Here is a 133,635-nt window from a genome sequence, read left to right as displayed (position 1 = left end):
ATAATATTATCGGTGTTCATATTCCAATGTACTCTCGGGAGAATTCCCGTGCTTGTTTTTCCCCTCTCCCTCTCTTCATTTATGAGAGTGGTAGCATTATTGTTCTTACGATTGAGGAAATTCTTGAACAAGCACCTTTTACTTTCCTATGAGTAAAAATAAAGAATGCTCTAGCTAGGAAAGAAGTTTGGTTTGGCTTAAAGCCCTTTTGCTTCCGAATCATAAACCTCAAAACATTACTCAAAATTACAAAACATTTCCCTCAAAAGTTAGGTAACCCTAAATGTCGATATTTGTATATACAACATATAAAATCCAAATCTGATGAATCTATCGATTTTTTTTTTCACATGAGATCGACTGGCTTTAATGGTTCAAATTAGCACCGGCAGCATCAACCCGGTTCATGTAAGAACAATTTTCGTGTTTTCTGGCGAACCTAATTGGTTTTTTGTGTGTGTGTGTGTCGTTTTGAATTTCCAAGGTCAAATCGAATGCACTAGGTCAATATGATAATAAGAGGGAGAGGCACCACCTACACAGAGTGGCATAACTACTCACACACACGACTGACCCTCGTGGAAGAGAATTGACCATTAGCTTCACCTTCCCTTCCCATGCCCGCTCCTGCATATTAAAGTCGCGCAAGGGCAAAGGGATTTTTTGACTCCTCCCCTCCCAGCTGACCTTCCATTTCAGCTCATTTGCTCTTCCTCTCGTCTTCCTCCGTCCCTCCCTCTTCGTTCGCCTGCTCACTCGCTGTAAACATCCCAGAAAAGGCCCCTGCTTCCTTCTCGAGTTTATGTAAGTCTCTCTCTCTCTCTCTCTCTCTCTCTCTCTCTCTCTCTCTCTCTCTTATGCTGGCTAGGAGTTCATAATATTCTTCCATTACAGCTCTAATGAAACCTACGCTTCCTTTTTTGAAGTTTCTTGATATCTCTTTTTAAGAGAAAGAAGCATGTTTTCAGTCATGTTTCTCTATAGTTTTTAGGTTCTTTTAGCTTGAGGGTTGCACGCTCAACCTCAAGTCGGTATCCCAATCTAGTTCCAATATGAGATGTCTCCTTCAAATAGAACCGCGCGTTTCTCTCATGCTAAGTCTTATTAGCTATTAAAAATAAAAAAAACCATAAAAGAATGGAAGATAGGAAGTGGGGAATCTAATTCGATAGCTTGAGTGGGACAACTGATTTTCTCTTTTTTTTTTTTTTTTTTGCAATGAAGAAAGCTTAAGCGTGTCGAGAAATCATGCATTACATTTATATTCTGCTGTCTGTAGCTAACTCGTGCATCGTCAATTGGCTCAAAACCCTTAAAACGAGTGGGAAACAGCTCAACATTGCACCTCGTTTGGATGAAATGCATATGTTGTCATCGTCTGATTTCACTTTAATTTACTTCAAACTAAAGACTTCGCGAGAAATTATAATTCTAAAAGAATATACTCAAATCGATTCATAATTGATTTACTCAAATCGATTCATATTTGAATCTTGATTTTGTCTTCTTTAGCAGCCCAATTGAAGAATATAAACATAAGTGGACCCAAAACACATTATAACGTAGCAAGCTGGTCAAACAACAATGGATGAGAGATGGCTAACTTTTACTTTGTACCTAACCTCGCGCTCAAGGAGAACAATACGGTGTAATAAACAAAATAAAATCCTAGAACACGTTTCCGAAGAATAAAAGTAATCAATTGACATGTCATTCAAGATAATTTTTTTTTTTTGACATTTCAATCGCTATATCATGGTTTATAAAATCAAAGTTGTTCACCAATAATGCAGCCGAAGTTGATTATTTTGGACATAGTAATACCGTAAAAATTACGCTTACGACCGAGATCTGCTTTGTCCCACGTCATGCAGATTCTAGAGGCATTTTCCCGAATGACCAGCACCGAACTCTCCATGCAAAGCCCTATCGACACCAAAAAGGAAGGCGTTTCCACTTTCTTAGCTCAATGGCCGATTTACTCCCTAGGCTGGTCCGTTCGCCACGACAAGGGCTCGCGCCTCGCCGTCGGGAGCTTCCTCGAAGACCATAGCAACAAAGTCGAGCTTGTCCAATTCGACCCTGACGCGTCCGACTTCACGTCCGACTCCCGCCTAGCCTTCGACCACCCTTATGCGGCGACGAACATAATGTTCTTCCCATCCGAGGACCCCTCATACCCGGACTTGATAGCCACCTCCGGAGACTACCTGAGGGTGTGGGAGATCGGCGACGACCGGACTGAGCTCAAAGCCCTCCTGAACGGCAACAAGAGCAGTGAGTTCAGCTCGTCCATCACCTCATTCGACTGGGCCAGCTTCGACGCCCGCCGCATCGCCACTTGCAGTGTCGACACCACGTGCACGATCTGGGATGTAGAGAGGGAGCTGGTCGACGCGCAGCTGGTTGCTCACGACAAGGAGGTGTATGACATCTCGTGGGGTGGGTTCAACGTGTTCGCCTCAGTCTCCGGAGATGGCTCGGTCAGGGTTTTCGACTTGAGAGATAAGGAGCGGTCAACAATCATATACGAGAACCCCGCCGCGGATAGCCCACTGTTGAGATTGGAGTGGAACAAGGCCGACCCGAAGTCGATGGCCACGGTCGGGATCGATAGTAGTAAGGTGGTGGTGCTGGACATTAGGTTTCCGACCACACCTCTCATGGAGCTTAATAGGCACAAGGCTAGCGTGAATGCCATATCATGGGCCCCACGTGTCGGGCGGCAGTTGTGCTCCGTTGGCGACGACTCGAGAGTGTTCATATGGGATGTCGTTCCCGCCGGATTCCGGCCAGAAAATGCCGGGGAGGTGGAGCCAGAGGTGTGGTACGGGTCAGTGGCCGAGATCAATAATGTGCGTTGGTCTCCAGTTGAGTTGGACTGGATCGCCATTACTTTCTTGAATAAGTTGCAGCTTCTCAAAGTTTGAAGCTACATAATTCGTACGTCAAGAGATGTTTGTCATTTCAAGTAGTTGTAATTACACGTCTAAGTCTAACGTAAGTACCAACTTAAGCAGCATGCTAGAGAAGGCTTGCCGCTGATAATACGGCCATTGGAATTTTAACGGATAATTAACTGTACATAAAGTCAAGGGGAATCGATGAAATTAGGAAATACATCTCACGGACAAAGATACAGAAAAATATACATAACACAGTACGCGAATTTGAAAATGTACTCTATACTCCTTTCTTAGTAGTGAAAAATAAGGCCACGAATAGTGACCAAGATAAAAGTCGTGATAGGATAAATTATATCGTATGACGTGTTTTGTTGTTGTCCAAGATAAGACAAAGTCGTATGAAAAAAGGACGTGGCCCTAATAAAAATACTATGTTATAGAGGGCGGGATAAAGATTGATAGAATTTCTCATGTTCATGATATAAAAGTTATTCCCCGAAAATCCTACCCTCTCCTTCTCCCTCTCCTCTGTAACTCTTTGGTTTACGTCGAAACTTAACGAAAGTAGTGAGAGAGTTTACACATTATACTCTTCCGGTTTGTGAAAGTCGATGATCATGCTTTCTGTCGTCGTTTATTGGTTTGATTCCTATGATTTTATAATGCACTAATCAGCTTATCTGTATGCATATTGTTTTCATGCTTTCTCTCTCTTATTTAGATCTGGTATTCTCTAGCCGACCTATCTCGTCGATGTCTGTAGAGGCGGTTTCCGTTTATAGTCGTAGTTGGTTTTATGGCTCTGGAACGCTGCAACGAGCTCGTTTTTTGTTGTTTGAGGTTTTGACCTTTAAATTGTTGACTTCGACCAATGTCACATTTGGGACCATCTTCAGTGAGAACGAGTGAGATACTTCCCATTTCAATTCCAGGCCTGCATTATTATCTTCTCAATTAGCTCCGCCGGTTTCAAGAAAGCTGTACAGCACGGTGGTTTGAACAATTTTACTGTTATCTCACCTGCAAGTTTTCCTTGCCTAATGTTTCCTTTTCTTCTTTATCCCCTATAAATCTGGATCGCGATGATAGCGAATATTTTCGAGCATTTCAATGTCGGAAGAAATGAACCTACGGATATTAGTGGATTGCGCATTTGTTAGATGTGACATACATCAGGGTACATGTTTCGATTTGAAGGTTGAAAGCCAAGGTATTGATATGAAAAGGATCGGGTAGCATCCAGCTTGTTAGGAGTTTGCTCATCTGACACAAGATTCATTTGTGTTCTACCTGGATGGGAATGCTTAGCATCGAATTCTAAAGTGTTTCGACATGCTTTAAGTAAATCAAATAGTAGAAAGAATCTTATTGATAAGATAACCATTTAAAATTATGCTGCACTTTTTTCATGTATTTTTTTTTTTTTTTGAAATAAGGCTGCGCGGATAATTTTGAATAGATACTTATCTTATGCACATAAAAGCACTGTTTAAGTTCTTACCAAAAAAGAGAGAAAGAGAGAGATTTTCTTACAATGGCGCAAGCAATTTTTTTAAGGAAAAAGCTTAGATGACTGCACTGTTACACTGGGTAGAGTAATGGTGCAGTCTTGACCAAGTATTATCCTGGTTTCCTTGGGAAATCAATGGGATTTTGGAAGTCCCACCTCCTTGGATTTCATTAAAGTTTTATTTGAGAATCAAAATTTGCTTTCTAAATTTATTACATGGACTTGAAGTTGTGTCATGTGAAATATATTTTATATTAATATTAACTTGTCAAGTTAAAAAAAAATGATCATTTTCTTGTTTCGTAAAAGGAAAATGCTTTCCTGACCGTACGGTCGAGGGCATTACAATTTCAATCGTAGACGCACATATCATCATTCTATATTTTGTATAAATTACTCATTAATTGAGAGCGTTAATTTTCTTTTTTGATTTAAAGTAAGTGTTGTAAAATTAAAAAGCTAAAATAAGACAGAATGACCAAAATTAACCTTTCGATCGCCCCTATCTCGTAATTGAGAATATGTGGCTGGAAGGTCACTGTTATTCTTGACAATAACGGTGACCATCAGCGTAGCAAGGTTCTTTTTTTAATTCACTTCCTTCTAAACACAGTTCTCGAAAAGTGAAGCAAACACAATTGTTTGTTGTTTAGAATTAAGTTTAATTAAAAAAAGGCCCTTGCTATTTTCACCTCCTTATTAGCTCCTTACACTCCCTTTTACATTGAATTGATTATATTATCCATAGCTGGTCTCGCTATTGATTTAAGATTTTTTTTTTTAATTGGAAGACTTAAGATTATTTATCAGCCTTTTTTTCTTCTTTTTCATTTGCTTCAATTTTACTAGAGACTAAATTACCTATGCTCCTACCACCCACCCGAGTGGCGCCACCGGTTCGAGCACTCTTCCTCTCGCAAAAGGTCGAGTGTTCGAATCCCAGGGACGTCGCGAGGTGACTTACCCGGTGGCACGTGTGTGGTGGCTAGCACGTGTTGCCCCGAGGATTTACCCCCCGGGTGCCGGCCGTGCGGGGGTTCCCAGGGTCACCAAAAAAAAAAAAAAAAAATTACCTATGCTCCTCTTAAATAAAATTTATTAAAATTAAGTGTGGAGCGCACTCTTGATTTAAGACCGATGCTTTCCTTCTATGTTTTTGTTTTTACTTTTTACCGGAACAAAATCGGTATACCTCTTTTCAAAAAATAGTTTATTTGGTAGATAGCTAACTAATTGTTGTGTTTCTAACAAAAAAAAAAGTTAATTATTCTTTTAATGGGTTGTATATTTCTTTATTTTTTTGTAGTAAGAAACTGTTATCGAAAAAATAACTTAATCATAAGTTAGAGAATAATCTACGAGTACTGTATAATGCATACATTGACTATAGTATTTTATTTTTGTGTAAATTCTCGTAATTTTAATCCAAAAAATTTGAAACATTTGTGATCATGAGAATAAACTAAGGAAATAAAGTAAAGAAATTGCAAATAAAATTAACATTTCTTGACTCTAGTATATGATTAGTGCTTGCTTAGATTATAATAATTATGAATAAATTCAAAAGAAGACAAGCATGAAGGAAACGTTGAAATATAATTTATGTGGAAGAAGCCACCAAGGTGGAAAAAAAGTTATTTGGACAGGACGCGTATAAGTCTTTTTTTTAGTAAAACTAAAAATAAAAAAATGAAAAAAAATGATGAAATAATCTTACATCAAGAATAAAACCCTTAGATCGCATTTGGTCGTTCGGATTTCTAATTATGATAGGATTGGATATGATAGAATTTGAAATTCAAGGATTTTTTCATATCCTATTCACTATTTGGTAAATCGCAGTAATAAAGCTAGATATATTCATACTTCATTATGTTCAATGTTTGGTACTTAACATATCAATGTAAATGAATCCGAAAATACACAAACGCAGATAATAATTAATTCACTGTCAAATCTAGTAAGAAAGAGAAAATTTAGTCATTCACCTATGACTATGAAAAATTTTGCTTCTCTCACTACTTTCGTTAAACTTTAAAATGTTTCACAAAACTACGGAGGAGAAGAAGTTTTAATTCTTTTTATGCTTTCTTAGATTTTTTACGTAAACCAGAAAGTTAAGAAGGAGAAGAACTTTCGACTCTCTTTTCGTTTTCGCAGAGTTTTTTCGTGCACTAAAAAACTACAAAGGAATTATGAAATTTTAACATGAACCATAGATATAGAGGATAAAGATATGGAGATGCTAGTTTTTTTTTTTTTTTGAGAGATTTCATTACCTCACATTATTTGAGAATTAGAAAGATTATTTTTAAATTTGAATATGTTCACTTAAAATATAGGTTCTTTTGCTTCATTTTTGTTAGTTATTTTTTTAATTTTAAATCTCTTTCTATCATTATTTTTATTACCTTTCATCTTTTCTCAATAATTTTTTTATTAAATGATAAACTATACTATTATACTTAAAATATGTAATGATATAGATATTAGGTATATAGATGAAAAATATTTATTATAAAGTAGAAAGAAAATATATAAATAAAAATTAGAATAAATAAAAGCAAATTTTATTTTTTTGTTATTTTGAGTTTCTTTTTAACATTATAATTCAAATATAATTTAAATTTATAACTATTTTAATTCTATTATTTAAGAAGCTTGTTATTCAGAAAAATAATTTTTATAACATTAAAAGAAAAAAATGCTATCCTTCTTTATCCTACCTCCTCCCATGGGATAATTTTATTTAGGCTATATCCCATTTATATCCTAATTTATCCCGTCCTAGGTAGGAACCTAACACAGGATAGGATATTTATCATAACTATCAAATACAGCTTTAATAGATAATATGGTCAATCTAATATGATAAGAGATATCACTAGCCAATAAGTGGGTGGATATAACGCGAGCCTTAAAAAGATTATATTTTTTGGCAAAAGTCTTAAATGTTATTAAGATTTCCAAAAAAATCTAAAATTTACACATAAATATGAGTGTTTGAACTTAAAGTAATAAAAAAAACAAAATGCGTCTTTCATAAAATCCAAAGTTAAGTACTAGGAATATAAGTTTATCACGGAACAATTATCTTATTGACCATGAAAAAACAGAAATGGGGGAGATTTCCACCCGCCGACAACCTTCCTCCCTCTTCTGCAACAGTTTGCCAATGCGATACTGAAAAATCCACACGAAATTGAGCAATTTGCACTCTGCAAACCAGTCGGATTACCATCTCTTTCACTGCTTTACGCTCCCCTCCTCAACTGCCGATCGATTCGCCAGCTCAATCGTCCTGCTCAGGGGCAGATCAAACATGGCGATGACTATTCAAGGTTCGATTTTTCTTGCTTTATCCGCCCCCTCCCGCTACTTCTTCTTTTGGGTTTATTCCTTCCTTGCCCTAAATGCGAAATTCCCCCCGCTCGTCGCTGTCTCATCGAGTTCTCAGTGAAGTAGAGACCGAAAACTTCGAAATTGGGTTGAGGGCAGTGTTGGAAACATCCCCTGAGCTCGAACCTGGTTTTGTAGTTCTGGTGGATCGAGCTCGGCAGCTTAGTCCAATTCCTGAAGGGGCTAGTCGTTTTGAGCTGATTTTAGATGCCCTTTTCCTTTTTTGGGTGGAGATCGGAAGGGCTCTGCTGCTCTCTTTACCCCTTTAGATGCAGTTCAGTTTGATGGAGGATGAAAACTTGATGCTTTCTAATGTGTTAGGTTGACTGGTAGTGCTGTTACTTGATTTGACCATATAGAAATGCAAAACGTGCTCCGATTGCAAACCGAAAAAGAAATGAGGTTTGAAGGGCGTGATGAGCTGCTCAGAAAGGGTTTAGTGTGGTTTGAGGCGATCATATAATTGCTAAAATGTTTGCCGGAGTAGAAAAAATTATCGCGGCTAGGAATGTATTTAATTGCATTGAAGATTTATGTCTACTCCGTTGATCATTTCGTTTTAGGTTTGGCTAAAGAATCTGTGTTACTTCTTTGTTTATATACTGATTGTCAACTATACGACATCCTTTGACTCTGGTTGTGTTCTTTTGCTTTGCCCTGCTGTCACGGGATTCCTGGTGGCCGTTTACTCCAGTGTAAGTTGCAAAGTCACATTTCATTTCCTGTTAAAGAGAATACCACTGTAATTTCATCTGTGATGCAACTCAGTGAAGTTTAATGACTAAAGCAAGATTTCCTTGTTTGCAGTCTGGCTGGGCTTGCTTTTATGTTTTCATCCAGCATCTTGCTACAGATCTTGGTATGTACTAGATATTGGGGCGGAATAAACTTTTTGATAGAATTAGATTGCTTGCTTATGTGGATAGTTAACTCCAATGATAATCTAAATGATATGGTCTTATTTTACATTCTACTTCGAGTTTTCTGTAATATGTAATCCTCTCTGTGTTCAAAGAGCTCAGTCTCATTGATCAACTGGATCCCGCCAATGTGATCAAGGACAAACAACAATTAGATTGCCTAGGTATACATTTGGAAGGATTGCCCAGTCCATCCTGCGCTTGACTATGTCTGTCTTTTCATCTTTATCAAGTCTTTTAAGTTCTCTGTGGTATGCTTTCCTTGATATGACGTTGCTAATCATGTGCTGTTGGGCATTGATAATGAAGAACCAGTTTGAGGTTTCATACTGGTGATCCGTGTATAGAATGCTTTACAGGAATTTGTTGTGATGTGTATTTGGCATAGAGAATCAGATTAATTATCGATGTTTAGTTTGCCAAATATTTGTTCATAGATTAATTGCTCATGCACTTTAAAAATGGACTGGCGATCCTTTTCCAATTTCCTTTAGCTATAAAGTGGCTTCCACATTGACACGCTTAGCAAGGGAAAAACATTTTTGTATTTTCTTTTGTCCATTTTCCTTGGAACTTCTGCGTTTTGCTTTTTTATGCATGTAATACTTCAAAGTGCACCTCTAAATTGGGTCCTTACTAGGAAATCAGCTGAGTATTGAAACTTACTGCCACTCTACTGAGGATCATACATGGTTGTTCTTATGTTTGCTCTTTTTTTTTCTCGTTTTCGACAAACAGGCCTGCGCATTGTACAATAATTGGTGGCCAATGCTATCAGGCGAGTGCTGATATTGCAAATTTATTGCCTTTGAAACCTGATACCTGATATTGCCTTTGGAAGGTTACTAACATGCTCATTGTTTCTTGCAGCTCTAATGTATGTCTTGGTGCCCATGCCTTGTCTATTTTTTGGAGGTGGGTCGACTCAGTTTTTGATCAGTCGAGATGGTGGAGGGTGAGTACTTTCGATCATAACACTTTCTTCCTTTGTTTATTGTGGGTTAAGACTTTCTAAACTTGTTGGAAGAGTAGAAACTGACTGCCACCATAGTCCAACTTTCTGTACTACCTAAGCAAACAGATAAAGTTTTCTGATCAAAAGAAAGTAGACAGATAAAGTTTGGCAACTATAAGTGGTGCTAGGATCAAGTTTCTCTTGGGTAATTTTCGGCCGTAAAGATCAAACCGAGATTAGTTTGTTCCTATAGTTTGCTTTCTCCTTAAGTTCATTTCTAGATTGAAAATTTTCTTGTGGCTGGAATTCTTCTTTACTCATACCTTCTCTAAATGAAGAAATTTGATGGTATGACTTCATGCATCGCCATAATCTTCTCAAGATCTGACACAAATATCAGCGTTTCTTCTCCAAAATTGTTATTGCGGATTGATGACGGTAGCAGATGGTGAGTTGTAATGGTTGCCGTGTGATTGCTTGTGGTGGAAGCCAGAAATAGAGGGAGAAGCAGGTGTAAAGGTTCACTTTAGTTCATAATAGCTTCCTCTTGGGGATCAAGTAAAGATCCTTAGATTACTCACATGTTATCCTATCTTTTGTTGTAGCTCCATTAATGATTGAACTGAACCTGACAACTCGTATGGTTTGTCACTTACAATAAAAAGAGATGCCCCTTCCATTGGTGATATCCGTATTATCTAACCCTATACAGTTGCATGGGCACTTTTCAAAAACTGTGAATTAATCGCCTGCCTTGCTAACATCTATTTTGGCTAATTTTTATTTTTATTTTGTATAGATGGATTGACGCTGCTAAATTTTTGACCGGAGCATCGGCTGTTGGAAGCATAGCCATTCCTATTATCCTCAGACACGCTGATCTCATTAACACGGGAGCTATGTTCATTGAGTTCACATCTTTCATCATATTTGTCTTCACAGTGATGTGCTTTCATCGTGCCAGCCTTGATGATGAGTGGTAATAAATCCTGATGCCAGATCGAATAGATCAAACGTGAGACCCTGATGTGCAGTTGGATAGAAATACAAATTCTATACCCTGTAAATCTTTGTTGGAATATGCTCGGTTGGCGATATGAACGGTTAACTTTTGCTCCTGATGTGAGCCTCGTTTCTTTTTGGTGTGTTCTAGTGATGCCGAGTCACTCTGCATAAAGCTTCTTCTGTACTGCATGTTTTTTGAGAGTTCTCTTTCGTGTGTGATAACAGCAAAGATGGAGCAACTGTTTGTTTGGGAAGATCATTAGATACTTCGAGCCTATGCTAGCTCGCTCTGACTGGGCCCTTAGAGCAGGTGGTACCCACGTCGGATCCACATGATGAAGCTATTATAGGCCCGGAGAACCCAAAAGCAACCCATCTCTCTCTCTCTCTCTCTCTCTCTCTCTCTCTCTCTCTCTCTCTCTCCATATTCTTTTCTAATTATACATGACCATAATCTTTCACCATCTGGTTGTCTGATATCGCTGATAACGATTGTCAATTCCTTGGACTTGGACTGAGAGGTCTTCTGTGTTAGTGTGTGAGAAGAAAGACACATGCCAAGCATTAATTGTACCTTTATTCGTCGAGCTAGCAAGACCCGCAGTACAGGATTTGGTTGGTTGGCGCAGATGGGGAGTGGTCCTTGTCGGAAGAGTCCTCATTCCCGGTCAAGGCCGAAGAAAGGGTGTTAGAGATAATTATTCCTACATCAGATAATTAGTGGAGGACTGAACAGTTGGTGAATCACTTGACGGCCTGAGTTTTTGAAAGACGAGTTTGATTGCATGTTCTACGATTGGTATCAAAACATCTAATCAGGAAGAATTTCTTAGATCATTGGAGTTTTTGCCTGAGGATTGTCATCGCAATGAGTCCCTTAGAAAATACTGGTGAAGGCAGGTGTCGTGGTGTAGAGATGTGTTTTAAGACTTGCATGACAGCGATTTTGATTCTCTAATTCTATTTCCTGAAATGAAAAAGGATGAGAAATATATAATTCTGATTTGGATTTTGTTCTCGAGAATAGTTTTGTAGCAACAATAAGAATAAAAAAAAGTTGATTTTGAAAAAAAAAATCATTTTTCAGAAATACAAAACAGTATGAAATTCAACATCTTTCACTTTTTTTGGTACAGTTTTCTTGTCACTTTCCCTTGATCCAAAATATCATTGAGCATAATGGAAGGATTTTTATTTTTATATATATATTTTTTTGCGTTTTAATGCAGGGATTGAAGAAGCTAACAACACATATAATCAATGTCCCTATTTAAGTTCTATACTGTAATTGGCCTATTGATTGTAGCCATATTCAATAACGGATCATTGTACCACACTAAAATACTTATGAGAGCCTAAAATCTATTTGGACAAGTGAGAATTAAAAGGTAACTCAACATGATCTTTCATTTTTTAAGCTTAAAATGACTTATTATGACAGAAAAATTGGACGAAATAGCACGAAAAAATGTTATAAGCAATATACAATATGTTATATCAATACGAATTAATCTTCAATTAATTCGAAATTTATGATGAAATTTCATAAAGTGACTATATAATTATTTGACTTAATAAATTGAGAAGAGAAATCGTTCCCGAAAATAGAAATTTTGTGCGGTTATCAAACACGTTCTGATTTTCTAAAACTCATTCAAAGAACGGAATAAAAAAAATCAATTTTAATCGAGAATCACTTTTTCGGATCGAATCGTTACTATATAGGCTCTTAGAGTTCTATATGTGCCATTATGGGCTATTGGTAATATTCACAAAATGAAGGTATTGGATATCTATTGAGAGTCCCAACAATGTTTTTTCAATACTTGATGATGTCTACAAGGTATGGAATGTCATAATAGGTTGATTTCGCGGAAGAGATTATGGTTGAAGGTGGACCTTGTGGTAAGTAATGCGCTCCTGAATTTGGTGCATGCTCTCGCAGTTTAGTTCAGATGTCACAATATGTATTAGATACGGCGATTCAATATCGAGTGTTGCCATGAAAAGCAGCAGGAAGGAAACTTTTGGGTTGATTATTATTGGTGTAAAAAGATACTTGAATTAAAAGGGGAGCTAAACAAGCATTTAGGTGAAACTAGGATTCAACTGAATATGGCTTTGGATGTAGACTCCTCTCGACAATCTAGGATAAAAGCATCAAGCTCATGTCAAATCCTCTTTATTGGACGGGAGCCGTCCTTAAAATATAGGTTGTAATTTGAGTTTGGCAAGCATAGAAGCGATGAAGTGAGAAATGTGTCTCGTAAAAAAGGTATGGAAGGATGATCAGTGCAGTTACCCCTTCTGGGATGTCATTATAAGGGTCTCCCGTCTATTATATAAAGTGCCTTTTGAATCATAGCTATTCAGTCCTCTCGAAATCCAAAGACCAGAAGTTGGCAAGTCTATCATCGCAGCCTTGTCGATATGTCGGTCACCAGGAAGTAGGAGCAAAAGCTACGTTGCGACAATGACTTAAATTTGCAACCTCATACAAGATATCGTGAATTATTGTTGGGTTACCACGTGGGCTAAGAGTGCGCATGGCAATACTTCTCCTTCAGAAATCAACTTCTTGCTAGAAGCTAATTTTTTTACTTCTACTCAGAAGCAGAAAATGATTTTTCTACTTCTGCTCCGTGAGTTGATTTATGATCAGCGAAATTCGTTTGGTAATGGTTGAAAATTTATACTTCTAAAATATTATTAACACAAAATCTTCAATAAAAAAATTATTGTTGGTAGCCGAAAAATTTCTACTTCATTTCTAATTTTTTTAAATTTCTTTAAAAAAGAATTATTATTATTAAAAAAATTTATTTACTTTTTAGAAATAAAAAATTATTATTTATTTTTTTACTCTAACGGCGGTGGCAAGTAGCGGTGGTTGCGGTGGTGGTCCGCGGTGGTCAATTCTTGGCGGCGGCGGTCGATTGTGGGGCGAGGTGGTGGTAGACGGTTAGCGGCGGGCGCCAGCGGCAATTGGTGGTGGGCGGTGGTAGGCGGTGACCAACGGCCAACAAAGGTCGGCGATGGGCTGTGGTCGGTAGCGACGGCGGTTGGCGATGGTCGCGGGCAGCTGTCGGTGGAGGTCGGCGGATGGCAACAAGTGGCGGGGTTGCGGGTGGAGGTTGGCGGTGGTTAGCAACGGGGGGCAATTAGCAGGTGGCGGTGGACGGCATCCAACGGTGGTTGGTGGTTAGCAAAGGGGGCCATTAGGTGGCGATGGTACCGAGTGGCGGTGGGCAGCAGGCGAAGACAGGTGTGGTCGAAAAGAGGGTGAGGAGAGAAGTATTTCTTGAGTTGATAAACAAATTTTTTAACTTGTCAAATTGGGGAAAAAACTTCTTCATAAGTTAAATTGCCAAACGGATTTCTGCTCAATAAGTGCTTTTGGAGCAAAACCCCCCTTCCAAAAATTTCCAAAAATGTTACTATACGCACCCTAAAATGCTTCACTAGAAAGAGAGGTGGGATTTTTAAGGGCTCATTTGGTAACTAGTCTATTTCTCTATTTGTTTGTTCTTTTGTTCCCCGAAATAAAAAAAGAATAGAAATCTATTTGTGTACATCACTTACTTTTTCTAATCCCTAGAATAGATTTGTGACAAAGGGAATAGATTTGGAACAAAAACAAGAAGTAAAAAAATCTATTTTTTTTCATGTTCCCAGGAACAAAAAGAGAAACAAGCTCGGCGTAACACGATCCGCATATAACTAAGTCATCGGGTCGGGTCGAGTCGGGTTTAGGTTTTTCCTAGACCATTTATACTTTTGTCTTCTTTAGTAACTTGTCAAATAATGTCAATATAAAATCAAAAAAATCAATTTGATTCTTTTTAATTTCTACGTTAATATTTTTCTTTCAACACCCTCGGTACGTAAGACGCACTGAAACATTCATACGTGACATGAAAGAATTGACAATAACGGAAGAACATTTAAATTTGTGTTCAAATACTTTGAATCTATATATATGAATTATGTTAATACTTGAGTTTTTGCAACTCTACTAACTATTATGTTGGAATTTCTGAGGCCATCTTAGAATATGCTGATCAGATAAGTCCTTACAAAAGTCTAGTTTTATCCAAACATGAATTGTTAAGGGCATGCATGACAACGGTTCTATTTCCCTATTTTTCTGTTCTAAAAAATAGGTTTGGAACAGAAATATGTTTGGTAACGCAATTTCATTTTTCTATTTTTCGGGGTAAATTTTTTGCCTCAAAGTAGGTTTGGAACAGAAATAAGAAGTAAAATCTTTTTACTATTCTATTTCTAGAACAAAAACAGAAATAAGAACTCTTCTTAGTGCTCGCTCCCTCTCTCTTGTGTGCTATCTCCCTCTCTCTCGCATCTCTGCCACTGGTCGCCCATTGCCGGTGTCCTATTCCCAGCCCCCGATTGTTGACTGTCGGTTGCCGTCTGCTAGCCGCGATTCGACATCCGCTAGTTGGCTCTCTCGTGTTCCTACTACTATTTGCCATCTGTGGCCGCCAATCACCAACCGCCGATCTCTGATCCCTAGCTCTCATTCGTCCTCTTCGCCATTCTCCATTCACCGGTCGCCAACCGAGGCTCAGTGGCCGGTAACCGTAAAAATTATGCTGTTATCAAATGAATTTTTGTGCCGGGATAGAAATTTTGTGTTGTTATCAAATGTGTGTCTGTGCTCAAAAACTCTTATATGGAATAAAAATTGAAAAATCCATTTACGGCCAGAAATAAAACTTGGAAAGAGAATGATAGTCGAATTTGCCCCAAGTCTCCATTGATATTTTTATAATTAAATGAAGAAATTGTAAATATTAGGGTCATACCAAATACATTTATGTTCCTTTTCTATTCTAAGAATAGAAATTTTTTACGATTCTTGAATGCACTCTTACGCTCAGAAACTCATCCAGGGAATAAAAAAAAAATATTTCTGAGCAGAAATTTTTCCTAAGAACATAAATGTTACCAAACGCACACTTAGTTTCTCAACTTTTTCATTTGCCCTAACTCATTTTTTTTTTGTCGAACCCTAACTCTTATTTAACAAAGAAGAAATCTATCTTTTACTGGAGTAAACCTAGTCAATTTAATGTCACAATATGCCATAAAGACATTAATAAATTGCATATTAAGCCAAAGTTCGGGGACCACATTGCACGAACCAACAGTTCAAGGATCACGTTGCATATTGGATCGCGGATCACGTTGCTCATGACTATTTGTGTAATTGTTCAATCTCTCTCTCTTTTTTTTGGGGGGGTGGGGTGGGGTTTGGGGGTGACACTACTGGTATACTTCGTCTTATTTTACAAGGGAAAGCCACACATGTGATGCGCGATGATGGGACACCCTCAGTGTATATATTTGTATAGTTTGATTAGTCAAGAGTTAGAAACATTCAACATTGGAAGAAAGACCAGTCCGAAGTCCGTACAAGATTAATTTGGTAACATTCGCCTAAGTTCTCTGAGAAGTGCTTAATTAGTATAAGAGATAAATCAACACTCTCCTAAAAGCACACGTATATATACACATAAATAATTTTATTATATGAAAATGACGGTTGCAAATATGATAGTGGGATGACTCGCGAGAGCAAGTCAAGTCAAGTCAATGTCTTGGGGCTTCTCTTGTCAAGTCTTTGCACTGCAATTGCCAGGAAACATTCCCCTCCTCATTTTCGACGACACGTTCCATCAGATGGACACAGCACAAGGATTGAACATGCACGTTCCTCTCAATTTCGTTGAATTAATTTGGCATGGAATTGACATGGAACATGGACGGTGGGATTTCCTTTAATGTTACCATTGACATTGAAGGTGTATGTTAGAAGATCCGGTTCCGAATTGACATATATATATCATTAATTTCTCCAATCTCTACTTAAAAGATGAAAAATTTCCTAGATATCAAGAGCAGCATTTTACGTGATTTAATTATTCTTATTTAGGTGTTTCTTTTAATAAAGTCCTCGAGGAGTGCGGAATTGGAAAATATGAAAATATGGATCGTCAAATTAGAGTTTCGCTAACTAAAATAATTTTCACGTGCTAAGAATACTTTTAAGAGTATGATATATTTAGTAATTTGACGGTGTGCAACTGGCTTTTAGATAACTAGAATACTTCTTACAATCACTCAGAATTTACCAAATATCTAATGTTATAGTTTCATAAAAGGATCTTATCATAATTCTTGTTTTTCATCTGATTGACTGATTAGACTATGCCATAGAGTTATATTCTTCATAATTCAAGGAGCGCCAATTGCACATGCCATACGCATTCTTTCTTTTTCATTTAGAAATATGTATTGTCGTCTACGAAATTTTGACATATGTAGAGTGTCATTCACTTTCAAGGCTTCTGCCGGAGTATAAAGTATGTTTTACTCGAGTCATTTGTAGTTCGGTAATATGCAAGTTGGAAATCATTTTGAAGAGCAATAATGTATTCCTAAAGCCTTTCGAGCAAAAGCAGGTAACGACAACTGCTTTGAGCTGTTGACTTGAAAAAAGTAGACTTGAATTCAAAGAAATTTCAAAATAGTTTTATAAAAAAAATCAGAACTTTCCCTGAAAGAACGCGATAATAGTAATTGAGGGTCGAACACCACTTTTCAAAATTTTCCCAGAATAAAGCATTATTTGGGCCAAAAGAAAGGAAAAAAGAAATGAGCAAGTGCTATCTATTTCTCTAGATGAAGGCTATATGTAGCTATGAAGAACTTTCATGAAATTGTGACCTTATTGTGTTCAAAGAACTCCAAGTCTTACTGCGGCTGCTAGCACAGGGTTAGCTGGGGTTTGTTCCTCAAGCCTTGTCATGATCACTCAGTGGTAACGGTATTGCCGGCTTCAAAATCGACTCAAGTCTATCCCATGTTAAGAGCAAGAGTGATGCTAAGGATACAAAAATTGATAATAGTGTGGCAAATTGCAAGCAACAATTTTAAGTAATCGATGACATTTACGTACCTAACAAGAATTTAACATTTCACCTTGTAACTCAATTTTGTACAAAGCTCTTTACTCTTCCAAAATAAGACACCGTAGACACCCAATAAACAAAAAAAGAATTGGTAGACATGATTTTAAGTCTGTTTATTTTCCAAAATTAATAAAGCCTGATGCATTAGATAGGTTATCTTGATTATTTCCCAATAATCATGTTGTTTTCCATAATATCTGCGAATTTGATTATACGTCAACAAGCAAGATCGCAAAGTATTTGTATCTATCTATTGGATCGGGTACGAATTAACTTAATCAAAGGAAGAAAAGATTAGAAGAAAATTTGATCCCCACGCAATCATTTGGGAGCTCTAGGGTTTTATTGGACACATGCAATAATAACTCGCATGGACCATTTCTTCACATAACAAGCACACACAAACATTCATTTGCTGTTTTTTATTTAGACATAGTAAATTCGAAAGAACTACACATCCGGGAGACGCCTTCTTAAATCATGACAACATTAATCTGCTGTTTTTTTTTTATCTATTATTTATACGCAGTAAATTAGCCGTCTTTAACTAAGACCAGAACTGTTCCCAGTCTGGCAAGAACAATTCGCTGTCGCCGGGCAGCATCTCCATGTCAGTACTGCTTCCTACTCCTCCTGCTTGCGAAGGGATTGTCCCGTGGTCTCCGGTGGCGCATGAACTGTCTGGCGATGAGCTCGCTCTCTCCGTGAATGGAGGACTGCTCCGGCTAGACGATGCCATTTCCTGATGATGCTCATGATGATCATCCTCTGGCATGGTGTTCTGTGGAAATGTGTGGCTGCTTCTGATGATTTCTCCCATCGGTCTCCGGTCGAACGACCTCAAGGTCTTCGTTTTCTTGTACACCCGGCACACGCTGAATTCATGCCTGGGCTGCAATTATAGAGACAAACAAGAGACATTAGTTGCGTGTCATTGTTCGACTCATGCGTGTGCCGACAAAAAAAGGACATCGAAACAGACAGTTTGGTGCAAGAACTTGCACTTATGTTACTGGGATCTTTTTGTCTTGATTACTGTTAATACCATTGCAGTTACACCACCACACCAGCATAACGATGTCCAGAATAAGATTACATATGAAAAACTTTCAATTAAGTTAATTATTCCTTAAGTATTCGACATAGATTATCTGACAGTTCTTTCGATATAAATCGGATTAGGGCATCACATACCACCACTGGGATTTCTTGAGGAGAGGAGGCCTCCCCTTCAATGGCCTTGTACTCATTTATCTTCCATTCAGTTTTCACGCCGTTCGGAGCCCGTCCTGTATAGAACACCATAGTTCTCTTCACACCCACAATGCGATTGCTCGAGTAGACAAAACCGGGAGAGCCTGTAGCCTTCCAGTACCCAGTGGTCGTGAGCCGCCTCGGCCTCCCACCGCGGTACTCGCTTTCTTGCCTAGGGATGAAGAAGAACCATTGCTCTGGATCTCCGCGGCATAGATCTCCCGCAAATTCTGGATCCAAAAGAATTTTGTTACATGATAGAATAGAGAGTATTGATCTTATCATCTATAAATCTTTCTTTGGTGGAATTCTAATTGTTTCGTAATTAGTTCTAAGACATGCGCGTGTGTTCAAAAGTTCATGAAATCGTAGACTGTCACACATATCGTGGATGCATATGAACACTATTTGGGGAAATAAATCACGAGTTAAAAGATGACTCCACCAACTGATACATGGGAAAAAATAATTCTGCGAAAAAGTTGAAGCCCCATCAAAGTTATTTAGAAGAAAACCCTACAGCCTAACAGGTAAAACTTCCATTTGAAATACTCCAAATTCTCGTTGGTTCTTCTCTTTTCAGACAAGGGCAGAAAGAGTGAAGCCCATCACATATCTGTGGCACTATGTGCTACCACACTCGTGGTAATTCATAAGAAACTGCGATCCGAAGGAGAATCCATCTACGATTTGAAGAAATGCGACAAATCTGTACCTGGAAGAGGCTTTGCAACATGAAAACAAGAGATGATCATCAAGAAGAAGAAGAGGAAGAAACGCACGTGGAAGGTCCCATGGATTGAACTCGTAGATATCGAGGACGGGTATGACCCGGTGAATCAGCCCGTGGAGAGCCTGCCTTGTTCCCTCGAGCTTGTTCCGTAAGTAGAAGGAAACCAACTCTTCTTCGGTGGGGAAGAACCGAAACCCTGGTGGCAAATCCTCCATCTCTCTGCCTCTCTCTCCAAACGACTCGCTCTTGCTCTTTGTATCTTTCTGCTTTTGCTTGCACTTATACGCAAGAACGTGTTGAGATCGTCACCTATAAATAAGCGCAGAGATGGAGTTCCCGTGGAAGGGTTGAGAGACGAAGAGAGAGAGCGCTTCCCTAGTAGGAAATAAGAGAGGGAGACCTGGGTTTTGCTTGGAAATTTCCACGCGCCTGTGTTGGAGAAAAAATTGTGGTCCCATCAACTCCGTACGGACATACTGTAGGGTTCTTCCCGGGTTGTATTTTTCTCTTTTCTTTAGTGGGCGTTCTCATTACAATGAAACTATGACCCGGACCAACATTCCACGAGCACACTGTCACAAATCGGACCGGCTTATGGTACTGACGGACCATAAATGATGGTTTGCCACTCCAGATGGTCAACTCATAAAGTTTATAAATGAGTTAATGTACTCTTCATATGATAATAAAAATAAGGAAAATATTTTTCTAACGATCTTGTCAGAGACGATACACTCTTAATCATAGATCCACACACAATTACCGCGCGTTTTGCATAAAGCACTCATTGATTGGGAAATCATATTGTCAGAAATAATTGACAATACTATCAGACCGTCATGTTAGCAGCTTACCAAATATAATTTTATATCTCAACTCTCGGCTTCGTTTTATCCGGATAGAGGCTAAATTTCTCGCATGAGAAGGGTGGTTGTTTTCCAAGCGCTATTCCCACCTTCTGTCATCACTCTATCGACCATTAGATTCGAGCCACATGTGGCCCGACACTACAGGAAAAAAAATCCTATTGCGAAAAAAGGATCGACCGATTTGATCTCTTTTTGAGTGATCTCTTCAAGTGAAAGTATCGAGTTTCACTGTACGTCCCAACATTAACCGACCCCTTCCCCCCTTCTCTCTCAACGTCGTCGCATCTTCATCAACAACGGTTGCCCTGAGAGAGAGGGAATGAGAAGGGTGGTCTAACGATAGTGACCATAAAAAGAAATGTCATTGGAGACAATACCATTCCCCATGCTATGGCAACTCATGAATATTGCGAAGTTCATATCACTTGCGATTTGAGCCAAGATTACCGGATGCGTCTTTATCATCTATAAGGCTCCGTTCGTTTCGCTAAAAACAACTTTCAGGAAAATATTTTTCAGATTTTTGGGTATTCAGTTCACAAAAAATAAACAAGTCAAAGAAAACATTTTCCACCCATAAAAAAAAAAAACACCTTCAAAAGTAGAGAAAATGATTTCCTCTTCTTAAAAAGAAGAAAGCATTTTCCCTCATATTTCCTCCCTCCACTCATTCAAATTCATTTTCTTTTTAATTATTTTTTTTAAAAAAATTCTAATTTATTAATATTTTTAATTATTTTAAAATTTTATTTTCTTTCTTTTTATTTTTTTCATTCTTCTTGGCCATGGACAATGACCGTCGGCGAGCCTTGAGCTCGTTGGCATGTGGTGAGGCTCGAGCTTGCCTGCGATCGGTCACTAGCCTTCGCCATGGCCGGCGACCGGTTGAAGAAGAAGGGAAAAAAAATAAAATAAAATAAAAAAATCAATTTTTTTAAAAATAAAGAAGATAAATACTAAAGATAAAAGTAAACAAGTTGGGCAAATTGCAACTAAAGCCCCAATTTTGCCCCAGTTATCTTTTTCTCTCTCTATTTTTTGTTCCTTATTTCTCTCGGATTATAGCCAAATACCGAAGAATATTATCTGCTACTGAAGCTCTCTCTCTCTCTCTCTCACTGAAAATATTGTTGTTAGGAAAATGACATTTTGAAAATATTTTTCAGAAGTGTCACATTCTACACGAGACAAAACCGAGCCTTACCTTAAAAACAATATGGAGTAACCGCAGCAAACTTGTATGGGTTCTACATGTCCTGTGCATGCATGCAGGCAGAAGTTTCGCGCAATACAACGAAAATGTTGACTATTTCCCAGTAAATTGCACTTCATCGGATAAACGTCTATCTATTGACTAACTCCAATCTTAAATTCAACGTAAGAATTGTCTCCATGCCACATTATTCAATACACCAACACTCATCATGTCTTTCTTGTAATCCAAGTTTTTGTCCAACAACAATTTCACTTCCATTTCCCTCCTTATTTTGACTTGACCTCTTCGTAATGTGCAAAAAGCTTTTACCTCAGGGCTGACGGAATCACAAATATAGTTAAACCGTATTAAGTTTTCTACACAAAAGCAATGTCGAAAAATTATTTTCAAGAAATAAAAAGTTACATTTGCTTTTTTTCTCTTTTTTGTGATGACAAAACCGACTTTAAATTGACATAGTTATATATACTTGCCAGCAAACAAAAGGAAGATGTTTTATGTAATGCTCAAATCTACACGATTTGTAGTTGAGAGAATTACTAAAAAAGTCCTTAACCTATTGCAATTGTGCCAATTTATGTCTAAATATTTTTTTTCCAATTCAGACCTAAACACTTTGCAACTCAGTCCATCCGGTCGGAAATTGTTGACGCGGCGCGGCTGGTGCTACGTGGATAACTTTAAACAATATTTTAATATTTTTCTCAATTTTTTTATTTTATTTTTCTTCTCTTTATTATTTTTTCCTTCCTTTCCTTCTTCCTCCAGTCGGTCGAAGGGCCTCGGTGACCGACCGGACGCAAGGATTGGCGAGGTTGATCTCATTAGCCTCTAGCGAAGCTTGCCCCCCCCCTCCCAAAACACCGACGAGGGCGAGGCCCGATCTAGCCGATGGCCGGTGAGAGCGAGCTTCATCGGAGGTCAACCTCGCTAGCTCCGCCTTTGGCCTGTTGTTGGGAGGAAAAAGATGGGGAAAAAAAGGAAAAATAAAAGAAAAAATCACAAATAATTAAGTAATTCAAAAATATGAAAATATATCAAAATATTATTAAAATTTGTCCATGTCGGAGCTGGCCTCGCCATATCGGTGATTTCAAGTCAGAAGGGCTAAATTGATACAAATGTAAAAAGTTTAGAATTGAATTGGCACACTTGCAATAGATTTAAGATTTTTTTTTTGTAATATTCTTCCAATTTTAGTTAGTCCAACTAGCTTATTAACCACATTAGAATATTCCGTCACTGAGTGTGGAATTCTTATGGTAACACTCAATAGCTGCCCAAACTGGCCTCCCCTTCGTACCTCTACCACTTATTAAAAACGTGACTTAGTCAGTCGATCAAAAGACCTGCAAAAGGGCTCTAGAAACATGCTTTTTATTTTTATTTTTTGGGCAATTGAAAAGAACATGAGGGAGGGTCAACATGAGCAAGTTTACTGTTTTATGGACACATTACGTGATTGATACGGCTAACACGTACAGAACTAATTACATAACAGAAATCGCGGGTGGACGTAATTATTTCTTTATATTTCATAGATTAAATCTAATTAATTGGGAGTATTATACAGGAGTCTTCGAGTGAAAAAGTAAAATGGCGCAGAGCCTCTGCCTCCTCTTTCCCCCAAGAATGGTTCAAGTGGACCGCGTTCGTCATGATATCTCGTACAGTGTAGTTAGGCAGGGATTGAATCCGTCAGCTCCAAGTATCTTCTTCACCAGTCTTGACGTTGAGTCCAGACTCCGGAGTGCGTGGTCCAATGGAGTTGACTAGGGTTTGATGGATCAATATTCTGGTTTATGACTTGAAATGGACTTGGTGACAAATGCTTTTCTGGTGTTTTTTTTATGCTTCTTCATGAGGATTTGCACAAATCTTACGTCCCATTTGGCAATGAAACGACCAAACCGAGTGTGTTAATTCCTTCATGTTCCCACTTCGATTTGTCTCCACTTCCAATTCTTGCAAGGCAATGGGCAACATTCATGCTTATTCAAGGTTTGATAAAGAGTTTAGGTTCATTGAAACTCATCGGAGGAATTGGGAATGCCAACCGATGAGCTGGACTGCAATCGGTTCTTTAACTAAGTGGGTCATATTCAATGGCTAATCATGAAAAGACAAATTATATGATAAACCGTTGACATAAGCCGGTACTAGTAAGTTTAGCAGTTGTCTTTATCGAGTAACTATATATTTAGCGTGACATAGAAGCCAACCATATAGTGTAGAGCTCTTATTGTGAATTACTATGCGAAGTTAAAGATAAGCCCTTTTACAACAAAACATATGGCAAAATGGATATAGTGATACCAGCGAAAATTCTCCTTACTTTATGCGCTTACTTGAATCGGTCTCATCAAATTTCTTATTTTGCATTTTAGGACAAATTTGCATGGGCGATAGGACTAACAATTTTTCTGTTGCGACTTACTGTGAAATGTCAAAAGTAGCTTCTTTGCTTCCCACCAAAATCTAACGTATTATTTAAGTCTATTAAAACATGATCATATTAAGATTTACGTGTCGGCAGCTATCCATTGCGAAAATTTCCGCTCTTAGGATTAGAAGACTAAGAAAAGTCAAAGTGCGTGTCGTTGCAAGATTTGAAAGTTCAGAAATAGAAATGTAAAAGTCATCCTATTCGTGAAAAAAGGCACCCAAAAGACCTTAAGCCCGAAAGTCACCCTAAAGTCCTACCCAACACCCTGATCTCCTCCCCGCGCCAGTGCGGTCGGGTGGCCATTTTTGCCATGGCCGCCACAGTTGTCGACCCACCAAAAACATAGCATCACGGCGCCCTTACAAGACGGAGTCCTTTTATGATGACAGAAGTTAAGTCAGCACATAAGAGTTACGATTATTCGATTTGGGAGTTCTTGGATTGATGGGAGATTTAAAATTGTGGTAGTGGCGTTATAGGAAAACAAATGATGGTTTCGCAAATAGAACCATAACTTTAATCCGATCGTGTTTAATTTCATGATGCAGAAAATCGCAAATTACCGTTCGTATTTTTGTCATGTAACCTAGGTATTTAAACTCTTTGACTCGACTAATGCTCACTAATGTGCGTAAATTGTCTCCTTCATATGCATATGATTAGACTTACAGGGTCTCCCCTGATTTAATGGTACATGTGAATTAGCCTTTGGATGCCCTGTGAGGGCTTGACTTAAGTCATTCTCTAATACTGTCTCTATCTCTCTCTCTCAAGAAATCTTTCAGAATCTCTCTTTAACTTCTGGCGCAATCCGTGAAACAACGGGGTATGCTCTTTTCTCGTCCATTAGCGCGTGAAATCTGCTCGACTTTTCTGCACCGCGTTACAATCATGGAGAGAATGGGGTCAAGCTTTTGAGTTGACTTATCTTTGACTTCCACTTTTCTCAAGGACCTCTCATTTTTAAATTGGTGTAAAAGCCAGGATTGTTTCTAGTGACGAGCGGGACAAGACAAAGTTGGAGAAAAGGGCAAACGCGGTTACGAAGGTTTCATGCGACCTTCCATGGACGGGAAAAAGCGCAAAGGACAGAGACCGACTGAAAAAGGAAAATGCTTTTCCGAAAGTCTTTGTAAGGGGCGGTACAATCTCGATCGCAAATCCATATATCATCACCGCGTGTTTTGCGCAAAGTACTCATTAATTGAAATATCGTGTAATTATAAATAACCGATGGTACTACTAGACTGTCAGGCTAGCGACTCTTCGAAAAAAATAGGAAGCAAAAGTATCAAGAGATGTCGGTGGTTTACAAAGGTGTGAATGCTCTAAATTCTGAATAGGGTGGTCGAACTGTGTGAAGAATTTCTAGGACGACTTGAGCTTTAGACTTCGTCCAGCGATGGCATGACTATGGTCCGGCTGTTTTTAATTAAAGTATACTTTGGTTGTTATAGCAGAACGAGTGCACCGCAGATTTCAGTTTCGTATTTTCACCGGGCCCACCCACGCACTGGATAAACAGTCTTGACATTTGTGATCAAACCTTTGTTCCAGACGGGTCGTGCAACTGGAAATGCAATTATTTTAAGGCTTCGTTTATTTCATAAAAAATAATTTTTAAGAAAATAATTTTTGGATCTTTTAGTGTTTGATTCACGAACAATGAATTAGTTAAGAAAAGTATTTTTCACTAATAGAAAAATTACCTTCAAAAATGGATAAAATGATTTTTTTTTCATTTTTTAAAAAGGAAAAAAAATTCTCATCTTTTCTCCCTTCATATTTAATTTTTTTAATTTTTAATTTTTAATTTTGGGTTTTTTGGTTTTTTTACAATTCTTTTTTTTTTTATTTCTTTCTTCCTATGCCGGTCGCGGCGACCGGCCATAGGTAAGGCACTAGCTTGCTTGTAGCCAGTGAGAGAGGCCGAGCCCCACTTGTAGCCGGCAATCGATAGAGGTAGAAGAAAAGAAAAAAGAGAAGAGAAAAGAAGAGAAAAAAGAGAAAATATATATAAGCGTCATCTGCGCCACGTAGTACGACTAGGTCCAATTAAGCAATTTCGGATCAAATCATTATGTACAAAAACAATGAGAATTTCTGTATTAAATGATGGAAAGTATTCTTTCCAAAAAATAATTTCCATAAACATCTTATTTTTCACGAAATTAATAGAGCCCGAATGCATCGTTAGCGTAAAAACTAGCATTCATAAATAAGGGGGAAAAGTACAGAAAAATTCATATACATATTGCATTTGTACCAATTCGGTCATAAACATTTTAATAAGACCAATTTAGTCCTAAACTTTTTTGCATTGGTACCAAATTGAGTATTTTCAGTCAAATTTGGCTAGAAATCACTGATGTTGACAACATCGGTTCTACATGACACAATTGGCGAACGTGGACATTTTTAATAATATTGTCAATTTTTATATTTTTTTATTCTTTTTTCTTTTGTGTGCTTTGCTTCTTCTTTTTTGTGTGGACCTTTGTCAAACCTGATGAGGGCCGCAAACACTTTGCCCAAATCTCGTGAGGGCATTGCAGCCCTTGTCGATCTGGGTGAGGGTCAGCCAGCAGCCCTTACTAACCCACAATAGGAAAGAAGAAGTAAAGCACAAACAAGGAAAAAGAACAAAAATGGATTTGAAAGGCATTATGGTATTAAGATTTTCGAGGTTTACCCAATGCTTAGCTCGAGACCATATAAAATATTTAAAATATTATTAAAAATTTAATTGATCAATGATTTAAGTTTAATTGAATAACTAAATAATCTGAAAAGGTTGTGCTACGATGTATTTAAAGCCTATATATGATTGATAGACTCTTGCAACCATTACATATTTGCTTTTTGAAAATAAACATCGTATTTCCACTTCAGCGCAAGCCGTACCACATCAGACGACTAGCACCAATTGGCCGGATGAACTAATTTAGTACTAATGTGAAAGGGGTTAGAAGTGAATTGATCCAATTGAATGATTTAGGGCTCAAGTGATATCAATCCAATAGGTTTAAGACTTTTTCCTAAGTAAGGTGAGCTTGTTTAAAATGTGTTCTTCTTTGAATGCTACGAGAAATAAGGCTATGGCGACGACATCTTTAGACGAGGCAAATAATCCAATCGCCGTTGATACCCTACCACGACTTCAACACAATTCATCACCACAGCTTGGCTCACGGCAGTGAGGGACGAACTTCGCCGCCATTGATATTCGTCAATGTTCCACACCGCCATGCCATATTAGAACTAAACTAAGGTGTCAAATTATCTTCTGTCCATCGCCAGGCCTCCACAGTTGGCATCGGACTATAAACTCCAGGCCCACAACCCTTAGAGCCGCCATCACACGCACAAACTCCCTCCCTCGGGTCGAGCCCAGGTCACCGGGGATTGGCCGCGCGACTCTCGTGAAAGTCGTGACGACCTTGTGACGTTCGAGTCCTCATACCCAGACACAGATGTATGGACGAGCAACGTCAAGATGGCGGCCAACAAATGGAGGTGGTTCTCGGTGTTGGGCAAAGAGGAGGGAGAGATTTCCATATTAGGGTTTGCAGTGTGTGGGTGCGAACTTTTCCCCAAGTTAGTATAATTTCTGATAAGGTTAGTTTAGGTGAGCCGCGTGGCTTAAACTTTGATGTTTTCCTTGAATACTTTTTCAACCAGTCAGAGAGAATACATTTAAAATGCTAGTTTATCTCACAATCCATAATTGAGAGCCTCGTGTGTTTGACTTTTGATCTTCGCGTAGTTCTAATGCGAAGATTGAATTTTCAATTTTCGGCAAGTAATGATTTACTTTTCGAATAATTCAGAGTTACGATTGTGAAAGGCAGAGCGAGAACTCCCTGGAAGCAATGGCAGCGAAGTCATCTAATTCTATTTCTCTTTCTCGATGGATGACTAATCAATTCGACTTGTGTTAACTAGTTAATTTTCACGGAACGTTTGGCCATGCCAAAAGAAGGAAGGGGGTGTGGGCCATTGGAAATTGTGAACGGAGTTCGAGATCAGTAGGTAATTTAGGAAACGTGAAAGAACTTTGACAATGTCGAGCATCTTTCCATGATTCCACACCATAAAAGAAGGCCAAGATCAATGTATTAGAATTGACTTAAACCTCGTCCTTTTCGGAGGTTTCAGAAGTGGGTCCAATGGCGATGTTAACGACGCATTGCTGTCGTGGGGTAATAGCCTAACCTGTCGTGTCATTGCTCGACCTTTCCGCAATGGAACTTCGGGGACATTACCCGGCTGAAGTTATCTTTGTTACTACAGGTTCGTTTTATTCGATTTCTTCGATAAGTAGTGTCGATTCTGTATTATGAATTTACACCTCTTTGGTGGGACAGGAGGTTGAATTTCTAGACCGGCGAAACGAAATTTTCGTGGAAAGTATTTGTCATCGGATCGATGTTCTCACTTTTTCTCAAATTCTATTTACATATGAGACTCATCGCAAGCGCTTCAACAACTTTATTACCTTTATATTTATGTGACGTGAAATTTTCAACTAATTCAATCGGGCACCATTTACGCATCTAATCCTTATTATGTTTGGTTATATATTATGGTTTAGTTCCTATACTTTAATTGCGACAATTTATTGTTTATTGTTTCGGAAATATAAGGGCATAAACCAACTTTTGGTGAAATATCAGCTGAAATTGCATGTGTTTGGTCACATCAATAGAGGAAAAATTACCAAAAAATTCTCAAATCTATTGCAATAATGTCAATTCAGTCATAAATATTTTATAATTGTGTCAATTCAGTTCATTCGGCCCATTTTAGACGCCCGACATTGGCGTGAACGCCGGCCATCCGGCGGCATAATATTCTAATTATTTTTGTGAATTTTGTTAATTTCCTTTTCATTAATTTTTTCTCTTTCTTTCATTTTCTTATTGGCTCTTCTTTTTCATCAAGCCCGAGGCGATGATGGGCGAGGTCCACCCCAAAAGAATAGAACTCATCTCATTTAGTGTTTGAAGACATCTTTGGGTTTAGACAAGCCTAGATATCCACATAAAATGGTCGAGAACTTATCTAGGATAATTTTATCACACCTGGACAGAACAAAAAAAAAATTGGAAAAAAGAAAGAAATTGGCAAAAATGAAAGGTAGAAACAAGAAATAGGCATAACTCCCCCCGGCGCAAGCAGCATCAATAACGGGGAAGGGGTTGCCCGACCACCGCCGCCCCCTCCCTTTCCCCTAGGTTCCTCTTTGTGGGCGGTCCAGCGCTTAAGGTCGCTGTCATGGTGGTTGCCATTGATGTACGATAACACGTCATAAGGTTGGTTACCCTGTCCAGCCGACCATTGCAGCAATAGTCGGCCACACAGCGGAGATAGATAGCGAGATTCGAATCTTGACGTGTTATCTCTCCGTTTGTCGCGTTGGTCTCGAGCAAGCAACCACCACGACAGAGACCCAACCACCACAGCTTGATCGCTGCAGGCATGCACTGATGACCAAACACAACCTAATAGCGGACTTTACTATATCCCACAAAGAAAATCAATTTGCAAAGAGTCAAAACTGTTAGAGTTATTGCTTTTGTGATATGTTCCTAATATGTATTATTTTTTTGAACAAGGTGGGTTTGCTGGATTTATTCATGTTAGAAAATGAGGGTACATGGAAAGGACTGTGGTTCGCCTATGTAGGCTATTACAGCCCTTGACCCATTATACATAAATTGCCAAAAAAGGCAGTTATCTGATTCTGAACGTTAGAGTTTTTAGACGTTCTTTCAACGAAAAATAGAGAACGTAGAAAAGTGACGAACGACGACGAACTCCCGATCTTCTCTCCCGATCGTCAAACAGACGAATAATCTCTCGTGGAACCGCATTGTGGACATTTAATCTATGAAAACGAGGTATGTTCGTTACGTGATATATTTCTCCAATCGGTGATTCAATACGATCCTAGGGCTTATTAATTTAGAGTAATTCTGCTGCGTATGTTAATCGGGATCGGCTCCCTTCATTGGTATCAGAGCACCGGTTCTTGTTTCTCGATTGATTATCAAGTTTTTTTTATCAAGAATCGGTGCGAGAAACCAGTTTTTTGAACCTACTGTTCATGGATTTTTTGTGACATTTTATCCAACAAAAATGATTTTTTATTTCATCAATGGAACGGGCTCGGAGAGACGAGAATTTCGAGGCGACCCCGGTAGTGGCCGCACGCGCACCATGCGCCGTCACGGGATCGGTTTCCCGAGGCAACGGCAAAACGTCGCATTTTCGCGACATTTCGTTCAACGAAAATTGATTTTTAATATACCATCAGACTCGTCTTGACAATACAAGTATTTTGAGTGGTTGACGACCGCTGCAGGAGGACGCCGGCCGCCGCACGGGATTGGTGCGGCTGGCGCCCACATACCACATGCGCCGCACGTGGGCGAATTGTCGCCCGCATAGCCGACATCAACGCGTGCACCGCACGTGTGCGAACTGTTGTCCTGGTGGCTGATGTTATGCTAACGTCATCATCGACGTCATCAATCCACATACCCGGTTTTGTACTGACCCGACCCGGTCCGCGGCCCACCTGGATGTTGACCCATTGACTTGGTCATCCGTTGACCATTGACCGGTCGACTAACTTTCAAAAATTACATTTTGGTCCCTGAATTTTTTCGAAATTGCAATTTGGTCCCCAAATTTTTGAAAATTTCAATTTTATCCCCAAATTTTTTAGAAATTGCAATTTGGTCCTCATACTTTTTGGAAATTGCAATTTAGTCCCTGAATTTATTGAAAATTGCAATTCGATCCCCGAGTTTTGGGAAATTACATGTTGACCGATCGTTGACTAGTCAAAGCAGAAACTTTAACCAGCTCGTGTGGGTGCATATGAGCTCCGTTTGGGGCGTATGAGGTACCGTTGCGTTCGTCTCGAAATTATCTTCGATTCGATATATTATTTGGACATATTTTCTGAATATAAAATTATTAAAATGCGTATGAAACTCCATGATGCATGTTTTTTTTGGGCGATTTTCATGTTAAAAAAAAATGGAGGATGGCTTAGATATAGATAGCCATATTGCGTAGAGCATGTTTTGTTGATAGCATGTATAATTTTAAGGAACTTGCTATTTGTATCCTATAATCCATATATGATTTAATGCTTAGATTATTTGTATATTAGTTCAATTCATACTATGCCATGTTGTGATTGCAAGATATAGCGATCATAGTATGAATTGTGATATTTATTCGAGTGGGGAGTTCTATAAAGTTTAAGTAACTTTAGTGAACTCAATTTTATATAAATGGTTATATTTATGGTAATTTCAAACGAGCATTTTTGGACGATGATTAGAAACGTAGTGGACTTTCGAATCCGAGACCTTATGTGAAATTATTCATTAATATAATTAGTTAGTGTAAAATAGATGTATAAATGTTAGGCATTGATAGTTCGTAAATACATGTCTATAGAACTTTATGTTCAAATACAATGGCTTTAGCTTCTTAGAAATCGTGAATGAGCTTAACCAAGGAGAAAAATTGGATGGCAAAAATTATGAAAACTGGAATAAGATCCAAGATGCGCTAGAAGAGCAAGAAGCATTATGAGCTCTTAACCTAGTTATGGAAGAACACGAAGATGGGAACACCGCACAATATAGAAGGGAACAAAATAATTAAGTTATGGAATAACCAAGGCATTTGCTACATTGAACAAGATGAACTCTATTGCTCGCATTATGTTGCTGATTAGCATAAAAAAATAATTTTATGCATGAGTTTAGGCATTTACGATAATACCAATGTCAAGTGGGAGGCATTAAAAAAAAATTAAGTTTGGTTAGACGTCAGTCACCAAGTTAAGACGATCACTATAAGGTTTGACACTTATATAATGCCTCATGGGCAAAATATGAAACAACTTTTGTGGTGTGTGTCAAACATGATAAGTGAACTATAAGATACATGTCATATTTTGAAGACCGATGAGTAGCAAGTGCAAGCAATAATATGTTTTTTACCTCATAAATGTGTGCATATGAATATCTACTTGATCCACAATAAAATTAAAGACTTTTAAGAATGCTATGCAATGCCTTGAACTAGAGGTTAATCGCCTTTTGGCGGCGAATCTGAAATCGAAATTTGTTATGCTAATTCTAGTTCAAATGAGCTTAGTGCTCTAAGCGTAAGCATCAAGGTGGGTTTAAGAAGTGGAAGGACAAATGAATAGATTCTTCTAGATAGAAATCGAAATTTAATCGACATTAGAAAGGAAAACGTCCTTTCAAGAAAAACATATCAAATATGATGTTTTAACTTTGGCGGGAAGGCTCATTTTGCTTGCAATTAGAGCTAGCCAAATAAAGTAAAAACCCCTTGTACACTTAAGAGTATACATATGTCTCAATTTAGTTTTCGTAATCGCATCTCATCCTTTGTAGATTGTAGACTTAGAGACCACAGACCATGTAGCAAAGGAAAGAAATGCCGTAGTGGAATTTCAATGAGTTCCACATGGAGCAAAGTGAATAAATGTAGGAAAAAATTCCTGAGTGGAAGTTAAAGGGATCGGCACCTATCAATTGAATATGCGTGGTGGTCGCACCTTGCTCCTACATGATGTGTTATGCTAAAAAAAACTCGACGGAATTTAGTGTTTGTGTTAGTTTTGGTTAAACTTGATTTCAGTTTGAACTTTCATAACGATGGTGGTGACTTGTCATTGGGAATAAGTTATTATGATTCTGGATGGTTTCATTGTGCTGATTGTTAAGTACAATAATGTGAATGTAAGTTTTTCCATATTTTCATCTTTTGTGATGATATGAATATGATGCATATTAGGCTGGGTCATTTTAGCCAATAACAAATGTTTACGTAAGTCAAATAGGGCTTATTGGGCAATATTGAAAATGTCAATTTGCCTATTTGTGAGCATGCCTAGTGGGAAAAACAAAGAGGAAACCATTTGAAAAAGGCACAAGAGCTGAGTTTCCTTTGTAGTTGATCCATTCGGACATATGTGATTCAATGAATGTGAAAGCAAGGCATAGGCTGTTTATTTCATCATATTTATAAATGATTACACTCGATTCAGACATGCCATTTTTTGATTTTTCAAAAATTTGAGGCATAAGTTGCTTTGAGAAAATTTTCTTTGAGCTTTTAAAAAATCATTTAAAAAAAGTATCTTCATGAGATACTAAGAGCACTTAAAAGGGTACGTGTTATAAGTGAGCAAGAAAATGAAAGTGTAACTGAATATGAATTACGAGATGTCACATTCTTAGTGAATGAATTTTCAAATAAGGGCGAGATAAATGAAAAACTATTCTCTGTTTCAAATCTTGGATAGTGATAATGATTTTACTTGAGCATCTCATCCAAGTGGGAGCAATGTGAGAAGTGAGGAATTTGTTTCAAACCAATTTCAATTGCGACCACTTAATGTAAAGATGTTGTCATTATTTAATCCGAGTGGGAGCATAATGGAGAATAATGTACTAAGTGTACAATCTCAAATTTGGTGAACAAGTCACAAAAGCTTTCTCGATCGACTCATCGATATTTAGATATTGAAGGTAAAGCTTTTATGGTCGCTCTACGAGAAGAGAATGAGCCAAGTAATGTAAATGAGACTCCAACTTGCCCCGATAAGGAAAAGTTGATATAAGCAATAGAAAAAGAGATGGAGTCAATATGATCAAATCAAGTTTAGAAACTGATTGATATTCCACATGGACGCAAAGCCATTGGGAGCAAATGAGTTCCTAAAATAAAGCCTAAAGCTGATGGCTTGATTGAAAGATATAAGGCTCGCCTTGTGTTGAAATGGTATAATATATCACCTCATTCTTGTAGTAATTAGTATGGATCTTGAATTACGTCAAATGGATGTAAAGATTGTTATTCTCAATGAAGAATTAGTAAAAGAGATCTATGTGAAACAATCTATTTATTTTGTTACAGAAGGCCATGAACTAAAAGTATGTCGATTTTTGATATCGATATATCGCCTTAAGCGATCTTCGAGATAATGATATATACTTTTTCATAATACCATAGTGGCATATGATTTTGTAATGACTGATGAGGATCATTGGGTATATATATATATAAAGATCCAAAGATCAATGTATGATCTTATCATTATATGTTGATGATATACTAATTGCTGAAAACAATATGGAGTTTGTTAATACAGTCAAGAATTGGTTATGTTCCAATTTTGAAATAAAAGATATGGATGAATCTGCATACATTCTTGGAGTTAAGATTTCAAGTATTAACACAAGAGACTTATATAGATAAAGTCCTTGAATGATTTCGTATGCAAGAGATTAAATCAAAAGATACTCCTATTGTAAGAGGTAGATGCCGGAGCGGCAAAATGTGTCATGAGACTTCATAAATAAATGAAAAATGAAAACTGTTCCACCCGCTAGTGCTGTGGAAAGCTTAATATACGATATGGGTGTGTAGGACTTGATGTTTGTTATATAATTAGAATGATGAGTATATGTCAATCCAATTTAGGTCAAGCACTTTAGGCTGCCGTCAATAGAATTCCGAGGTATTTGAAAGGTATTGCCGAGTTTTTTGCCGAGTTATCAAAGTCGAGATCCGCGCTTTGAAGGTTACACCGATGTTGAATGAGGAAGATGTTTAGATAAGAGGAAATCTACCTCTAGGATTGCATTCTTACTTAGCAATGGTGTCATATCATGGAGTAGTAAGAAGCAAACGTGTATAGCCTTATCCACGATAGAAATTGATCCCGTGGTATTATCAGCGATAGTACGAGAAAATATTTGGCTTAAGAAATATTTGGATCAATGAGGTATTGTTAAAGATACTGCAGGTCCAATTATTAGTTAATTGTGATAGTCAAGTAGCAAAATCTTACACTAAAGATCCATTGCCAAACTAAACATATAGACACGAAGTATGATTGTGTCAAAGACATGTTTATATGAAAAGATGTGAACATATAGTACGTATCTACACATAGAATAATGGCAGATCTTATGATGAAGTCAATTCCTAGATATGTTTTCTTTAGTCATAGTTGACAAATGGATTAGTTCTTTACGTTGAAATCTCTAGAAGTACGTAGAAGTGGGAGTGCTGGATATATATATTTCCCACAGTTCACAATTGATGGTATTTGTTATCATTATTGATGCTTATGAGTTTGTATGACATCTATGCATATTGATGCTTAGTGCATTACTTTGAGAAGGTATGTCGGACGGATGGAAATTAGCGCACTCACACGAGTAATCGCCTCTATTTACTATGTGATAAATAGAGATGAAACAATTTTAAGCTTATTATATAGGTGATAATTGAGAGCTCAAGCTTAAAATATATATGTCACCTTGACATCTATGTTAAGATGAGGTCATAATATTTATTATGTCCGAAAGTGAAATAACCCACATATTTCACTTTATGTCTTTAATGCCGGATGTGAGTTCTGATGGACTCTTTCAAAAAGAGTAGATTTGTGAACTCAATCTAGACATTGAGTATATCCGTGTTATCATCTGTACGGTATTAAGAGGAAAGACATACGCTCCACGGGAAAGCAGAGAATACCGTAATATGTACTTCATATTACGTATGCATGAGACGACCAATAAGAGTTGGCAAGAGTTTTGATAGCCGTCCGAGACTCTTGAGGATAAGAGTTCCTTAATTTAGTCCCCTTATGACTTTTACTTATTCCGAAGATTTCTTTTCGGTGTTCGCTATCTTATGGTGTTGCTTATGATTATGAAATTGATTCGATCTAATGGGACATTTCTAGAAAAGCGAGCCAAACAGAGATTAAGAGGTTTAAGGGAAGAGGAAAATTAATTTATTTTGATGTCACATTCAGTCTTTGTATTCACAAGTTGACCAATTATGATTATTTGAGTTTAATCATGATTGTGAATACAATGTATTGTATTTGAGTACTCAAAGAGATCAAAAGAGATATGATATAAATGTGGTCGATTGATCTAGGGTACTACATACTGGATTTACTACGAATTAATATGCCTATTTTGAGCTGTTATATATTCCCAACAGATGTATGGCAATAAGTTCTCGCAGTATGTTGGTCGCACGAATTATTTGTCAAAATGAACTTTGCGGGAAAGAAAGAGAGTTATATTTAACCCTTCATGGGTGAATGTGAGTTGTTGATTTTTTGTGGGCAAATGAGAGTCATGAATAGTCCTTCATGGGCGAGTGGGAGATGTTAGAAAATGAGGGTGCATGAGAAAGACCGTGATTCGCCTATGTAGGCTATCATAGCCATTGACCCATTATAGATAAACCGCCAAAAAGACAGTTATCCGATTTTGAACGTTAGAGTTTTTAGACGTTCTTCCAACGAAGAACGGAGAACATAGAAAAGTGATGAATGACGACGAACTCCCGATCTTCTCTCTCGATCGTCAAACGGAAGAACAATCTCTCGTGGAATTGCATTGTGGACATTTAATCTGTGAAAACGAGGTATGTCCATTATGTGGTATATTTCTCCGATCGATAATTCAAGACGATCCTAGAGCTTGTTGATTTAGAGTAATTCTACTGCGTATGTTAATCGGGATCGGTTCCCTTCAATTCATTTGACATGGGAAAATAATCACGCCTACTTCATGGGGCAATTTTTTGGCATGTCTTTGAGTGATAACGATAAGAAAAAGAGAGAGCTGAGATTTAAGAAATGAATAACAATGATAGATCGAGAAGCCAACCAGCAGAGGATCAGTTTTCCAAAGTTCGATACAAAATCGGTTAGGATTGATGTTATACAAAACATTATGATATCGTTCGTATCATGTCATGTATACTAAATAACGATGGCGGATCGAGAAGCCAACAATAGAGAGGATCGGATTTTCAAAGTTCGATATAAAATCAACTAGAATAAGGATTTGTTCCCTAGAAATCCAAAAACTTGTTACGAAAGTACAATTGAGCCTAAAACTTGTCAAATTGGTGCAATTGAGTCATTTCATTAATTTCGTCCAATTTGACTAACGAAAAATGCTGACGTGGCTAAAACAACATCATTTTGGTTCAAATCTGACTTTTAATATAACTTTCATTTAAATTAAAAAAAAAACAATAGAGCCGGAACTAGTGCGAGGGTTTTGTAGCCCTCGCCACAGCTGTCCCACCACCGTCGAGAAGGGCCGACGATGGTGGGGAAGTGGTAGGCGGGGGTTGCGGCCTTTGCCCGGTTACGGCCGAGGGCCACCAATGGCTGGGGTTGGCCACCATTGGGTGGGGTCCCCGACCCCTCACCGGGATCCGGTGACCATTTCTCTACCATCATTGGCCGTTCTCGGTGGCGGTGGCGAAGGCTTTGAAGACCTTGCAATTGGTTCTAGCTTTACTTTCTTTTTCAACCTTATTTATTAAATTAATTTAAATAAAAATTATATTAAAAATTAGATGTAGATAAAACAACGTCGTTTTAGCCACATCGTTGCTACATAGGAGAGGTTTTCGTTAGCCAAATTGGACCGAGTTAACAGAAGGACTCGGTTGCACAAATTTGATAAGCTTTAGGATTCAATTGCACTTTATGCAAGTTTTAGCACTAAATCACATTTTCGTGATAAATTTTAGGATTTTTAATGAACATATCTCGTTAGAATAAATACCACGCGAACACCATGATTGGTGGTATTTCGAGTCCAATGACACGGCTCGGTGAATTCCTCGATTCGTGGTAGGGCACACTCGTTCGGAATTGTTCGTACTATGATGGTCAAAGCTCTGGTTCGGCTTAATTTGGTTGCTTTTAGTTTTCCAAATTTCTCCGAGGCTACGAATTGACCTGCGGTAGCAAGAATGATCTTTTACTCCTTTATGCTTACCGATATACTGACCGGCCATTCTATCGGAATATGTCAATGCCATTTGGTTTTTTGTGCTCTTACGTGTTGTTCGACTCGAGATAAAGTTTTAAGTGTGCTTCGTGTGTTTATGTGGCAAGAGTGAAGAGCGAATTAGATTTGGGAAGGGAGAGACTTCCCAGTGAACTCAACTTTGGGATGCTTATTGATATTCTGACTTGCTACTATTTTGAGAGTTCAGCACTTAGTTCTCGAGTTTTCTTTTCGCTTGTTTCAACTTCAAGCATAGAAGGCAACATAAACAAATTTACACCTGTTCTTGTAGTTACTTTGTCATTTTATTTTGTTACTATTTGATTTGATATCTCTGGCACTCATTTTCATGAATCACATGAAGTGTTTGTTCTATTTATAGGGTAAAGAGCCGTGTATGATACCATTATGCGTCTAGAACGATTCTGAAAGACACAATGCGCAATTAAAGATAAGACTCTCTTTTATTAATATTGGTTAGGAGGACTTTTTTCACACACGTATACGAGACTATTTCTTGGCTATATATAGCCTAACAAGGAGGTGATTCCACCTCCCTAGATATGTTTAGAAATCCATCTCGATGATGATTTTAGGGATTAGTAGTAATACTAGATTTGGCCACACAATTCTACACTCCTCCACCATATTATCTCCTATCTTGCCTCAAGAAAAATCTAGATGGTCAGAGGAATAGAGTAGTCTAGAGAAATCTAAAATTCTAGAGAAGAGAGGCGGTGCAACTTTTTCTTTAATACTTTCCCTCACTAACTACTCTTCACTCAATGTGGATCTAGTGACCGTGTCGAGTTACTTTCGGAACACTTCAAACTTGGCAATGCAAGTCCTTTGGTGAAAATATTTGTAGCTTAATCAATTTGTCTTGACATGCTCCATCTTTATATCTTCTAGTAGTATTTTTTCTCGCAAGAAGTGATAATGTGCTTCTACATGCTTAGTTATTACATGAAAGATTGAGTTCTTTATCAACCTTATGGTTGATTGATTATTGCAACGGAGCTCTACGGGGTTAGTGAATAGGTTGTTGTAGATCCTTGAGAAGCTACATTAACCACATATTTTGTTGAGTCACCATTGCCGCTGCTCTATACTCGGCGTCGATGATTGATAGTGATTGTGGTTTGCTTCTTACTACATCATGACACTACCCCCAATCCAAGGTAAAGCATATATGCAATGCTTGACCATTGTATGTCATGGTCACCGGCATAGTCCACATTGCAATATTGATGTCACAGCTTACTCGCTTATTATGCAGAAATTCAAGATCAAAGGTCCCCTCCACATCTATGGGTCTAACTACGTGAGGCTCTCGTGGTTTTTCCTTCAATGGACTTGCCACTCCCACTGCAAAGGCGTTGTCAAGCCGTGTTATAGTTAGGTAGATGACTTTCCACCTATTGCTTGTACATAGTTGAATCTTCTAATCTCTTCCTTTAACTGCACATAGCTCTATATTTCCACCCATACGTGTAGAGATCAACTACCAATCAAGCATCCCAAGCTTCTCTAGGAGATCTCATACACACTTTTGTAGATACATGAATAACCCTTCCTTGGTTTGCTCGACCTTGAGTCCTAAGTAGTCTTTTAGTTCTCCAAGCTCCTTCATTTGAAACCGCACAGAGAGGTTGGCTCTAATTCAATATACTCGTTTGCATCATCTCCAATGGTGATTAGATCATCCACATATTTTAGTACTATAGCAAGCTTTTGGCCTTCTTTTAGAACAGGCTCGAGTTTGCTGGTGCTCTTGAGTAGCCATTTTGCGCCTCTTGGAGCTTGTTTTAAACCATTGAGCACTTTTTTTTAATTTGTAGACATAACTCAGATAAATCTTACTCTTAAACCATTCGGCAGTTCCATATACGTGTCTCAATCTAACCCTCCCTGTAAGAAGGCATACATCACATCCATTTGCCATGACTTACTTGCTGTTAGTACTAGTAAGACTTGAACCGTACTAGTTTTTGCAGATGGGCAAAAGCTTTCGTCATTAGCTAGCTTGTACTTTGAGAGAGTCTTGAGCAATTAAAAGTGCCTTATATCTTTCTCTAGACACATGTGGTTGACTTTTTAAGTTTCCAGAACCACACGCAAGATAAGGGGAAACCTTTGCACCAAATCCCATGTCTGATATTGCTTCAAAGCTTGAATCTCTTCTTACGTAGCCCTCATTCATCCCACCCTTTTGAGTCCTCCTCATATGTAGATTCTAACATCATCGATCAAAGCTGCATCTGCATGTTTAGGATATGGTATCCTTTGCCTTGTTGACCTCCTCGGTCGAGGAGCTTGCTCTTTAAGTTTGTCCATTTGACTTGGTGGAAGCTCTTCCGTCATTTGCAATGCACACCTGTTCACCACAAACTCTTTAATTTTGCTAGTAGCTATGTTCTGACTCCTTCTATGGGTTCCCCTTCAATAGTTACTTTGTTTGATTGGCCGAGCCTTACTAGGCCCATTATCTACTTCCATCATTTCCTATACCTCTTCATTTTGTTTGAATTTGGTAAAACATATTGAAGAAAAAGTTGCATGGCCTCTATTCTCCAGAATTCTAGATGCCACTAGGCTACTTTAGTCCTTTTACCATCTAGATTTTTGTTTTGGCAAGGTAGGAGATATTTTAGTACAAGAGTGTAGAACTGTTTGGCTAAATAGATTTTCCACATCTATTAGTATTAGTACTACGTAGAATTATTTAGGGAGATGGATTTCCTAGAATTATCTAGCAAGGTAGAACCACCTCATTGTTAGTACTATAAGTAGCCAAGAAGTGTTCTTTTTTTTTTTAAATAGTTGTGAAAGAAGTCCTAACCTGTATTATGGAAAGTGCTTCTAATAAAAAGAGTATTCTTTGATTGAACATTGTACCTTTCTCAAATAGGCTATTGTGTTCCTAATCTGGCGCATCATCACGACTGCTGGAAGGAATGTAATGAAATCTACGGAGTAGCCGAGTGGATTCTGAAGATTTATCTAGTCGTAGCTCTGGAGAGATTCCTAACACCTTTATCCGAATCCAATAAAGGTGTGGAAAATGAACATAAGGTCGATGGAATGGATCGCTGGAGCACGAGAGAAAGAGAGGAGAAAGCAGCCTTGCTTATGAGAAATTGAACATGAGGATGAAATTGCTTTGGAGAGGAAGATCATAGAAACAGAGTGCGGGATAAGGAAAACCTCAAGAGGAGCCATGAGAAGTTGGTGCCCTAGACTTTTCTCTCGATTACGTCGTATGGGACATCTCTGCACATAAGGTGTATGCTGCCAAACCGACATCTTTCTAGACTCTTATGTACATGTTTGGCCAGGATGCTTTGTATAAATATTGCAAGTTTTGTCTCTTAGACAAGCAACTCAGCATTGCTTGAAACATCGCATCAAAGATTGTCTTGATTCCTAAGTTCTTCAATCTAGAATGTCGGATCTCTTGTGCCATGGCACATCTATCTTGCGGGATCTGCTAATATTTATTCTTGTCTCGATTACTCTTCTATTAGCACTTCTATCTCGGTAGTTTATGTGTTCAGAACGCAAGGTTGGACTGCTGTAGTAGGTTACGATACTACGGATAAACCATTTTTCATGTCTCTGCAGCTTTGATTCTTTTTCTATAGTCGTTCTTTTTTTTTTTTTTTTTTTATACGGATCGGTCTTCCATAGCTGGAAGCAAGCGGATTTGATCAAACATCTCTTTTTGGCATTACATATTACAAGTCTTTCAAGTTATAGTTGATTTGTTATGTTGGGAGTAAATGTTGCAAACTTGTTCCGGATGCTTGCATTGATGATTCTCTTTAGGATTGCAGACATTCTAGATAGTTCATGAGTTCAGCATTATATTGAGCAGTTGAGATTCTTTTGTTGCATTGTTGTTGGATTTAGAAATTTAGGGCATATAAGGGCACGCATGGTAACCATTCTCATTCTCCGATTCTCATCCCAGAACAGTAAAAAATGAGGATGCTGTTTGGTAACATAAATAATTCGATTCTGATTACGTTCTCAGAATCGGTTTTTGAGAATCAGAATCGGTTTTAAAGTAAAATCCAGAAGCAAAAAAAAGTTGCTTACGGAAAAAGAATGACTTTTGAAAATAGCAAACGGAATGAAGTCTCACATCTCTAACTTTTTCCTTGTAATTTTCTCATCATTTTTTCCCCTCTACCTAATAAAAATAAAATAAAAATAAAAAATAATTTTTTTAAAAAAATAACAAAAATTTAGAAAATCCTAAAAAATAGAAAAAGCTTAGATTATGCTAGTTTGACCTTATTTTCATAAAGTTGGGCCTAAATTTCATAAATTTCATAGATTTCACTCTCCTACAAAGAATATTGCAGAGGATGAGGGCATCCAACATGCATACTGATAGCCGTGCGTCACAAGATGTTTCTATGTATTTAGAAAACACAACATTTAAAGAACTTTAAACATCACGTATTAAAATTTGTATTTCATTTATGACATGCTAAAAAATAATGTATTTTAAATTATTTGAGTGTGCATTGAAAATTAGTCTTTAATTTAGGATGAAATTTTATAAATTAACTACATAGTTATTTGACTTAAATGAAAAAAATAGGGAAAGAATCATTTTTTTGAAACATAAATTTTGTGCGGTTATCAAACACGTTCTGATTCTCTAAAACTCATTCAGTGTGAGAATCAAAAAATTCATTTGAACCAAAATCAGTTTTTCTGGATCAGAATGAGAATCAGAGAATGAGAATGGTTACCATGCGGGCCTTAAGCCAATTAGTGGTGAACTAATTGTCGCGACCTAAAAAAAAATCAGGTTAATAGATTATTAAGTTAATTAGATAAATTAATTAACCTAATATGAACTCTCCCAAGCCCTACCAATTCGCAACTTGGGTTTGATTTTCAATTTATGAGCCACCACTAATCATTTAAGGTAGGTTGATTAGAAACCTACATAAAATAGCGGGAGAACTATTTTATTTTTACGAACTAGAGAAATTGAGTTCGGGGACTTGGTTACGTTAATTAAAAATTAACACCCTTTCGGTACCAATTTCATGAAAATGTCTTTTTGACTGGTTTATATGAATTGGATGTTTTTTTTATGTTTCCATTTTTCTTTTTTTTTATTTTCGAATTTTTTTAATGAATTTGAACAAAATTAAACACAAATGCCCATAATATACCTTTAATTCAGAATATTCTGAATTTTCCAATAAATCTTCACATTCCCGAAGATCCGGGCCGGAGCGAGATTTTATCCGCTACATCCTCTAAGATTCGAGCCAGTACACGGATAAATATATAGAACTACAACGTCCCTTCTCACCAAAGGGTAGAATACGAATTTCTATATTTAAATCACCATCCCATTCTATAAGATCATGGGCGTGGTGTGTGATTTAATTTTTCGACGGGACTAGGCACCGGGGAGTATACATTATAGGCGGTTTTGTTTAAAAATGTACAAATATTTATTGAATTTTTGAAAATCTTTAGGGGATTCCGGAATTTTCAAGGAGATAGGCTCCTATCCATAAATGATTGATATCTTTTAAAAATTGGAAAGATTATCTGTTGAAATTTTTCAAAGTATATTAGATAACTTTCCGAATTTTAAAGATGCATTCAATATCTCTAAAAAAAAATCTGATTGAATCTTGAGTTATTTGAATATTCCGAAAATATATCAATATTCTACAAGATATGATTGCCTCAAAATCCAGTGTGATCTTATCCCTAAATGCTCTAATTTTCGAATTTTCCAAGGATCATCGGGTTATGCACAAACGCTCAAGATAAAGATCGTGGTTCAGATTCTTGGAATTTCGAACCGCAAGATAATCAAAATCCAGAAATATATATTGATCGAAGATAACATGCTCAATATATTCTCAATTTCTAAAAAAAGGGTTAAGGGATAAGACTCGCCAAATAAACAAATCAAACAAGCAATCTTCAGCATATCGACGGATCAAGCAAAAAGTCGCCTATGATTAGAAAATGAAGTGCCAAAAAGCATGATCATCAAGCAAATAAACGACACGGGGGACAGCCCAGATTGAACGCTAAACAGCAGCGAACCTCGACCCTAAACAACGGCTAATTTTGACCATGAATAGCAACAATTTTTTACATTTAACATTAGTAGCTTTTGTCATTAAACCGTAGCAAGTTCCGGTACTTAACAACATGCAAAAACATTCTAAACAGCAGGAATTTCCTTCCTAAAACAGTAGCAAAAACATCCTAAAACAACAGTGATTTTAACATGAAAACAACAGTGTTTTCAGTAGGAAAATAGCAGCGAACCGGCATGAGAATGAAGCGAATAGCAACATTGAACAGAGGCGAAAACAACAACAATTTCGTATCATTAAGGGCAGTAAAAATCGGACATCAAACCATGGCGAATTTAGCATTAAACAGCATGAAACAACGACGGTTTTTAGTGTGAAACAACAGCAAAAAAATAATAAAAAAAAAAGTGCTCGAATCAAAGCTGAAAGTATACGAGGATTACCTTAGTTCGCAAGACAAAACTCAAACCAATTCAATGCAAAAATACCTATGGACAATAGCTTCGAACACGCCTCGTTCTCTTCTTCTCGCGCCTGCCCTTTCTCGGCCGTGTGTGCTTTTTTCTCTCCCCCTCCTTTTTTTTTTTTGGTCTCCCCCCCTTTTTAAACCCTAAACATCTATGTATATGGAGAACTAGGGTTTACTAGTAAGCGCGGGGCTTACCAACGACCGTTGGATTCAAAAGCTCTAACTAGATATCGATCGTTGGATTGAAAATTCTGATTCTGAGGACTTAACCACCTCAAATTTTCGGCCAATAGGAGTGCAAAATGGGCTTGGCTGAATTTTTTGCTTTGTGGCTTTATTTGCGCAAATTTGAGCTCGAACCGGGCTTTAATTAATTAACATCTTAATTAATTGAAGGTCCCATCAGTTAAATAGACTTGAATGGGCTGAATTGAATTTAAATTTAGGTCCAAACCTCCTTAAGAATTTCAGTACACCATTGCAAGGCCTTGGCCGAAATTCTCATGCCCAATTATGGGATCGTCTCAAATTTTCGGGCTCGATTAAGGCTCATTCCGAATAATGGATGTTTAATTAAAACCCTTAACAAAGCTCACATGGCCCGAATTATACTAAAAAATAGATCCACTTGGCCCATTGAAAATTCACATATCCTATGGCTTTGCCTAGGCCGAGCTCGATCCTGTTGCATGTCGGTTTTAAATTCTATCGGTACTCTAACTTCGAATGATATGCACTTGACTAAAAATAGATGTGCAATGCATGTGGAATTTATTTTTTTTTGGTGAGAATTAATGCTTAAATGAATGATTTCCTAAGAATCAAAATTTAGGTGTCAACACTAATTTTAAGGTTTCTCTATTTAGCCAACATAGAATTCATTGAGCATGAGCTCAAGAGTTGCTTGATATCTTCAGTCTGGCCCCATTCCTATGGTTTTGGAGCTATGGATCGAGTTGATTTGATGGTTAAGACTGGAATGTTGTTACCATTATCATCGTAACATAACACGGCTACAACAATTATTGCACCCGTGAGCTTGTGTAAATTTTTTAGTTTAATATAACTCGAAACACTTAAATCGTTTCTTTTTACTAAGAACATTTAGAGACATTTTACATATGTAAATATTGACATTTAGGATTACTTGTAGCATTTTGTATGGTATTTAAAATTTAACCTGTTTTCTTTCGTTTTCTTGAACGTTGGATGAAAAATAATAAATGATTGTAATTGGTGGATTTTCATTTTCCAAATGAGCGGAAAAAGAATGATATGACATGGCGATTTTTGAACTTATTTTTGTAAGTTGTTGATTTTTTTTATGGAGAAAATTCGGAAAGGAAAATTTCAAATAAGGGCATGAAGTGTTTTTATTTTTTCATATAAGGGCATAGCGCAGAGGTTGTTTTAAATAAAGGTTGGAAGTGCCAAATAAGCGTTTGACTAATGGCATTTTTTTTTTATGTTTTATTTTCTTTTTATTTTTTCTCTTTTTTACCTACCTTTTCATTGGTGGCCGGTCATACTGGTCACTAGTGAGGGCTAGGCGGGTTGCCCTTAATGCCAACCCGCCCCAGGTGAAGCCAGCCCTCGTCCGGCACAACAAAGAAAAAAATAAATGGAAAATAAGAGAAAAAAAAAGTAAATGATAAAAATGCCATTGATCATGTCATTTTTTGAAATAAATTATGGTATTTCATGTCCTTATTTAAAATGAATGTCATTTTCATGTGCTTATTTAAAAAAAATAAAATGAAGGCACTTCAACTCTTATTGGGTGACCAAAAAAAAAAAAAACCCTTATCTGAAATTTTTTAAATTCACAAGTTAATGCCGTCAATAGATTATTTTAATCACAAAAAAAAATAGCTTTTCGAAATTTTGACCAAAAAAGCAAAAACCTTTCGAAACATATAAATACTAATCGACCAAAAAATATATAAATATTAATACACGAGAACCATAAGTTAACCTGGTCAGTCCGAACCGGGTCCATGCCATCGCTCCATGGACTATCCGACCCACCCACGCACCCGCTCTCTGTCTCTCTCCCTCTGCGTAAATTCCAACACCTTCATCCTTTCAAACTAACAAAATCGTCGAGCTAACTGAACCGCAATCTCTCTCTGCACTTTTTGACTCTTACAAGTCACAAGCAATCTCTTCGCATGTCCTCTAAGCCATTGCTTCTTCCATAGCCTTCTTCTTCCCCAGTAGCTCCATATCTCGCTCGAAAGACATCGAATCAGAGTCTGCCGAATTCGTCGCCAGTTGAATGTGGATGGAACAACAGCGAAGTCCTTCGGGTTCGTCCCAGGGCCCCAGATCTCCGTCAGCCCAGCCGTATCTCTCGGTCTCCGTCACCGATCCTGTGAAGCTCGGGAATGGCGTCCAGGCCTATATTTCTTATCGCGTCGTCACCAAGGTAACGTTGATCGGATCGCCTGGTTTCGAGCCCTTCGGTTGGGCTTAGGGTTTGTTGTGTGTGTCGTCTTAGCTGACTGCAGAGAGGTGTTGAGCTATGCTTGTTGTTCTGATGGAATCTGAAGGGGGAATTAGTCATCTTTTGCCGGGGAATAGAATTTCAGAGGAAGAGGGTGGTCAATGCATGCTCATCAATGTCAAAATTAGAAGAAATATGCATGTATTGGTGGAACTTTTTGAGATTGGATGTATTGTGATCCGGCTGGCTTTCATCAATTCATGTATTCGAATTCTATCTCATAATTTATGAGACTGTGCTCTTTATTAGTTTATCTTGACTGAGCTGGAGGTTTAAGAGTTTGGCGAATTATAATTTGTTGCTTGTGTACTTTGAAAACTTCCCTTGTGCAGACGAACTTACCGGAGTACCAGGGGCCAGAGAAGATTGTCATTAGAAGATATAGTGATTTTGTTTGGCTACATGATCGGCTTTTTGAGAATTACAAGGGCATTTTTATCCCTCCTCTGCCAGAGAAAAGTGCTGTAGGTAACAAGTCAATATGCACCCTTGTATTTGTTGTTAATTTGTGTAGCGCCTAGGGGGATTGTTAAGCTGTATAGTGAACGTTTCTTAGTGATTTAATGATACCAGTATTCTCATGGAGATTGTATAGGCCGTATCATCTGTTTTTCTGCCCCCTTTTTAAGGTTTGCCCTTTGCCTTGACCACTATTGCATGTCCAGTTTCCTCCCCCCCCCCCTCCTTATGATCTCCAGTATTCTCATGGAGATTGTATAGGCCGTATCATCTGTTTTTCTGCCCCCTTTTTAAGGTTTTGCCCTTTGCCTTGACCACTATTGCATGTCCAGTTTCCTCCCCCCCCTCGTTATCATCTCTCTCTCTCTCAAACATCAGAACTTGTAAACATAGTTTAATATATTAGATTCAAGAATAAATCCTGACTATTGAGTCAAATTAAATTAAAGCAAACCCTCAGGTTTTCCCGGCCAGACAGCTCTTAAAAACCTTTTGGTGTTTCAGAACAGTTTGCTTCTGTCTCATGATTAATCCTGAGGAACACAGCATAATTATGCTGGAAAAGCATTGTGATTATTATTCCAATGCAATATATTTGATGCAGAAAAATTTCGGTTTAGTGCTGAATTTATTGAAATGAGGCGTCAAGCATTAGATCTATTTGTTAACCGGATAGCTTCACATCACGAGCTGCGGCAAAGTGAAGATCTAAGAACCTTCTTACAGGTTGATGAAGAGGTGAGTTATTCACTGTTTGATGTCATGTGATGATTTATTTACTTCCTTTTATCCCCGAGCTAAATGTAGCATAAACTGTCTCTAGTTTTTGCGATATTTTGAAATATCAAACACGGTGGGGTCTCTGTTTTTGGCTGCTTGTGTTAGCCAAAACATACACATAATGTTGCCTCGTCCACGTATTCGTGCTGCCACACAAATATGCAAGCATGCACTAGTTTTTCTGCTGAGGTGCTTTGCCTTTGCCTTTGCCTTTGCATGTTGGAGGTTTCAACCAAATCTTGCAGTCACTCTTTGATGTTTGGGAGCTGCTTTCTATTGTCCTCCCTGCAAATCCCATCAAACTAAGCAATTATAGGAATCAATGTGCTTGCGAGAAGAGGTTTCAAATATGTCTTTGATAATACTTTTGAGGGAAAGAATAATTCTGCTGCAGAAATTACAAGAGTGAGAGTCCATATAATTAAGGATTTTGCCAACGTCAACCTGGTGGTGGTGGTGGTTGTGGTTGTGATTGTAATTGCTAGAATAATGAGGATAAATATCTTATAGACGAGCTTCCTTCTTTGCTTTTTCTTTTTTTGTCTTCCATTTTCGATTTTTATAGAAGGAATATTGATGCATTCTGGTGGTTTACACAGATCATTAATACAGATATCAATATTTCTAATTTTGTCTAAGTCGATGACTATCTCATAAAAGGCATTGGATGATATATGATGCTTTTATTGTTATTGAGATAGTCTACCTATTTCACCTTATAATTGTTTTCATATATTGTAAGCATTTGTGCAACTCTAACCTGTAGTCTAGCTGTATCGTATTCCCGTTACTGATGTGACTCTCTCAAATTCTCATAGCGAGTATGTAATAAAGACCATTTATTGTTTAGCAAAAGGAGCCTATTCTTTTTATTTCACATAACCTAGTATATTTACAAATTACAGTGGAAGACAAAAATAAGGGATGAAATAAAACTTATAATTAATACCCCAGTCGAAACAATCTCCTAATAACTTTATTGAAAAAAATCCTTGGTAGTATCAAATATGTAAAACATTAAATAAAAGGAAATTAAATAAGCAATTACCAGAGCTCTATCTATCAAAGATGAATCCACACATGATGCACTTGAGCCCGATAGGAGTCGAAATCTATTTCAACTATGCCTATTATTTCAACTGCGGTTTTCATTTTCAATTGGAAAGACAAGTACACTAGTATGAGGTCCATAAGCATCAAGCATCAGTGTAGCTTCAGGCTCCATTAGCCGCCAGTAAAGTATTATCAATGTGTAAAAAAGAAACAATGGGTTGAATTGCACGCGTAGTGAATTAACCACACCGCTAGGGATGGGCAGTCACTCCTACTATTGAGCCGAATTCAAGTTCAGATTCAATAGTACAAGATTTAATCTCCAATGTATATTCAGAAAACCTTCAAATTATAGTTCAATATTAGTAATCCAAGGAATCTGATACCTCAAAGATCAATAAATGTAAGTTCGAAATAGAAGACCAATGATCAAGATGATAGCTTCAAACTTTCAATGAATAGTTCACAGTATGGGATAGTCAAATTCCTAATTTCTATCATGTGGAGATCAATGCTCACATTTCAAAAGATTCACTGATCAAAGTCCATAAGAAAAATTTTAGAAGTCAGATCTGATGACCTTACTAAGCCGGAAGTTTAGTAAGTCCACATAAGTAGTTGGCAATGAAACTTTTGGGTCATTACGGCCCCCGGCCAGTGAGATAAGGCTTACTTTGTTGAGTTATTAATTATTTTCGTTGTGCTAATGAATTGGATCATTCATACCACGTTATTCTTTATTTATCACACTCTAGTTAATCTCCCAGTTGATTGCAAATTCGAGTTTGAAGAGAACATTTTTTTTTTTAATTTTTGGAATGTTGGAAGCATGCTTCTAAACGTGTTTTGTTCCCTCTTATCAGGTAATGGAGAGATTAAGGTCTTATGAAACTGGCATATTTAAGAAGCCAGGGGATCTTATGCAGATATTTAAGGTAATCATTTGACAACAATCAACATTGAACATCTTCAGCATATACTTTACTGAGTCAATGTATAAGAGATGCACTATGACGCTGATAACACATTGGTATTGAGAGTTGCCATTCCAATGAGGGCTCTAACTATTTGGCCTTTGATGACCTTGTCTCCGTTGCTGACAGGATGTACAGTCCAAAGTGAGCGATGTGGTTTTAGGAAAGGAGAAACCAGTGGAAGAGTCACATCCTGAATATGAAAAGATGAAACACTATATCTTTGAGCTGGAAAACCACTTGGCTGAAGCACAGAAGCAGGCATATCGACTTGTAAAGAGGCACAGGGGTAGTGATTCTGGAGGCTTTGCTTGATCTTAATATGCTTTTGCATTTTTCTTTGGGCTTTGGTCTTCTGCTTTGCCTTGGAGAAATTGCTGATTTAGGTGTGTTCTTTTGTCTTGTCTGGATTTCTGCAGAACTTGGGAATTCTCTCTCAGATTTTGGCAAAGCAGTCAAACTCCTTGGTGCCTGTGAAGAAAATGCTCTTGGGAAGGCATTTTCTGAACTTGGAGCAAAATCAGAATTAGTAGCAGTTAAGCTGCAGAAGGAGGTAGACTGTAATTGAATTAATAATCTTGGACTCTCAATAGGGTATTGTATGTGTCTTTTCAAGCTTGCTTGTATTTGCTGTTCTAAAGTTGGGGAAAACTTTTGTGGTACTTAATTTGGTATATTTGACATGAAGGCTCATGAGCTCTTAATGCATTTTGAAGAACCTTTGAAGGATTATGTTCGTGCTGTGCAGTCTATTAAGGTAAGCTTGATATTTGTTCTCATACTTTGGAAGGCCACACTATTTACCAGTCACTCTAACAGAGTCTCCTGGGTTTGGGACTTCTTGTCTGTCTGCTAGAAATCAATGATGTGTTTGTTCTCTCGGTAACCGACTTTCATGAGTTAATTTTGCGCCCTATGTGTTGTGAAACAGGCCACCATAGGAGAGCGAGCCACCGCATTCAGACAGCAGTGTGAATTGGCTGAAACAATCAAATTGAAAGAGATAAATCTGTATGGTTCTGCTCAGCATCATGTTGATCTCTCTCTCTCTCTCTCTCTCCATTTGCTCATTGTAACTTGTCTATTAGGCAAAGTAAAATGATTGTAGATTGCAAGATTTTGGGTTTTGAGAACACATGGTAGAATATATCGTGTCTTTGGAAGTTGAGAATTCCTTTGTAGCATCGAAAGTGCAGAACCTTTAAGTAAACTGACCAAAGATGTATGGTAAGGATGTGCACTTTTGATAGCGAGCCCTTCAGCCAATGAAGTTGATGTGTTTGTCAGCACAATCTGTTAGTGTACTTTGCTACTCTGATCATCATCCTAACTAAAGGTCGTGATGTGGTTCTCTACTCCTGCATTTTTTCAGTGATAAACTCATGCTGACACGATCTGATAAGGTGAGGGAAGCGGAGATTGAATACAGAGAGGTAAGTCCCTTCATGTAATTGGCTTCGTCCAGATCGATTCCGAGTTTTTTTTTTTTTTTTTTGCTTATAAAATAGGAATCAATGCAGCTGAAAGCAGAAAGTGAGGAGGCAATAAGAAGATTCGAAACAATCGTGAGACGGATGAATGAAGAGATGGTACGCTTTCAAGAAAAGAAGACAACAGATATGGGAGTCGCTTTTCATGAATTTGCCAAAGGGCAGTCACGTCTGGCAAATGGAATTGCTGATGCTTGGCGAAGTCTCCTTCCCAAACTGGAAGCTTGCTCTGTCTAGGGGTGAACTGATCGTCCAAGTTTTGGTTTGAAAACCCAGGTGATTTTGCCTGAATGATGGGGCTCTGGCTTTGTGGGATCACTCTTCGCGAGTTGTTCCAAAGAAACGAGTGAGTTTTGGGTTCATGTTTTTCTCAATGTGTACTGAGTAAAGTCAATGTTTCGGTAGTCCCGGCATCATTTGGAATACTACAGTGGGAAAAATACATTGCTTGACTGTATTGCTATGCGGTAGGCCTTGAGCTTCTCATGGTGGATTTCTGACGCCTATATGTCAACCGGTCTGTCAAAGAATTCCTCGTTTACGCAGGTCAAACACCATCTATCCTCGATCAGATATGATTCATAAAACGGTTCTGATGTTAGATAGCAGAATGGTGGCTTTGCAACCGGAAGACTCTAGGGGATTCAACAGCTAGATAGCGAAACCGGCCACTTTGAAAATAGTCATGAACTCTTCTTGGTGCCAAAGAGTTGTGCCCAAGGGTGGATGTTCTAGGAATTTGCCGTCCCTTTTCATGTCACAACAAATGAGTTTCCATGACGACGTACCATTGCAAAAAAAAAAAAAAAAAAAAAAAGGAAGAGAGAGGGCCAGGTCCAAGGTTTCTTCAGTTTCATAGCCATAGACAATCCATGTGATCCATCTGAAACAATGACTTTTGCTGGTGTGAGATCTGAAATTATGACTTTGGTGGGTGTGAGACCGGCATAGCTATCTTTCATGACTTTTCACAAGCTAAAAGGGTTTCGACCAAAAAAAAAAAAAAAGCTAAAAGGGCGAGAAGGGGTAATCGACTCTAACGATCTCTTTAAAGCATTATTATAAAAGTCCCATGTTGTTTATGAAATTGTCAAATTAAGTCATAACTATTCTTAACCATCAGCGGCTCGAAGGTCTCGGGTCGGCGAGCTCGGTAGCTCAACCAAAATCTTAGCAGCTAGAAAATTTTCGCGCACGAGGTTTGTTGTTGGATTCTTCGAACGAGGATTGTATGGTCAAATATGAAAGAAGAAATCTCTATGCCCTATGGTCGTGGGCGTTTTCCGAAGAAATTAAATACTATTAATAATTAACACTTGTGCATCTCCACGGATGCTGGAATAGCTCAGTTGGCTAGAGCGTGTGGCTGTTAACCACAAGGTCGGAGGTTCAAGCCCTCCTTCTAGCGACGATAAGCCCTTTTTCAATATTTTTCCCCTTTTCACCAAACTAATCAGGCCTCGTCTTGTATCTCTTCTTGATAGTAATAAAACATTTAACGACCGAGATGCGCGTTTTGAAAGTTCATCAAAGTCTGTTAAACGAACAAATAATGTGAAGGTTGAGCGATTCTTCATCGATTGACAGTTTGGCCGAGTGGTCTAAGGCGCCAGATTTAGGCTCTGGTCCGAAAGGGCGTGGGTTCAAATCCCACAGCTGTCAAATTTCTAGTTTATCATAATCGTTTTTATTTTATTTTATTTTATTTATGGTTTCTTAGGTTTATCATTATTTTTTTTAATATGCGGGGTGTGAGCGTAATTTCACATGTCTCTTTGAACCCGAAACCCTAGCATCCCCCACTATAACTCTCTCTCTCTCTCTCTGCCCCCCAACTAAGCTTTAGGGCCGTCTCCCCCAAGTTTCTGTAGGTGTTTGAGCTCTCTCCACCGCATTTGCCTCCTCCATTCTGGTTGAGTCCCCAATCTCGCCATGGTAAGAGTCTCCAGATCAGTCTTCTCATGCTGAGCTCATCCTACTGCTGCTGTGATTCCCTGCTTTTGTTGATTTCAACCAACTTTTTCGGGAACATGGCGTTCATTGATCAATCGCCAGAATCTTGGCCCCGAGATCTGTTTTCTCGCGATTCTTTATGGAGAGCACTCACTTAGGCGTGATTTTTTTTTTTTCGCAGTCGAAGAGGAAGGTTAGGGAGCCCAAGGAGGAGAACGTCACGCTCGGGCCGGCCGTGCGGGAGGGTGAGTACGTCTTCGGGGTCGCTCACATCTTTGCCTCCTTCAACGACACTTTCATCGTGAGTATCAGGCTTGACCAGTGTTCCTACGCTCTTTTTTTTTGCCTCGATTCAGAGTCTTTTGACCCGTGCTTCGCTTGCAGCATGTGACCGACCTCTCTGGGAGGGAAACCCTTGTTCGCATCACTGGTACGTCTCGTCCTTTTGCTTGCAAAATGCATTGTGCTTCCTTCTCCTTACCTTGAGATTTGTGCTGTTACGTTGTACGACTTTGTCATTGTGAATCTCCGGGTGGGGTAACGAAATGGACTTTTGTTAATTGCCTGTGTTACTAAATTTCATTTGCTAGAACGGATATGTTAAATTTTCTTAAATGTAGCAGTTGAAATTTTAATAGTTTGAAGCGAAATGTGCTTCACTCCTGTGATTCTGCTTCCTATTTACTTCAACGGTTTGTGACAGTCGTTTGTCAATGTATTGAGGGTTTGGCTTATCTAGCCATGAAGTTGTACTATAACTAGGTAGTTAGCTGTTTAACTGAAAGGTAACATTGCTTCTGCGCTTTACTTAATTTCGTTCTCTAACTGTTTGAAATTTTTCCCAAGTTCAGGCGGCATGAAGGTGAAAGCTGACAGGGATGAATCATCGCCTTATGCGGCCATGCTTGCAGCCCAAGATGTGGCTCAGCGATGCAAGGTTTCCACTTCTTTTTAGTCACAAACCTATTTCCTGATTGTGTGAAATTGTTTATATGCACGATCCTTTTGGAAGTGCAATCAGTTTCTAGTTCTGTCTTGTTTCTTTCTTGCAATCTTTTTCCCTTTGAACATGATATTTTCCTGTTTTGTCAATTATCGTTGTAAATTTGCTCTGATGTGTCTCATAGGAACTTGGTGTTACTGCTCTTCACATTAAGCTTCGTGCTACTGGAGGAAACAAGACCAAGACCCCCGGTCCGGGTGCTCAGTCAGCACTGCGAGCCCTTGCTCGTTCTGGCATGAAAATCGGTCGTATAGGTATATTTCTTGTTTGATATGTAGCGCATATGGTTCTGATCATTGGCGTGAGTAGTGATCGTAGAATTCCTCTCTATCCAAATTATTCAGTTATGAATGCTGATTTTATGACCACATTTATTTTAAGTTAAACAGTATTATCATGATGGCCAGCCTTTTTTTATAAAAATATGTCCCTAAATCTCTTGGATCACATAGTAGGCCCAGCATATTCTTGTATATGGATCTTACTAGGCTCAACCACATTGGTCTCAGGTTATATTGTCATTCTTTACCTCTCCCTCACTCTCTCTGTGATTACTTCGGTCAAGCCCATGACACTAACTTCTCTTGGAACATTCTTAGCACTTTCCTTTGGTTTCTCTCAAGTCTGTCTTCAGTTCAACTTTTTCAGCAAAAATGTTTCTGCTTCATTCGCTACTTTCTTTTGAAGCGCAGCCCTTAAGATCGCCTTCCAAAGTACCTGATGGAAGCGTTTTGAGTCATAGCTGCGCAACATCAAATATGACTTTTTGGGTTTGCTCTTTAGGGTTTTCCTCTAGAGTTCCCTTTTCAGTCCTGCCTCGCTCTTTCTATGCAAGACATAAGCTCAGGATCTTTGATCTTGCACTTTGGGATTCGATGATTGTAGCTTCCTCTGCTATTTCATGGGTTTCTTCAATTTGTGGGATTTCAGATCCAGTGAACTTTGTGAATGTCTTGTTTCGTGGTAGGGGACATTAATTCCACAGTATACCTCACTTAGATGATTATAACTCGAACTTAGCTAAATATTACTTTTATACAATGCAATTTCTGAGGCTATTGAGCAATGCCTGTGGTAAGAATGATGAATAAAATGGATTTGTGAAGGGATAATATCCCTTGTGATCTTAACTCCTTTATGCTTATTGATATTCTGACTTGCCGCTTCAATTTGTTGCTCTCCTTTATTAGAAAGATGCTGTTGTCTTTTTGAGCTTTCGTATATTTACTATTTTAGATTGTCTTCACCCAACCTGAGGTGCTCGTCTTTTGTTGGATTGAACTTTTGCTCAAACTGGGATGATGCATGGTAACGTGTGCATTAGTTTTGACAGTTGAAATTACTGTACCAAAACTCTACCAAAGACCACCTTGAAAGATGCGAAATGAGAGAGTGTCCAATTGCAGTATTGGCCAACGCCTCTCGTGATCCTACATGTGTGTCACGTGTCTACATTTGATTTCACATTACATAATTGTCACCACCCGAATCTCTCTCTCTCTCTCTCTCTCTCTCTCTCAATACAAACCACGATTCTTTATTGGAACAGCTGCTCATTTATCGGTTGTCATCATGTTGTTTCCTGAAAGGGGACATTCTTCGTGAACTAAATATTAGGAGGCTTGTTGATATTCAGGCTTGCTACATTTTTTTTTTAACGCTACATTGGTTTGAGGCACCAATATTTTGCTTCAGAAGTTTTGTGGAGATTTTTTTTGGTTACTATGTTCAAGCATATGAAGCTTCATAAAGAATATTGTTTTGTTGTAAGTGCAGGTTGAGTATGCGATTTCTGTGTTTATGTCAGTCTGTGTTAAGCTAATATTTCTCTAAGATTCTAAGACTACATAGAGGACATCTATAGTTGGTTGTGAATAACTTAGGTACTGATGCTGAACTGTGGATTGAATACTATATCTTATTAGCTGGTGTCAGATGTGTTTGTTGGGGCATTTTATGTTATATATATATGGTTTTGTGACAGTAATTAATGAGGCTTGACAAAGAATACCTAGTTTTAGCTTATTCTTTTTTCGCATTTGTGCTCGAGCATTTGCTCATGTAATTTTGTTGCTTGTTTATCAGAGGATGTGACCCCGATACCAACTGACAGTACTCGCAGAAAGGGTGGAAGAAGGGGACGGAGGCTGTGATTGCTCGTGGCATCAGGCATTCAATTTTGCTGCCTGCTTTTTCTGCGATTTTCTGCATCAGATGCAAGTTTTCGCTTTTGTTACTGCTATTGTGACTATAGTCATAGGGGTATATGCAGATGTTAAGATTCATCTTTAAGCCGGTTTAAGACAGCTTTGGATCTAGTTTATCACCGTTGATTGGAGCTTCAGTCTCATCTGTCTCTTACGCCTTGCTACTGCTATGGTAGTTTTGCCGATTGGTGCTCTGTATTTCGCTTCTCTCTGGCATAGTTCTTGGATTCCAGGTTGGGATTTGATGCTTTAATGATGGCTTGTTTTATCGTCCGAATCTGAAGTACTAAGAGGGTGTTGGAGGCAAATTGCATACATGGTAGAAGGTGTTGCGCCCCATTTTATGTAGGTGATTAGGGTGATGATCTTTTGGGGCACTAAACTAGTTCAACCAGGCGACTTTCATCGTATGCATAACTTTTTGCTTTTCTAACTCTTTAAAAGTTTTGTGCAACTCATTTTGTATGGGATTGAATTGTGGCACGGGATTCAACTTAGCCTTTATGCAGTTCTAGGTGCCTAAGAGGTTATAATGATCCCAATATTTACTGTCATTCATCAACTTTGTCAGCTGAAGTCAGATCTGTTCAGTTGATTTTCATGGATGACAAAATTTATCTAGGTTCAAATAAACGATGATGTGGTGTTGAAATGGCGATGTGATGGCGGGTTGGTCATTAACTAGTGGGGAGATATAAATGTGTAAAGCCAACATTTGAAAAGATTTAGAATGTGTACAGATGTTAGATTCATGGACAAGTAATGCTTTTAACAACTCAGTGAAAAACTTTGGTTCTCGTTTTAATGCAAATGTTTTCCTGCTTTAGGTTTGGTATTGTGAATATTCGACTTCTTTCTGGAAGTTTGGTCGCTGTTTTGTTTTCGAAATTGAGAAAGATGTGAAAATGATCAAAACAAGTTTTTTCTTTTATAAATTAACATAACGATGAAATTCACGTGTTTAAGAGAACCATTGTTCACAAGTGAAAAATAGATGGATATTACTACTTTGGACGTGAATGTGAAAGATCTAATTTTATTTTCTGCTAATTCAGAAGCACGGATAAGACTTAATATCGATAGTATTTATGTATCCTTAAAGAGTGTAGCAATTGGGAAACAGTAGATTTGTCTTCTCTTCTAGAAGGAAACCGATGTCAAAACAAATAGCCATAGAGCGTGAAGCCCTCCCATTTTGTTGCTGCTTTGCCCGATCGCGGAAGAAGGTGGGTGCTGGTTCGGGTGCAAATGGCACGTTGATTGTTGAGGACAGCTCCGGCTCTTTCGTGTTTGGAGAAAGCTCCAGACGAGACAATCTCTTCTATTTGGGGTTAATCTATGTTCTCAGGGCACGTTCCTTTTTTTTTTCTGTTACATTTTTAAGTACTTAGAACATTTTTTGTAAATTTGAAAATATCTTCAGTAAAAAGCAAAAATTAATAGAGGTTCCCTTTGCTTCTTTGCAGTGAGTGGCAGAGATCCATTCCGTTTAAAGCAAGGGAAGATATTTGGAAAGTGAATAATTGAAGGAACGAGGAAAGGTGGGGAACATTGTCTTTTCGGAAAGGTGAGTCTTCCCTCACCGAACTTTCATGTCGATGTCATGGTTATCTTCTTCGCCGTCGGAACAAATTTCCTTCAACCGTGTCCCAATCAGAGCACGTGTGATGGAAATCTCCTCTCCTCCTCCTCCAATCAGAGATAGGATAGGCGATTCGCTGACAGAAGTACCCAACTGCAACCGTGCACCATTGAACATATGTGTTACCCATGTCATTTCCAAAAGTAGTCTCTTCTCTCTCTCTCTTTTTTTTTTTTTGAAGAAAGATTTTATTTATTAATCAGAATAATATTCGAGAAATACATAAAATACTTTCAAGCTCTCAAATAACTATAGAAAAAGCAAATAACATAAAGTAAATACTAGAAGTATATTCATATTCTCCAAGAATAAATCCATCACCATAAAATTTCGGCAGTCAATTACCAGATTTAGTGATGAGCACATATCGAGATCTCTCACATCAAATGCAACGGCTTGTGATGCGCAATAACACCAATATCAACGTGTTGAAAAAACACAGATTAAATACCCGCAAGGAACTCCCATATCTATATTTAGATTTAGTTCGGGAGAGTAAATTCTTGGATCTAGACCTAAACCTAAACTGGGAGAAGAGTGTGACGTTATCTAGGAGAGATTATAGAGTCACGTCATGAACATCCTCATCGGTAATCGTCGATTGAGCGAATGGTCGAACCGATCTTTGTATTTATCCAAAATTAGCTGCAAAAAATTATTCACACTCGCAAACCCCCAAAACATAACGAGGGAGAAAAGAAAATGATCAGCAGCAAAAAGAGCAAATTTATTGCGCAAAATCATATATAATCTACACACGCATACACACATAGTTGCTTATTGGCTTACTCAAATAGTGAAAACCGATAACGTCTGTCGGTCTCAGTTTTGAATCTGGATCTTCTCGATGAAGGACTTGCTATCCAATCCCTTGCCGTAGAAGTTGTCCAAGAACTCTTGCGCGGTGAAATCCCGGTGAATGGCCGGCTTCTCCGGCGACAGCAGCTAGGGCAAAGGCCCGTAGTGGCCGGACCCTTTCCACTTGCTCAGATTGAAGAACACGACTATGGAGATTCTGGGCTCCTTCTCCGAGTTGGCCACCACGCGATGCTGCACGCTTTTGTACTCGCCATTGGACACTATCTGTCCCCCATCGCCACAAAAAGTCCCGAATTATCGACCTTTTCTGGGATATGCTACCGGATAAACCTTTAGAAAGATTTGAAGGCAGAGATCCCCACCTGGAGAAAATCACCAACGTTGATGATCATCCCCCCATGCACGGGGCTCACCTCCGCCCACTCGCCGCCGTGCTTCACCTGCAACCCCTTGATCCCGTTCTGCAGCAGCACCGTCACGATCCGGGATCGGTGTGCAGCGTGATCCCCATCGTCCGATCCGGCTCGGGGCAGTACGGATAACAGTGCCCCACGAAGGCCCTGGACTCCGAAAACGTCAGCTCCTTGAACCTCCCTCTCTCCAGCCCCAGCCCTTCGCTCAGCAGCTCCATGACCTTCTCCGCCACCCCCCTCGCGTGGCCGTCCCACGCCTCCGCTTCCCAGCGGCACGCCTCTGGGGGCTCCTCCGGTGGCAGCGGCTCTGGTCCCATCCACGCTTGCAGCGAGTCGTGCCAGCTAGCCGCCTCCGCCCGGTACAGGTCGTTGTTGCTGGCGTACATCACGCCCCGCCCTTCCTCGCACTTGTAGTACTTGGCCTTGACGTCGCGGGGCTGGTCATGGAATGCCCTCACGGCGAGGATTGTGTCCTCGAGGACAGAGACCGGCACGCCGTGGTTGACCACTTAAAAGAAGCCCCAGGTTTTGGCTGCTTCTTTGACTTGGTCGACGATCGTGCGGCGGCGTCAGTGAATTCTAGATCGGCGAGGTCGACGACGGGTAGCGATCCGGCGGTCCTGGAGGCAAGTTTGAGGTCAGAGAGAGTGTGGGGAGGGTGGACGAAGAATTCGGGTATGGAGGTGATGCCGGAGTCCGAGAGGCCTTTGACGCCCATTTTGGACTCGTCGAACTCCTTCGCCGCCTTAACACGGTCGTAGCTCGTCAGAGGCGCGTCGGCTGCGGCGGCCATATTTGATCTTTAAGGTTGTCAGGTCAAGACCCGAATATGAACGTAATCGCAGGTGAGATCCTTTTATTGTTTTAATGGTTAATATTTTATGGATTTATTGCTGAATTTAACAATATAATTACAATTATTCAATTGGAAGCAGGACAAACAAGCCTAAAGCTCGTAGAAAAACGCTCCTCTTTTTTTTTTCCTTTTTTTTTATGAATACATGTCACCACCTGTCGGCCCTAACCTAAGTTGTACTTTTTTCCTGGAAAATGTCCAAGTTAGTGGTTCGGTATTGAGCGTTCCAAAAAATAGGGGTGAGCATGGTTCCAGGGTAGAACCGAGAACCCGGAACCGGAACCCGTAGGATCCGGTCCGGTTCCAGGTTCCAAGGTATACATGGTAGGTTCCGGGTTCCAAAAGTTGAGGAACCTGTTCCAACGGGTAGGTTCCAGGTTCCACTATGTGGAACCCGGACCATAGATTCTGAAATAAATTTTTATATTTTTCTTGGTATATGTTTTTGCACGATCATATAATATTCTATGGCATCCGATGATGAGTGTATAATTTGGAGCCAAACAAATTTTTAGGTTTCGAGTTCCAAAAAATGATAAACGTGTTCCAATGGATTGGTTTCGGGTTCTAAATGTAACCCGTACAAAGTCTAAAATCACTCATATCTACTTTCTCTTAGATGTTGTAGCGTTCACTGTTATTTCGCTTAACTAAAAATGAAAAAATAAAAGAAAATAACAGAAATTGATAGGTTCTCGGGTACCACGAAACCGACCCTAGAACCTGTGATAGGGTAGGTTCCAGGTTCCAACGTATGATGGGTAGGTTCCAGGTTCCAAAAAATGAGGAACCTATTCCTACGGGTAGGTTCCAGGTTCCAAGTGGAACCTGTAAGGAACCCGGAACCGCTCACCCCTACCCAAAAACATGTGTTACATACGTATCGAACTCAAGAAGTGTTATACTCGATAAAAGTTCTTCTGTTTGTGTTATGTCTCTTCTTTAGTCAATTGACGATGAAACATCTCGAGAATCGTTTCTATATCCGACCTAGATTGTTTTATTTTATATTCACGGAAACATATGTAATAACATATCTCGACAAGGCTACCGTGACCTAGGCAAGGGTCGGTCTCGCCCGCACTTGCCCTCGCTTAGGCGTGGTCCGGCGAGGGCCAAAACTTGCTAGCCACGGCCCGTAGCCTACCATAGGCAAAAAAAAAAAAAAATTGAATGAAAGAAAGAAAGTTAAAAAAAATTATCAAACAAAATATTCACGTCAGCACTAGTCATACTAAGTAGGGTGACCGTCGTCTAATTGAAAAGTTTATGACCGAATTGATACAATGCTATAGGTTTAGGACTATTTTGGCACTTTGCCCGACAATATTCAATTACTAGGTACAATGTTTCTGTGAAATCTTATACATTACTATGAAAATGTATGGATTTATTGTCAATAATACAATTCATGTAAAATCATGATGATGTTAATTTACGATCCCATCGTAGCAACATCAAATTTTTTTTACATGCTTTTTAAGGAAAATGACAAAAATATATCCGTCCGTATCTTGAACCGTATAATTTTCATCCCATGTATTGAGTGTAACCTTCGGTAGTTTGCAATCATGGTTTATTGTTACTTAGATGTGGTAGCACCTAATGATGGGAAATTCGACCAATTAAGCAACATTGATTACCATCGCCCGATGATGCGCCGACCGGTAAGTGTTGTTCGAGATCATGAGCTTAGGGGAGTGCCGCCCTAATTACAACTTTGGGTGACAATTCTCACCTGAGGCTGGTGACCCTCACGCAAGGGTTTCTAGCTTGACCAATATTTATCTAAGGGTCCGGCCCTCAAATCAAGTCGCCTGAGGATAGCATCATCACGATGACGGTTACGATTTAAAGAATTGAAAATTACAACGACTTTTAAAGAATCTCGAAGGAAGTAGGTTAAACCCATTTATTGAATATAATGAATCCATATAACAATTCACCTCATCATATATGAGTCAAGAAATAAGTTTATGACCTGTTTCGACAGGTCAGCTCGCAACTATGCAATCTCAATTCTTGGGCTGCGACTCTAAATTTTATTTTAGAAGATGCAATGCGATTGTTTATCATGTGTAATTCTGACTTCATGATAGTCAGCTATAACAATTTGGCTTTGCATGGACCAGAGTCTTGTATCACTCTTTCATAGCTGTAGAAATCTAGAAATGCAACACGTACTTGGAAGTCATACTAAAATTCCTTTTCCACTAATCTCGTTTTGCTTCATTTTTCCTCGTATTCATCAAAGGTTTGACGTGTTTAATTAGGATGATGTGAAACTAGACAAATAATAAAGACGAATAAGGGGGAAAAGAAGAAGCGAATATCAATTTGAGCACCGTTTTCAACGGATGCTAGTCAAGAAAGTGGAAATTAATGAACAGGAAGCAATCATAAAAGGTTTCGTAATGATGATGCAGAGACTTTTAATGATGGCAAGGTTAGCGGGGCACTTAAAAACTTATCCAATCAATTTTAAGCTCAATGTATGGATGTTAATTCACTTATAAACTTTTTAATCTTGCAATTTAATCTTAAATCTTTATGCAAAATTTTAATATTGCCATTCGGATCAATTTTCGCCGAAAATCATTGATGTGACGGTGCGAAAATACACTTCGGAGGATCATGACAAAGAAATTACATGAAAAATTATGTGTCAGCATAGGAGACTCTTGAAAATTTATGAAGTTTTAGATTAGAAAAAAATCAAAGCATACGAGTTACGAAATCTAAATGATGCGCGACATCTTAGCCGTCGGATTTAAGCAACTTAATGCCAACCGTTGGATGCAGAGCAATCCCCATAATCGGATCAAGTTTTTGTTCGGATGTTTAGAAATGCGATCACGATACCATAGAAAAAGGCTCTACAAGGAAGGTTTTAATGGCGAACATAGCCGCTTCTTGGCTTATTCAAATGGGAAAAAGCGACGTTCCCAATTCATCTGCGAAACACAAATGCACCCGTACATAAATAGTGAAGACCCATGACGAAGATGGTCGGTCTGAATCCGACTCAGTTTTGAATCTTAATCTTCTCAATCAAGGACTTGCTATCCAACCCCTTGCCAAAGAAGTTGTCGAAGAACTCTCGATCGGTGAAGTCCCGGTAGATGGCCGGCCGCTCCGGCGACAGCAGCTCGGGCAAGGGCCCGTAGTGGCCGGACCCCTTCCATTTGCTCAGATTGAAGAACATGACAATGGAGATTCTGGGTTCCTTCTCCGAGTTGGCCACCACGCGGTGCTGCACGCTCTTGTACTCGCCGTTCGACACTATCTGTCCACGTCCCCCATTGTCACAGAAGTCAAAAGAACAAGCAAAAATAACCCAAGAACCACAAAGAGAAAGAGAATGAAAGGAGGACGGTCCCAAGAACCACGAAGGTGCGCAAGGTAATGGATGTAGACCTCTGGTCATACATGCAATGGGAGATTAACAAAAAACACAGCATAGAGAAACTTCTGAAGACGGATCCTCACCTGAAGAAAATCACCGACGTTGATGATCAACCCTCCATGCACGGGGCTCACCTCCACCCACTCGCGGCCGTGCTTCACCTGCAACCCCTTGATCCCGTTCTGCAGCAGCACCGTCACGATCCCAGGATCGGTGTGCGGCGTGATCCCCATCGTCCGATCTGGCTCGGGGCAGTACGGATAACAGTGCCCCACGAAGGCCCTGGACTCGGAGAACGTCAGCTCCTTGAACCTCCCTCTCTCCAGCCCTAGCCCTTCGCTCAGCAGCTCCATCACCTTCTCCGCCACCCCCCTCGCGTGGCCGTCCCACGCTGCCACCTCCCAGCGGCACACGTCTGGCAGCTCCCCCGGCGGCAGCGGCTCCGGCCCCATCCACGCTTGCAGCGAGTCGTGCCAGCTAGCCGCCTCCGCCCGGTACAGGTCGTTGTTGCTCGCGTACATCACGCCCCGCCCTTCCTCACGCTTGTAGTACTTGGCCTTGACGTCGCGCGGCTGGTCATGGAAGGCCCTCACGGCACGAATCGTGTCCTCGAGGACGGAGACCGGCAGGCCGTGGTTGACCACTTGGAAGAAGCCCCAGGTTTTGGCTGCTTCTTTGACTTGGTCAACGATCGCAGGACGACGGTCGGCATATTCTAGGTCGGCGAGGTCGATGACGGGTAGCGACACAGCGGCCTTGGAGGTGAGTTTGAGGTCAGAGAGACTGTGGGGAGGGTGGACGAAGAATTCGGGTATGGAGGTGATGCCGGAGTCGGAGAGGCCCTTCACACCCATCTTTGACTCGTCAAACTCCTTCACCGCCTTCGCCCGGTGGTAGCTCGGCGGAGTCACATCGGCTGCGGCGGCCATATTCAATCTTAGGTTGCGAGATCGAGACGCAAGTGTGAACTATGATCGCAAGCTCGGGTAAAGGGGTCACATTGAAAAATATATATAAGCGCCGCCCTGCTACCATGTGACGACGCCTCATGAACTTGCGACCTGAACGCCCATTGGAACTTCGTGACAACTGACATTAAAAGTCAAAATCTACTCCCGCTGCAATGGAAAAATGTTCTGAGCAGATTATGCAGTGCTCTCAATTAGGGTTTGCTCTATGAAAATTTGTCATAAAAGATCTCTTCTTTTTCCCCTTTTGCTAGAGAAAAGGGATGGAAGCAGTGATCAATATGTTTAACTAAATATTGGAACAAACTATAGCCGGTGAGTATTTGAACAGTTACACCTCATGTATTCGACTCTTAGTAGGAACCTACCGAGTCGTTTCTAAAGTAATTTATGAGTCGGTTCGAATATATCTAGCGTTTATTTTTATGACGCTCATGTACTATTCGCTAAGGAGACTCATATTTTATTATTCATTTGTCTTCTTATGCTTTAAATTTACGGAAAATTTCAAATTAAAGCTTGAAATGTCCTTATTTTTACAAAGATTTGAAGTGGATCTTATTTTAAATAAAGTCATGATGTATTCATGAACCTAGGGGAGGGCCACGGCCCTCGGCCCTCGGCTAGACCTGGGCTTGTAAATGACTCTGTCGTGATAGGCGACGTCATATTGGTTTTGCTAAGATTACATCAATGGAACGATGGAACCCGTTTTTTTTTTTTTTTTTTTTGGGCGGCGGAATTATGGAACTTAATGCTTTGACAGATGTACCTTTTGAGTGATTCTTGTTAGCCTTCGCCAAAAAGTTGCGATTCTTGGATCCACGCTTTGTTGGATTTGCATGAATGCATCTTGTCGGGGATGATTTTTGAACAGTGATTGTGCTTTTGCAGAGACGCGCTGGGGATACCTAGTGTTGTAGCTGCTATGATTGGCTTATCAATACTATCATTCTCGGGAGTCCTCGACTGGGGCGACTGCTTGATTGAAAAATCAGCCTGGGACACATTAGCCTACCCTTGAGCTTACTGTCCCCCCTCAGGAGGTTCCAATTTTTTGGAGCTTTAGATGAGACTGTTTGAATAATGTACTGATATATTTTTTTGGTGCAAGCCTTAAAGTTCAGAAATCGAGCTATACCGTCGATAAAGCGACAAAACTTACGTTTGCTTCGATGGTGTGACCTGTTGATATCTTGTCCTGAAAAGCGAGATTGGAGTTACTCCTGAAGAACTTTGTTGAAATTGACTGCTCTTCTGGATTTCTGTGTGACGGTGGCCACACTTTGAATGAGTTTTGATTCTTGTATGTATGAATTGGTTACTGGGTTTTAAGCGGTGGCCAAGAAAAGAACCAGACTTTAATGAGTTTCTTATATGGTCCATTGAGCAACTGGCGAAAGATGAAAGTGCACTGGTTGTATCCTAATCCACACAGCTTTTGATCTAAAAAGAAAGATAAAGAATAGCGCATTGAGAAAATGTTCAGTGGTTTCAAACCACCACATCACCGGGCTATGTGGTGTGCTGCAGAGGTGTCAATATGGGTCTTTGACCCACTTTTATTAATTTGGATCACATATAAGTTTAGTAATTTTAAAAAATGGATCAAATATAGGTTCAAGCTTATAAAGCTTATTCAAATATAGGTTTTTAACTCAACCCATTTTTTACGGCAAAAGGAGATTGAAGTGCCAATATTTATATATAGCGCTCATTTTAAAATCAATATTTTTTTTATTACTTCACTGTCAAATTTTTTTTTAAAAGCAATTATTTCAGTGCCAACTTCAATAAGTTTCATTGGAAATCTGACGTGGTATCTACGCGTGGGTTTGGTTCAGCATTTGAAATGAGTTTTGGAGAAATGCAAATACCTTTAACCTAAAGAGGTTTAGGAAAATGCTAATTGCCTTTGGTAAAATCTCATTTGAAAATGAGCTTTGGGTTGAATAGTGTTTGGTAAAAATAACATTCAAAAGGGACTTTGAATGCAATTTTTTAATTTTTACTTTAAAAAATTACTCATTGCCGGACTGACGAAAAAAATAAACAAGAAAGAGGGGGGCAAAATCGAAAATATAGGGAATTGATGAGGTTAGTTTTGGAAGGAAAAAAGGCTCTTAGCATTTGGCCAAATGCTGAAAGCTTAATGCTGGTCTCTACCCGCATTGAGCTTTCAGCTTTTTCCAAGGTCGGCATTTAGTCAAATGCTAGCTTAAAGCTGAACCAAATGCTTTAGCATTCTCCCAATGGACTTTGAGGGCTGAAAGCCCTTTGAAAGAGCTGAACTGAGCCCACCCAGGATGCCTCACAAGAGCATCCAAGTCAGCAATAACAAAAAAGCCAAAAGTTTTAAAAAATCAAAAAACTAAAACATAAGCTAAAAACAATATATATAAAAGCAAAATACTTTGTTGCAACGGTGAGGGCTTGGAAGCCCTCACTGCTGCTGCCCACTATCACTTGCCATTATCGGCGAGGGTAGGTGATGGCCAACTATTGCGGGTGATGGTGAGTGGTAGCGGCGAGGGCTTGGAGCCCTCACCATTGCAACCTAGCAATTTTCCTTTTTTTTTTTTATAGTTATTTAGCTTATTTTTTAAATTTAATTTAATGTTACAAAATAATTCCACGTGGACTGAATTTTTTAAAAGAATTTACCATGTGGACGCCAAGTGAATTGACTTTTTTTAAAAATTTTCACATAATATTAAAAAATTAATAAAAAAAATGCCACGTGTATTGTTTGATCGAAATTGGCACTTAAGTGATCATTTTTTTTTTTCCGATTTGGCGCTTAAGTGATCCAAAAAAATATTGACACCAAATTGAGGGTTGTACACAAATATTGACACTCCATATGTCCTTTTGCCCATTTTTGACCCATTTTCTACCCTTTTTTTGCTCATAACCTGCAGCTTCCCAGCATCACTTGTAAATAGGTCTCGATTATATTAGTACAGGCTATAAACTCAAAAGGACACAGTATCAGGTGTATCTGTACGTGAAACAACAAGGAAATCACCATACCCATCAATCATAATGCTCCAAGAAACCACATCTCGCTGCGACATTTTATCGAACAGCAAGTGCTCATCCATAATCCGCCCAACCGAAGCATACGTACGGACCAAAGCAGTCTGCACAAAAGGATCACCACCGTACCCCGACTAAACAACCAACCCATGAATCTCTGACCCTTCAACAAACCCCACCACTTTGGATCCCGCCTTGAGCAGGGGAGGGAAGCTGAACCTATCCAAAAGAACGCCCTCCCTCCACATTTCATCAAACACAATGAGGGCATCCCCGGGCCGGTCGCCTCGGGACAGCTCCCGCAGGAACTTGTTCAGGACTCTGGTTTTCGACGAGTCGGGGACGTGGGGGAAGACGGAGAGGGTGTAACCGAGGCTCGGGGAGGAAAGGAGGAGGTGGACAAGGAGGGGCACGGCGGAGGGTTGGTTGAGGTTGGTGCAGCGGAGGATTTGGGCATGGACTTGTCTGAGATGGGTCGGGGTGGTGGCAGTGGTTAGGGCGGTGTGAAGCATAGTAGTTGTGGCGGTTCCTCCGGCGGCGGAGGAGGAGGGAGGAGGGAAGGATGTGGCGGGATGGAGCAGCGTTTGCATGGCTAGACGGTCGAATACGTTGGGAGTTTATGATCTCCTTTGATTTTCGTTAAATGAAATTAATTGTCTAATTGGGAAAGTAAATGTGCGTGGAAGATGAAAAGACACATAGCTAATACATTAGATGGTATCCTGGCCTTTTCTTTTCATGTTTGCAAGGTATTCAATGCAGGCTTTGACGGATTTAGGTTTTAAAGGTTTAGGGTTTTTTAAAGTATCGAATTTAGCAAAATCGACTTAATGGGTACAGCTCAGTATTTTCAATCAAGAAATTTGGGGTTCGTTTTGTAAAAGCGGATTCTCATGCTCTCGACATCAGCAAAACCTCTTATAATTGCAAACGCTAATTACAATCACTCTTAAGTGGGAATCACTCTAGTTATGGTTACATTCCGATTGCACATTTTTTGAGATTGCAGGCTTATTAGTAGGGTATTGATCTTATCCATAAGCGGTTACCACTTCTAAAGCGGTTTGAAGTACGTAACCGTCGCTTCGTGTTGATGCCTCCATTTGACATCTTCAGTGCAGGCATTCTCCTTCCTTTTGTGCAATTCCTATCCAATTTCGGGGTAATTGGTCACCCATAAGCTTTGTTGCCGATAGCCCTTTGTGGAGTAGTCAAGATCTTACCGTATATTCGCCTGGAGGGGGGCGGCGGCTGTGGCGGCGGGCACTGTGGCGGCTGCGTAGGGTGGCGGTGTGACGCGGGTAATAATAAAAAGTTATTTTTATAAAAAAATAAAAAAATTAATTTTTTTTGAAAAATTGAAAATATTTCCGTTGAACGAAAGTGTTTTAGCCATATCATTTTCCTTAATAAATTATTAAAAATAAATATTTCATGATTTGATTAAATATATGTGTTTAAATAATACAGTTCGGGTTGGGTATGCGTCGTTAAATACCGTATGAAAATGAGTCAAAATAGGTTAAATGAATCGATATAGGTTGGATTATATTCGACCCAGCCCACATGTTTGACACCTTCTTCTACGCGTGCGTGAGTCTTGTCAATTCCACTCAAAATGCAACATGTGTCCTCTAATATGGACCGACTGGAAAATAAAAAATCAAAACGAATGGCTTTGTTTTTTTGTCTCCTCAAGCCACAATAAATGCTCACAATGAGGGGAGGCTTGGTTACATCCCAATCCATGGAGAAATCCTAAAGAAAATTTTGGTTACATTCATATTAAGAGCATTCAAATTGAATATTAAGTGTATTACAAACACCCGCTCCTGATATTGAAGAATCTACCCCCATCGATATGGCCATATCAACAATTCATAGCCAACCGGAAATCGGCTTCTATCCGACCATGTAGGAATCAAAAGGGTTGCGGAAATTTGGAGGTTTTGATGTGAGAGAATATTTGAGTATGTAAAAATGAGAGTAGCATTCAAAATGCCTTTACTATGGCTTTACACAAATAAAAACACAAGTTTAACTATAAGCTTTTAGTACAAGCACACAATTCTCTAGCTCTCTCATATGCTAGGGCTTCTATGGCATACTCTCTAAAAAAAAATAACTATCATGACCCCACTTATTTGTAGCCAGTCCACCTCCTGCACTTCCACTGCCAAATGAAGAGGACAATTTGGACTTGGTCTTCACTTCAACCACTTGGACAACTAATGGAAGTCCCACTTTGACCAAAAACCTTGTTGTTATTTATTAACGTGGATAAGGATTATCTTTATAACTGATGAGTCCAAAACCAAATTGGACTCTTCTACTTCAAAATCAATTTTATTATTTTTCTAACAAACATTTGGACGACACTCCGTCGGCATCTAACTGGCCGTTGTAACTACCTCGACACCGATGATGACTATTACTACCTTGTCATTGTCCGTAACCACTTTGTCAAATGCATAACTTCATGTATCACTCTCCTTCGCTCATTTCACTGCTTCAACTTCAGATTGGGATCCAAAAGAATCAAGCTGATGAAGCTCGATTCCAAGTTGCCGCAGTTCATGCACAGCGGCTCCGTCTGCACCCGCGGCATGTGTATCCATTGTGTCTGTAACAATGGCACGGGTCGATCTGCGAAAGATGAGGAAAGGTCAATGGTTGATCAATCCATCCTCTTCCTTGACTGATGTCAGACCAGCCTATAATCAGCCTATGAAAGACATTCAAGACCTTTGAAATCAAATTCAAAGGGTATAACAAGTTTTCGGTGGCGATGGTTGGATGACGTCAGTGGTTGACAATGGTATGTGACCTAAACAGAGCAGGATCATCCGTTCGCCTTCTCGGCCATGCGAATCCATTTGATGCACTGATTTGTATTGGACCTGATAGAAAACTAAACTCCGTCCTTGAGATGTCTCCGTTGCTTCAGAAATTGCAGATGAACAAACACTCCGTGTAGGTGGCAGTGCTCTATTTCAGATAAAAGCTGCTTCATGTAGCATTTGACCGGCAGGAGGAGAGCTCAAGCTCCAACAACAGTGCAACATGCATTCGTCTCAGAAAAGGCCGTTTCCTTTCCTTTCTCTATCTTTTCGATGGCTGTTTAATGTGTCCTATCGCAAAGAAGTCGACAAGAAGAGAGCCTGCATACCTGACCTGGGCATCGCTGAACGGTATCTGAGGAACAGATATTAGCCCAGAAAGGTCACGCTCCATGCATTCGAACACAAGATAAATGCTGTTCGACAACCGAGAAGTGAAACTATGATCGCAAGCGACCATCTTATAATTGTTGTCCGGGTTAAAAATTGTCACATTGATGAAGATAAGCGCGGCCCTGCTATCGTATGATGAAGGCTTTAAAGTCTAATATTATCATTATCAACGTCGATCAGCTTGATAACGGAGAAATTGTGACCTCCATCCACGCCCATTGAACTTCGTGACACCCTTCCATTACAAGTCAAAACCCACTTCCCACTAAAAATGAAATGTTCTTGGAGGCGAATAAAACATCTTAATTGAATTATTTGTGCAAGCAAATTACAAACAAGGTCTAGCTGGCTATCGCCTCTCGGTCAAAGGGCGATTGTTTTACTGATCCAAGCTCTCATTATTTACACGGGCAAAAACAAAGAAAGCCTCCTCCTTTCCCTAATTTTTCCCAGAGCATGATACATACAGGCGTTGTTGCTCTATATCAGAGCTTGGTTCATCACGGGCCGGCTCATGCTCCAGGCGTCGAGAGTCTCGATCGTGATTGTCTCGGTCCCATTGTTGAAGGCGAAGAGACGGGCCTTGTCAAACAGCGCAAGCGTCGGGTACACCCTAGATGTGATGCACGTCTTGCCTCCGGCTCCAAAGCTCTCCACCACAGAATGATCGATCTGGATATTCATATCCAACATTACGATTTTGTATACAATCGAAGGGAAGCGCATTCACTAAATTCCGCCCAATTGAGGCGATTTCGCAATTGAACCCTCCAATTGGAATAAGAAATGAGTTAAGCATTGATGATGGATCATATCACTTACCAGGGTCCCGAGGGAAATCTTCCCATCACTCAAATCCACGTCCACGAAACCAGCGAACGATGGTTTATAGAGTCCCGATTTTAGAGACGAGCTGCATTTACCCCTCAAAAATAAAACAAAAGGAGTGAGAGACGTAATCATACTGTTGGTTCATCGAGAAGTTTGTCATGAACAAGAGAAAACCAAACAAAATGAAATTGATTATGACAGACCTCCTTGCATCAGAGCACATGAGGACTTTGTGCTTCTCTTGATCATTGCCTTTGAAGATCCTGAAGAAGACCGGGGTGAACTCTTCTAGGTGCTCGGATACCAACGTCAAGAGCCCGAAAGGCCCAACGTTGCCCGGAACTCCCGAGCCCCTCTCACTGCAGAGGTCTTGCGCGTTCACCCGGCTCGAATCGAATTGCTCGGCCCCATCTAGGCTCGAGAACGAGAACACCACGTCCACATCAGCCCGAGAACATTCACAATGACAGTATCAACTTGAAGGATCTTTCTTCACTGAAGCATGTGTTATTATGTAGAAATCTGCAAAATCCTAAAATTGTCCCAAACAGACCATTCAACATGCAAATAAACGCCGAGACCCCGTCAGGTGAGGATCATCAATCAAATTTTTGGCGCTCGGGACTAAAGATCATAGAGTAATTATGTGAACCTGAGCTGCTGTGATTCCCTTAATCTCGACATTTTCGCTCTTGTTTAGCTTGACACTGCTCATGTGAACATTTCGTCCCCGCAGCTTCTCTAGTTCTTCGACAGGCCATTGCAACAGTTGTTTCCCATTGCTGTCAAGCCATATCTTCCTTGGAATCGCCTGCGTCGAAGCAGCAAACGCATGTCTTGAACATGTTATGAACAATCGTGAGTTGTCACACATCATGTAATCAGCTGTAGTGAGAGGCTTATTACTACAAATCATATTATGTCATTTGTTTATGTCGTTCTTGAGAAATGATAATCAACAAAATGAATAGATTGCTCCAAAGAGAAGATAGTTAAGTCTCTTTAATCACCTGGATTCCAGCCCATCCCTTTTGGACATCAGACTCGACTGCATCAGACTCATTGGCCCAACCCCATAGGATCCTCCGGTTCTTGACTGGGTCGAAGAATGTCTTGGAAGCATAGAAGTTTCCGTAATCGTACCTCAGCCCACTCCACCCATCGACCGAGGTGTTATCAGGCACGTATTTGTCCTCGTTCGGGTGATAAGTCCCAACGGTGTAATACTCGTACCGCGTCAGATCGAGGCTGACCTTCAACACGTGCTTCACACCTTGGCCTAGCACCGACGTGTCCAGACCGTTGGCGCCGCTCTTCAAAACTGGGAAGAAGTCGGGGCACTCCCACATGCCGGTGTTCCGCACCGAGTGCAGCGGGTGCTTCGCCTGCGTCCAGTGGACGAAATCCCTGCTACTGCATACGAAAATTCAATAACAGCTTCATGACCACCGCATCATCCGATTCAACGACAGCTTTATCGGTCCTACTAGAACGCGAGGGGAGCGCATACAATCAAAACGATACACGCCACCCGACATATCCTCATTCGTGTAAATAGGTGGCGCCACTGATTGTTCACCATACCTGTACAAATATGCCATCCCCCGACGCTTCACTCTGCCGCCGACAAGGATCTTCCAGTGCCCGTCCTCGAACCACGCGGTGGTCGGGTCGCGGAAGGCGCTGGCATTGACGCCAGACCCAGGGTTGACAATGGGGTTGTCGTCGGGCTTGGTCCACTCCCGGAGGTATGGGTCCGAGGCATTAGCGGGGATGGCGTAGTTTTGGACCTGGCGGTTCTTGGTGTCGATGCCGGTGTAGAGGATGACGGGGCGGTTGCCCGGGAGGACGGTGGCGGATCCAGACCAGCACCCGTTAATGTCGAAGGGCTTGGACGGGGAGATGGCGGGAGGAAGGGCCTGCCAGTTGATGAGGTCCTTCGAGACCGAGTGGGCCCACACTATGTTGCCCCACACCGCCCCTTTGGGATTGTATTGGTAGAACAGATGGTACCATCCATTGTAGTGCATAGGTCCTGCTCAATTCAACCATTAAAATATGATTAATGTAGTGTGAAATGGTTGTATCCTATAAAAATACGACGCATCAACTTGCACATTGAATTTACGAAATAAACTTTGTATGTAGGAGGCAATATCCACTCAAAGAGACATGTGCAAGAAAAGTTGGACGAGGAAATTACCATTAGGGTCTGCCGGATCATTACATTAGAGGTGGAGATTTGTAGACCACGGCGGGAGAGAACACAAAAAAAAAGGAAAAAAAGTAAGTAGCATTTAGTTGAAGCAGGCAATACCGCACGAATGAAAATTCAAATCGAAAACTTCGGAATGTGGATCATAGCATGAGGCAAATAAATCAGAAAATGGGGGTATTCAGGACTCCCATTTTCAGGTCATTTTTCATAGATATTACATTGGTTTTTTAACTTCTTCCATGCAACATTTCGGGGATTTAAGCTTAGTAGCTAAATATATCAGCAAACATCAAACCCTTTAACTGTCTAAGGAGTCTAATGCCAATGAAGGAGTCACCCTAGGTGCAAAGAAAAACAGGACTGTTGCTTGCGAAACAACACGTGAAAAACAACCTTAACTTGGCCCTACCATGAAATTGATCGCAGCAATCCCAAAAGAAAAAAAAAAATTGAAAGAAAAAAGCACAAAGAAAGAAACCAAGGTTATATGGTGCGATGGCCCGGGCGGACCGATTGATGATCCAGACATCCACCAATGACTGATTGTACTCGCGGTCCTCATGAAGGCGCACGCCTTGGCGGACGGACCATGATTTAGAAAATGACGTACATGGTTATAACTAATCATCCTTAAAGAGACAACGGCCTTTAATCCACGGCTCAATTTTGATCTATTACAATCTATTTGGTCATGTCTCTAACCATAATTCCTGATTAGAAAGTGCAGATCAAGAGCGTGGGCAAGAGTTGGCCCAGGTCTCATCAGCTCACTATCATAAGCATTTGACCAGCAAGTTCTTGTCATCTTTCTGGCCACGATGCCTCTCCATTCTGAAATCGAATTATTTATTTTTTTTGGCTAAGTATGGCAAAAAGGCAGATGGGAATATAGAGAAACACCTCAGTCACCTTTCTATTTTTACAAGCTCGAAGATAAGGGGGAGCCTTTCTATTCTTCTGTGAACGTCGCCAGATCAGATCTCTACAAGGGATGGCTTCGTTGAATACAACGTAGTTCCATGCATGCCAGACCCACATTATACGATACGTGTGTAAGAAGTCGCATACCGTTGATCCAGTGCTTAGGAGGTTGGAAGTGGTAGCCGGTCCGGTGGGCCTGCTTCACCGTGACGGCATGGAGGGTCTGATACTCCGGATAGATCCTGTGGCGCGCCTCGACGGCCCCATTTTCGCCGCCGGAATTGAGAGCGGCGATCACGAGAAGGAGATAACAGACCAGCGCAGAGAGTTTCGGAAGAAACCATGAAACGTCCATGGCGAAAGAAGAGGCTCAAAGGGAAGAGCGTGAGAGAGAGAGAGAGAGCAGAGGGGGGAGGAGGTTATTGTGGATGAGGTTGATGATTTTTGAATTACGGATTGCTGGCTTATTTATAGGGAGGGAGGGAGAGAGGAGAAAGAAAATGTCCGGTGGAGGTTTAGGAGGAGTTTCTTTTGGATAATTTGTAGCGCTTACTTAGGTGGAGGTTTTTTTTTTGTTTTTTTAGGGGGCAATTACGTGTGTAGTTCTTTATTTTTTATTTTTTTTAATGTTTGAATATGATCCCTGAACCCGATTTTTTTTATTCAATTTAGTCCTTAGACTTTTATAATCCACTCAACGTAGTCAAGTCGTTCCGTTGAAGATTCGGCGGTTTCAGCTCCCGTTGCCGTTCCGTTAACTTAGGCTCCGTCTGTCTCGCGAAAAATAAACCGTTTGAAAAACATTTAACGTTAAAATGATCACTTATTTTCGGCAAATGCTTTCGGGAGTGATGAGAATATTTCTCCTCGTTCGTTTTTGTAAACAACATAAACAATCGTTTTTAAGAAAGTATTTCTCAGTTCGTTCATTTTCCTGTGGACATTTCACATCAGGGAAATGCAAGAGATGATGCGTCTTTACATTTGATGAAATGGCCGCATTTAGCGGATTTTTTTAATAGTTCAGGGACTAGATTAGCTAAAGAAAAGGTCCGGGGACCATGTTCGAGATTGAAGAAAAATTTAGGGATCGCTCACGTCATTGAAGACTGTGATTCTGTTGAGCCATTGACTAAATTTAATCATTTCGTGACATGGTAGGCCTTAATTTTAGTCAATCTTGTGTGCACCCCAAATTGTGAGAGAGAGTTCCCAATTCCTCCTTTTAGTCTATTTGGTGAAAAACATAAATTTGTTAACAGAAGCAACGCCCGTCTTATGACACGGGCATAGGTTTGACTCCTTAACTCACTAATTTAGTCCGGTTCCGTAGTGGATACGTGGAAAATTCTCTCCCATCATAGTTAGAACTAATTAAAACCATAATTTATTAGTTAATTGCTCAATTAAACTTTCTGAAATCCCAAGTGAGAAATGTCCATCTTGTAGGTGAAGAATTTGCTTGGATAGTTAGTTAATTGCTTAATTAAACTTTGTGAAATCAGAATAGAGGCTTAATTATTTGTCATAAAAGACAAAAATGAACGGCCAATTACTATGAAAATTTGCCAAAATAGTCTTAAACCTATTGTACAGGTGTCAATTTAGTCATAGACTGTTTAATTTTATCAATTTCGTCCTATACCTTTGCGTCGGTCCACTGAAGTCGATGAGTTGAGTTGGGGCATGCCCTTTCGGACTTTGCTTCCACCGAAAATGCCGATTATTTCTTGATTCGTGTTAGAAAAAAGCATCTTTAACATCAAGATTCGAACTACCCGATTTCAATTTTCGACCTGTTACTTGATCGGGTTCCTCACTTTTCCAGCACGAGACACATAGATCGGCTGGCAATGTCTGGCCATTTTCTTGTCTATTGGAAGTACTTGTAAAAGTAACTCAAGACGTATCCATGTGAGTTTTACATGTTCGGCAAGTTGGAAAGCCCACTACTTAAAAGTGAGATACAGACTGTTTATGAGGGGGGACGAGGCAATTTCTTTTGCCTAAAACTTCAGTGGACTTCCACATATGAACAGAGCAGAAAACGCAGGCTCACCACTCAAAGACAGGTGGTGATGGGAATCCACTACCTCTTCATGTCTGCCACTGACCTCGTGGATAACTAGAGCCCCCCCGAAAAAAGCTGAAGGCCTTGAATTGGATTTGCCCACCACCCTTTATATGATTCGATGGATGCCCTCGAGTATTTGTTATTTATCCCCGTTTGTTTCGCAAAAAATAAATAATTTAAAAAATAAAAAAAATGAATGAATGAATATATTCTCATTTAAATATAAATTGATACCGAAAAGGGAAATATTCTTTCATCGGTTAATTATTTCGAGCAATACAAGCGATCATTTTTTAAGAAAATTTTCTCGAAATCATCCACTTTTCGTGAGACAAACGAAGCCTAAGTAACGTTTGTGTTGATTGTTTGACTCGTCCTTTAGAGATTTCATTGACTTTGAATAATAATTTTGAAGAAAAGATTAAAATCAAAACATTGGAGAAAAGATTGGGCTTGAGTCCTCACCGACTCGGAATGGAGGCAACAGTTTCAGTCTAGGCCTTTTTTTCATTTTTCAGGCCGGGCTGAAAATATCTCTAATCCCGGCCTAGTCCGTTTACACCCCTAAATTCTCTGAGCATAATGCAGAAATCTAACTGCTGGCCTTTGAGGCTGCACCAAATTTTGCAGCAAAAGAGGCTAAAGAGAGTCAAACAAGTAGCTACTCCCGCATTTAAATTCCAAAAGAAGTCTGAGAGAAGTAGCAGTAACCTCATCATCATAAGAAAGAGGCACTTCGGAAAGCATCGGCTAGTAGCCGGCATTCTACATTCGTCTTCTGTCAATTGTGAAATCGACGAAGAAGCACTCGGAATGCCATTCCTTCTTCTAGGGGAGGCATAATACAATCCAGGAGTTCACATTAAAAATCCTCGCTTCTGCTACTCTTTCCTGTGGCAGGATTCTTCGAGTTCTCTGAGATGAGGGCTCATACAGATCCATCGCAGTACAATGTTGGAGAATCTGGGCCAACATTGATGTGTTCACGTCAAGCAGGTCGAAAAGGCCTCCCCTGAAATGATGAGGACACGCTTGCACGCTCTCGTGTACAGAGTACCTGCTGAAGCATTCTAAATCCACGAGCTTAAGAACAGAATATAAAGGAAGAGTGCACTCAGAGTGCTTCAACTAGACTGCTGTTCTTTTGTCCCTTGGATGTATTGCCACCTGAAAATTTCTTCCATGATTCCATTTATGCTTCGACAAAAGGCTGAGTGGCCGAGTATCATGCAGAGACAAATACCAAGCTAAAGAGAAGTTTCTGCTCTCCACTCATGACTTTGGACTACTTGGCATTGTGAAGAAAAACGAGAGGGTTTTCCCAAAAAAATCTAGATTCTGTCAACTCGTGTTTCTATTCTTGTCACTGGTTAGTTATTCATTGGTACAAATCAGCTAAATTTACTTTTAACACTCTAAATAAAACACAAAAAAGAATTGACGACGACAACGACAATGTCTGTTTTCTCTCCAGAGGTGCTTGCCAAATGGAATAACAAAGTTTTCACTGTCCTGAGATCTTCTGATTGAACAAGAGCTAGTCGCATCAGATATTGGGCACTTACTATGATCTTATCTATAGCATAGACAAATTATCTGATCCTGCAATGGAGCAGCGTATCCTGTCTATTAGAGGATATGGCAAAGTGGAATAAGTAAGGATTACCAGTGACTTATCATAGATTCCCCGGAAATGTACAATATTTCAAACACAGGTGCTCTATTACCAAGTTCATATGTATTTTGGGCAGAAAATGATAATTGCTACCTGAACGTCCCCGAGCTGTTGTTGTTTAAGCTTGACTAAAGCTTCTTTTCCAAGCGAGCAATCTCACCAATTGAGATTCTAGCAATTCTTGTGAGGAATATCAACATGAAGGTCAACCTAGCTAGAGAACTTGTATGTCAGTGCCATGAGAACCCATCTGCCCAGCAATTTGAATCCTAAGCAGTGGCTCTGCAATACATTATAAAAACAGGACATTAGCAGTTAGCATGGTACCTGAATCCTCACAAGATATCGATTTCTAACAGCACTTTGACAACGTCGCTTCTAATTATGCTACAGAACGAATTTAAATGCTTACTAGAACTGACCAACAGTATTTTCACTTCTGGCCAAAAAAATAAAAAACAGTATTTTCACAACTTCACTTCTATTATGCTACGCAAGCAATGAACTTAAATGCTTTTCAAGGAATCTTTTCCTCTGATTTCTGTTACCTCTCTTTTTTTTCTGGGAATGAATCAGCATCCAAGGAGACTAGGTCACAAATGTCCTGAAAGTCAAAAGAACAGCTACCAGTAATCTCCACAAGAACAAGCACCTTCCTTGAAGTGATGAAACCGGTTTGCATCTCGGACGACGATTGCCCTCTTAGTGACTGCTGATACAAACTTAATAAATGTGTGACAGTCCCCACAGACCCTCAGATTTTTTGAGATTCTGATACAAGTACCCTCAGGAGTTGCGAGAAGCCCAAATGCAATTGCCAGTTTCTCACTGTGTGTTGATAAAATTCCTACCTTACCTTCTTCGTCAACGTCATGCAGTACAAAATCTGTATCAGGGACATAACCAGCCAACTCCAATTTTTCAAACAAGTTCTTCAGGAACAAGTAAATCTCCTCAGAACGTGGATGATTATTATCTCCAACAGCAAACCGATAAACCTTGTTGGCCATTTCAATCCAAGTCCAACCGGGAACCTTTTTCAATCTGCGTTTGGTCATGAGGTCCCTAATATTGGCCATGTCTTCCCATCTACCAGCATTTGCATATATGTTTGAGAGCAAAACATAATGCCCCGGATTATTTGATTTCAACTCAAGCAGGGACTTTGCCGTTCTTTCTGCCAAGTCTACGTTCCTGTGTTTCCTACATGCGCCAAGAAGAGCTCCCCACAAACCTTGATCCTTCTCCACTCTCATATGGTCCATCAATTTCAGGGCCTCATCAAATCTCCCAGCACGGCCTAAGAGATCAACCATTGACGTATAATGCTGCACATCTGGTTCTACACCATAATCATTTTGCATCAAAGAGAAAACTCGAAGACCATCCTCAACTAAACCTGCATGGCTACATGCATACAGCAACGAAACAAAAGTGATCTTGTTCGGCAATATCCCACTACTTAACATCATCGGAAACAAGTCAAGAGCTTTCCTTCCTTGCCCATGATACCCATAAGCCGCGATCATGGCACTCCACGAGATAACATTCTTTTCCTTCATAGTCTCAAAAATTTCCCTTGCAGAACCTAGACAGCCACACTTTGCATACATATCAATCATAGCAGTCTCCAATACCACATTGAGAGTTATACTTCTCATGCGTATATAGTTGTGGACTTCTCTAGCCTTATGCAAAGCACCGAACTTGGCACAGGCATGAACAACATTTACCATAGCAACTTTATCGGGAACAATTCCTTCACGTCTCATCCGATCAAATAAGTCCAGTGATTCGTCAGCATCCCCAGACTCTGCAAGCGCGCCAATCATGACAGTCCACGTCACGAGGTCTTTGTCCGGCATTTCAGCGAACAACTGCCTCGCGTCCTCAATCACTCCACACCTTGCATACATTTCTACCAGTGCTCCACACACGAACCGATCCAAACTCAACCCATTTTTCCACGCAACACTTTGGACCACTCGGCCCATTTGCAAGTCTGAAGTATCTCTACAAGCCCTTGTCACCATAGGCATCGTGTAGTTGTCAGGTTGAGCTCCAGATCGAATGAGTTCCCTAAAAGTCCCATAACACCTGGAAGAGTCGCCAACTTTAGCGAACCCACCAACCATCACACTCCACGAAACTGGGTCTCTCTCTGTCATTGCACCAAACAGGGCATACGCATCTTTTAGAGCTCCATGGTAAGAATACATATAAAGGAGCTTATTCACTACATACAGATTATGGAGCATTCCAGTGACGGCGATGAGCGTGTGAACTTGTCTGATTGTGGAAACGCCCTTACAGCTCAGTAGAGACAAAACACAAAACTTGGGGGCAAAAAAGTTTGCATCTTCAGACTGTAAACGCGTACAGGGATCCAGCAACGTTGCTCGATGGTCACGAGAGTGAGGGAGAGTCTCCGGGGCTGAACGAGCCAATGAAGTCGAGTGAAAACGAAGCTTTCCATTGTCCGGTGCAAGAAGAAAACAGCGGCCTTTACGTTTAAACATCAAATGCAAAACGGGTCTGCCTTCCTAATTCAGCTTCGCTTAGAAGTTGGTTCAGGCGCCAAAACGAGACTCCTCTGTTTCTTTTCTGCGGTTGCTGTGGCCAGATGCGAGCTTAGAGGCAGGTTTATTATTTCATTTTATCTATGAGATCAAATTCATCCGTCGCTCAGTTGAACGGCGGTAAAAGTGTAATTCCTCCGATATTTTCCACCGAAAACTCCCGTACGCAACTCTCTCGACCCATCAATCGATGTTCTTGGACTTACGTGAACAAAAGGACAAAGGAGTCCTACATAAGAGAAGCAACCGATTGAATTGTGACGCCACCGCACCGTCCGTTCTGACCATGTCACATGTGACCCCAAGTTTTAATTCAAGACGAAGAAATCGTGTTTGCTTCGGCGGAAGTGCGAAGCTCAGTCCCATTTGCTGTTCCGGAATCCGATTCTCTTGCTTTTACTCTCGCCGATGATGTCTGACCAAAGCCCCAACGAACCGCTGCCGGAGCCCGCGACCCGGCCCGTGGGCGGCACCGAGTACAGCTGGTGCAGGGCCGTCCCCGGCGGCACCGGCATCACCGTCCTCGCCCTCCTCCTCGCCAAGCCCCCGGACCTATCCCTTCTCCGAAATGCCCTCCACAACCTCCAAAAGATCCACCCCATCCTGCGCTCCAGGATGCACTTCGACCCCGTCGCCAACACCTTCTCCTTCGTCATCCCCTCGTCCCCACACCTCGAGATCGCACCCTTCGATCTCTCAGCCACGTCCCGCATCTTGAACGATGGCGATGGCGACGGTGCGGACGCCGCTAGGACGACGCCGTTTCACCGCATCCTCGAGCACGAGATGAGCCGGAACGCATGGCGCGACTCCGGCGCCGACGTGTTCCACGCGAGTCTGTACCACCTGAGCGAGGACCGGTGGGCTCTGGGCCTCCGGCTCCACACGGCCGCGTGCGACCGGGCGACGGCGGCGGCGCTGCTCCGAGAGCTGCTTCTGGCGACGGGGGGAGGGGCGGAGGGGCGAAATGGGGAGGAGGAGGAGGAGGCTAATCTGGGGATGGAGGAGCTGATTCCGAGCGGGAAGGCGAACAAGCCGTTCTGGGCGCGTGGGATGGACATGCTGGGGTACTCGCTGAACTCGTTCAGGCTCGCGAACTTGGAATTCGTGGAGGCGGAGCCGCCGAGGTGTTCTCAGATGGTGAGGTTGAAGATGAACAGAGAGGACACTCAGAAGCTTGTCGCGGTGAGTTTCGATCGAACGGAAAACTTCGAATTTCGCGTCTAATTTCGCGGTCGTATTGACCTCATTTCCTTAAACTAGAGATATAAGTAGTAATGTCGATCGAGGCAGGGATGGAAGAAAACACTAAATTTGACAAACTCAATACTCGTAGCAATTTTCCGACCAAAAAGAAAAAACACTCGTAGCAATTCTTTAATACAAAGAAATTGTTAACGTGTTCGGGAGAATTCTTATCATGGAGTGGCGCCGGTTGGAAGAAGGGAAAAAAATGAATACGAGTAGTGGTCGGTGATTGTTTGGAATTCGTATCAGTGACCGTATGGTGTAGGATAATGCTGCATTGTCGCTAATCACCTTCCGACCAATACAATCGCCGACCGACCGGGCCACGCGTAAGTTGATCATACGATCTCTCGTGATCCGGTTGGAGTCTGTATGTTCGTCAATTCTTCACTCCAGATATGGGCCGGAGCAACTTGAAGGATTAGAATGCTTCGAGTGCTTGTTTTAGGTGTTCGACACGCGTTAAATGGCTGAATCATGACCATTAGGTTAGAGAATTTCGAGTAGTTATTACGGGGAAAGGAAAAACTCCGTCGTTCCATTGTTCAGGTTCGAGCTATTAGCGTAGACAAAGCTGTTATCGATAGAGATCAATAGCCACTCATCCTTGTTACAGGATGTGTGTTGTGTATGTAATGCATATAGGAGAATCGGTGGGCATTCTGTACTAGGATTCTCAGGTTGCCCGAAATGTTTGTCTTGGATGCTAGAAATGTGTGTTCTTGAAACCTATTGCTGGAGTAGGAAACGTGTTGCTGTCCATAAATGTCCCGAGAGCAGATTCTGGTGATGCTTGATGAGTGACTTCGTCTGATTCATCGCCCAAACATACTAAGTTGTGAAGCACCTGCAGGGATGCAAGTCGAGAGAGATCGAACTGTGTGGCGCTTTGGCGGCGGCCGCCCTGATCGCGGCACATGCCTCTAAGCAACCCGCCGATAACAAATGGGAGAAGTATGCTGTCGTCACCCTTGTCAACTGCCGTCCGTATCTCGACCCACCTCTTTCTGTTCAACAGCCTGGTAAGACTAATCTGTCTGTTCTTCTCAGCTGAAAACTTTTTAAGTACCTTTTGTCTGTCCAAGGTGGGCGAAACTACTCACTTGGGTCTTACATGGTCTGCAACCAATTGGCATCTTTAGTTCTCTTTTCTATACTTTAGGCAAAGATGGAGTCCTGGACTTTGCTCTGCTCAAGCTGCATCATTAGAAGCTATTAGCACAAGCTAATCTCTCCACATCTATGTGTGTAGTAAGTCATCACTGTTCATCTCTGACCCGAAAAATTGCTGATGCTCTGTTCGAACTCAATTCAGGGTTCTATCACTCGGCAATCCTCAACACGCACGATGTATGCGGAAGCGAAAAGCTGTGGGACCTTGCAAAGAGAACCTACACGGCCTTCGCGAACGCCAAGAGCTGGAACAAGCATTTCACCGATATGGCCGACCTCAACTTCCTCATGTGCAAGGCCATCGATAACCCGGGCCTCACCGTGTCTTCGTCCCTCAGAACAGCCTTCGTTTCTGTGTTCGAGGACACCGTTGTCGACAAGTCGAGCACGCTGTACGAGGAGATCGGAGTGGGAGACTACATCGGGTGCGCCTCCGTCCACGGTGTCGGCCCGTCCATCGCGATCTTCGACACCATACGTGACGGAGAGCTGGACTGCGCATGCGTGTACCCTTCTCCCCTGCATTCGAGGGAGCAGATGCAGAAGCTGATTGATGATATGAAGAGAATTCTTGCAGAAGCTGATTGATTGAAGAACATGAACCGCACCATCTCGCGCCCAGAGACGATTAACAATTGACTTCATCATATTAAGACTCGGTCCGTTACCAAAAACCCGTCGAGCAAGACCGGTACTCCATTTCGTGACACCCTCATCCATAAACTCTTCAGGGGGCTTCATGACATTCCTACCATTGACTGTATGAGGCGCATAGAACATTAGCTGCAAGGGCTGCCGATTACCTCCCATCAAAATCCGCTTCCGCAAAAGCTTCGTTCCGATTCATCCAACACAAGCGGGACAATTTGTTGTCAATAAATTCATAATCGATCGTCTTTTTTCCTTTAATGTCTTGCAGACGCTCTTCCGGGAGCTCTGTCAATTTTACTGCAAATCGATGCGAAACTCTATCTCCAAAAAGGTCTGTTAGGGCAGAATTCACTCACTGGAAACCGAGTTTCTGGTGTCTGTTCTTGATGCAAAACAGAGTTTGGGCAAACTCGCGACAGGATCATGAAACACTGATCCTGTAACCAAGTGGTCGCTGAGTCAAAAGCTTCGCAGAGACATCAGCACAAGCACGAGTTGAACTACTCAATGGGAAATTTGAACCAGAGAACCTATGAATTCAATTGAATCCATCATCTTTCGCAGCTCAAGCTTATTGTATCTGTTGCGCGGAACAAGCGATCGAACAATAAATAGACAGAACAAGAAAAAATAAATCGGACACCAGATGTACGTGGTTCGGTCGTAGAGACCTACGTCCACGGGAAGAGTAGCAACGAATTCCACTATAGAACGAGCGATACACGGAGATTACGGAACCACACTCGAGTAACTCAAACACTCTCGGTGTTTCCCAAACCCCAATTACATCCAAGAACGCACACCGTGTTTAGCCCCCAATTCCTAGCGATATTCTCGCAAAGGAATTAACACAAATCTAACCTCAAGATTTAATCGGCTTCGACACTTGAATTCTTGATGTAATTCCACGAACAAAACCCACGAATGAAACCCTTGCAGAGCACTCAATGAATGGCTCTCTTTAGGACTCTTTTTCTAAAGTCATCTCTAAAGGAAGCTTGAGGAGCATTTTATATTAAACCCACCACCAAAGAGTGTGCAGATTTCCACCGTGAAGATAGGGACAACAAAGTCTCAAACTTGGACTTTCTTACTCCTGCATGCAACTTTTTTCAACAACCAAGAAAGCAACTTTTCTTCTTTGTCGTTGTCTTCAAGGAGTCCACTTTGAACCAAATATCCTCATTATTTGGCCAAAGTCAATGATTGCACTTTTCCCTTTTCTCATCCTTTCACGTGAACACATATCCACCGGCAAATATATGTGCCAATCTTTTTTTTCCTTTCTTTCACGTGCTGGAGCATCCACACAATACATCGTCGGATTTCGTTCGAACTCAAAACTCGAGACATATATTTTAACAATCTCCACCTTGGCTCGACGTTTGAGCCAAGTCTCAATCGCTTCGCCGATAATCCAAACATCATCTGCTACTCTCCTAACAGCCCCAATGGGCTTAACCGCCACAGATATCATCCAAGTCCAAGCCGCGCTTGAACTTCGCCGTAATCGTGGACCTCATCAGAATACCAACCGAACATGCACCTTTAACTGCTCTACAAGGACATTCCGACACAAGCTCCTTAATCGCAGATAAAGCAAAACCACCGTTGCATCCATATCTGTCGGGAGATCGAACACGTACCTTATCAATATCGCCGAGTCTGACAGAACCGTTGGCTCTACGGGCTCCACCTCGCTACAAGCACCATCCGTGTCGATTATCACGCTAGTACTCGCTACCTCGGGAGTTTACGGTTGCAACTCCACCTCAAGCCGAACACCGTTTAGATCCGTATTTATCTTGCCACAAACACTCCTACCCCGAAGTCTTGGAGACTCGTCAAAGGTAACTTTTCAGTTGCAAACAGGTGAATTTATATTCGAGCACCACAACCGATAGCCCCGCTCACCTCGTGCATAGCCATGGAATATGTACCTTGCCCTCACATCGAGCTTACCATCACTTACTCGATAATAACACGGGCAGCCAAACATTCTAAAAGTAGAATAATTAGCAACGTTACCCGACCACACTTCTTCGGGAGTCCGAAATCCGATCGCGATCGATGGAGATCCGTTCACCGGGTAGCTCACCATACTAAGCGCATCCGCTAGAATTCTTCTAGCCATACCAGCACTAGAGATCATTTTTCGGGCCATCTCTAGTAATGTTCTGCTCATCAATTCTGCAAATTGTTGTGGTTTACTGGCACTAGTGCGGTGTTTCACTATGCCCTTTGTCATGCAGAATTTATTTACCAGCTTCGAGCAGAACTCCATGCTACTGTCGGTTCGCCCATGCTTGATCAACTTACCGGTCTCCGTCTCGATCAAAGCTCTCGATCGCGTATTCCCGACAACAACATCAAACTTGTGCATCGGCACAATCACCCGTGTCTTCCTCGAGCGGTCGTTAGACTCTCGAACGGATGTCGACGTCTCCGGAGCGAAACACATCAATGTCTCACCTTGAAGTTCATATAGGCCACCGTGCTTGATTCCTTTCATTATCACCGGGGCACCTCGAACAATCTTCATAACTCCACCTTGTGAAGAATACCCGCATCCAAATGAATCTAGGGCACCCAAGGAAATTAAGTTCTTTTTCAATTCTGGAACGTGTCTTACTTCGATCGGTGTCCTCACAATACCATCATGCATCCCGATTTTAACATCACCAATACCCACAACATCGCATTCAGCGTTGTTCCCCAACCGCACTTTACTACTATCTGTGCACCGATAAGTAGCAAACCAGTTTCTATTTGGTGTAGCATGAAAAGAACAACCAGAATCCATAATCCATCCGTCAAATGACGAATTCTCGATGACAGACAAGACACTATCGACACCATCGAATTTTTCTGCTACATACAGCAACATCATCCGTAGATTCAACTCTAATTCCCTTACCCGTTTCGTTTTTCAGCTTTAAGCAATTCATTCTAAGATGCCCTCTCTTGCCACAATTCCAACAGACAGCACCACCGGTCCTAGGCCGATCAAGCGTCTATTCGAGTTCATACTACTTCTACTACCACGAGTATCGATCCTTCCTCTATTTTCACCTACTAAAGCGGTAGATACATATTCGCGATTCTCTTCTACGAATGTCCTCGCTCGAAATCAAATCTCGAATACCATCAAACGTCAAACTTGTTGACCCGGAGGAATTACTAACAGCGATAATAGTAGTATTCCAGCTATCGGGCAATGAGGATAATAGAATCAAAGCACATACCTCATCTTCAAAGTCAATATCAACTGAACTCAATTGACTAACGATCACATTGAATTCATTGATATGATTAGTAACCGACGCACCTTCGCTCATCTTCAAATTAAACAGACGTCGCATCAAATAGACCTTGTTGATCGCAGAGGGCTTCTCGTACATATCCGACGGGGCTTTCATCAAACCCGCAGTGGTCTTCTCCTTAACGATATTAAACGCGACGTTACGAGCCAACGTCGCTCGAATAACACCCAACGCTCGTCTATCCAGCAATTCCCAATCGGCTTGCTTCATCGTCTCTGGTTTCTCCCCGGATAAGGGCAAGTGCGGCTTCATCCGATATAGATAGTCTTCAATCTGCATCTTCCGAAAACCAAAGTCCTTTCCCTCAAATCTGTCGATTTTCACTTTTACTTCTTCTGTCGCCATCGATTCGCTTTAACTCGACAAGCCTGGCTCTGATACCAATTGTTGCGCGGAACAAGCGATCGAACAATAAATAGACAGAACAAGAAAAAATAAATCGGACACCGGATGTACGTGGTTCGGTCGTAGAGACCTACGTCCACGGGAAGAGTAGCAACGAATTCCACTATAGAACGAGCGATACACGGAGATTACAGAACCACACTCGAGTAACTCAAACACTCTCGGTGTTTCCCAAACCCCAATTACATCCAAGAACGCACACTGTGTTTAGCCCCCAATTCCTAGCGATATTCTCGCAAAGGAATTAACACAAATCTAACCTCAAGATTTAATCGGCTTCGACACTTGAATTCTTGATGTAATTCCACGAACAAAACCCACGAATGAAACCCTTGCAGAGCACTCAATGAATGGCTCTCTTTAGGACTCTTTTTCTAAAGTCATCTCTAAAGGAAGCTTGAGGAGCATTTTATATTAAACCCACCACCAAAGAGTGTGCAGATTTCCACCGTGAAGATAGGGACAACAAAGTCTCAAACTTGGACTTTCTTACTCCCGCATGCAACTTTTTTCAACAACCAAGAAAGCAACTTTTCTTCTTTGTCGTTGTCTTCAAGGAGTCCACTTTGAACCAAATATCCTCATTATTTGGCCAAAGTCAATGATTGCACTTTTCCCTTTTCTCATCCTTTCACGTGAACACATATCCACCGGCAAATATATGTGCCAATCTTTTTTTTTCTTTCTTTCACGTGTTGGAGCATCCACACAATACATCGTCGGATTTCGTTCGAACTCAAAACTCGAGACATATATTTTAACAGTATCTTGATGAGTCAAATTCGAAAGCTGCCCCCCCAACCCAACCCAACCCACACACACACACCATTAGATTCGGGAACCGAATCTCGTCATGATCAAAAACTAGTCTCGAAAGAATGGACACAACATGGTACCAGCGAAGTGTGACAGTAAAGTGGTGCCATGTTGACAAATGGAGTCACAGTATGGTGACACTCAAGTGGTGCAATGGCGCCATGTGTCCGAACGGTGACCGTCACTGTTGATCAACAACAGCATTAATCTTGCGAGAAAATTACCTAATTAATCATATATCTATTGCACAAATGTCAATATAATTTTAGACATTCAAATTTTACCAATTTAATTCTAATTTTTTTGTGAAAAAGTATGATATAGTAGGAGTGTCGAATCTGAATCATGAAACGAACTGAACTGAAATTTCGCATATTTTTAATTCGGTTCGATTTTCAGTTCAAATATGAAAAAAAAACCAAAATTTTCTTCCCGATTTAGTTATAGTTCGGTTCGGTTATAGTTCCGTTCGGTTCGATTCTTGAATCGCGCAATCAAAATCCTAAATTGAGAATACCTCGTATGAGTCGCCTACTCTGTACTCTCTCTCTCTCTCTCTCTCTCTCTCTCTCTCTCTCTCTCTCTCTCTCTCTCTCTCTCTCTGGAGCTGCATGAAAACACTACTGCTTCGGGATTTCTCTGGCGGGGAAATCTATTTGGTAAAAACCTTGCCGAAGTAAAAATCTATTTGATACAAAAAAATTGACTTACGGTAGGATTTTTCAACTTTTAGCGGGGTTTTTGGCCAACTTTGAGAAGTAAAAAATTTTTACTTCTCCGCTTTAGAATCATTTTTTCGACCACACCGACCTCCGTCCACCCACCTCCACCGACCGCCGAAGATTTTGTTAATAATATTTCAAAAGTAAAAATTATCAATCGTTACCAAACGAATTTCTCTAATCAAAAGTCAATCTAGAGCGATAAAGAAAAAAATCAACTTCGCTTTTTAGGAGAAGTTGATTTTTGGTAGAGAAGTGTTACCATGCGCGCCCTTTATGGACGAGTCCTCCTCGAGCCGGGGAACAAAACTGGTCGAGAAGGAACCACACCAGTCCATATTTCACGCATTTCACCCGCACGGCCTCCATCGATGGAAGGCAAGTCCACTACCAACCTCCGAGATGGCGTCGCCGATCATGAAGCGCTCGAGCTCCTCCATCCTCGGCAGCCCGAGAAAGGCGGCAAATCGGTGGCCAGAACCTACGCTTCGATCGTGGTTGGCGGCGACATAGTCTCTGCCACGCCGAGCGTCTCCCTCCCGAAGGCTCGAAGCCGGGACGAAGACGGGTCCTCCAAGTTCGCCATCACCCCTCTCAAGAACATCTTCCGGGTAGTCTTCAATTTCTCACGATTGTTTCATTGTCGGTGGAAGTTTAGTATCCGAAATTGAATTCTTTTGGTAATTTTATATTTTGATTCACGTTGGACGCTAATTTTATTTGCTTTCTCTTTTCTTTGTTTTGGGCTTCATTTGGGCATGGAATTTCGGGGCAAGAAGGTTGTGATTTTCGGTCTTCCGGTGAGTGAATTCTCCACTCTTTCATGTTTGTAGTTTTGTGCGAAACGATTTGAGGCCTTCTGTTTTAATGCGGTTGATTCATGTGTATTGCGGTAAGCAATGTCTTCCTTAGTTAATGCTAACTTTAGCGGCAAAGACTGGTTTGGTTAAACAAGTTGTCATGTATATTGGTTGACCCCTTAATCCTCTTCAATATCATATAGATGAAAATAGTCAAGTAAGTTGGAGGGGATGATGCGTTCTCTTTGATTGTCCTTCCGTACAAGGGAGGCTGGATATTCTTAAAGTATCGAGGAAGGTCAAAACTTAGGGCGCGCATGGTAACACTTCCCATTCTAAAATCAACTTCGGCAAAAAGTTGATTTTTCTATTTCTCGCTCCGGAAGTTGATTTCTAACAAAGAAATGCGTTTGATAACTCGTAAAAAATTTCTACTTCAGAAATAGAAATTCGTTTGATAATGGCTGGAAATTTCTACTTCGGAAATATTATTAGCACAAAATTCTTTTACAAAAATTATCGAACTTAACCTAAAATGCATGTTATTCGAGAAAAGTAAAGTGCAATATATGACAAATTTATGTATAATTTGTCATTTAATTATTTTATACAAATGAAGACCAATTTTACAGAGAAAATTGAATTAATTGTTTATTAGGAGTGACCAATTTTACAAATGAAGCCTGCCCTCATAGGTTGTTCACCAGGATGTTCTGCGATTTAGGGTGATATGTCATGATGTAGAAATCCATGTGTAGTGCTTCACGATGTTTTGCTGGTCATAAGTCATGTGAGAGAAATTTTGAGTGAGCAACTAGGAGAGAGTCCATGCTATTAGCCGGAAGGAGTTTTTGTTTTGTGTGGAAACTAGAAAGACACCGGCGGGATTGTAGACGATGATTATAGCCCATCATATCTGATCGGGATGCCATCGTGTTAAGAGATTTTACTCATTTCTTTCGGAGTTGAGAATAGAGGAAAACTATAAACGTGAGGACCATAAAGGCATATGCGATCAAGAAGGCTTAAACATCCATATTTTCTTCTTGTCTTCTTCCCTCGATGTTTTCAGGTACATCCATCTTCATGCATCCCAAAACAACATATACAATGGCAAGCAAGTAAGATGTCGTTAGTTGATAACATGTGTTTCTTATGTTTGCTATGTCAGACAAAAATTATTGTCAAACTACTGGTTCCGCCACAAAAAATTTGCTGGTTGATACCGAGAATGGCAATTGCGAATCAAAGGCCTCCTCTTTGCACCCGAATGAGTAAGAACAGATCCATAATCAAAGTTATAGCCAAAAATATTCCGGAATCGCGACAGAGGGAGAGGTTGGAACTTGGAATCACGATCAAATATGGAATTGCGGTGACAAGTTGGTCACACCCGTTTTTAAGTTCATACATCTGTTGGTAAAAAAAAAAAAATTATGACTGAATATTAGTAGCTAACTCAAAGAAGCATTTGTAATGCAAAAGTACGCACTAACTTAATCCAGGAATATAACCCGAAGGTTGATTCGCTGAAAGAAAAGGTTGCAAAGAACACTTTATAATAAGGAGACAACTAAAGCTTCCAAGGACATAAACAACTACAAGAGCCTCATTTGGTCCACCAGGCGTGGAAATCCTTACGCCCGTTGATCTTTTCCCGCAGCTGGAGTAGAACATAAAGCAAGGCCTCAATAGTTGGAGGGCAACCAGGAACATAGTGGTAGTAACCACCACCATTTGCACTGCTTCCCATAGAGATGACCCATCTTGAGTCGGGCATTTGGTCATAAACCCCGCAAGAATTTTTCGAGGTGTGTAATTTCACAGTCATTCTTTAACCATCGATTGTCACTAAAATGTTACGAATAACGCGTGAGAGTATGCAATCCGAAACGAGTTCAAATCAACGGAATAATTGAAAATGGATAAGATCCATTTCTTGATCCACCATAGAATAGTTGAAAATGGAAGAAAGAAGCAATGTGCAGAACATTAGTTGCATCGGTTATAAGTTCAGCAACCGGGGTGAACAAGAAGTCACCGAAACCATATCGATAATCAAGCAAGATATACACAAGTTGTTGAATTGGTAGTTGCAATACAAATTTCACTCTCCCAGCTCAAAACACCCGTATTCGACAAATACAACATCACATTATAAGAACGACCTACGAAATCCTCAAATACTAATCATGGAAATACAATACAAATGTTAAAAACCCAAAATCATGGAATCTCATCCATACCATGATCCCTTGCCATTTTATTGGCAATACGTTTCCTAAGAATGCTCATCTCGGTTCCCTCCTCGGTCGATATAATATCGTCCGCAACCTCATCATGCGCAGGTTCATAGACATACTCGGGATCTCCATATTTGGAAAAGTTTCTATCTCTCCTGTCTTGGTCATGGATGTAATTATGAATAACACAACATGTTATTACAATATGTGCTAGCTTTCTAACCGAAAATGGAGGCATGCATCTCAAAACTAAAAAGCGAGTCTTCAAAGCCGCGAAGGACCTCTCAATAACATTCCTTAGTGAAGAATGCCTATAGTTGAAAAGTTCTCTTGCTGTTGTAGGTCTCGTATTTCATCCGAAATCATTTATATGATACCGATCAGCTTTAAAAGGTGTTAAAAATCCTGGAGTTGATGCATAATCAGAATCTACCATGTAGTATTTGCCTACCAACAAGACATTCATACATTTATCATGATATGCGATCACAGCAAAATGGCAAAGATAATTACTCATTTTAGAGCAAATAACTACCTAGAGGGGGTCGAGAAAATTGTAGTGCGGGATCCTCAAGTGTTGCCACGAGTATCCGACAATCGTTAATAGATCTTTCCCAACCAGCGTACACAAATGTAAATCTCATATCAAACGAAAACACGCACAATACGTTTTGAGTGATAGTTCCCTTCCTACCTCCAAAACGGTTCTGTTGTGCAGCAGGTACTCTCTCATTAATATGGCTGCCATTAATAGCGGCTACACACCCCTGTCACAATTATCAAATACCAACGTTAAACAAGATTATCAACAAAATTAAGTCAATGGTGTAAAAAAAGTATAATCATACCTTAAAGTAAGGTTTATGTTTAGGATTCATAAGAATCTCCTGTGGGACAACATCAAAGAAAGGTGGTACAATAACCTCCTTTGCAAGCTTTCGAACCGATTTCAGAACTAAGTTAAAGTACCAACTAATAGTTTGTCCTGAATGCTGAAATCTCTCGGACAAGTTTCTATTGGAACTGCCATGATAGATTATAGATAAGAAAATCCCAACCTGCTCATATACTTTAAAATATCGATTGTTAGCCAACCAACCTCTTGCAGTCAGCAAACTACATAGGTTAAGAAAAACATGTCTCTCCATTCTAAAAGCTTCGTATACTCTATCAGAATGTCCATTAAGAATCTCACTTATTCATTTCGATCCTCACAAAACACTGTCCCTAATAAGTTCTCTCGTGCGCATGGCCATATGCAGCTCACGAAGATACAACCATGCCTTCAATATACAATAATATTCACCATCAAAGTCTTCATAACTTGATACATTTTCTCCATCCGAAGCTACTTGATCACTAACTCCCTCCATATTACTTATAAAATGAAAGGTGTCAATAGACGACACCACATGATACTCTAAGGTGAAAAGAGAGAAAGAAATGAAAGGCTTTATCTATTGATAAGTAAAGGAATCTAAATAATAGTCAACACATAACTAGGCAATTCAATATCAACTAGGGAACCACTCACAACATAACCATAGTAGCGTAATAAAAGCAAGGCTAAAGTGTCTCAAATAAATAAGTCTTTTAGTGAAATAAAGCCACATAGAAATCCATAACATATGCCAACATCTACTTAAATAGAATCAAGAACTCAACGTTGCTATTCGAGTTCCGTTAGGATGAAACCCTCTCTCCAAGCAACATTCATGGAACCATGATTTAGAGCTTTGGCATACAGAGTAGGTTCCGTGGCGGGCATGCCTTTCGGGATGGCAATCAAGGCTCCCATGGAGTAGGGGCCTGCAGGCTGTGGGGCTTGTGAGGTCATAGAGGTATGTAATGATTGAGCCATTTTAATTTTGAGGGAATCTTGAATGGCTTTGCATGTTCCGGCAAAATCATATGAAGTGTTCTTTCTCCTCCTCTTCGAATTTGGAGTCCTACTGAACTTGTTTTTCTCATAAATTGGGGTAGCTATCGGTTCATTACCCAACACTTGTCGAGTTTGGTCTTCATTATCTAACCCATCTTCGACCTGTGGTTCTGGGACCCTTAATTCCTCCGGTGCACATAACGCAAAACCACCAGCAACTTCATCCCCAGCACCATTGTCACCGTCCTCTGATGACATCAAGTCTTGTACATTTCCTGTTGCATACTCCTCGGTAGCATATGTATCCCCAAACACCACACAAAGCTGGGGATACAAAGGAAATCCTTCCTTCCCGAATGTAGCCCATTCGGTATTTTGCTGCACCATTTTCCAAAGAACATACATGAGCAAATTATTTAAAACATACCTACAAGGCTAGAACAAAAACCCAAAAGTGAGGTTATACCTTGATATGAGACTCCCGGAGAGTTTCATCATCCACAACAATCCTGTTGTTTACATTGTCCCATCCAAATCCGGTTTGATTAAGAAGCTTTTTAAAACTGCCATACAGCTTCTTCAGTTTGAATAACCCGTTCTTGAACTTATCCAAAGAATACCGGCACCACGATCGCTTATTGAATTCACGTTGAATGTTATTCCACCATGCTTTGTTGAAAATAGAAGTGGTACAATGCCCTTTTTTAACCTAGTCTACCAACAAGCTTACCAACAATTGCGTCAATGGCTCGGTCCACTTAGCAATAACCATTTCTTTTTGGGATGCCATTTAATGTAAACCGATCGAGTATAACATGAGCCATATCATTAAACTAAATTAAAACATTTGTCAAATTCAAAAAGAACTTGATTAAGCGCATTTCATAATAATTAGCCAAATAATACATTTTCATCAAACATAACCAAACTTCTGCTGAAATAGTAAATTTAAAGCGCAAAAGTTGTGCATTTCACTACCTCTGTTGACCTAATGCAATCCTTTCGGAAGGTCTCGCTTCTATAATCCTATTCATATTCAACAAATCAGATAGAACTTCAAAAGGAATGTTATGTGGACGGAAAGCATGAACCAAGAAGTTTCGGTTTGTAATAGAAAACATGGTTATGCAAGAAACTCGAACATACCTATAGGCATTATTTGCAAGTAGCAAGTTTGACATACTTTTGCTTGTGAAGGGGAAAAAATAGGCAAAAGCAACTGCCAAGAAGTATTTAACGGAAATAAGATATTGACAACTCTATCCAAAGAAAGCTATAATAAGCAAAGACTTAGAACATAGAATAGAATAGACAGAATAAATGATAACAAGGGCCAAGATAACAAAGTACTTGAATTACAAAAAATGAGTTGCCGTACTTTTAGTCTACTTGAAAAGGAGCTACAATATTTGTAGTAAAACTCCGATAAGGTTTCATCTTTAGAAAAAACAATAGCAATCTTATAAGGCTATAAATTACATCACCCTCCCAAAGAGGATACCATACCTCATATCTACTCTCACCCTCCTCGGAGACGACCGCACAGAACAGTTGCAAGTAATTTCGAGAAACCAGGAAAGTAGACAGATAGTATGAATAGTATATCCACTAGGGCTTACGCCATTTAAGCTTGGGGAAATACTCCACCTAATCATCTTATGTCTCTTGATACCATCATGCCAAACAACTAATTCATCAATCCAATTCCTCTATTTGCTGGAAAATGAGATGTTTTAAGTAGCCTAATGGGATGAAGAATTTTTTTTTTTTGATATATCTAAATAACACGTACAGCGGTGGGACTTCTAGAGCTTCAACTTGCACAAATGTGAGATCCTTAAGTTAAAATACCGGTTCGTGGCTCTTCGAATCATACATGTCCGGGAATGATAATTACCACTTAGACTAGTGATGTGAAGATGTTGCCTATCAATCTTTTCTTTTTTGGGTTGGCTAGGGTAGAAGCGTTCGACGACAAGTAAATCCAATCATGACCGACATGATTCAAGCCTAACAGAGAACCCACAAAAGACAAATCGGACACAAAAGTTGACACTGCGTTAACAAACAACACAGAACAAGTTTGACAGAGCAAACCCTAACCTCGCAGATATGAGTTCCTCGGACGCAAAAGACAAATTGGAGTTGCTAATGGGTTTTTGGAAGGCGACGGCGGAAGCAGAGCCGCTTGAAAGGGGTAATCGGGATCTGCGGCTGCCGATGGATCTCCAACTGGCGACGGATATAGAAGAGCATTACCGGCTCGGAAGGGCGAATAGCAAATCAACGGCTCGTTGAGGTCATTAGATGTGCAAATCGAGAGGCGATGACAAAGGCGAAGGCGTGACTAGGAGTGACAGAGCTTTTAGGAGTGACAGAGCTTTTCATTCTGGAGCTACGATGGAGAGAAGCTTTTGGGCGTCGTCCAAAAGAGACTGAGGCAGAGAAAGGGAAAAGTGATTTTTTTTTTTTTTTACTTCTCCAATTTGAGAAAAAACGCCATTTGAAGTGATTTTTCACTTTAGAATGCAAAAATCCTGTCGGAAGCTAAATGTTTTACCAAACGCCTTTCTACTTCAAAAGTGTTTTTACCAAACGAATTTATCTACCAGATTGACTTATGGTAGAGAAATTGAGAATGGGAAGTGTTATCATGCAGACCCTTAGTTTCCATCCATATGCTAGTGCTTGCTTTTAGCATTTCATCTTTGACATGGTCTGAAATAGCTTGTGCTGATTGAAATTTATGGGGTTACTTGTTAAAGAACTATATATCCACTCATGGATCAAGGAAGTTGTGGTAATTCACTCTGCTTTTCCTTATTGACATCGGTTCATCTATTTGCAAGTTGAATTTCGGGTTGAACTGCATTCAAATGCCATAGTAACTACCATGATGTTTTCGGCATTAGCTCGATTTTCACCTAACTTAGAGCTAGGAAGAGATTAAATTTTACTATATACAATACCCTGTTTATTACCAGGAAGTTGCTGGGCATTCTCGACAGTGGCAGCTGTGGAAAGGAATCGTGACGGGCGGATTGATTTCTCTATCAGAGCAAGAGCTAGTGGATTGTGATCGAATATACAACTCGGGCTGCAATGGGGGTCTCATGGACTATGCATTCCAGTTCATCATCAAGAACAGCGGAATGGACAGTGAGCAAGACTACCCTTACAATGGTGCCTGCGGCAAATGTGACGCTTCAAGGGTATGCAATACCATATCCGATTCGAATGACTGTCATTTCTCGGTTCATTCAGTTAGATCTTGAGGTTCTGTCTATTAGATTATTGAACGAGTGAAGTTATTCTGGAGTTTTTCAGGTGAGTTTGAAGGCTGTCATGATGGATGGGTATGAAGACGTTCCGCCCTATGAGAAAAGCCTTGGTGCATCAACCGGTTGGCGTCGCCATTGAAGCCAGCGGAAGGGCCTTCCAACTTTACCAATCTGTAAGTATAAGTTTCCATTGTTCAGTTGCAGCTGCACCAAGAAGAAAAAGGCTTTGAACTTCATTTGAACAAACAATCTGAACCAAAGTTTTAGTCCTAGTATTTTCTAGTTATGACAGATAATTCAGTTAGCTTTGTATCTTCTTAGAAAGAAAGCATGCCATATTGAACTGAAAATAGATTGCGAATTGTTATCAATGGTAAATCAAAAGGCTAAGTTTGACAGAAAGTCGCTCTTGATCCAAGCAGGGTGCACTCACCGGCGAATGCGGCGCTTCCCTCGACCACGGAGTGATTGCCGTTGGGTATGGGAGCGAAAACGGAGTGGATTACTGGATAGTGAGGAACTCATGGGGCACCGACTGGGGCGAGGACGGTTACATCAGGATGGAACGCAACGTCATTGACAACTTCTTTGGCAAGTGCAGCAACTTGATGGAAGCCTCGTACCCAACCAAGACCAGTGAAAACCCCACGAAATCCGAGCCGAGGACGATGGCTACATTAGAAGTCCTCGAAGAGTCTGTCCAGTCTGCTCTGAGCTAAGGGAAAAGGAACAAACTTGAAGAATGGCGGGAAGTGGGAAGCGCCTTTTTCTTATTTTTTTCAAATCCTGATTTGGATACTGTGTTCTTAGATGATCTGTTCCTTTTAGGCCTGAAGTTAAAAAGGAAGGAGCAGGCTTTCATTCTTAGAATTCGGTGGCCATTGTTGTGCATGATCAGACTTTATGCCTAGAAGAACTTTTCAAGTCTTAGTTTTGATTCTAGCTAAACATCTGAGATCGAGCCGTGATAAAGTCGTTCCTTGCGAATTTCTTTCAATTACAGCGTGGATAACTCGCCTTCGATCGAAACTCCAATTACAACATGGATAACTCGCCTTCCATCAAAATAATGATGCAAGCTTAGTCCAAATTCGTCCAAAATACCACTTGACTACGAACCCACAAAAGAGAAGAACTAAAAACTGACGACTGGTGTCATGAATAGGATAACCGAATTACTGATTTGTTCAAACACAGAGACTGATTCGACCTAGGATCCAAGGAAATTCTCATATTTGCTGTCTTGTTGGTGACAAAATCAGACACCAAATACAGTGCAAGATATGAAGCAAGAGCAAAAAAAAAAAAAAAGAGAGAGAACCGAAAACCGAACCGAATTGAGTTTTTCAGTTCGGTTTGGTTCGATCCAGGGCAAGTTTTGGTTCAGTTGAAGCATATTACCTAATGGTTCAGTTCGGTTCAGTTACCGAATTGAACTGAACCATTGACCCCTCTATGATATAGTCATTCGGTCGATTTTCATAAAAAATCGCCGATGTGGTGGTCCAATCATTGCCGGCAATTCTACCGTTGCACACCGTCATATTGGCAATATTGGTGAAAATTCGCAGGAAGGACTACTTGAGAATTTCAAGCAAATGCTTAGGACTACAATAGATTTATGACTAATTGCACTATTTCTACTTTATTTGTGATTAAAGAAGGGACTTGCATATTTCTACCCAAAAAAAAAAAGAGAAGGGACTTGTATACATACGTTTTGGGCACATCATAGGTTCGATTCTTCACATTGTCAAATGGGCCGTCCATCTTGGCTGCTTGCTTGTAACTTGATCCGTAAGCTTACTGAAAATATTTCATGAGCCCGCTCAACACTTATCTGGCAAAGAGACTTCATAATTCGAACAATCCCATCTTTTTTGGCACTTTTCTTTTTTTGGTTAACTGAGGTGAAGGCACATGCTTCTCGACCGACGCTCTGTTTCACATGAATTAAATACTAAACTATGCATTCATATTCGCTTGTCTATTGATATTAATATCAGGATTACTTTGTTGAGTACGCAATCTACTTAATTAATTTCTTACACAATTCATAGTCGTCGTTATTGAGTCCGTGGCAAACTATAAAGTATCTATCAATAGTGATATATGTAGGTTGTGTAACAAGTGAATTACATGTGACCATGAGACATATCAGATCTTTAATCCTATTATTAGTGTTTGAAGAATCAATTTTCAGAAGATCTTCGTATATTAAAGGATTTCCGTACGGTTCCTACCTTTCTTATGACCCGGTCAAAGGGGCAAACCAGGTCTCACGCTTTGACTTTTCAAAGGGGGGATTATTTTTTTTTTCCCTTCCTTTATTATTTTTAATTGCTCTTTGCTAACATATTTCGATTTATGTATAAGCAAGAACTTGCGGGGAAAAGGGCGTTATTAATAGCCATAGAACGTGAACCGTCCCTCCTTTTCAACTCAAACCAACTTTCCCATGTCCACGAAATGGACCCGGTCCTTTTTTTTTGGCGGGGTCAAACGGGAGCGAATCGATGGGTTAAATGAAAGAAAAAGTAACACAAACAGTTTCTGAATTTTGACTCGAAGTGTATTGTATTTTTTCATTTACTTCAAAGACTACATGTGGAAAAAGTCCGAGGTTCATATTGGACAAATTAAAAGTTTAGGAATCGTATTATACATTGGATGAAAGTTCATGAACTATTTATATCGTTATTTCTTGAAAGAACGAAATATGAGTTGAATGAGAGAATTGCTCGGCCCTTGCGGTGGCAGTCGCCTCGTGGAATCCCCGAGCAAAAGCGCATGATGGGGATTTGAGTTCCAAGTCCAATGAACTTTTTGGCCATTGCTGGCCGTGACTTCCGTTCGATCAAGCACTGACGTTCCCCAGCAAATGCGCTCAAATTTCTGTCCTTATAGCCCTACATTGTGCGTCCTACCTAGACAGCATCGGAGAATTCCGTTGACCATTTAAAGGCAAAAATATGTGGATGTGATTTTGGGAAACGATAAATTAGGCAGGCTTCTAGGAGTGGGTTTTGCTCTAGTAGGGTTTTTTCCACTCTTATGAAAACACACAATGGAACACTCCTTGGGTTTTTTCTACTCGGGTTTCCCCCGCGCCCAAGTGGGGTCTGGTGCCCTCCCGCCGCTCGGGCACTCGGCCTTGAATGGTCGGTCAGTCGGGCGCCTAAGGCTGTATATGGTAACATTTCTGTTCCCGAGAACATATTTGAAACAGAAATATTTTTTTGTGTTTCTGTTCTCAACTACGATTTTCAATAACAGAAATGCGTTTGGCAAGTACAAAAGAAAAAACAATTTTTTCATCAAAAGGATCTGCAACCTGCAGCTAGCGGGGGGCGATGGCAAGCAACGGCGGCCGGCGGCGACGGGCCGCCGATTGTAGATCCTTCCTTTTGGTGAAAAAAGTGTTTTCTTTTTGTACTTGCTAAATACGTTTCTGTTCTCGAAAATAGTAGTCAGGAACAGAAACACAAAAAAAATGTTTATGTTCCAAATATGTTCCTAGGAACAGAAACGTTAACATATACAGTCTTACCATACATCTCCTACTTCCTCGCACTACCAGCACCTCCAAATCATGCCATACCTATCCCGCTCTCCGATCCCTATCTAAATCCCCAATATTTCGCAAGGATTTTGAGACAGAACACAAAACCCTATGGGAAATTTGTCGAGGCACCAACGGAAGCACCTTGCCAGGCGAGGGGGTCTTTGTCCGCTCGCCTATGAAGTTCTCGTGGACACTGACAGATCTCAGTTAATGAATTGAAGAAACTATCCAGGATTAAATGGCTTTACGAACTAAAAACACATAACGGACGACAAATCTCGATGAGGCATCATTCTTACTTTAAGCCTCAAAACAGTTTCATATTTCGTTTCTGACAAAAAACCTAAGTAAAATGGAAGAAAATCAGTCCTTCGCATGTTTTAGTACACAACATTGCTCGAAAGTTTCCTCGTCCACAAGAGACGTTGAAGCAAATCGCTTTGTATAACACATAGCTACTAAGATTTTATCTCTCTCTCTCTCTCTCTCTCTCTCTCGTAAAATTAACTGCTAATTTTTTTCTTAGCGTAATTAACATCACTCTGCGGTTCCAGCAATGCTTGTTCCTTTCCATCCTCCATTTTTCTTCTCGTTATATCGTACAGTGACCTGAAGGATTCGTGGATGGAGAGAAGGTATACCACTCACACTACTTGAAAAAAATATGACTATCCTAAGATATCGAAGCTTTCCCATTCCTTCACAATTTGAGCTCGACCATGAGTTGATTTCATGGTGGGAGCTGATGCTAGATCACATATGATCCCTTTCGAGTATGTTCATGACACTCTTAAACCAAGAAAAAGGGGGAATCAAGATCATGTTAATTCGACCCAGAAACGTTCGAACTTCCTCACAGAAACACCTTTTTAATGCAAAATCTCTTTGTTCAACATCCGGTAGTTTCATCAACCATATGCTATATGAGCTCCTCCCCCAGTTTCCCAAAGTCGAACCTCCCGTTGCAGCCCTCGATAGCACGCAACACCTCTTGGAATGTGGACACGCTGCATGGAACCACCAGCCTTTCCCGCTGCTCGAATCCGAACTCGTTGGACGCCTTCTCTAGCAGGATTTTGAAAAGAGGGTGCGAGAGGAAGCTCGTGGGCACCACGAACCTCTGGTGCTCGTCCCCCACGTAGACCGCGAAGAAGCCGTCGGGCGTCTTCGGGGACGAGGACGTTCCTTCCTCGAACTCGCCGAGCAGGAACTCGTGGTGCGGTGATTGCTCACGGTCCGTCCCATCGCCCATCTTCTTGGCCTTCTTTGCCAATTTCTTGAAGGAAACCATCTTCTTTGCCAACATGAGTCTGTTAGATTGAGAGAAAGAGAGAGAGAGATTTGAAGTGGGTGAAGAGTTATAGAGATGGTGTTCTGATGTCCAAATTATTGCTTAGACGTAAAGGGTGGGAAGGAGAGGTTTTATACACATGTTAGGTAATAACTGGCAACTGGCAAGCAGCGAATGTCTCGTAATCAGGACGGGTCGACCTTTGACTTTTGCAGAAAAAATATTATGAGAGCCTAAAAGGAGTCTCTGACTAGTTGTGGAGCTTTCTTTGTTCCGACTTTCAAATAGATGGACGCCATTTGTAAATAATTCTTTTGGAGATTTGTACATCAAATGAGAAGACAATGGTGGAGGGCAACATACACAACCTTGTAGCACTTAGGGTCACCATTCATGCATTGATGCATTTATTGGCTTAAGATTTTTTTCTGATGTTGGCTACATCAAGTGAGATAGAAATTTATTGTATTACATGATTGGTCTAATAAGGTAAGTATGAAGATTCTTAATTACTTTAATATGGGGCTGGCTTGTGTGAGCCGAGTAGAACTCGGCCTGTGACGAGAGGGTTTGTGATTGAAAACTGTATAAATAATGGTAAAGTTTCTTCCCTAAGCCTGATGCATAAATAACTTCACATAAGGAGTAGTTACTGAATGCCATTTGTGAGAGACAATCTCATTGAGCTAATGATACAAAGGGACATAGAATAAAAGCATTTGAGATATGAATTTTTGCGATTCTGCATCAAGAACGATGGAGTTCAAATCATGTGCACAAATCCTTTTTCTCCATTACTGTGTTCTAGCTTCTGGCAATGGAAATCTTAGGATGCCCTTTTGGCGACTTACGGTTGGGTGGCTATAAAATTCTTTTCACTCTTTATTGGTGTCAAAGGAAGAAGATGATAATGGACAACAGCACCAATTCCAAGCCATGAATTTTCCTTTTTGTCCTCATGTGTATATTGACGTTTGACGAAGACCATGCATTGTGGTTTAAAAAGGCAAAGCCCCATGAATTGTATGGGTTAACCATCTTCTTTTTATTTTTGGGTCAGCATGAAATGAGGGCATGCGTCTCTGATTGAGAAAAGTAATTATCACATCGCCGTTCTCCGATGCCGTTCTCCGACTAGCTAGCTCGTGTCAATGGAATAATGTCAAAGAATAATTCCTGTTTAAATTTTACATAAGTGTATCGATTTCCTATTCAACATGACTTATCTATTTGAGTTGAATCTTTTCAATTGATATTAGGTTCGAGTTTCGACTTTTCTTGTAGCCCATTTAATAGCTCCATTTCGTTGACTCTAGAGAGGGAGAAACGGTTTGCTTCGATTTAGTTTGCACGTGAGAGTTGAGACGGGGTTGATGTTTTCCTTCGTTCTTCTTCCGTGATTATGGCATAATAACTATCATACATTAGCACAATAAAATGCACCACGGAATTGCGATTAAAACGTCATATCGATACGCTTAAACAGTATATTTCCTAGTAATAATTCAGCGAGGGATAGATGCGTATCCCTCACAAATAAGACCAGAATTGACTTTGGAACTAAAGCACCAAACACAACCATCTCTCAAAATGACATGATTAAACCTAAGACAAAGATAAAGCCCCCCCACTTATCGGTCATGATCTTATCTACTTTCGATGTGTTTGGACATGGAGAGGTGGCATGTCGCCTCATTCATAAAAGGAGAACAGTAGTAAGGAACAGATTGTAGTACTCATCAATCGCCATTGCGGATCAAACGGTCCTTTAACCCAAGATTAGTACCGTCAAAATGGGTCATAAATGAATTTAAATATAATATAAATATTAAATGGGTCATAATGAGGTTATAACTTATTTAGACCAAATCCACCCCTCTTTCTTTTCATCCTCTCTTGTCCTCTCTCGATCTTGTACTCGTTCACTCTGTAATCTCACCTCAATTTAGATATGAATTTTTCTAGATTGAATTAAATATAAAAGTATTTTAAGAAAATAGGTCGGGGTTGGGGTATGAGCAGTGTATGAGTCTCTATATTTGAATTGCAATAAATAGGTCATAATCAGATTAAATGGGTTTATCCAAGATATACCAAAGTCTAGAAGGGCTCATAATTCTCCTCTTTCCCCCCCGGATTTCCATCTTAATTTTGGGGATGGAGAGAGAGAGGGAGAGAGAGAGAGATGGTATGGCTGTTTGGGCGTGACAACGATCCTGCATAATATGAAGCAAATCATAGAAGCAGTTGAAAAACAGAGATTAAGAGCAACGGCAAAAGGAAAAAAATAATAACAGAAAAATTGAAATTCCCTCGCAACTTCCGACGAGAAGAAACGTCAACAACGAAAAATCGCTTTGCTTTGAAACGTTGCATGCGGGATTCAAGCCCCCGACATTGGCCACCAGAGGCCGTGGTTGACGGGGGAGGAGCCTCCGCTTTAGAAGGACACGACAAGCGAGTACGTGCGTGTCCTTTGAAGACCAAGAGCCCCAAAGTGTGAACGGGACGACCGTAATGGCGGACTGGCGGACCGAACCCGACGGCCGAGCTGGCTCGGGGCGGTCAAGGTCAGACATGGACGAGCCCATGTTCTAATCCTCCTCCGGACAGAAAAGTTGTACCCGCTTAGCCACGGACAACGTGGTGATAAGATAATCCGTGCGTCATATACTGAGCTAAGCTAAGTTGACGAGCTTAAATCAACGAGAGCGGAGAGAAATATTCGTAAAATGGGTCGATTGTCTTCGCTCCTGTGGTCAGCCGGTCAGGTCCTTCCAGAGAGTTTAGTGTACGAACCAATTATCCTCGTTTAGAGGGTCTTTTTCCAAAATAATTTTTTTAAAATAAATATTTAAAAAATTATTTTTTAAAAATAAATATTTACTGATTTGGGCCTCGCTCGGCGGTTGGGTTGAAAAATTACGTGAAATAAAAAAAAATTTGTCTCAAACGGACGCCCGAGCGATGAGATATGCTCTTCCAAAGTTTTGCCATTTCTTTACTCGTTTCCACTCTTTCGCTGCGGTTTTTAATCTTTCCATGCGGTTTTTAACTCTTTTGCTGTGGTTTCCCGAAAATACTAAAAAAATAGGAAAACCCATCTAGACGATCTTGAATCGCAAAAATCCATCGTTCGTCACCGCCAACGGCGGTGAATATTGATTAGGACGCCGTTTCGCTTCAACCGACCGAATTTGAACCCGATCCAATGTCGTCGACCCGATCCACCGGTTCTTGACATATCACTGTTTCGCCTTCCGATTAGATTTCTGTCTATCCAATAGATGAATATATCATGAAAATCTCATTTTTTTCATTTATCTTACTAATTTTATTTTATGAATATTTTAAATTAATTACATAATTACAACATTATTTATTAATTATAGATCTTAATAAATTTTTACATTAATTATTGCTAATTATGTTATAAAGATAAGCTTTACAAGAAAAAAATTATAAATAAAATAAATATAGACATGTTAAAAAAATACGAAATAAACTGAATATTATAAATATAAATAATTAAAACACTTAAAAAAAAAAAAAAAACCCCGCTCGGCAGGTGGGCTGAGAGCAGCCCGCATCCGGCCCCAATAGGGCCTGCTCGGCAACCCAATCGCTGAGCGGGGCCCAAATCAGTAAATATTTATTTTTAAAAAATAATTTTGTAAATATTTATTTTAAAAAAATTAAATTGGAAAAAAACCCTCGTTTAGATCCAATACATTTGTCGCAAATGTTGACCACGGATCTTCCTCTCTAACTGCGATGTTTTGAATCATCCGATAGGTTATCATGCTATTTTATATGGGGGGCAAGCAAGAGGAACCGCCTGGATCAGACCCAACCAATCGGTGTTGGGTGGTTCCGGGGATAATCAGTTCGGTTCCTGGCTTCAGGGTGGGAACCGCTCACCTGACTGGACCGATATTTTTTTTTTTTTACTCCCATTCTGAAAAAAAAAAATCGCCACCATTCTTTACGTACGCAGCACACTCACGCTCGCTCACTTGGTTGATCTTCACGTGATCTCTTTATTTCTTAATCCTTTCCTACTTCTCGATCTCTTTGTCTAAGCAAATTACTAGCTAATCTTCTGTCTGCTAAGGGGTAAAATGCGATTCAATGAGAGAATATAACAAAAAATAAATAACAAAAAACATGCCATCGGTTCTATTGGACAACCTAGGAACTGGTCCGATCCGGTTCCATAATCAAGTCGTCCGGTTCCCAATCCCGGAAATTGGAAACCGACCACTATGGTCCAGTTCCCAGTTCCTAGATATGAACCAGGCTGCCCGGGAATGATTACCCCTAAATTTTTATCCATTGACCTCATATGTGCTCTTCGTCTTTTGAGAAAGAGAGAATGAATTTGCTCGCGAGTTTCGGGGCAAAAGAACACGAGGAGTACCAATATTTGTGTATGATGCTCACTTTAGAGCCAATATTTTTTTTTTATCACTTAAGAGCCAAATCGGAGAAAAAATGATCACTTAAGTGCCAATTCCGGCTTAAAAAAAAAGATTACTTAAGTGTCAATTCCGGCCAAATAGTTCACATGGCATTTTTTAATATTGCGTGTCAACTTTTTTATAAAAAAAAAATCTGTCCACGTGGATGCCACGTGGTCAGTTCAACTTAAAAATAGTTATTTTTTTTAACAATTAAAATTCAGCAAAAAAATAGCATAAAAAAATTAGAAAAAAAAAAAAACCTAAGCAAAAGTTACAGCAGCGAAGGCCGTGAGCCCTCGTCGCCACCGCCCCAACCTTGCCAACAATGGCCGATGAGGGGTGGGGGATGGCCCAAGGGGTCACCAAGGCCCGGCAACCCCGGCCAAGGCCTCGCGAGGGTCGACGAGGCCCGGATCCGGGCAAGGTCGAGCCCTCACCGACCCCGGAGAGGGCTTGACGAGGTCGTCGAGCCTCGGTGACCCCCCTAGCCCATCCCTACCCCTTGCCGCTACAAATTTCTTTTTTTTAGTTTGTTTAGCTTATTTTTTATTTTTTTATTTATTTTTTTAACTTTTGGTTTTTTTTGTTATTGCTGACTTGGCAGCTCCGGCAAGCCACATGGATGCCACGTCAAATTTTCGGATAAGTTCACTAGAGTTGGCACTAAAATAACTGTTTTTAAAAAAAAATTGGTACTTAAATTATCCAAAATAAATATTGGCACTAAAGTGAGCGCCATATACAAATATCGGCACTTCTAGTGTCCTTTTGCCCGAGTTTAAGTGGGCTACTTTGAGTATAAACTCTATGGGTAACAACCATAGAATATTGAAAAATTAACCATGCATTTCTCCAACATTTTAAACAATGCAGGAAATTTCAAGTTCAAATCTTTTGAGGCGCGAGTGATCGAATATTCAAATATTGAACCACATATTTATCTAACAGTTTAAGTATAGTAGAAGATCCTTAGCTCAAATTTTTTTAGGTGGGAGTGATAAAATATATAAATAGTAAACCACATATTTATCTATCTGTTTAAAAGTACATTAGTCCTAAATGTGTGAGTATATAAACACCATGTTCTTTTTTCTTCAATGTCTTTGAACTTCGATATATGATGCTTATAATTGATTGATATGACTTTTAAGGGTGCACATAGGTTTTATTGAACTTGTGTTTTTCATTTTCATATCATGTGAATTATGTATCCAAGTGGGCAAAATATTAAATGGCTATATATAATTCTTCTTATAATAGATAATGACACAAATGGTCCATGAACTTTAATCAAATATGCAATATAGTCCATGAACTTTTAATTTCATCAATGTGATCCATGAACTTTATTTCAATAAGCAATTCCATCTTTGAACTTTTAATTTGTTTGATATGGTCCCTAAATTTTTTGTTTATGTTCAATCTAGTCCATGAACTATATGAAAATGTTTAATGTTGACCATGAACTTGAATTAATGAAAGAATAATATTTAACATCTTCTTAGAGACTAGATTGAACATGTACAAAAAATTCAAGTACTACATTGAATAAATTTAAAGATCAAGTATGACATTAAACAAAATTGACTTTGCAACTAAAGCACCAACCACCACCATCTCTCAGAATGACATAATTAAACCTATGACAAAGATAAATGTGAAGATCTAAATTTCCGCCAATTGGATTATTAAGTGGTATAACTAATTATGTACTTGGATTAATGGTGCGGTGCTTATCACTTCATTTCGTCCATCAGCCACCGCACCACTAATCCAAGTACATAATTAGTTATTCCACTTAATAATTCAACCGGCGGAAATTTAGGTCTTCACAATAAACCTCCCCTCCCCCCACCCAACCTTATCTATCATGACATTGTCTACTTTCGATTATGGTAGGTTTGGACTTGGAGAGGTGGCCTGTTGCCTCATTCATAAAAGGAGAAAAGTAAGGAACACATTATAGTTCTCATCAATCGTCATTGTGAATAAAAAAATCCTTTAACTCAAGATTAGACCCATTAAAATGAGTCATAAACCCTTCTTCTTAATCCATACAGTGGACTAAGTTATTATATGAATTAGTTATATTTAATAAATTGTTTATATGGATTTAAATATGATATGAGTGTTAAATGGGCCATAAATGGATAGAGGTGAGCGGTTTCAAGAATCGTACAAGTTCTACATGGAACCTAAAACATACCCGTCGGAACAGGTTTATCATTTTTTGGAACTCGAACCCTATCAAAGATTCTATAGTTTACCCAGGTTTCACATGTATTCTTAATTAAACGATTGTAGTGAATCATCACATTAAATGATCACTACTTGCTACTACAATTTACTGGCCACAAATTATATTTAGACACATAAATAAATGTGTAAAATTAAAAAAGTAGAAATCTCAGTCCCAAATATTGCTGGAAATGAAGCGTGAACTAATGATTTTAGATTAAACATTCAGCACCGAACGTATTGGAATACCGCAAGATCTCGAGAAGACATATATCAAGAAAAACACAAAAACTTATTTTAGGTTCCTCCTATCCGGAACTTGAAAACTATCATTCGAAACCTGTTTCCCAATTTTTGGAACCTGGAACCGTATTCACCATTATAAATGGGTCGTGAATGGATTATAAATGAGTTTATAATTAATTTAGACCCATACACCTCTAAGACTCTCTTCATTCTCTCTCGCCTCACTTGATCTCATGCTCACTGGCTTTATATTCTCACCTCGGTTTAAGTACGATTTTTTCTAGATTGAGTTACATATAGAAGTGTTTTAGGAATATAGGTCGGGTCGGATATAAGTTGGGTATGAACCACCAGATTTGTATTGCAATAAATGGGTCATAAAGATGCTAAATAGATCTATCCAGGTCGGATCATTTATGATCCAAACCGACTCACCCATTTGACGGTCCTACCCGAGATATACCAAAGTGTAAAGGCTCATAATTCTCATTTCCCCCCTAATTTCCGTCTTAATTTTGTGGAGGGAGAGAGAGAGATGGTGTGGCTGTTTAGGCGTGCTAACGATCCTGCATACTATGATGCAAATCATAGAAGCAGTTGAAAAATAGAGACTAAGAACAACGGAAAAAAAAAAAGGCACAACAACAACAACAACGGAAAGAAATGGAATTTCCGCGCAACTGCTGAGGAGAAGAAACATCAACAACGAACCACGAGGTTTGAACGGGACGACCCTAATGGCGGACAAGTGGATCGTGCACGGCGGCCAAGCTGACTCGGGACAGTCAAGGTCAGACATGGACGAGCCCATATTCTAATCCTCCTCTTCCGGACAGAGTAAGTTGTACCCGCTTATCCACGGAGGACATGATGATAACATACTCCGTGCCTTATAAGCTAAGTTGAGTTTAAGTTGACGAGCTTAAAGTAAAGGAAAACGAAGAGAATGATTCGCCAAAGTGTGTCGATTTTCTTCGCTCCTGTGGTCAGCCGGTCAGGTCCTTCCAGAGGGAGTCAGTGTACCCACTACGTACCACCAATTCTTCTCGTTCTGTACCCATTGACTTGTCGCAATTGTTGAACACGGATCTTCTTCTCTGACCGGGATGTTTTGAATCGTCCGATAGCTTATCATGCCACTCTTTCTATCCATTGACGTCATATCTGTTCTTCTGTCCTTCGAGAAAGAGGGAAGGAATTCACTCGCGTGTTCGACTGGGCTGTTTCGAGAATAACTCTATATATCCAAACAATTAATCGCATTTCTATAACATTTTAAGCGCGCAAAAAAAGCTCCGAGTCTAGATCTTTCGAGGCGAAGATTTAAATATTGAAGCGGATATTCATCGAACATCTTTAGCAAAGCAAAACATCCTCAGCTCAAATTTTTTGAGGCGGGAGCGATAGAATATTTAGATATTAAACCACACATATATCTAACTGCTTACAAGCATATTGGTCCTAAATGCGTGAGTATATTAACAACATGTTCTTTTCTCTTCAATGTCTTTGGGCTTCTATATATGATGCTTACCATAGATTGATATGACTTTTGAGGGTGCACATCGATTTTAATGAACTAGCGCTTTTGGTCTTTGTATCACGTGAATTGTGTATCCTAGTGGGAAAAATATTACGTGGCTTTTAAGAAAGATAATAACATAAATAATTTCTGAACTTTGGGCTAATTGCAATGTGGTCTCTTAATTTTTAATTTGTCCAATTTGGTTCCTAATTTTTATTTATTTATGTTCAATCTAGTCAATGAATTGTATAAAAATGTTCAATGTTGACCAACGTTAAACATTTTCATATTATTTATGGACTAAATTGAATATGTAATAAAAGTTCAAGGATTACATTAAATAAATTAAAAGTTCAGGGACCAAATTACATATCGGACGAAAAGTCAAGGACTATTTATGCCATTTTCCCTCCTTATAACATCACTTTGCTGGATAAGTTCTTAAGCCCTTACAGTGTATGTGTTTAATGATGCAAAACTGCAGCTCTAGAGGATCATCGAAGTTGAATGCTCCTGTAAATTTCCATCTTGTTTCAACTTCGAGAGGAACACTTGACAAATCACTTGTCCGGTGTCTTCTACCATGCGGGAGTTCATGTGTTGTTCCAAACACGATAGCAGCAGCGACACGCAAAAGGCATACGTTAAAATCGTCTCTTCTGTCCATAAATCCATCACAAGTAGAAACCCACCTTCTTACGAGTTCAATACAAGTTTGTCATGTTCATCGGAGCCGATGGGACACCAGACAACTCTTTAAGAAGCTTGTATCCAGATGCTGCTTTCGAGTCACTTCCACATGTGCCGCGACTTCAAGGAAGGAGCAGTATCTTGCCGATGTGTTTGCTGCACTCAATAATCCGGTGTGCTTCCGCTGCTTCGGATAGAGGAAAACACTTGAAAACCACAGGCTTCACCTTGCCTTCTGCGACTGCCGGCCAAACATTCTGCTCGACCTCCTTCACGATCGCAGTTTTCTCCTCTGGACTTCTGTACCGCAGGCCAGCAGCTACAAATTCACAGCAATACACTTAGAAGGGGAGAATGTCACTGTTCTGCAGAAGGAAAGAAAGTGGATGCAATTCTACTAGCATAGTCATTAGCTTTTTGCCGAGAGGAAGGTGAGGAATAAATCATCACTAAGAAAAAAGAGAACTTTAAACATCTTCAAATACTAATGACACTTCAATGCTTTCCGATCCAGATCGCACTCTCGAACCTGAAATTAATTTCCCAAAGTTGAAATTAATGACCAGAAACCACAAGAAAACTGAAGTTGAAACCCAGTCACATATGTAGTAGTTTCTGTACCTTGGACTGTCAGACGTTTGGCAAGCAGACCACTCAGATTGACCTGCGTCACTACTCCGCCCAGAAAACCGATGATGAAGAGCCTCCCGTCGAGATTCAAGCAATCGAGGTTTCTCTGGAAGTAGGATGCTCCGACACAGTCCAAAATGACATCGACCCCTGCTATAGAAGCAGGTTTTTCAGTAGCTGAGCCTTGCGAACAATTACGCTAGCATAAAACGAGTATCTCGCCATGCTGCAACTTCATTCAACATCATTTGCAGACTAATATCTTGAAAATTTTTGCAAGAGGGGTAAAAAATCTGGGTTATCAGAGGAAGAAATCAATGCGATTCCTCCACACACTGCTTTTTTTGGGTGATGTCATTCATCGTATGTTGAAGTTGCACTAATCCATGCATAGCTCTTTATCAAAAATCTCGAATCTCTAATGAATCGGGAGGACTGGTAATCCAAGGGATAAAAATTCTATGAGCGTGGAGGCAAAGGAAATTGCAGTTATATACCTCTCTGTTCTGTTTCTTCCTTTACTCGGGCGACAAAGTCTTCAGTCTTGTAATTGATGCACAAGTTGGCTCCGAGATCCTTGCAAGCAGCTAACTTTTCCTCACTACCTGGCGTTTAAGAGACACTGAAGATAGATCAGCAAGTATTACACTCAGTACAATCAATTTGCGAAAACCAAATCTTGGTCTACCTGCCGAGACAAAGACTCGGGCACCGTGGTACTTCGCTATTTGGACCGCGAATGTACCAATTCTGCTGGAACCTCCGTGAACCTAGAGTGTCGTAAGGCATCAGTTCGTAGCTTATGTAGTTATTTGCGCACAAGAGAATCATTTAGGCAAAAGCAGAATGGACGCTGAAACACCGGACACTCGTGCACTCGCTTTCTATTGAAGAACGGATTGTACTGATGTGACGATACAAGGACTGATGAACTTCTTACTGAAATGAAAACAACAAAAGAGCTGCTATAGTCTCGTCATTGTACGGCTCATACATTCTACAAAACTTAGCAAAGATCGACTATTAATGAAGAGATGATGAAAAACTACCGGAAAATAGTGCTTTAACCAAGTATAGTAGTCAAAAGTTTTGGATAATACACCAATTGATTCGACAAGCAGGCTGAGAGAAGTTACCAAGAATGTTTCTCCGGCGGAGAGCCGATTCCTCATGAAAACGGTTGACCAAACGGTGCATGCCACCTCCAGCAAACTCGCTGCATCCGCGACGAAGATGCCTGGCGGAACTGGAAGCACTTGTCCCTCCGGTACAGCAACTTTCTCGGCATATCCTCCCCCGCTGAGAAGAGCACAAACCTGTAGTCAAACCATCCAAATAAATCACATCACTAATTGAATGAACAATGCAGGATCTCAAGATCCGGAATAAACTAAAATGCAGTGGATCAAACTTTCACATAATCGCATCACTGATCAAACCTCACATGCAGAAATAACTTTTCCACGGACAATGTATACAATTAAGCATCTTTTAAAACACTCATCGTCCTTCGTGAACAACTAAAATTCCATGAATCACCTGAACAGGCAAGACTAAGCTGTCATTAAACAGACAGATCGGATCACAGTACCAAGAGCAAAATTCATTGGCAAAATCGAGAATCACCTGATCTCCGATCCTCCAACGAGAGACATTCTTGCCCATGGCTTCCACGACACCGGAGCATTCAAGACCCGGGTATGTGCTCGATCCTGGTGGAGGAGGATAAAGGCCTTTCCTTTGGTATGCGTCGCCTAAATTCAATGCCGAAGCCTACACTCTGATCAGCACCTCATCTTCTTTGATTTCTGGGTCTCCCACTTCTTGAATCCTGAGAACTTCTGGTCCACCTTCAGTTGTTATCACCACAGCCTTCATTCTCTTCTCGTTAAACTGGAGAACAAAATGTCTCCGCACTGCCTAATGCAGGTCCAGAAGTCATCGATCTTGTCCCAAGTGGGGTGTATTAAATTCACGGATTCTGGTATAGATGGTGACATTACTCTTTAACTATTCTTCGACGGATCAACATCATGATGAGGGCCAAACATATTGCATTAAACAACTGATAACTCAAATGGAATCTCACGTCCAGGATCAAACAAGCATGTAATGCTGAAACGAAATCGGCATTACTCGCGGCTACACTGATGGACATATTGGTGAAGAAACCGCGACTTTGGCATGTATAACTATGAGATGCTTCTCAAACATTAGAAAACTCTTGCCAAAAAGAGGAGAAAACTTAAGATCTGAATCTGCAAGTTCTTCACTGTACGAGTACGAGGAAGGACCTTGGTGCCAAATTATCATTTGACACTGATGGCGACGGAGGATCTGCATTAGTATATGCGAATAGCCAGTGGCGATGAGTAGTATCCCACAAAATAAAACTTAAGGAGAGCCACAGAATGTCCACAACCCCATGAATCTCAACCAGTGAGACAAGTTAAGTGGGTAATTGGGTGAAGGTGGTGATTTTTTTCACTCAAGCCATATCATTCATTGGAGTTCGTTTGAGGTGGAACACACTATCTTTCCCCAGATAAACAAGGGTCCTTCCGATCCCCTTTTTTTAAGCTGTTTTGATTTTCTGTTTCATTTTTCTTGTTTTTCTCTCGTTTGGGAGTTTTTTTCTTTTCCGATTTAATCTAGATCTCATAACTTTTCCTTCCCATTTTTGGGGAGATTTTTATCCCGATCTAGTTTAGATTTGGGGTTTCTGTGTGTATGTTTTCGGGGTTTTGCTCTTCTCGGATGAAAAAATCTAGTTTCGAAGGAGATCGGAAGAGCTTAAAAAAGGTTTCGCTCTCACAGGTGACAAATCTGTACTTGTTTAACCTTTTTTTTCTGCTCGGAGATGGTGTTGGGGATGCCAAACCTAGGCACACCCTACCGAAAGGCTAAGCCGTAGCATTAGATGGAGATCTCGGTGTATGCTTATTACTGAAGATGGGTTCCGTGATTGGCCGCCAAAAATTTTGGTATGAAGAAGTCATAGATGTGCTTTTTGAGCGCGTGACCCATAATCTTGTTTTGAAGATTTCTTTTGTTGTCTAGACATTGTTTTGTTTTAAAGTTGTCTGAATTTGTTTTGCTTTGCAATTGATCTGCAATGTTTCTCCCTTGTATTCCGAAAAAGTGAATGAAATGAATGAGATGTTATTTTGAAAAAAAAAAAAATGCTCGTCTAAAGTAAAATGAAATCGGGCTACACAAAAATGTCATTAATCTCGTGGATTAAGTGAACTGCGAAGTTGAAGTCGAAATGCAAGGTTCACAACGTGAAATTATCTGCATTTTGTGGCATGAGGAGCCAAACCTGCTCCCTTGCACATTATGCGACTTTCCCTGTCAATTGGTTTATGATCTAACCCCACCTAAATTCAAACTTCAACACACTCCCGGCTGGGAGCGGGGAAAGAAACCAAGAACAGCCTAAGTTATCTAGAATCGAACCAGACCGGCCCAGAACTAGTGAGTCCTAAAGGAATCGGTTCGGTTTTTGGTTCCCAAAAACTGAAACCAATGGGTATTGATCTTACTCCTTACCCACCCGAACTGACCAGTAATATATACATGTGTGTGTGTATGAGAAAAATTAAAATCCTAAATCCATAATCTCGTTCTCGAGTCATCTCATCTCATCTCGTTATCTTTGTTTCTCGACTCTTAACTCCTGTTCACTTGCCACTGCACCTCCGGCGTTTATCGCAGACACAATTCACAACCTCGCCTCCTTCTGTCACTTTCAATTTCCTCCATTTGTTGTAAGTTGAAAACCCTAATTGCTACCATTTGCCCCATTTAGCTTCTTTAATTTATTAATTTTCGAAAGTATTGAGAGGAAAGTGAAATATTCCTTGCACGTGTTTGAAGTTTTTTTACAATCTACAAGGCAATTAAAAAAAATGGCATTCTTTTTTACTAGCAAAAAGAAGCTTCATAGAACCTCTTCATGGCTTGCTGGGAAACAAGCCACTGATCGCATGAAATTTGGTGGGACCAGTTCCATCTGTGGAGCCAACTAGCAATTTCCAGTTTCATTATTTCGGAACCAGTTTTTAGTGGGTAGTTCTCGATTCCAGGGTGAGCAGTTTTCGATTCCAAAGTGAGAACCGACCTCCCCTATTCCTACTAGCAATGGCCAACGGGCCATGCCCGCCCAAGCACAGCACAAATGGGCTTGTACCCGGCACGACCCCCGCCCCCAATGTGAGGGTTCTTGTCTGGCCATTAGGAAAAAATGGGCCCAATGTAAGAACTTTGGAAGTTTAAAAAAAGGAAAATTGTTCGGGCACGCAGTAATAGAACTCCAGGATGGAGGAGGGGGAGAGAGACGTCAACATTTAAATGTGGAGTGAGTCAATGAAGGCTATGCTACTAGATAAAGATGATCGGTTCTCGGTCAAATCCAGTTCCACCCAAGAATCAGGAAGTGGACCAAAAGGATCGGTTCTCAATTTCTATGATCGGGAACCGAACCAAATGTTTCTCATGTCCGATGAAGTTCCCTGACGGTCCAAGAGAACCGTATGACCGGCCCTTCTTAGTAAGAAATTATTCAACCCCCTCTCAACTTGCTTGTGCCTTAGCTCAACCACTAGACTACGCTCCAAAGCCGATGCATCAATGCATGACCTACATGCAAAAGGAAAAGACATATGCGCCAACATTATGATTCTTCCTCAAAGTCGATGCATTGGTGCATGACCTACATGCAAAAGGAAAAGACCTATGCACCAACATTATGATTCTTCCTAATGTTATGGCCTTCCCTTCTAATACTTTGATCTAGCTCAGCCAATGCCCGCGACATTTAAGAAATTGACTAGTACTAGGTTCATATTTTAAAAAAGCTAAAAAAATAAAAATTAATCTGCTCGGTCCGGGCGGTTCGACTTCCTTTGGAATCGGAAACCGGACTTAATTACCGGTTCCAATTCCATAGAAATGGAAATCGGAATGGTGCCCTTTAGAACTGGACCGAACCTTTTTCGGTCTATCCGTCGATTTGAGCAAGCATATTGTCAAGAGATGAGCAAATCTAACTAAACCAAGAAAACCCTAGTTAACTTGTAATCCATATAGCTAAAAGCCAAGCAAGACAGTTGTCGAAATGAACAATTTTCAAAGCATTCTCTTTTTCAAGAAAAGCTCATAAATCATTTTATCATACGTATGTGAATTGAGCGACGAACATTATGAAATTCGCAACGCCTTTCATTGGACAATGAAAGTATGTAGAATGAGTAACGGCATATAGAGCGCAAATTTTTGTAATACTTAATGGGCCGCTCTATCAACAGACGGATGTGCATCACGATCTTTCCGTACTCTTCATGTCTTCATGTGCGATGTATATGGATAGTGTTTTCTAAAAAATTGATTTTCTTTTGGGAGGTTAAAAAATTATGCTCCTATTTTATTCTTTCACATTCATCAATAGATCAGGATAGGTTTAAGAAGCTCCGATCAGGATGTCTTTGCATGTCGCATCTTGGTTGCACTTTTTTATTCGCCTACATAAACAAAAACGATGTGCTTTCATAATTCGAAGAAATCTACGCTACTGTAGCGATTAGCATAGTGAGGAAAGACAAAAAGAATTCTTCAATGCATTTGAAAGAGCAAACTCGTCGAAAAAGAGAAGAAAAGAAAGAAAGAAAAAAGAAAAATCATCATTCATTGGACCCATAAAAAAAATTCTCGAAAAGTAACTAAAAATTATTTCCAAGAGAGGGTAATCCAAGAACGCGTAATCAGATATTTGAAATAATACCAAAAAGGTAAAAGAAACCAACCAATGAAACATCGTATTTTATCATGGGGCTTTGTCGGAAGAAAAAAAAAACATGGGGTTTGTTTTATGTAGATACCAATTTGAAATTTCAAGCAACAAATTTTAAGTGAAAAATATCCTCGATAATAATTAGTTACTAAATGTTATTAGTTTCATTGCGATCATAGAATTATGAATTTGAAATGATCATTAGTAAATATCAGTACTATAATGGGCATAATTCTAATCACTAGTTGCTATTGAATAAACTAATCCTAATCCTCCCTTAGTTGATAAGTCACGTGACTTTTGACTTAATTGAACCTCAATGCTAATTAGAATTACCGAACTCAATCATGCTAAGCCATACAAGTGCTGAGTTATTATTATTATTATTATTATTATTATAATATTTTCAGCGTTATTAATCAAAAACCCTAATTTCCCCCCACCCCCCACGCCCACCCCCACCCCCACCCCCACGCCGACCCCAGCCCATTTTCTCCTCCTGTCAACTCCTTGCCCCATTCTCTTCGGCATCGTCACTGCAGAACCAGTTTGCGTCTGTTCGGTTAAGCCGGCAACAAGCATAGAGACCGGTTCGACGTCCGCTCGGTTTACTACAACCTTTTACCCGCCGCAGAAGCTAAAACCTCGCCCCTCCGCCTCCAAGAGACCATCAGCGGCTCCGGCACGTTTTCTCCGTCTGTCGAGCGAAGCGAACATCTGCTGGAGGTTGGCAAGCACTAGTGCTTATATTCGTGAAGCGAGCATCTGCTCGTTTTCGCGCTTATAGTCGTGAGTACCACTCATCCCTGCGACAGACATAATCTTCGTGGCTACTTTGTTTATTCTAGTACACAATCTTGTGATTAAAGGGAATCCGTGTGTACTGTTTGATGGTATGCTTGCAAGCACTAGTGCTTATAAATTGGGAAAGGACTTCTTGTCCTGTGTATAAGAGAACATGTACGTGTCAATGTAATGCATTTCGCTTGCCTACAATGAAGTCTAACCTGTATTATGATTTATGGCTCTGTTCTCATCGATTTTTGGACGGAATTTGCGTTTGATCCAGATTTTTGGGCCTCCTACAACAGTATTCGATGAGATTAGGATTATCTTGGCACTGATACTGTTGTTAGTAGCTCATTGTTAGTTCAATTTTAGGAGAATCAATGATTATAAGATGGTGCTGCAGGTAAGTTTGAGGACTGTGATTGCTGTGCTTTAAAGATTTATTGTTAATAGCGATTTAGTTGCTATCTCATTGTCTTCATTGAGCTGTTGCTTGATAACCAACTGAATAACACCACCTTTGTGATGATTGGTGCTGCAGTTTGATGCCACATTCCCTGCATTAGCTTGCTCTTTGCTCGGCCTTGATGCCATGGCTCTCAATGACAGTTGTTGTTATTAGGGTCACCTTTTTTTCCTTGATTCTCAGTTCTCACAAATATGCTTTTCCAAATAGTGGGTGTTTGGTCTGTAGATGAGCAAAAGTTAAGGAGTTTAATACAAAGTGCATACAGCTATCCTGTCACATTGTGTAGATGAATGGGAGGTTTTTGTTCTGATTCATTTGCCTTTTCTATGGGCTTTGATGTTCTAAAGTTGACTCTGATTTTTATCAGTTTGGCTACTTTAATCTACAATTAATCACGAGCCTTGGTTCCCCAATGTAGCAGTTTTTGTAGTCGATTAGAATGGTTGTCTTTGTTATTAGCAAAGCGAGGAAAAAGGAAAGGGTTTCTCTGAATTTGAGGAATGTTGTTGAAGATGTGAAGTAAAAGGTTGAACTTTTGGGCTTTAATTTCCTGTTTCAGCTGAAGTTTGGTTGCGTTTGATGAAATGTGTTTTTAACTAATTGTTATGAAATGCGTATAGGAGGAAATAGGCAAGTGGAAAATGCAGCTTCCTGTTTTCGTCAGTAGAGATTTCTCGTGTTTTCAGCTTTTGGTTGTTTGTCTTGATTTTGTGTGACCGACTTTGGCTGCCATGGGAGATGAACTCTCGTTTGAGTTGAGGTGTTTTGATTGCTTTTGAGTTTTTGAGCCGGTTTTTATGGAAGAACTCTCTAAGAGAGAGATGCTAGAGTTACGTGCCTGATATGTTTGACGTTATTTGAGCTCATCCGTGTTGGACATTGAACAATCAGGACTTCCATTCGAGATTTATCATCTGCTCTCGAAGGACTTTTAGTTCACCAAAGAGGTGACGTAATAGGAAATTTCATTTGGTTTCTGACTGCCGAGTCATTTTGCTTGCTTTCTGGTGAACTCCCTTGCTTTCTGGCGAAGAATGTGTGGCTTTTTGAACTGTTCAACGATACTGTATCGCGATGCATTGTTATCTCGGTTTGAGCTTGACTTGAGTATATTATGGTTACCTTCTTACTGCTATATTGGAAATTACTCCACGTATTGCTTCTACATTTTAATTGTTGGGAACATGAGAATAAATAGACAAATTATTTTGATAAAGGAGTAGTAATCCTTCGGCATTTTGATTCTTTCCAGGTTGAATACATTCCAATCTCTGCTCCGTCTTTAAGCATTTCGCACATCTCCTGCTGTCAAGTTACTGTGAAAGCATTCGAGGTAGATGTAATATTAGTGTACATTTCTTGATACATTTTTTATGGTAGCATATATGATTCTGCCCTGTCAATACATTTGTTCTTAATAATTTCAGTTGTTTATCTTTGGAATTTATTAATCAGGTAATGGAATTCTTCAATGCATTTAAAAGAGCAAATTAGATAACAAAACCTTTGACAAGTAGTCGAAAAAGAGAAGAAAAGAAAGGAATAAAAAAGAAAATTATCATTCACTAGACCCATGAAAAAAAAATCTCAAAAAAAAGAAAACTAAGAATTATTTCTGAGAGAGGGTAATTGAAGACAATGAAATCAGGGATACCAAAAAGGTAAGAGAAACCGACCAATAAAACATTGTATTTCTAACATGGGGTTTTGTCAACCAAAAAAAACATGGGGTTTGTTTTATGTAAATACCAATTTGAAATTTAAGCACCAAATTTTAATTAAAAATATCATCGATAATAACTAGTTACTAAATGTTATTAATTTCATGTGTATTTTTGAAGAGATGATATCGGCGATATCCTGGGTCCCTAGAGGTGCTTCGAAGGCGGCCCCTGAGATGGCCGAACCACCTTCCAAGGAGGAAATTGAAGAGATTTTGAAGAGTGGAGTTCTGGAAAGAAGGTAAAGAGAAGTCTCTTTGTAGTGTTTTCGGCCATTTGTTCATTCCGTTTCTAGCGACCTGAATGATTTTTAAAGAAATGGTCTCTCTTTTTATGATTTTAGTGAGCTGAATGCCTGATGGTGCAAATGACTAATGTGAAGTTCGGTCCATGCGTGGTAGGTTAAGTAAACTATCTGTTTAGGGCTATGATGTCCTTTAAAGTCCGTTGTATGTGGCGAAATGAAGTTGAATAAGTGACCAAGAAAAGTGCATTGGAATCGGAGTATGGGAATTAGCAAGAAGTGCCCAAGAAAGCTGTTTATGTATATTATATTAATCAATTAAAATAGAATAAGGCCCTGTCTATTTGGGCAATGCAAGAACTGCATACATTTCCAAGAGCATTGAGGGAAAAATTACTATGATAGAGTTGATGGAGATTTTGTCTTTGCATTTTCTTTCTTCTGGTTTGATGCTGCTGTACAATGTATTTTGAGGAGCTTATCAAGAGAGAAAGCTTTGTTTGCGTTAGTGAAATTGTCGAGAGAGAATATATGATTGCACATATTCTGTTGTTATAGCTTGTGCTTGATTTTCGTGCAGTGGAGATAGTGATGGCGAGGAGGATGATGAAAACATGGATGCGGTTGCTTCAGAAAAGGCTGATGAAGTTTCCACTGCATTACTTGCCGCTGATGCACTAGGGAGAAGTTCCAAGGTGACAAAAGTTGGATCTGGTTTTGAGGATATAACTGATGGTTTGAGGGAGCTTGATATGGATAATTATGATGAAGAAGATGAAGGTAGTGTTCCTTTCTGTGGGTACTCTGATCTAATTTTCTTGTTATAAGTTAGTTCATCCAAAGGCAGTTGACGGCTAATTCCTACTTGGATCCCAAAAAATTAGCATCACAATAGGTTATTTACGAATGTCCCACGTAATACACAAGTAATGGACGTATTATGAATCTTCGTAGTGCAAGAAATCCAAACATGGTCTAGATGTGCTTTCCAAGCCAACTTCAAGAGCAAAGAAGGAAGAGTTTTCCCTGTCGAAGTCCTTTTGAGCCAATTAAACTCAACATTCTACTCCCACTTATGATGCTTAATGAAGCCAATGGATGCGACCAAATCTGCTTGCTAATAGGCTAGTAAAATGTGGCGCTTGTTCCGAGAACACCAGCACAGAAAACTAAAGAAGCTGAAATGAAATGACTATGAGTTAGCATTCTACTGTTCTAGGCAAGCCTATTTGGAATTGCTAGCCACAGGAAAAAAACTATTAAAGAATCTTTGAAGGAAAACATGCTAATTTTATGCCAATCCATCTTATTACTACTGTCCCTTTTAGGATGTCAAGCTAACTTTAAAGAAAAGTGTAATCTCTCACAAAATAAAATCTGTAATTCCACGGTTAGGAAGAATAGCTCCACGAATGGATACTTGTATAGCAACAAGATCATTAGCACAAGTGAGGGGCCTTCTTCATTTATTGTATCGAGGTGACTACAATAACTTCTTCTTGGAAAGACTACACACTGTGTGAGAACTTGGCTTAGTATTGCCTTTCGACAAGTTCTCCTATATTGTGTGAAATGCGGTACTAGCTAGCTAGCTTGGCTTATTACAGAGCTTCTTGGAAAGTGAAGCAGCCAAAGTTACATGGACATAAAATTTAGTGCATGGTAGAATAGTTGAGAAGGGCCGGCCAATCACATAGAAATTTAGATTTTAAAGGTTTTGAATGAACCTTTCGTATGCTGATCACGCTAAGCCTGGAGGCAAACTATGAATGAAACCAGGTAATGCCGTTAATGGAAGGGTAAGAGAGGAGGACACAAGGAGGAAGTCAGGCCTCTGCCCAAAGCTGGATCCAAGAGGCTGTCCCATTAATTGATTTTAATGATTGGAAATTCTGAGAGCTGTTCTCTTCCAAGCTAGCTTCTATATCTTCTGGACTGGTGGTAACATGATGACAAAATAAACAGAAAGGGGATTTTTTCCTGAGAGTAAAGACTATGCTATTGGTTATATTGTCATACATATCTTGTTAAACATGGAATAATAAAAGAGATGTGCGTCTTGGTTTGTTTTCCGGACATGGGCTAATATGAGTAGGAAACTAATTAAGAGAACCAACCAAGCACCAAAACTCGTCCTGTCTTTTGAAAAACTGCAGAGACAGCCTGAGTCAGAATTATTTTGATCCACATATTGATTAAATTTAATTGGAGGACCTTTGTGTGCATTTTAAGATCCAAATATTTTAGAAATCTGACTTAAAAGGCATCAGTTCATGCCTGATCTGAAAGTCTTGTAACGTGGATTAATGCCTTTCCAGTTCTTTAAGTTTGTCTGAAATCAAGAAGATTTCACACTAAAGTCACCTCATTACATAGGTCCTAATAGATTTTGACGAGGTGTTTGACGAATGAATTGTTAGCGACCTTTTATATCCAACTGTTACACATTATTGGTGTGGTGAACCTGGATTTCATTCTGGTTTCCGCCAGATGTAGAGCTCTTTAGCAATGGACTTGGTGACTTGTACTACCCGAGTAATGACATGGATCCCTACCTCAAGGATAAGGATGTGAGTGTTCTCTACAGTTTCAACCTTGATATTGTGGCTGCTTTAGTAGTTATTAATATGATTTCGTTTTCTCAGGATGATGATGATTCTGAAGAGCTTGAGGACCTGTCTATTAAACCAATGGACTCTCTCATTGTTTGTGCTCGTACAGATGACGAAGTCAATCTTCTTGAGGCATGTACATTCATGGGATAATGCATGTTTTCGCTGAACTTCCTGGCTGTACTGGGGTTCACATAAAAACAGCTACTAATTGGTCAATTCATTTCGTAAAGCAGGTCTATTTATTGGAGCCATCAGCTAACGATGAATCAAATATGTATGTTCACCATGAAGTAGTTATTTCAGAATTTCCCCTCTGCACAGCGTGGCTTGACTGTCCGCTTAAAGGTGGCGACAAAGGTTTGATTTTGGCCCTTTCAAGAAAGATTAATTTTTGCATAGGAAGTGCATTAAGGGTTTCAAATGTACCTTAGGTTCCTAAATACAGACTAGGTTTTTGCATCAGTATGTTTTTCTGATCAAGATGATTGCCTCATTGTTTTACGATCGGAAAATATTTTGGTTTAGTGTATTATTAACTTATTTTTGTTCACATTTTGCTATATGATGGCAGGAAATTTTATTGCTGTTGGCTCAATGGAGCCTGCCATTGAGATTTGGGATCTTGATATTGTACGTCAACTATAGATCTCTAATTGTTTTGCATTTGATTTGCTTAAGCTATCTGTTTGAGTTTCATCCTTTTTTTTGTAGATTGATGCTGTAGAACCATGTCTTGTATTAGGCGGTCAAGAAGAGTTGAAGAAGAAAAAGAAGAAAGTAAAGAAGGTCAGCTACTACTATCTTATTGGAATGTCCAGCCTTTAATGCCAGGGCACACTTAATAAGGTTTCATTGACTAACATGGAAAATATGGAAGAGAGTATGATTCATGCATGTCTCTGTGTTATTAGATAAACTTTTGACAAGTCCTGTCATATATTGCTGGTTCACTTTATGAACGTTGTCACTTTCAATTTATAGGCATCGATTAAGTACAAGGAGGGTAGTCACACGGATTCAGTGCTTGGCCTTGCTTGGAACAAGGAGTTCAGGTTGTTGAAAACTGTTACTTATTCTCTTGGTCCTGGTAATTTTGTTGTTTCTTCTTCCAATTCCCCATGCTTAATGATATCTGTCACCGAAATGCAAATGTTCAAACAGGAATATACTTGCCAGTGCAAGTGCTGATAGGCAAGTCAAAATTTGGGATGTTGCGGCTGGAAAATGCAATATTACCATGGAACACCATACTGACAAGGCAAGAAATCATCTCATCTCTTTTGTATGATGAACCTGCAGCTTCTGCTCATCTTAAGATCCAGTCTGTTGTGGCAGTTAAATTATTGGTTCATCAGGGAAGGACCTTTTGTATGATATAGATGAGGGTAATTACATGATGGTATTTCATAGAAAGAACCAGGGGATACGCATGTCACTTACAAATTGGTATTGAAGTGTTGAGGATTGAGATGTAGTTATAAATTCAGGAGATGGGAAGTTCCTTCTTGTATCTTAGAAGTTGTATGATGTCGATGATTGCTCTATTAAACAAAGCTTTAACGCACAAAAGAATGTGCGTAAAATCTTGGAGCGTGTTCAATCACTAGTTGAGAGACATTTGGGCAAAGGACCTTTTGCATGGTATAGATGAGGGTAATTACATGATGTATTTCAAAGAAAGAACCATGAATATGCATGTTGCTTACAACTTGATATCGAAGTGTTGAGGATTTGAGATGTAGTTATGAATTCAGGAGATGGGAAGTTCCTTCTTGTCTCTTAGAAGTTTTACGATGTTGATGATTGCTCTATTAGACAAAGCTTTAACGCACACAAGGATGTGCATAAAATCTTGGAGTGTGTTCGATCACTAGTTGAGAGACATTTGAGCAATGCATTATTTTGAGAAACCTTTGTTTGTCTCTGTCTGCATTCCTTTTTCAGCTGTTTAGGTATGTAAACTTTTTGCATTCAGTCTTGATTTGACTTTTCTCCTATGAACATGGACAGGTTCAAACAGTTGCGTGGAATCATCATGCTCCACAAGTACTTCTTAGTGGATCTTTTGATCATTCAGTAGTTATGGTAATGAGTCGTATTATCTAGAGGCTTCTGTTATTAATATTGTTCAATTTCATGTCTTTTTGCCTACCTCAAACAATTGGCTGGTGACTTAGACTATTGAAGATTTATTCTTGAATCAAAATTTGACTTAGACATCATTTAGGGTCTTACGGACTTTGTCCACTTTATTGCTCAATTTGTGGTTAGGAATACGTCTCTGGACTTCATTTTTCTTTTTTATCCTTTTGCTGCGATTGCCGAGCATTGACATCAAACTTTAGTGTAAAGGGCTTTATCTCTGTTGGCTCATGACAGGATCTTTGCATACTCTAGTATATTGCTCATTAACATTGCATAGTGTATGTCTATGAGATTTTGATACGTTTTCTGTCATTTATAAATTGCAGAAGGATGGAAGAATACCTTCACATTCTGGATATAGATGGTCTGTAACGGCAGATGTCGAAAGTTTGGCGTGGGATCCACATTCTGAACACTGCTTTGTGGTGGGTTATGAACCCTTGAAAGTCTTCATTGTTTCTTTTTCAAGTAGAAAGGCATCTGAAAGGATGCTCCTTGGACATGTAGATTATGGATTTGGTGGAAAGCTTAGGAAATTTTAATCATAAACAAATTGGGTTTTTCAGGTATCCCTTGAAGATGGCACCATTAGAGGATTCGATATACGAGCTGCTACATCTAATTCTGCCTCTGAGTCACGGCCAAGTTTTACTCTTCATGCACATGATAAAGCTGTCAGCACAATTTCATACAATCCTTTGGCACCCAATGTACAAACCAGGGCTTTCCTTCTTTGTTTTTCCATGCACATTCTGAACTTTATTCCTTAACCTAATTTATGACTATGCTTCTGCATGTACTTCAGCTTCTCGCGACAGGGTCAACAGATAAGATGGTATCGTTTAGTGCCTCATGCAATGTTTTTGGCTTGATCTTTCCTGGTGGATGGTACTTATGTATGTATGTTCATTGACCAAATGCAGGTAAAACTCTGGGATCTGTCCAATAACCAGCCTTCATGTATTGCTTCGAGAAATCCAAAAGCTGTAAGAGACCCTACATTATTCCCATTCTGACGTTCTGAAGCATTATGCACATGCCAATTAACAGTTGTAGACAATCGGATTACTGAGCTTTGTCATTGTTCTAGGGTGCTGTATTTTCTGTTTCCTTCTCGGAGGATAGTCCCTTTTTACTTGCTATTGGAGGTTCAAAGGGAAGACTTGAAGTAAGTGGAAGTCTCCTCCAATTCCCCATTCAACATTGTACCTCCTTGCAATTTTTCATTCATGGTTTGTTAATGATTCCAATGTGGTTGGGAATCTGTAGGTGTGGGATACATTATCTGATGCAGCTGTATCCCGAAGATTTGGAAACCATGGCAAGCCAAAAGCAGCAAAACCTGGTTCTTGATTCTTCCAAATGAGAACATAGTAAAAATGTCTTGGATCTTCTCAACGTCGGCATTGCTCAGTTCTTAGAGCTCATTGAAATGCCTGAAGCCAGGGGTGACTCTGCAGGTCGAGTCATGTTCTTGTGGCAGCATGTTATTTAGCATTTTTAAGTGACTTCGTCTTATTTTTGGGTGTTGAGAAGGGAGAAAAGGAAGTGTTCTTTTTTTCCTTGGGGGTGGGTGTTTTGGGATGGGGTTTCTGCATATATGCAAGAGCATCGCAAGGAGGTGGTTCCGGGGAGAAGTGTTACACCCGATAAATGAAGCTAATGAAATAGGGTTTTTTTTTTTTTTATGACACTTACTGTTTTCAGAATGATCGTGACTACTATGATGAGAAAATCAATTGTTTTTTTTTTTTTTTGGTCGAGAAAATCAATTGTTTAGCTAGCAAAAGAATAGAGTAAAGAAGATGAGATCAGTTGGAGCAAAATGTGTACTTCTCTGTGTCGTTGCAGTCTGGATCTTTGATTGTGCTCTGCTAATCAAGGCCTGTCTGTGGCTATGTCACGCAACTTTGCACGTCGATTGGTTCACGATCTAATTTTCCCCGAGACCCCGCCAAAATTCAACCTTTGAGCACATTCCTGACTAGCAATGGCCAATTTGCCATGCTGGCCTAACACCGCAAGATTGGCCCCGTACACGGTACGGCCCACCAGTATGAGGGGCCGGGCCATGCTCAACCCCTTTGCGCCCGGGCCACTGCCTTGGTGGGCCTGAGCCGGACGAAGCCCGGAAAAGCTGATTGGGCCAACTGTGGCCACATGAGCCCAAAAAGATCTAAAGATGGCCCCTCGAAGGCCTCCGGCCACTCTGGCCAAATGAGAAAGAGACGCCAACCCACGTGGGTTCAATTCCAAAACATGAGCCGACTCTTTTATTATTATTATTATTATTATTCTTTACAGCACCGGTACTCCCACAAACCAAAAGATCCACCGACACGGCAAAACATGTCAATCAAGTTTAAGAAACTAGAATTTTCTATATGTAAATTGATTTTTTCCAACATATTGTTCACATGGGAAGAATTGCGGTGATGATGTTTGTAGGGAGAAGCACCAAACAAGTCTCAAATCTATCATATTGATATCAATCCAGTTAATAAACATTTCGATCGGACCAATTTAATTTCAAATATTTTTGTATTGACAATTAATTTAGTTCATCCGGCCAAATTAGGCTGGAAATAGCTAACATGGACGTCGGCCGTTCTATGTGGCACTACCGATGTTGACATGAAAATTTTTATATAGTTTTAAATAATTTTTTGTTACTTTTCCCGATGTTTGTGTTCGTCTCCCTTCGTCTATTATTAAACTTAATCTTAGCTAACAAGGGGGCGATTCAAGGTGCTGAACATTTCGGAGTTGAGACCATAGGTTATTATCAAAAAAGTTTCATTAGGAAAATGACACAAATTGTCTCCAAAACTTTAAGGCAATGTGGTCCCCGAGCTTTTAGATTTGTTCAATAAGGTCTTCTAACTTTAGCTCAATATGCAATATCAACTCTAAACCTTTAATTTGTTTAATGTGGTCCCTAAACTTTTGATACATGTTCAATTCGGTCTCCAAACCTTATGAAAAATGTTTCTTGTTGTTCCTCAACTTGAATTGACCGAAGGATGACATTGAACATTTTCGTACAATCAGATGACTAAATTGAACATGTACCGAAAGTCCACAAACGTACAAATTAAAAGTTCGAAACGACATTGCATATCAAGTTAAAGTTCAAAGATCACGTTGAACAAATTGAAGCTCTCGTTATTTCTAGCTCAGTTGCAATCTTCAGCGCAGGTACAGTTCAGTTGGTCGGAGAGGGGCCGAAACACGGTACATAACCCCGTTGTCCGTTGTTGCTCCTCTTTAGCTGGGAAAAGTCCGATCTTTTTTCGAGGAACTCTCTGTAATTTGAATTCAAAACAGTGTGATTTTTCGAGGAGTCGGGGTCGCAACGGCTTGTTTTTTTTTTGCTCTGTGGAAAGCTGCTTTAAGCGCAACCACATCTTCCAGTTCTCCACTCCTCCTCCGTCGGCAGCGTCCCCAGTCCCTCTGCCTCTTTTCTAACGTTTACTTTCCGAGGTCTTCTTGGACACAGGCACGCTTATCAGCAGTAAAGATCCTCGTGAGTCGTCGCTTTTTCTTTTTCTGCAACGGCCAGTTCATTTGACAAACGAGTATGACCCTCTCCCCATAAGTAATCCTCCTTTTTAAACATAAAGGAACCCGAGAATATTTGCTCTCATTTAACGTGTCCGAACATAATCTTTGTTCGGACAGTCAAGCACAAAGAGACAACTAATCTTGAAGCCGGAAATATAGATGAATACGATCTATATGAATCCTCCGGTGAGGTTCCAAATCAAACGTTGGAAGCAAGAACTTCAATGATCTATCGCGTGCTCAGGTACCTGTCCTTTCGAAACATCTACTTTCAGCGACAGGAACCGGAAGTCACCCCACTTTATTTTCCCGCTTTTGACTTGCTCTTTTTCTCAGATTTAATCTGCAAATACACGTAACAATTAACACCTCAATACTTATTTCTAGTAAAAGATACAAGAATCCCAGCATCCAAGAATTACGTCTATTAAAGCCAAAAATCAAAAGTCATTTGTAGGAAAAAAACAAGTCAAATGTCATAATCGCATCATACAAACTCCAACATGGCCCTTCATCTCACGAAGGTAATAGGAAGCAAAATTATTATTATTATTATTATTATTATTATTATTATTATTATTATTATTTGAGCTTTATTGGAAGAGAGGGAATGGATTCGATCGGTGGCATCAACGACTTCACCGGGCAGGTAAACCACGAGCTTTACATTAGAATATGATGCCGCTCGATAGAATAAGGAATCCCCACTCATCACAGTGAAATCTTCACGTGCTCTCATGTTCATAACAATCTTCATGTGCTCTCGTCAATTGAACCCGCTGTTCCCCCGTTACATCACGTTCATGATGTCGGGCTTCTTTTACCTTAGCACCCTCGAACGTGCGCCTTAACAAATCTACTACTCACGTGTGAGATTTCTGTGTTAAGTCCCGCTTCCCCTTGACCCCATCCATGTATTCCTTCTCTCCACTTGAATCTCCACCTTGGAGAGAAGAACAACATCCGCCCTTCGGACTCTACCTGAACCGCGTTGGCTCAACCAGGTTTGGCAGGAAGCCGGAAGAGACCGTCCGCCACCTCGATTAGGAAGTCACATCCGTGGTTCCTTCTTCGATATGTTGATCAAACATCGATCCGTATTGAGCCCACCAATCTACCGTGGGCATGGGTCGGGATGGCAGAATCTAGATACCTTCATCGGGGAAGATCACCGATAAGGAATCCAAATATGATCTAGTCAACATTTTCAGTCTACTTTTACTCAAAAAATTAAGCTAATGAATTGCTTATGATATATTAGCCATTTCACATTACACCTCATCCACCGAAAGATTATTTTTCTCGTGACACCGCTCCTTTAACCGAACCAAATCTCCTTGTTCTTATGCTCGTGAACCCAAATTGTTTCGCGCACATTGAACCATCTCGGGTGCCGAGAGTCGGGTCACGGCACGAGCAAATCCCAGCCATGTATTGCTGAAAGATGACCCCATTCTTCCAACACAACTTCCACAGAAACCGCGAGGGACGTTTTGGCGACACCCACATGATGGACAAGAAGAAACCAAAGGTAAAGAAGCAGAGGATGATAATCTTTATCCGCCAAAAGCCCTCGGTAATAATCTCTATGCAAGTGATGTTAATCACATAAATACATAAATCATATCGAAGTTTAGGCAATTACTTAGTAATCGCGCGCGCGGTGCTTGACTAACGACCCTCGCGACGCGGCACATATGTTCCGGTTCATGAAGCGAGTTTCAATTATCTTTAGAGAATTCCTTTTTCGACGGCACGAGATCATCGAGCACCCTATTACTATCCATGTGCCCGAGCAACCACTCCATAAGCAAAGTCAACACAACATAGGGAGTGCGAGGAAGACAGCTCTGCCGTTCAAGATCCGATTGCAAATGCTGTTCTGTCAAAACCCCTCAGGAGTCAAAATGATGGAGCCGTAGAACATCCATCGTTTTGCCTTCATATCAAAGCTACGAGATAGGTGTAGATGACATTGAGATTAGAAGGCACTTGAATTGTGTGAGTGCACTAAACAGAGCTTAGTGTCATAATTTATCATTAGTGATTAGTTTTTCTAGTCAGTCATCATTTTGCTTCGGGAAAAAACCTTATTGTTTTCATTCCATCGATTCTGGTTGAAGAATTAGAAGGGGTCGGAAAAAAGCAAGTCTCCATCTCGCGACTCGCCTCTCCCCTCCCCGTCGGAATACTAACCCCGATTCATCCCATTACCATCCCATCGACGCTTCAAACCCCGTGTGGATACAAAGTGTCCTAGGACAATACTGAACATTTCCTTGTAGTTCGGGGACTAAGTTGGGCATGTACCAAAAGGTCAAGAGCCCCGTTGAACATGTTATAAATTTCAGGGCTCACGTTGCACATTGAAGGACTAGGCTTAGAGTTGAAGACTGCTGACCATTTTAGCTAGTTTTTCTGTCTCTGGGTCTCTTACCTGTCAAAGACCAAATCTCCACAAGCAAAAGCCTAATCTATTCTTTAGGAGGATTAGCCCCAATGCAAGAACCAAAAATCATGTCAATATCACGGGGAGGACAGAGAGAGAACACCCTGTCATCCCTTCATCTTGAACAGAGACGTACCATCTTCTTTACTCCAACCGCTGATAGAGATTGGATTATCGGATAAAGCTCGTGTGAAATGAGGAATCGTTACCCATCCCTTTTTCCAAGCTCATATTTCCTTGCATTGCTTAATCTTGAACACCGGAGCCAAGTTCACGTGAAAGTGATTTCTCTCGGTGTTTGTAAAAACCGATTCGTAGTGATTGCGTATTTAATGAAAAATAAAATGATTAATACCACAAAAAACCTTCCGAACCGGCACACCTGTGAGAAATTTATTCAAAATTAATCTTTTGGCCACAAAAAGTTTCAAACCGGTACACATGTGACAATTTTATGTTTCGTTAGTTTTCGTTAAATTGGATTAGTATCACGAAAAATCTCAAATCGATACACTTATGACAAATAGAGGATAAAAATCTTAAATTAGTATATGCTTCAATGGCCACGTGTCATCATAGTCAGCAATTTGATAGTAAAATCTAACGAAAATTAACGGAGACTAAATTTGTCACGGATGTACCGGTTTGGAGTTTTTTATTGTCAAAAAATTAATTTGTGGCAAATTTATCATATATATAGTAATTTGGGATTTTTCATGATATTAACCAAAGAATAATTATGTTGCTGTTCAACTCTCAGGTGCTGTAAGATTCAATGGACCTTTGGGTGATTAAGAACTTAAGACCACCAAATTGGCTCCATCTTATCCTAATTTAAACTATTTTTTTTCGACAAAAAGATTACATTTTTATGTCTA

General features: G+C 40.0%; 12 protein-coding genes, 3 long non-coding RNA genes, 5 other non-coding genes and 3 pseudogenes across 24 annotated transcripts; 13 read left to right on the top strand and 10 right to left on the bottom strand.

The window, feature by feature from the left end:
* The first annotated feature begins 682 nt into the window (after nt 1-682).
* LOC115753928 (WD repeat-containing protein LWD2-like) lies at nt 683-2,997 on the top strand. Its single transcript, XM_030692791.2, has 2 exons — nt 683-804; nt 1,875-2,997. Exon 2 carries the CDS (start codon nt 1,896-1,898, stop codon nt 2,928-2,930), a length of 1,035 nt encoding a protein of 344 aa, XP_030548651.1. The 5' UTR covers nt 683-804; nt 1,875-1,895; the 3' UTR covers nt 2,931-2,997.
* Nucleotides 2,998-7,529: 4,532 nt separating this feature from the next.
* On the top strand, nt 7,530-10,842 carry LOC115753897 (vacuolar protein sorting-associated protein 55 homolog). 2 transcript variants are annotated; one of them, XM_048271674.1, is made up of 6 exons: nt 7,636-7,757; nt 8,175-8,510; nt 8,623-8,674; nt 9,474-9,513; nt 9,606-9,690; nt 10,490-10,842. In XM_048271674.1, the coding sequence occupies exons 3-6, from the start codon at nt 8,642-8,644 to the stop codon at nt 10,671-10,673; spliced, it is 342 nt and encodes a 113-aa protein (XP_048127631.1). In that variant the 5' UTR covers nt 7,636-7,757; nt 8,175-8,510; nt 8,623-8,641; the 3' UTR covers nt 10,674-10,842. The 2 variants fall into 2 exon arrangements, with proteins under 2 accessions (XP_030548609.1, XP_048127631.1); XM_030692749.2 differs by lacking the exon at nt 8,175-8,510 and having other exon boundaries at nt 7,530-7,757.
* Nucleotides 10,843-18,208: 7,366 nt separating this feature from the next.
* LOC115753895 (NAC domain-containing protein 90-like) lies at nt 18,209-19,990 on the bottom strand. The gene is made up of 3 exons (XM_030692747.2): nt 19,727-19,990; nt 18,885-19,174; nt 18,209-18,582 (listed from the first exon to the last, which is right to left on the bottom strand). Exons 1-3 carry the CDS (start codon nt 19,890-19,892, stop codon nt 18,238-18,240), a joined length of 801 nt encoding a protein of 266 aa, XP_030548607.1. The 5' UTR covers nt 19,893-19,990; the 3' UTR covers nt 18,209-18,237.
* Nucleotides 19,991-37,907: 17,917 nt separating this feature from the next.
* On the top strand, nt 37,908-41,644 carry LOC125316763. Its single transcript, XR_007199848.1, has 2 exons — nt 37,908-37,958; nt 41,030-41,644. It is a non-coding gene; the product is annotated as an uncharacterized LOC125316763 (long non-coding RNA).
* On the top strand, nt 38,216-38,312 carry LOC115753933. Its single transcript, XR_004016920.1, has one exon. It is a non-coding gene; the product is annotated as a small nucleolar RNA Z266 (small nucleolar RNA).
* A 5,118-nt stretch (nt 41,645-46,762) lies between the features above and the next one.
* Nucleotides 46,763-52,441, top strand: LOC115753868 (sorting nexin 1). Its single transcript, XM_030692705.2, has 10 exons — nt 46,763-47,107; nt 47,518-47,653; nt 48,249-48,382; nt 50,341-50,412; nt 50,581-50,740; nt 50,871-51,004; nt 51,140-51,208; nt 51,383-51,462; nt 51,824-51,884; nt 51,972-52,441. The coding sequence occupies exons 1-10, from the start codon at nt 46,958-46,960 to the stop codon at nt 52,176-52,178; spliced, it is 1,203 nt and encodes a 400-aa protein (XP_030548565.1). The 5' UTR covers nt 46,763-46,957; the 3' UTR covers nt 52,179-52,441.
* On the bottom strand, nt 47,993-66,576 carry LOC125316764. Its single transcript, XR_007199849.1, has 3 exons — nt 66,350-66,576; nt 51,339-51,341; nt 47,993-48,004 (listed from the first exon to the last, which is right to left on the bottom strand). It is a non-coding gene; the product is annotated as an uncharacterized LOC125316764 (long non-coding RNA).
* TRNAN-GUU lies at nt 53,276-53,349 on the top strand. Its single transcript has one exon. It is a non-coding gene; the product is annotated as a tRNA-Asn (tRNA).
* Nucleotides 53,524-53,603, top strand: TRNAL-UAG. Its single transcript has one exon. It is a non-coding gene; the product is annotated as a tRNA-Leu (tRNA).
* LOC115753869 (40S ribosomal protein S14-3) lies at nt 53,709-57,287 on the top strand. Its single transcript, XM_030692706.2, has 6 exons — nt 53,709-53,876; nt 54,076-54,195; nt 54,279-54,324; nt 54,746-54,831; nt 55,022-55,151; nt 56,983-57,287. The coding sequence occupies exons 1-6, from the start codon at nt 53,874-53,876 to the stop codon at nt 57,048-57,050; spliced, it is 453 nt and encodes a 150-aa protein (XP_030548566.1). The 5' UTR covers nt 53,709-53,873; the 3' UTR covers nt 57,051-57,287.
* LOC115753932 lies at nt 55,967-56,063 on the top strand. The gene has a single exon (XR_004016919.1). It is a non-coding gene; the product is annotated as a small nucleolar RNA Z266 (small nucleolar RNA).
* Nucleotides 57,620-57,719, top strand: LOC115753934. Its single transcript, XR_004016921.1, has one exon. It is a non-coding gene; the product is annotated as a small nucleolar RNA snoR99 (small nucleolar RNA).
* On the bottom strand, nt 59,474-60,806 carry LOC115753922 (annotated as a pseudogene).
* On the bottom strand, nt 63,685-65,233 carry LOC115753921 (1-aminocyclopropane-1-carboxylate oxidase homolog 4-like). 2 transcript variants are annotated; one of them, XM_030692779.2, is made up of 2 exons: nt 64,324-65,233; nt 63,685-64,120 (listed from the first exon to the last, which is right to left on the bottom strand). In XM_030692779.2, exons 1-2 carry the CDS (start codon nt 65,167-65,169, stop codon nt 63,860-63,862), a joined length of 1,107 nt encoding a protein of 368 aa, XP_030548639.2. In that variant the 5' UTR covers nt 65,170-65,233; the 3' UTR covers nt 63,685-63,859. The 2 variants fall into 2 exon arrangements, with proteins under 2 accessions (XP_030548639.2, XP_048142025.1); XM_048286068.1 differs by having other exon boundaries at nt 63,872-64,116.
* Nucleotides 66,577-67,329: 753 nt separating the features above from the next.
* Nucleotides 67,330-85,180, top strand: LOC115753916. 2 transcript variants are annotated; one of them, XR_004016917.2, is made up of 5 exons: nt 67,330-67,354; nt 82,114-82,963; nt 83,880-84,048; nt 84,342-84,849; nt 84,903-85,180. XR_004016917.2 is itself a non-coding variant. In XM_030692773.2 (4 exons), exons 1-4 carry the CDS (start codon nt 67,347-67,349, stop codon nt 84,785-84,787), a joined length of 1,473 nt encoding a protein of 490 aa, XP_030548633.2. In that variant the 5' UTR covers nt 67,330-67,346; the 3' UTR covers nt 84,788-85,180. The 2 variants fall into 2 exon arrangements, 1 of the variants encoding a protein (XP_030548633.2); XM_030692773.2 differs by having other exon boundaries at nt 84,342-85,180.
* LOC115753929 (beta-fructofuranosidase, insoluble isoenzyme 2-like) lies at nt 71,769-75,868 on the bottom strand. The gene is made up of 8 exons (XM_030692794.2): nt 75,598-75,868; nt 74,515-74,523; nt 73,896-74,346; nt 73,322-73,724; nt 72,964-73,122; nt 72,515-72,759; nt 72,303-72,393; nt 71,769-72,152 (listed from the first exon to the last, which is right to left on the bottom strand). The coding sequence occupies exons 1-8, from the start codon at nt 75,803-75,805 to the stop codon at nt 71,961-71,963; spliced, it is 1,758 nt and encodes a 585-aa protein (XP_030548654.2). The 5' UTR covers nt 75,806-75,868; the 3' UTR covers nt 71,769-71,960.
* On the bottom strand, nt 74,737-75,489 carry LOC125312670. The gene is made up of 2 exons (XR_007196756.1): nt 75,118-75,489; nt 74,737-75,086 (listed from the first exon to the last, which is right to left on the bottom strand). It is a non-coding gene; the product is annotated as an uncharacterized LOC125312670 (long non-coding RNA).
* On the bottom strand, nt 79,128-82,103 carry LOC115753914 (pentatricopeptide repeat-containing protein At2g33760-like). Its single transcript, XM_030692770.1, has 2 exons — nt 79,748-82,103; nt 79,128-79,481 (listed from the first exon to the last, which is right to left on the bottom strand). Exon 1 carries the CDS (start codon nt 81,716-81,718, stop codon nt 79,823-79,825), a length of 1,896 nt encoding a protein of 631 aa, XP_030548630.1. The 5' UTR covers nt 81,719-82,103; the 3' UTR covers nt 79,128-79,481; nt 79,748-79,822.
* Nucleotides 85,181-94,605: 9,425 nt separating the features above from the next.
* Nucleotides 94,606-95,831, bottom strand: LOC125312699. Its single transcript, XM_048271808.1, has 3 exons — nt 95,772-95,831; nt 95,508-95,675; nt 94,606-95,419 (listed from the first exon to the last, which is right to left on the bottom strand). Exons 1-3 carry the CDS (start codon nt 95,829-95,831, stop codon nt 94,829-94,831), a joined length of 819 nt encoding a protein of 272 aa, XP_048127765.1. The 3' UTR covers nt 94,606-94,828.
* Nucleotides 95,832-97,153: 1,322 nt separating this feature from the next.
* On the top strand, nt 97,154-99,270 carry LOC115753888 (annotated as a pseudogene).
* A 3,197-nt stretch (nt 99,271-102,467) lies between these two features.
* Nucleotides 102,468-103,256, bottom strand: LOC115753920 (auxin-induced protein X15). Its single transcript, XM_030692778.2, has one exon. The coding sequence runs from the start codon at nt 103,191-103,193 to the stop codon at nt 102,807-102,809; it is 387 nt and encodes a 128-aa protein (XP_030548638.1). The 5' UTR covers nt 103,194-103,256; the 3' UTR covers nt 102,468-102,806.
* An 8,978-nt stretch (nt 103,257-112,234) lies between these two features.
* Nucleotides 112,235-115,095, bottom strand: LOC115753918 (annotated as a pseudogene).
* A 4,214-nt stretch (nt 115,096-119,309) lies between these two features.
* Nucleotides 119,310-128,281, top strand: LOC115753915 (uncharacterized WD repeat-containing protein C17D11.16-like). Of its 2 annotated transcripts, XM_030692772.1 has the most exons (19): nt 119,310-119,550; nt 120,911-121,026; nt 121,272-121,352; nt 121,861-121,981; nt 122,565-122,764; nt 124,475-124,554; nt 124,630-124,728; nt 124,833-124,956; nt 125,171-125,229; nt 125,311-125,385; nt 125,581-125,651; nt 125,761-125,857; nt 126,610-126,684; nt 127,071-127,169; nt 127,311-127,454; nt 127,550-127,579; nt 127,668-127,730; nt 127,835-127,912; nt 128,014-128,281. In XM_030692772.1, exons 4-19 carry the CDS (start codon nt 121,863-121,865, stop codon nt 128,095-128,097), a joined length of 1,497 nt encoding a protein of 498 aa, XP_030548632.1. In that variant the 5' UTR covers nt 119,310-119,550; nt 120,911-121,026; nt 121,272-121,352; nt 121,861-121,862; the 3' UTR covers nt 128,098-128,281. The 2 variants fall into 2 exon arrangements, with proteins under 2 accessions (XP_030548632.1, XP_030548631.1); XM_030692771.1 differs by lacking the exon at nt 120,911-121,026.
* The last annotated feature ends 5,354 nt before the right edge of the window (nt 128,282-133,635 follow it).

Source organism: Rhodamnia argentea, chromosome 10, assembly GCF_020921035.1.
Source record: "Rhodamnia argentea isolate NSW1041297 chromosome 10, ASM2092103v1, whole genome shotgun sequence".
NCBI classification, from domain to species: domain Eukaryota; kingdom Viridiplantae; phylum Streptophyta; class Magnoliopsida; order Myrtales; family Myrtaceae; genus Rhodamnia; species Rhodamnia argentea.
Note: the sequence above shows the minus strand (reverse complement) of the source record. Positions and strands in the feature narration are given on the sequence as shown.

What these genes read in the sequence shown, in the direction of transcription:
- LOC125312699 (XM_048271808.1), bottom strand. Translation starts at nt 95,831, where the DNA reads ATGGCATCCCAAAAAGAAATGGTTATTGCTAAGTGGACCGAGCCATTG. An exon ending in AGCCATTGACGCAATTGTTG is followed by an intron (nt 95,676 to 95,771) that starts GTAAGCTTGTTG and finishes GAATTCAATAAG; the next exon opens with CGATCGTGGTGCCGGTATTC. An exon ending in TCCGGGAGTCTCATATCAAG is followed by an intron (nt 95,420 to 95,507) that starts GTATAACCTCAC and finishes AAAATGGTGCAG; the next exon opens with CAAAATACCGAATGGGCTAC.
- LOC115753869 (XM_030692706.2), top strand. An exon ending in CCTTCAACGACACTTTCATC is followed by an intron (nt 54,196 to 54,278) that starts GTGAGTATCAGG and finishes CTTCGCTTGCAG; the next exon opens with CATGTGACCGACCTCTCTGG. An exon ending in ATGTGGCTCAGCGATGCAAG is followed by an intron (nt 54,832 to 55,021) that starts GTTTCCACTTCT and finishes TGTGTCTCATAG; the next exon opens with GAACTTGGTGTTACTGCTCT.
- LOC115753868 (XM_030692705.2), top strand. Translation starts at nt 46,958, where the DNA reads ATGTGGATGGAACAACAGCGAAGTCCTTCGGGTTCGTCCCAGGGCCCC. An exon ending in GCCAGAGAAAAGTGCTGTAG is followed by an intron (nt 47,654 to 48,248) that starts GTAACAAGTCAA and finishes TATTTGATGCAG; the next exon opens with AAAAATTTCGGTTTAGTGCT. An exon ending in CGGAGATTGAATACAGAGAG is followed by an intron (nt 51,885 to 51,971) that starts GTAAGTCCCTTC and finishes GAATCAATGCAG; the next exon opens with CTGAAAGCAGAAAGTGAGGA.
- LOC115753914 (XM_030692770.1), bottom strand. Translation starts at nt 81,718, where the DNA reads ATGTTTAAACGTAAAGGCCGCTGTTTTCTTCTTGCACCGGACAATGGA.
- LOC115753895 (XM_030692747.2), bottom strand. Translation starts at nt 19,892, where the DNA reads ATGGAGGATTTGCCACCAGGGTTTCGGTTCTTCCCCACCGAAGAAGAG. An exon ending in CAATCCATGGGACCTTCCAC is followed by an intron (nt 19,175 to 19,726) that starts GTGCGTTTCTTC and finishes TTTTGGATCCAG; the next exon opens with AATTTGCGGGAGATCTATGC. An exon ending in CTCAAGAAATCCCAGTGGTG is followed by an intron (nt 18,583 to 18,884) that starts GTATGTGATGCC and finishes CTATAATTGCAG; the next exon opens with CCCAGGCATGAATTCAGCGT.
- LOC115753916 (XM_030692773.2), top strand. An exon ending in ACACTCAGAAGCTTGTCGCG is followed by an intron (nt 82,964 to 83,879) that starts GTGAGTTTCGAT and finishes AAGCACCTGCAG; the next exon opens with GGATGCAAGTCGAGAGAGAT. An exon ending in TCTTTCTGTTCAACAGCCTG is followed by an intron (nt 84,049 to 84,341) that starts GTAAGACTAATC and finishes AACTCAATTCAG; the next exon opens with GGTTCTATCACTCGGCAATC.
- LOC115753897 (XM_030692749.2), top strand. Translation starts at nt 8,642, where the DNA reads ATGTTTTCATCCAGCATCTTGCTACAGATCTTG. An exon ending in TTGGTGGCCAATGCTATCAG is followed by an intron (nt 9,514 to 9,605) that starts GCGAGTGCTGAT and finishes TGTTTCTTGCAG; the next exon opens with CTCTAATGTATGTCTTGGTG. An exon ending in ATCAGTCGAGATGGTGGAGG is followed by an intron (nt 9,691 to 10,489) that starts GTGAGTACTTTC and finishes TATTTTGTATAG; the next exon opens with ATGGATTGACGCTGCTAAAT.
- LOC115753921 (XM_030692779.2), bottom strand. Translation starts at nt 65,169, where the DNA reads ATGGCCGCCGCAGCCGATGTGACTCCGCCGAGCTACCACCGGGCGAAG. An exon ending in ACGTCGGTGATTTTCTTCAG is followed by an intron (nt 64,121 to 64,323) that starts GTGAGGATCCGT and finishes GGACGTGGACAG; the next exon opens with ATAGTGTCGAACGGCGAGTA.
- LOC115753929 (XM_030692794.2), bottom strand. Translation starts at nt 75,805, where the DNA reads ATGGACGTTTCATGGTTTCTTCCGAAACTCTCTGCGCTGGTCTGTTAT. An exon ending in AGGGAATCACAGCAGCTCAG is followed by an intron (nt 72,760 to 72,963) that starts GTTCACATAATT and finishes GAATGTTCTCGG; the next exon opens with GCTGATGTGGACGTGGTGTT. An exon ending in ATGTGCTCTGATGCAAGGAG is followed by an intron (nt 72,394 to 72,514) that starts GTCTGTCATAAT and finishes GGGTAAATGCAG; the next exon opens with CTCGTCTCTAAAATCGGGAC.
- LOC115753928 (XM_030692791.2), top strand. Translation starts at nt 1,896, where the DNA reads ATGACCAGCACCGAACTCTCCATGCAAAGCCCTATCGACACCAAAAAG.
- LOC115753915 (XM_030692771.1), top strand. Translation starts at nt 121,863, where the DNA reads ATGATATCGGCGATATCCTGGGTCCCTAGAGGTGCTTCGAAGGCGGCC. An exon ending in AGATTTGGGATCTTGATATT is followed by an intron (nt 125,230 to 125,310) that starts GTACGTCAACTA and finishes TTTTTTTTGTAG; the next exon opens with ATTGATGCTGTAGAACCATG. An exon ending in ATTCTGAACACTGCTTTGTG is followed by an intron (nt 127,170 to 127,310) that starts GTGGGTTATGAA and finishes TGGGTTTTTCAG; the next exon opens with GTATCCCTTGAAGATGGCAC.
- LOC115753920 (XM_030692778.2), bottom strand. Translation starts at nt 103,193, where the DNA reads ATGTTGGCAAAGAAGATGGTTTCCTTCAAGAAATTGGCAAAGAAGGCC.